General features: G+C 41.0%; 6 protein-coding genes and 1 pseudogene across 11 annotated transcripts in view; 5 read left to right on the top strand and 2 right to left on the bottom strand.

Moving 5' to 3' along the window:
* The window catches only part of LOC306788926 (neuropilin-1a-like), a 59,340-nt pseudogene extending 56,134 nt beyond the window's left edge, over window positions 1–3,206 (top strand). Inside the window, exons 15-18 of the transcript XR_013773187.1 lie at window positions 770–1,077; window positions 1,898–1,994; window positions 2,085–2,129; window positions 2,932–3,206. The product of XR_013773187.1 is annotated as a neuropilin-1a-like (transcript). The remainder of the gene's footprint in view (window positions 1–769; window positions 1,078–1,897; window positions 1,995–2,084; window positions 2,130–2,931) is intronic.
* An 8,185-nt stretch (window positions 3,207–11,391) lies between these two features.
* On the top strand, window positions 11,392–23,760 carry LOC306789234 (integrin beta-1-like). Of its 2 annotated transcripts, XM_079285069.1 has the most exons (15): window positions 11,392–11,436; window positions 13,220–13,531; window positions 14,000–14,090; window positions 17,138–17,360; window positions 17,707–17,877; window positions 17,961–18,154; window positions 18,249–18,404; window positions 18,586–18,681; window positions 18,808–18,897; window positions 19,262–19,402; window positions 19,774–19,976; window positions 20,203–20,441; window positions 20,532–20,754; window positions 20,937–21,169; window positions 21,342–23,760. In XM_079285069.1, the coding sequence occupies exons 2-15, from the start codon at window positions 13,434–13,436 to the stop codon at window positions 21,383–21,385; spliced, it is 2,202 nt and encodes a 733-aa protein (XP_079141195.1). In that variant the 5' UTR covers window positions 11,392–11,436; window positions 13,220–13,433; the 3' UTR covers window positions 21,386–23,760. The 2 variants fall into 2 exon arrangements, with proteins under 2 accessions (XP_079141195.1, XP_079141196.1); XM_079285070.1 differs by lacking the exons at window positions 11,392–11,436; window positions 13,220–13,531; window positions 14,000–14,090 and adding an exon at window positions 16,400–16,682.
* Window positions 23,761–24,962: 1,202 nt separating this feature from the next.
* On the top strand, window positions 24,963–47,253 carry LOC306789346 (integrin beta-1-like). 2 transcript variants are annotated; one of them, XM_079285254.1, is made up of 16 exons: window positions 24,963–25,232; window positions 35,845–35,911; window positions 36,376–36,461; window positions 37,952–38,174; window positions 38,521–38,691; window positions 38,778–39,016; window positions 39,111–39,266; window positions 40,950–41,045; window positions 41,172–41,261; window positions 41,626–41,766; window positions 42,138–42,340; window positions 42,567–42,805; window positions 42,893–43,115; window positions 43,300–43,532; window positions 43,705–43,871; window positions 46,050–47,253. In XM_079285254.1, the coding sequence occupies exons 2-16, from the start codon at window positions 35,845–35,847 to the stop codon at window positions 46,113–46,115; spliced, it is 2,400 nt and encodes a 799-aa protein (XP_079141380.1). In that variant the 5' UTR covers window positions 24,963–25,232; the 3' UTR covers window positions 46,116–47,253. The 2 variants fall into 2 exon arrangements, with proteins under 2 accessions (XP_079141380.1, XP_079141379.1); XM_079285253.1 differs by lacking the exon at window positions 46,050–47,253 and adding an exon at window positions 44,718–46,026.
* An 844-nt stretch (window positions 47,254–48,097) lies between these two features.
* LOC306789232 (enhancer of polycomb homolog 1-like) lies at window positions 48,098–72,627 on the top strand. 3 transcript variants are annotated; one of them, XM_079285066.1, is made up of 15 exons: window positions 48,103–48,243; window positions 50,325–50,394; window positions 60,635–60,794; window positions 62,678–62,823; window positions 62,945–63,151; window positions 64,698–64,846; window positions 64,941–65,088; window positions 65,395–65,559; window positions 65,717–65,806; window positions 66,178–66,326; window positions 66,450–66,856; window positions 68,977–69,098; window positions 69,176–69,314; window positions 70,056–70,395; window positions 71,156–72,627. In XM_079285066.1, the coding sequence occupies exons 3-15, from the start codon at window positions 60,695–60,697 to the stop codon at window positions 71,226–71,228; spliced, it is 2,235 nt and encodes a 744-aa protein (XP_079141192.1). In that variant the 5' UTR covers window positions 48,103–48,243; window positions 50,325–50,394; window positions 60,635–60,694; the 3' UTR covers window positions 71,229–72,627. The 3 variants fall into 3 exon arrangements, with proteins under 3 accessions (XP_079141191.1, XP_079141192.1, XP_079141190.1); XM_079285065.1 differs by lacking the exon at window positions 50,325–50,394 and having other exon boundaries at window positions 48,098–48,243; XM_079285064.1 differs by lacking the exons at window positions 48,103–48,243; window positions 50,325–50,394 and adding an exon at window positions 51,773–52,163.
* Window positions 72,628–76,324: 3,697 nt separating this feature from the next.
* On the bottom strand, window positions 76,325–85,869 carry LOC306788824 (arylsulfatase I-like). Its single transcript, XM_079284493.1, has 11 exons — window positions 85,719–85,869; window positions 84,103–84,446; window positions 82,721–82,860; window positions 82,265–82,414; window positions 82,035–82,109; window positions 81,600–81,774; window positions 80,409–80,645; window positions 79,730–79,876; window positions 78,932–79,064; window positions 78,120–78,781; window positions 76,325–78,038 (listed from the first exon to the last, which is right to left on the bottom strand). The coding sequence occupies exons 2-11, from the start codon at window positions 84,439–84,441 to the stop codon at window positions 77,616–77,618; spliced, it is 2,481 nt and encodes an 826-aa protein (XP_079140619.1). The 5' UTR covers window positions 84,442–84,446; window positions 85,719–85,869; the 3' UTR covers window positions 76,325–77,615.
* A 2,023-nt stretch (window positions 85,870–87,892) lies between these two features.
* Window positions 87,893–101,495, top strand: LOC306789618 (uncharacterized protein). The gene is made up of 15 exons (XM_079285646.1): window positions 87,893–88,029; window positions 89,715–89,770; window positions 90,858–91,030; window positions 91,127–91,320; window positions 92,428–92,610; window positions 93,215–93,298; window positions 93,640–93,685; window positions 96,458–96,498; window positions 96,649–96,724; window positions 97,266–97,886; window positions 98,269–98,422; window positions 98,937–99,295; window positions 99,600–99,676; window positions 99,946–100,005; window positions 100,442–101,495. Exons 1-14 carry the CDS (start codon window positions 87,925–87,927, stop codon window positions 99,997–99,999), a joined length of 2,223 nt encoding a protein of 740 aa, XP_079141772.1. The 5' UTR covers window positions 87,893–87,924; the 3' UTR covers window positions 100,000–100,005; window positions 100,442–101,495.
* A 1,103-nt stretch (window positions 101,496–102,598) lies between these two features.
* LOC306789741 (uncharacterized protein) lies at window positions 102,599–111,383 on the bottom strand. Its single transcript, XM_079285814.1, has 2 exons — window positions 109,645–111,383; window positions 102,599–105,046 (listed from the first exon to the last, which is right to left on the bottom strand). The coding sequence occupies exons 1-2, from the start codon at window positions 111,318–111,320 to the stop codon at window positions 103,288–103,290; spliced, it is 3,435 nt and encodes a 1,144-aa protein (XP_079141940.1). The 5' UTR covers window positions 111,321–111,383; the 3' UTR covers window positions 102,599–103,287.
* Window positions 111,384–142,796: the final 31,413 nt, after the last annotated feature.

Genomic DNA, 142,796 nt, shown 5'->3' on the forward strand with positions numbered 1-142,796 from the left:
GAAAAACGATGGTGAAATCAGAACTCAAATGTTGAATCAATAACGACCTAAACGGCACCTTTACCACCTGAGAGTCGATTCTTACCTGTGTGTGAATACGCCGTGTAGTCGGCACTGAATACAAACAGTTTTTAAAATGAATGGATGGCCTTGAAAATTGGGACTTATTAAAGAACCCGGCGCTCAGATTCATCCGTGCGCCTCAGCTGTCTGACCTTCCCTCCATTCGAACCTCCAGTGATGGATGGTTTTTTCGCGGACGGCAGCCGCGTCGAAAAAGAAAAGAAATGACTTCAACCTTGATTTCTTGACTTGAACCAGATCACAAGTGAAACAAATGAGCCCTTTGTGTTGTCAAGTCGCATCGTGTCCTGAAGCGCGCTGATATCGAGTCCTTTGTTTTTGGGCGCTGTAACATCCTTGAATTTGATGGGAGTGTGAAGCTCGATACGGAACAATTACGCTGACATTTTCTGTTCATGAAAAGACAGAGAAACACTAGAGGTATTTACATTTAATTGAATGCAATAAAAGTGGATGCATAATGAACCCTTGAGGGTTTTTGGAAAGCTTTCATTGCTTGATATCAATCATATAATCTCCTGTTTTCATTCAAAATGTACGGAAATCTTTATTGCCGACTGCGTCTTCATTCTTTGAGGTCTTAATTTGAATTTATGGTGCAATAGAGTCAACATGCCTGCAGTGAGGGGCCCTTGCACGCAGCCACACAGCCGCCTCTTACCTTGTCTGTTGTTGCCCCCTGCAGGCGGACCGGGGAACTTCATCTACATGCAGCTGGGGGACCCGGACGCGCCGAGCAAGACGGGCGAGGACGGCGGCAGCGAGGAGGAGGAGAAGGTGGCGAGCTTGGCCAGCCTGCCCATCACTTCGCCGGACGCAGACCTCTGCATGTCCTTCTGGTACCACATGTTCGGTGAACACGCGGGGGCGCTGCACATCAAGCAGAGGAAGGAGGCCGAGGGGGGCCAGATCCTGTGGATGGTCAGCGGGCACCAGGGCAGCCGGTGGAGGGAGGGACGAGTCCGACTGCCGCACTCCAGTGTCTCATATCAGGTAACACGAGACTGTAAAGCATTCTTAGAGGGGATTATTTCCAGCTTATTGTTTGAGACTTCAAAGGTTATTGTTATTTCTAGATCCTTCCTTCACTCTTTGGACTGTTTTTCAAAACAACATCTGCAGAGCTTTAATGTTTATTAAAGAAAAAAGCAGCAAAGACAAGAAAATTATGATTTAAAAAAAAGAAAAAGAGTTGCAACCAAAACACAGGAAACTCTAATGTGCCCTGGCTGTGATAGACCTTTTTTGGGGGGGGGGGGGCGGGGGGGGGGGCGTGAAGCTTTATTTCAGCAGTCCATACTTGATGTCAGACAAAAAGCCTGAATACGATATTTTTCGGTGAATCAGCAAAACTGTTTAGATTGATCAGTCAAACAGAAGTTCCCAGACTGTTTGGCTTGTAGTCCTTTTAAGAAGAAGTATTTTCTTCCAGTTTTTAAAATATTTTTAGAAGGTTTTTGTGCTTTTATTGGAGAAGACAGTAGCGACATGACAGAAAACACGAGGCAGAGATCTCTCTAATTTGTTGGTTTCATGTTTATACTGTTTATCTGTTCAAAACAAGAAATAAAGAAAAGTGTATGTCTCAAAAATACATTTCCTTATAGCCATTGGATTTATGTTATTACCCCTCAGATTTATCTTGCAACCCCTCGTCGGGTCACATCCCAAAGGGATGAAAACTGATGTAAAACCAACTTCTTGTCATTTCATCAGGGATTTGATTTTATCACTGAAAGTAATTGAGCTTGTAGCATCGCAGCTATCAGAGTGCCTCCTGCTTCACTGAGTGTCTGTGCCTCGTGATGTGTAGGTGGTCGTGGAAGGCGTCGCAGACAGACGCAGTGCCGGTCACACAGCCGTGGACAACATCCAGATCATAGATGGACTCAACGCTGAGGACTGCAAGGGTGCGTATTGTCTGATAATGGGATATTCTTTGTTTTGTTTGACTTTCCTGTTTTAATTGAATCGAATGAACGCCTGTTTTCTTCCTCCAGATCCAGAAGCTCCTACGTCTCCGCCAACTGAGATCTTCATCCAGCGTAAGTCAGATCAAACGTACATATTTTCCCTCTCGCCTGTCGTGCTATTCATCAGTCCAGATTGTTTTGATGTGAGTTACCTGGTTCTGGAGATATTGCCCTTGGAGATGTCTGACTTCTGTTCAGTATCATGGAACTGTACGGCACTCAGCTTGTGGTGCTCAAAGCGCCAAAAAAAAAAATACATTTGAAAAACTCAACAGTGAAGTCTCTTTCCAGAAATTGTATCGAAAATCCACAGACATAGTTCCTCCATTAAAGTAACCGTGTTGTGATTTCTGGAAAGAGACTTTGCTGTTGAGTTTTTCCAAAACCACAAGCCGAGTCTCATACAGTCTCATTATATTGGAGACATCTCTGCTGCAGATATCTGCCAAGCAACTCACACCAAAGCAGTCCAGATGGATGAACAGCGCTACAGGCGAGAGGAAGTATACGTGTTTTTGATTCGTGGGTGAACTGTCCCTTTAACATTACTCCTGACTCCTGATTCTATATGAATCACGAGTAATTTTAACTTGACCTGAGACCGACAGACAGTCCAATGGAAGCAGTTGTGTCGTCTGTGTTGAAGCCTGTTCTCTGGTGGTAACACATGAGTCTGCAGCTAAAAGGAAACCACAACATTCACAAGTTATACTTCTGGGAAACCGAACCCAAACCAATAAAGAAACAGGGATGTAGTGGAAGGAAAGGTTTGGTCATGTCTGGAAAATGTTGCCTTTTTGTCCTTTATGATCCAGAACCTTGAAGCCTGGAATCTCAAAGTGATTTGAATGGAGCATGATTTTCTGTCTTGCAGCGATGGACTCCCTCTCTCAGGAGACCAGCGAGCTCGGGGGCCCGGGCAACATGCTGAAGACCCTGGACCCCATCCTCATCACCATCATCGCCATGTCCGCGCTGGGCGTCTTCCTGGGCGCCATCTGCGGCGTCGTCCTGTACTGCGCCTGCTCGCAGGGCAGCATGACGGACAGGAACTTATCCGCCCTGGAAAACTATAACTTTGAGCTGGTGGATGGCGTGAAGCTAAAGAAGGACAAGATGAACGGACAGACTAACTACTCCGAGGCGTGAGGGTGGGGGGGGGGGGGGCGGGGGGGGAGGGAGGGGGGAGGAAGAGAGACGGAGCTGCGAATGCTCCCCGCGGACACGTGATGCAACCAATCAAGTGGGAGGAACCACCGATGGGACGGCAGGGTGGGCTGAAAGTGAGCCAATGTCATTTGTTTTGTTCTCAGGAGCGGCAGTGGAGGGGACTGACCTGTAGGGGGCACTGTGTATAAAGAATCTGTACAGCGGACAGAAAAACAACAAAAAAGAAGAAAACTTTAGGATTCTATTTGTTTTTTCGGCGTACTTTGTTGAGTTCATGTAATCACATGCTGGTGTTGAGACCAATTCAGATGAAAGTGTGTGTACTTTAATGGAAAGATTATCTTTTTTTTTGTTTATTTTTGTTAGTTTTATTTTTTTATTCTGATTTCTGGCTCTTTAACTGGCCGCGTGACCGTGTTTGTACATGTGTCACTTTCATATACATCTGCATTTAAGGTGTGGATGTGTCATTCAGTCAAGCTGTCGTATGTGTGCATCACACTCATGTTAATGTGTATACATGAAGTGTGTGTGTGTGTGTGTGTGTGTGTGTGTGTGTGTGTGTGTGTGTGTGTGTGTGTGTGTGTGTGTGTGTGTGGAGGCGGGCACCATCGTGACCCGTTGACCTGTGTCTAGTTCCAACAGTGCCTTTTATTTTTTTCCAGCAGCTTTTTCTGTTGCCTTGTTTTTCTGCTGGTTGTTCTCATCGGCTGGCGTTCCGTCCGTCCAGGGCTCCTACACACACAAACCTTGACCAGATTGTGATGATACGACATGTTTGTGTCGTAGAAGCGTGCCGTCAAGTACCACGTGTGTCGGCGTAGATCTGAAGATCTCGCCTTTGACGACAGTCGTGCTGACGCGTGTTGAAATGTTTAAAATCCAAGTTAAGCTGTTTAGGTTTTGGAATTTCCGAATGGGAAAAAATGTGCGGGAGCCCTGAATGCCTCATGTTCATGACACATCCGACATATTGTACATAGGTTTTAATATATTTGCCCTTTTCTACATAGAAAAAAAGACACCAGTGCCGCAGTATCCTTTCTATGTTGGAATCAAACTCTCTAAAATGTACAGAAAGTATTCGTTTTAACAGACGCAAACACAAACCTGTTCTTTGTGTTGCTTTTGACCTGGTTGCCATTTTTGTTTGTTTTTTTGTCGTGGTGTAGTTTCTGTTCGTGCTCTGGGAACAGGAAGCTTTTTACGACGACGGAAACGGCTTTGAGATTACGGAGAGACGCCTCAGAAATGCCTCCTGGGAAGTGCTGTTTGTTTTTGTACAGGGTAAAACGGACAACCTCAGCACCACTAAGACGATGGCAGAACGTCAAAGGATGGATCGACGGGATCGAAGTCCCCTTCACTGCTGACGTCTCTCGCTGGCACACAGAGTGACCGTTGGACATTTGAACTGAAGTGTGTCCGGCCATCAGAGAGACGTCCATCAGCATCTTTCACTGAGCCTGCGGGATGTGGACGCTCATGGATGCTTCAGTCAGGACTGAAAAACTAAGAATGAATGTCTGCCATGACAGTGCTGTACTCTACTTTGTCTGCTTGGTTTTTTTTTCGGTGTCGACTATCAGAGGAGGAATCTTTGAAGGATCTAAATGATGTAGGTGGCGAACTACAGCTGATCACACCGTCCAATTCTTGCCTCACACCTCGAGCTAAAGTGGCCAGGAGTTAAGCAGCCCTGTCTCTTATGAACGTACGTTCCCACACAACACAACTGCACTGTGAGTGACAAGGGAAGGTGTTTTGTTGTGGAATACGTTGGGACAGAAGTTCACCCAGGAGACTGCTCTCTGTGTCCCGTGGGAAACAAGTACTTTTGGTTGTGTTTGGTTCAGTGTTTTTACTAAACCTGCATATTTTTGCCTCAACTCATCAAAGTACACCGTAGCGTTTTTTGTGTTGTTTGGTTTAAAACGATAATAACGGGAGAAGATAAGTTTTCCTCCGAACGTGATTGAGAGTGCAGTGCCATGTAATTATGTAGGAGACAGGGTTTAAGAAACACACACGGTGAAGTAACATGTTTTAATAACAAAGATGAGTTTAAAGCTCATCAGAGCAGCGAGATTAGGGCTCACTATTTTATTTTAAAAAACATAAAAGCTCATCAGCAGTGAAATCCCTTTGTTTGATCTGAGGGATTCTGCTGCAGCTTATTTAGCATTTTATCCCCATTTAATCTTTCTTGGTCAACATTGCATAAGGGCCTCATTCAACTGTGATCTCCAGCGATCAGCGCCCTCTGACATCAGGGATTATAAGTGAGGACATGTGATGAGAATCAGATCAAACTGATCCATTTTAAAAGCATCTGAACATTATTCATTTTTGGAAAATTTGCTTAAAATCTGAAAAAAAAGCAACCAGCCTCGTGAATATTGTACTAATAAAACTGCTTTGTTGTGTTTTAGCTATCTGAATGTGTTGTGATACTCGTCACTTGTTCATAGCACTGTACAGCTGGTAGGATTGAGTCTTTAAAAGCCAGAAAGGTCAATAACCTTGTGAACCTCCAACAGATGCTTCACGTTCACTCTGAGATAAGGAACAGGACTTCATGCTGACGGATACTTTACTGACAGAGATTAAAAAGCCATTACGCAGGCGGGACAGCTTGACGCGCCGCCGCTGGCAGAACAATGTTGGTCACAGCGTGTTGGTCTTCAGGTCAATCTGCTCATTTCTTTTAATGTAGCATTATTTGGCATCGTGTGAGCTCACGATGTGAAGTGAAGACTGTTCATCGATTCTTTAGAGACACGTTTTAAATTCAATCATCGTCTGGTTGCAGTGACATTTGCAATCAAATGAAGGTGCTCTGACTGTTGAGATGTTCGTTGTAAGCTCTCGAGAGCCACACCGGTTCAAATATATCAATATGTTTACAGCAAAAAAAGGCCAGATTATGGGTATCATGATACCCACGTCATCATCTGATATGGGTATCAGATTATCACGTTGTCAATTCAGTCTGACAAGAATGTGTTTCAATAATGCTCCTTCCCCTCCAGACAAGAAAGGATGCTGCAGCACTAGATGTGAAAACAAATGTTGCACTGATATATTTAAAAAGAAAAAAAGAATCTGTGTTTATGATGTTGATTTATGAAAAGAGAGAAAGACGGAAAGGGAGAGGACGGTGCTGTTGTTGCTTCTTTTTAACACGGTTTCAGATGACAATGGTGTAACTCTGAAAAGTACAATATACGGAGATGTTTTTCAATCTCGACAAAGCTTATATGCGTCTCTTTGAAACGTAACGATTTTATTTACTTGGTATAATATCACCTTGTTTTTGTACTGTCACTGATGTACGTGTTATTGTTTCATTTGTTTTCTTTGTATGACAACAAGAAATGTTTTTTTCTAACTGCATCTGTAATTATTTTGCTGTCTCAGATCTAGAAAAAAAAAACAAGAAAGGAAATAAGGAAGTAAAGAAAAAAAAAGGAAAAGCAGTGAGGCCTTAAGTGACTAAACGTATTGTTTGTACTTTGACTTTCTGGTCAGCACCGACTCATCCGTCTCTGTGGTCTCGGACTCTGAACATTGACTATTACATTCCAAAGAATTGGATCAAATAAATGTTTTAAGTAAAAGCCGCTCTGCTGTTTCTGTCCTACCTCACAGAGGGAACGGGTCGCTTTACGGGGTCAGTTTGGCCGGATTACAAACCTCTACTGGTTTCTAGTGATGGAGATATTTGGGTTGGGTTTCAGTGGAGCTGCATTTTATTGAAGAAAAAGTCCCCTTGTTCTTTGGATTGCCCTGCTTAATGGGGATGTTTTCTCTATAAATAGATGTTGCTGTACATTTCATTTAGCAAAGACTATCTGCATTGGTGGAAACCACTAAGAGGTAAGTTAAGTTCAACGGGCCAATTGGGCTCAGGCCCAGAGGCACAAAGTGTCAGGCCTCCCTCAGGACTTCACCTACAAAATGTCAGTCAAAGAGACGAGTACCAACCAGGAGGAGACTCGAAATGAAACACAAAGAGAGACAAAAACTACAAAGAGATATAAAAACACCACATAGAGACAAAGTTATCACAAAGAGACACAAAACGATTCCAAAGAGACATTAACAACAAATAGACACAAAATGAATACAAAGAGCCATAAGAACAACACAAAGAGACACAAAACAACCACAAGTAGACACAAACGACTACAAAGAGACATGAAATGACCACATAGAGACAACGTGAGTGCAAAGACACACAAAACAACCACAAAACGATTCCAAAGAGACATTAAAAGACCACAAAGAGACACAGAAAAACTACAAATAGACACAAAATGAATACAAAGAGCCATAAGAACAACACCTCAGAGTTTCTTTTAATACTGGACTAAAGGAAGCTAAAACTGCTTATTTTGCCAACCTAATCTCTTCTTCAAAGAGGAATCCCAAGATTCTGTTTGACACAATTAAAGGAATTGTTTCACCGTCTGTCTCCACTTTACCATGCTGTTCTGTTGACGATTGCAACAAATTCCTGATCTATTTAGTTGATAAGGTAACAGGTATTAGGTCTGGCAAGAGACAGAACATAAAGAGACATAAACAGAACACAAAGAGACAAACAGAACATAAAGAGACATAAACAGAACACAAAGAGACATAAACAGAACAGAAAGAGACATAAACAGAACACAAAGAGACATAAACAGAACACAAAGAGACATAAACAGAACACAAAGAGACATAAACAGAACACAAAGAGACATAAACAGAACACAAAGAGACATAAACAGAACACAAAGAGACATAAACAGAACACAAAGAGACATAAACAGAACACAAAGAGACATAAACAGAACATAAAGAGACATAAACAGAACACAAAGAGACAAACAGAACATAAAGAGACATAAACAGAACATAAAGAGACAAACAGAACATAAAGAGACATAAACAGAACATAAAGAGACAAACAGAACATAAAGAGACATAAACAGAACATAAAGAGACATAAACAGAACATAAAGAGACAAACAGAACATAAAGAGACATAAACAGAACATAAAGAGACATAAACAGAACATAAAGAGACATAAACAGAACATAAAGAGACATAAACAGAACACAAAGAGACATAAACAGAACACAAAGAGACATAAACGGAACACAAAGAGACAAACAGAACATAAAGAGACATAAACAGAACACAAAGAGACATAAACAGAACATAAAGAGACATAAACAGAACATAAAGAGACATAAACAGAACACAAAGAGACAAACAGAACACAAAGAGACATAAACAGAACACAAAGAGACATAAACAGAACATAAAGAGACATAAACAGAACATAAAGAGACATAAACAGAACACAAAGAGACATAAACAGAACACAAAGAGACATAAACAGAACACAAAGAGACATAAACAGAACACAAAGAGACATAAACAGAACATAAAGAGACATAAACAGAACACAAAGAGACATAAACAGAACACAAAGAGACATAAACAGAACACAAAGAGACATAAACAGAACACAAAGAGACATAAACAGAACATAAAGAGACATAAACAGAACACAAAGAGACATAAACAGAACACAAAGAGACATAAACAGAACATAAAGAGACATAAACAGAACATAAAGAGACATAAACAGAACATAAAGAGATATAAACAGAACAGAAAGAGACATAAACGGAACACAAAGAGACATAAACAGAACACAAAGAGACAAACAAAACATAAAGAGACATAAACAGAACATAAAGAGACATAAACAGAACACAAAGAGACATAAACAGAACATAAAGAGACATAAACATAACATAAAGAGACATAAACAGAACATAAAGAGACATAAACAGAACATAAAGAGACAAACAGAACATAAAGAGACATAAACAGAACACAAAGAGACATAAACAGAACATAAAGAGACATAAACAGAACACAAAGAGACAAACGGAACACAAAGAGACATAAACAGAACACAAAGAGACAAACAGAACATAAAGAGACATAAACAGAACACAAAGAGACATAAACAGAACATAAAGAGACATAAACAGAACATAAAGAGACATAAACAGAACACAAAGAGACATAAACAGAACATAAAGAGACATAAACAGAACACAAAGAGACAAACAGAACATAAAGAGACATAAACAGAACACAAAGAGACATAAACAGAACATAAAGAGACATAAACAGAACACAAAGAGACAAACAGAACATAAAGAGACATAAACAGAACATAAAGAGACATAAACAGAACACAAAGAGACAAACAGAACATAAAGAGACATAAACAGAACATAAAGAGACATAAACAGAACACAAAGAGACATAAACAGAACATAAAGAGACATAAACAGAACACAAAGAGACAAACAGAACATAAAGAGACATAAACAGAACATAAAGAGACATAAACAGAACACAAAGAGACAAACAGAACATAAAGAGACATAAACAGAACACAAAGAGACAAACAGAACATAAAGAGACATAAACACAACATAAAGAGACATAAACAGAACACAAAGAGACATAAACAGAACACAAAGAGACAAACAGAACATAAAGAGACATAAACAGAACACAAAGAGACAAACAGAACATAAAGAGACATAAACAGAACATAAAGAGACATACACAGAACATAAAGAGACATAAACAGAACACAAAGAGACATAACAGAACATAAAGAGACATAAACAGAACATAAAGAGACATAAACAGAACACAAAGAGACATAAACAGAACACAAAGACATAAACAGAACATAAAGAGACATAAACAGAACACAAAGAGACAAACAGAACATAAAGAGACATAAACAGAACATAAAGAGACATAAACAGAACACAAAGAGACATAAACAGAACACAAAGAGACAAACAGAACATAAAGAGACATAAACAGAACATAAAGAGACATAAACAGAACACAAAGAGACAAACAGAACATAAAGAGACATAAACAGAACACAAAGAGACATAAACAGAACATAAAGAGACATAAACAGAACACAAAGAGACAAACAGAACATAAAGAGACATAAACAGAACATAAAGAGACATAAACAGAACATAAAGAGACATAAACAGAACACAAAGAGACAAACAGAACATAAAGAGACATAAACAGAACATAAAGAGACATAAACAGAACACAAAGAGACAAACAGAACATAAAGAGACATAAACAGAACATAAAGAGACATAAACAGAACACAAAGAGACAAACAGAACATAAAGAGACATAAACAGAACATAAAGAGACATAAACAGAACACAAAGAGACATAAACAGAACATAAAGAGACATAAACAGAACACAAAGAGACAAACAGAACATAAAGAGACATAAACAGAACATAAAGAGACATAAACAGAACACAAAGAGACAAACAGAACATAAAGAGACATAAACAGAACACAAAGAGACAAACAGAACATAAAGAGACATAAACAGAACATAAAGAGACATAAACAGAACATAAAGAGACATAAACAGAACACAAAGAGACATAAACAGAACACAAAGAGACAAACAGAACATAAAGAGACATAAACAGAACACAAAGAGACAAACCGAACATAAAGAGACATAAACAGAACATAAAGAGACATAAACAGAACACAAAGAGACATAAACAGAACATAAAGAGACATAAACAGAACATAAAGAGACATAAACAGAACACAAAGAGACATAAACAGAACATAAAGAGACATAAACAGAACATAAAGAGACATAAACAGAACATAAAGAGACATAAACAGAACATAAAGAGACATACACAGAACATAAAGAGACATAAACAGAACACAAAGAGACATAAACAGAACATAAAGAGACATAAACAGAACACAAAGAGACATAAACAGAACACAAAGAGACATAAACAGAACATGATGCTTTTAATGGTTTGAAGCACTTTGAATTACCTTGTTGTTGAAATGTGCGATACAAATAAACTTGCCTTGCCTTCAGAGTATCTCAAAGGGGGCGAATACAACAATAAACAGTCCTGTTCCTGTGTAGGCTGGGTCTAACGCAGAAGAAGGAGAAGAAGAAAGAACTGGGGAATTTAAAAAAAAAAAGCGACCCAGCAGCAGAGGCTGTAACGTGATCGGGCGATCCGGGAAAAAAAAATATTATCAATTTTCTCTAAATCAGCGGAAAACGCCAGTTTAGCATCAACATTAAGGTGAGTGTTGTTATTTCAACCAACATTTTATTTCCCACATATTTGACGACAAAGAGAGGAGAAGCGAGGAATGTGTCTTTTCTGTTCTTCGGGGCAAACTTTGGGTGTGGATTATTAACGAGGTCTAGGTCGAAAGACTGTTTTAAAAACATGTTTTATTTGCTTTTCATTACATGGTTTCAATAACATGACTTGAAACGTTGGCATATTCCAACATACACCTCAATCTGTCCCTCAATACATCTTAATTTGGGTTTTTGTGCAGAAGGTAGGCCATTGAGCCGCTTTGCATGACCAAAGAGGGCAGTATGGGTGGGTTAAAATGAGGAGATGGTGTGTGTTTAAGTCCTGATTAACTATTAAAAACCGTATTATACTCATAGTAGCTTTTAACCTAAAGTCGGAACCACAACAGAGGATTTTACTGTTTAAAACGGACTAAAACAAATGTACTCTCACTTGTGAATTTGTTTTCTGCACGAAAACGTTTTTCTTTGTGAAGTTACTTTGGCATTGTTGTGTTTCTTTGTTTAAGTCCCGAAAGGATAGATATAGAAACAGTTTTGTGGTTCAGCTTTTATACCTAATTTAAGGAGTTTTTATACTGAAAAGCAAGCTCGTCAAACTACACTATTTATGGGAGAATACGTGCTTGGTTTGGTCTTTTTTTCTGATCTAGTTAATGACCACTGTCATCAGAATCATCAACCAGGATTTTTCTCATCAAGATCATATTTCAGAAAGCAGCTGGTTTTCTTTAGGAATGCTCTTAAAGCACTTGAGTCCGTTTGTCCCACAAAACCCCTCTGCAGATGTCTTTAACATTTGTGTTTGTACATTTACGAAAGGAGCGTTTAATTTAAAGTTGCGACACACATCTCATGCCTTTAGGCCAAAATATACACGAAGAAAACTAAGCAACCTCCCCTTCTGTAAGACAAAGCCACAAACGTTGAAATGAAGGTAGAGCTGTACAGGATATCTAGCAGCAAACCACAGCTGGACCCCAGTCTGGTCAGACTACCTTGTGGACTGTATAAACTGCGGTTGAGGATCTAGTGAGACCTTGAAGCCAGATTGGTCAACCAGACTCTCGAGCCTCTTGTTCAGTCCTGCTCGAGGCTCTGATTCAGAAGTGTTGACTGTGCACTATGTAAGTTCGACAAGATCGGTCTTGCCTCATTCACTTCCTGGAAAGGAGTTCTACCCTGAGGGAGTGTTTTTTCTTCTTCTCCCTTATTAATCTCAGGGAGAGGCTTGATGTGTTGGACTACCGGTAATCTGTGTCCACCAAGGCCTAATTTGGGGCCAACAGAATAACTCAGAATAACTCAGTTTGCGGACCACCACAGCGTGAACAATGCCCATTTGTGTTGAACGCCACCGATCACTCTGCATGTTGCTCACAGGAGTTCTTGAGCAGCAGCATACACTTGTGTACACTTGAATGTACACTTCTGTTTTCACGAGAGAGAAAACACACCATCGGGGTTGATGATGCACACTGTGGTTAACCTCGCATGAAGCGAGCAACCGCAGAGACACCAGCTAGAGCTGTGGTAGCTTTTGCAACGACTTCCACTTTAGCTTGTCCGATGCACGAGGAGGAATCGTGGTTATTAGCTGTGTTTTTGTCCTGCTTGCTTATGTATTTATGTCATTCATTTAGCTCGTTTTTGTCGTTGTTTTGGCATGTAGTGCATTGTGAGACTTGTTTGTTTGCCGACGTGGACTTTGTTCAGGTTTAGTAAATATTGACAGATGTGCTTCGCTCCACCTTCAGACTACACCGGGCCTGTCTGCTCAAAGCCACATGAGCTGCAGGAAGGCAGATAATCTGCAGAGTTCACAAACATCATTTGTCTTTGGATCAGATAATACAACACACACACACACACACACACACGCGCACACACACACGCACACACACACGACCCTTTTTGTTAGCTGTCACTGACACGAGTAACAAAGCTGTCTGCTTCAGATCCGTTTCTTTCATGTTGTGTTCACACATTTTTCTTGTCACAGATGGATCTGCGGTTACTTCTAATAGCGACGCTGTCGGCGTTCCTCTGTGGCAGCCGGGCGCAGCAAGGTAAGAACAAGAAAAGGTTGTAAAGTTATTAAACGTTTGCTCCATTCTTCTTATCTTTGCTGTTAAGTACTAGCTAACTTGTAGCGTAGCATGTTCCTCAGCTGTGCTAACAGACACCCGGTTTAGTACTTATTGTTCCACTTCATGTGTATGTAGGTTAGCATGCTTCCACTCGACAGCCTCTCTCTGTGATTTCTTAGTTTCTTCAGCACATTGCAATACTTTCATCCACTCTTCACATCTTGTATTTCATGGTTTTATAAGTGTGGTCCTGCTGGTTGGAGGTTAAGTCATGACTTGGTGAGCTGCCTCGGGCTTCTCGCAGCGTGACTCAGTTTTCTAGACTGGGAGGAAGTTGTGTCTTGCAGCCAAAAAAAACAACAACCCGAAGCTGTTTTGAGTTAGTGAACGAATGGAAATTCGGTTTTGTCATCTTGGCTCACGGGACCTTGTGTTGTCTCTTTTCAGAGGGAAGCATATGCATCAAGGCCAACGCACAGTCGTGTGGGGAATGCATCCAGGTCGCAGAGACGTGTGGATGGTGCGCAGAGTTGAATCAGTAAAGTGTTTTTAATAATCATATTAAATAATCATAATCATATGAATGAAATAGTATGTACAAGATTCTTAAACTGTGGGCGTGGCACGCTCAGAGATTTGCGGTTTGTGTGGCAGCGTTGCTCAATGGTTGAATTGCACAGAAACAGCCAACAAGCACAGCAGGGAGTCATCATCTTGAGTATTAAATCATGCAATCTAACAAATGTTAATGTCACATTTTGACAAATTAATTTCAAAACAGTTCGAGCTGTTTAACAAATAAATACAATCCAAAGATTCAAAATATCATGATGTAATTGATGGTTTTTTTATTAATTTGAAAAGGAGGCAGGATTCAAAAAGTACGAACATTTTTCTTTGTTTTTGCAAATTAATTTTGTCTTTATTATTTATGCAAATAGTTACATAAGCTCTACTTGCCCTATGAGCACAAACACAGCTAGAGCAGGACTTGAGACGTTCTCGAGACTTTTCGCCCAAACACAAGTTGACCACAACTCCGTTAAATGTAAACAGGAGTGCTGCTGCTTCTCGTCTCACGGGGAACTCTGTCTGTATAATCCTCTTTAATCAGACGTTCACTGTCCTCTGCTGAGGGAACAGGCCACAGTATCGGAAAATACTGTTTAACTGCACCGACAGCTTAATATGAGATGTATGTGTGGCGACTACAAAGTGCAGGATGACAAATATTATAATTGTATATCGTGCTGTGCAACAAACGTTTGAGAATAATCTTTATTCCCACAAAAATAAAGTCATGAACAGCATTTGTTTGAATGCCTCGACCTACGTTGTTGTGGTATCACCATCACTAATGATTTACGATCTCCAAAATATCGTGATTGCCTGAAAGCATCACCAATTAACGTATTCATCCAAAATGGTGAGATTCGATTGGCCAGCCGAGCCCTGTGAGTCAGTACTTCCTGTGAAAACTGCTCACCAAGGTGAGTCTCTTGGTGAATAACATCTCTTTTTTTGTCCGTTCGGCACATGTCGAGAGCTGCATTCCTGTTAAATCTTGCCCGTGTTTCTCCGTCAGACGACAGATTGTCATTCCTGAGCGCATGAAATCACAACACGACTGCAACTGTTAGCTCAGTCGTGTTTGGTTGCTTGAGATGAAATATCTCTGCAGCCCTGATCTATCTTCGTGGTTTGATCTTTTCAGAGTCAGAGGCCATTACGCTCAAAATCAACCCTAAAATTACAAAGAACCCCATCACTGAAGTACAGCTCTGAAAGTACTACAAGAGCTTCATAAACAAAGTACTTATTTTGTGCCGTTGCGATCTGATTTCACTGCATGATCTAAAAACCATGGACTGTGCGTATGCTGCCCACTGCTGAGAGTATTATGCACGTTATTTCCTGTGTGATTTGAGATCGGCTAAACTGTTTTTTCTCATTTACTGTATTCATCCCACAAACTTAAGTTGTGTGTAGTACTGTACTTTCCGGACTATAGAGTGCACCGGTATATAGGCCGCACCAACACATTTTTTAAAAGAAAAGAAAATTTGTACATAGATAAGCCGCACTGTTCTATAAGCCGCAGGTGTCCCCGTTGAACAGCAAGATGCTTTTAACAGTACTAAAGTTGTCTTCTTCTATTAACATCATAACATGTCGCTAGCTTCTAAGCTAATTTTAACATTGCGGCCAATAGGGAAATGCTAACCGAGATTAGCATTAGCGAATATATAATATATCTTTGTACATCTTTTCATGCAGACATACTTGCATTACAGACTAAGGTCTCTCACGGCTACCAAACGAAAAACAATGAGGCAATAACTGTTGTTGCTCATAGCTCTGAATAGCTGTTGTGCTAGCAGCAACTGGCCAAGCCAGTTAGCCGTAAATGCTATTCAGAGCTATGAGCAGAGAAGATCAGCTTTTTCTCAAGTCTGCCAGTGGATCCTAACAGCCCGGAACAGTGTGAAAGAATCCATCATCACCAACGGGTTCTGAAAGGCTGGGATACTATGAGATTAAGGGGACAGCGCAATGAGGACAACAACGCAAGCTCAAGGGCGGATTTGCCCCGGTTCATGATGTGGTGTGTTCAAGGACCCAAATGCAGACAAATTTTTTCCAGTTTTTTTTTTTCCAGTTTTTTTTCCCAGATCTACAAAACTTGTTCAAGAGTTTTTTTGTGTGCGTGTTTTTGAGTGAGAGAAATAAATGTTTTGTAGAACAAGTTTTGTAGAAATGTAAAAAAAACGAAAAAAAACGAGTCTGCATTTGGGTCCTTGAACACACCACATCATGAACCGGGGCAAATCCGCCCTTGAGTTTGCGTTGTCGTCCTCATTGCGCTGTCCCCTTAATCTCATAGTATCCCATCCTTTCAGAACCCGTTGGTGATGATGGATTCTTTCACACTGTTCCGCGCTGTTAGGATCCACTGGCAGACTTGAGAAAAAGCTGATCTTCTCTGCTCATAGCTCTGAATAGCATTTACGGCTAACTGGCTTGGCCAGTTGCTGCTAGCACAACAGCTATTCAGAGCTATGAGCAACAACAGTTATTGCCTCATTGCTTTTCGTTTGGTAGCCGTGAGAGACCTTAGTCTGTAATGCAAGTATGTTTGCATGAAAAGATGTACAAAGATATATTATATATTCGCTAATGCTAATCGCGGTTAGCATTTCCCCATTGGCCGTAATGTTAAAATTAGCTTAGAAGCTAGCGAGTCGGACATGTACTGTTTAAAGCATCTTGCCGTTCAACCTTTTTTGTTAACAGTCCTAGTGAGAGGTAGGTCAAAGGTACTTCATCCATATTGTAGCGACCCTGTCAGTAACAGCTGGTAGCAGAGGGGTTGCTGGTAGCAACTGTTCTGTGTCGGCAGCTAGTAAATGTTGTGTTAGACCGGAACCGGAAGTTGCGGTTGTTGTGGCGGAGAAAAGCTACGGAAAAATCCATATATAAAGTGCACCGGACTATAAGCCGACGCCTCAAAGCCTGCAGTAAAAAGTAGCGGCTTATAGTCCGAAAAGTACGGTACATTAAAAACCCTCCTGTGCTATTTCACAGAAATTCCTCACTGTGGGTGAGTCCAAGTCGGCTCGCTGTGACGATCTGGAGTCCCTGAAGAAGAGGAGTTGTAACGTGACCACGATTGAGAACCCGCGTGGAAGCTTCGCCATCAACAAGAACAAGCTCTTCACCAACCGCAAGAAGGACGTGGCCGAGAAACTGAAGCCCAAGCAGATCACCCAGATCCAGCCGCAGAAACTCACCCTGACACTCAGATCTGGTAAATATTCTGGAGGCCGGTCTTTGACTGTGTTGCCAGAGCAGCTTAGAACAAAGTGTTTTATTTGGAGCATGTATTGTGTCTTTGGTATCGGGGTAAACCAATGTTTGTCGACCAGCTCTGGAGCAAAGTTCAAGTCATTAAGTTTGTTTGAAATGTGTTTTTAGAAAAGACCAAAAGTTTATCAAAGTAAGATTTCTTGTCACATCTGAAGACTTTTGCTGCCTTTTTAAAATCTCCTTCATCCTTAAGATTCAAATCAATTTAAGAAATGTACAAAAAACAATGAATATAATGTCACAATCTCTTAAATTCCACTCAACACTGATGTTGTTTTGTCCATTAGGTGAACCCCAGACCTTTGAGCTGAAATTCAAGCTCGCTGAGGACTACCCCATTGACCTCTATTACCTTATGGACCTCTCCTTCTCCATGAAAGATGATTTGGAAAACGCCAAGAACCTCGGCACTGACCTCATGAGGGAAATGCAGGGGATTACCTCCGACTTCAGGATCGGTAAGAACAACTCGATAATAATCAACGGAAAAGCTGTCGTGTGACGAGTACAAGTAAAAAAAAACACGTTCTCCTTTCTTTAGGCTTTGGCTCGTTAGTGGAGAAGACGGTCATGCCGAACCAGAACTGCACCAGCCCCTTCAGCTACAAGAACGTCCTGAAGCTCACGGACAAGGGAGACGAGTTCAACCGCCTGGTCAGTCAGCAGCAGATCTCGGGGAACCTGGACTCTCCAGAGGGGGGCTTCGATGCCATCATGCAGGTGGCGGTCTGTGAGGTAAGAAGGCGCCGAAAGGTTGTTTTTTTGTCGGGTGCCTTGTAAACGTGTGACAATATGAAGGAGAAGACTCTCGGTGTGTCCGTCTTCCCAGAACCAAATCGGCTGGAGGAACGTGACTCGTCTGCTGGTGTTTTCCACCGACGCCGGCTTCCACGTCGCTGGAGACGGCAAACAGGGCTGCATCGTCCTGCCCAACGACGGCAGGTGTCACCTGGAGAACAACACGTACACCATGAGCCACTACTATGTATGTAGTCTATCATTTATCTATGTCTGCATGATGGATCTAGAGAGAGTTGACTGAGCATCTGTGCTGTTTTCAGCTTTCACTGTGTCTGTTTCTCAGAGTTGTTTCTTCACAGTGTGGGATTCTAAATGGGAGCTGAATGTCTGTTTGTTTCTTCCTGTGTTGATGAACCCTTTGATAGGACTATCCCTCCATCGCCCATTTGGTTCAGAAACTGAGTGATCACAACATCCAGACCATCTTTGCCGTCACGGAGGAATTCCAGCCTGTTTACGAGGTGAACTTTGTGTTTTCTGTATCGTCAGAGTTGTTTTTATTATTCCGTGTTTTAACTCAAAAGTGAGATGCACATTTAACGGTTGTTCTCTTCGTTCTTACCGCTCGACGCTTGTGTCTCTTTCAGGAGTTGAAAAATCTCATTCCTAAATCGGCCGTCGGCACGCTTTCCTCCAACTCCAGCAACGTCATCAAACTCATTATTGACGCTTACAACGTGAGTCAAGCATCACGTCTGACTGTCTCTGTCATTAAGAGATGGCTTTGTTTATTTTATGACGTTACATCTTGTGGGGGAAATGTTCAACATCCTTTATAAAGATTCCCGGGCTAAATACAGATTACAGTGAATCACCTCAAGAGCTCATGAAAGAGGGAAATATTCTTGTGACTACTTCTCCTTGGTATTAAATCCTACGCACACATTCAGGTGATGCCATCCGTTTTACTCCATCACATATGTATTAATGAGGCTGTGAAGCTGGGTTACCGCATGGAAAAGGCTTGTAAACCTAGATTATGATCGACCTATATCACTGGAGCCTTTCGCGATTGTTTGATCCCTCTTGTTTTCTGGACAGTCTTTGTCATCCGAGGTCATTCTGGAAAACGGCAGGCTGCCAGAGGGCGTCTCCATCACCTACAAGTCCATCTGTAAGAACGGTGTGGAGGGGACGGGGGAGAACGGCAGGAAGTGCTCCAACATCTCCATCGGAGACGAGGTAGATGTCGTTCTTTTTGCTGCAATCTGTTTGCATGTGTGTGAATGACATTTGTGATTCTTAAGCATCTCAACTCATGGGTAACCTACGTTGCACAGTGGGGAAAGCATTGACAACACAACACACGTGGTGCAAGTGCTCAATCGCTGGCAGCAGCCTGGGTGTCCTCCCTACGCTAGTGTTGTCTCTGGGAATTTCCTGCTTCAAATTGAGACAAAAGGGTTCAAACCAAATGCATTTAGTAAAAGAACAATAATAAATGAGAAACGCCTCAAATAATCTGAGTCATGTCTGAGAAATGTAACGATAAACTTCAAGGCTTCCTCCTAATAGTTGTAATGACCCCATAAACCCTGCTCTGGCTTCCCCAGGTGTCTTTCAAGATTTCCGTTGAATCCCAGAAGTGTCCATCGCACGGCAAGCCTGAGGTCATTAAGATTAAGCCACTGGGCTTCACCGAGGAGGTGGAGGTAGTCCTGAACTTCATCTGCGACTGTGAGTGCGCCGCTGAAGGAGAGCCCAACAGCGAGAAATGCCACGAGGGCAACGGGATCTTTGAGTGCGGCGCCTGCAAGTACGTATTCTGCTAAGATACAGCCACTCCTGATAGAACCATGACTCTGTATCTCTAACCAGAAAAGGGGACTACTTATGAGAAAATACCTGGTGCCATTACACATGGTATGAAAAGCTGCGTCTTTTGCTTTCTCAACTCGAATGCAGGTTCAGACCACTGTGCTTTACTTGAATGATTCTGCTCACCATGTTGGACGTACTTAACCTCCCGTTTCCTGTGTCAGGTGTAACGACGGACGCATCGGGCGTGAGTGCGAGTGCAGCAAAGACGAGGTGCGGACGGAGGACCTGGACGCTAACTGCCGAAAAGACAACGGCACGGATATCTGCAGCAACAACGGCGACTGTGTGTGCGGCACCTGCGAGTGCAAGAAGCGGGAGATTCCTACGGAGATCTACACCGGCAAGTACTGCGAGTGCGACAACTTCAACTGTGACCGCTCCAACAACAAGCTCTGCGGAGGTGAGGGTTGCAGAAATGGAACTACTTGAAAGACTGAAAACCTGTTTGTGTTGTTAAACTCCGTGGTAACCGCTTCCTGTGCTTTCCCAGGACACGGCCGCTGTGACTGCAGGAAGTGCGTCTGCGATGCCAACTACACGGGCAGTGCCTGCGACTGCTCCTTGGAGACCGCCACCTGCCTCGCCACGAACGGCCAGATCTGCAACGGCCGCGGTACTTGCGAATGCGGCAACTGCAAATGCACCGACGCCAAGTTCCAGGGCCCAACCTGCGAGCTCTGCCCCACCTGCCCCGGCGTCTGCGCTGTGCACAAGTGAGTCTGGAGCTCGCATGCTCGGCTCGAAACGCAAAATTCTGGAATCTAGAAATGTCGAGTTACCGCTGGGCAGAGATATTGTGTAAAAGTTCCAGGTTGACAGTTGAATTGTGGTCTGTAGATGCTGTATATTAGATGAGTAACTCAAGTGAACCAACCCTCCGCCTGTGGCTTCACAGAGATTGCGTGCAGTGCCGAGCGTTCGAGGCCGGTGAGAAGAAGGACACGTGCGAGAGCGTCTGCAGCTACTTCCAGCTGATCAAGGTGAAGGATCGCGACAAGCTGCCTCAGCCGACCGACCAGAGCTTCCCGCTGAATTACTGCAAAGAGCGGGACGCCAACGACTGCTTGTTCTACTACACCTACGCCATCCGGAACGACATCAAGGAGGTGTACGTGGTGGAGACGCTGGGTATGTTTTTACGGAAAAAGTACCATGTGGAGTTTTTAAAAGGCAAAGAAGAGGACTGCTGGCAAGACAGCCTTGTAAAACATGAGGGTTTGAGTTTTGTAGATGTGTTATGAAGAAATAAATGCATTCAATACAATTGTTAGCCCTCAATGATACATTTTCTCTGTTTCAGAGTGCCCGGCGGGACCCGACCACTATCGATGGTGGGGATGGTAATTGGTGGATTGGCTTGTGTGTGTGTGTAGTAATTACTGTTAAATTCATGTGCAAGCATCACCGTCTGCACGCCACACCATGCTTTAACCACCGAGCGGCAGCATCGCCTCTCAAACGCTCACACCAGCACACAAACTAAACTCTACATTTCTCATGAAGCTGTCTTCCTCAGATCAGTGAATGTGTTCTATGAGCGACATCAAACTGCAGCTTTCAGCTCAGTGAGCTCTCGTGTGAACTTCAGTCATGTGGCTTCAGTTTAGGTGAGGTTTCCTGCCCAAATCGGTGCCAATGTACCGCTTTCACACGCCCTGCCGGTTTCAGTGTCTGCAGTTGCACTTCTCAGGTCTGCTGTCTCATTTGTGAGAGTTTCAGTGCCGTTCTCCCGACTCATTGGCTTCTGCAACACGAGCTGACTCCACACAGTTGTAGCTTATGAATCAGTTGAGGTTATAATAGCTGTTACTTATTGTGCGATTGATCATTTAGAACAGTGGTTCCCAAACTTTTTAGGCCGCGCACCCCCTTCTACATCCCGACCGGGTTCGCGCACCCCCCCCCCCCCCCCTTAATAAAAAAAAAAAAAAAAGAAGCAACAGAGCTTTTTAAGCCTTCATAGCCGCATAAGAATCGGACCAATGAGAGAACAGTTTGCTCGCGCGTGGCATTTGTTTACAAGATTTAGTCCTCTGTTAAATGTTGCAGTGTGAACACAAACCGAACAAAGGAGCAACTGCAACAAAGCAAACGAACTGAAGGTGTGAAAACGCCCTGAAACACTGCAACAAAGTTTCAATAACTTTCAGTGACACAAGGCGTCACTTTTAAAGAGCAATCAGGATGCGAGCACACACGCACAGGCTCAGAGGCAGATTATCACATTTAATTTACAATTAATGAGCGACTAATGCAGCCAGGATGTCTTCGGACAAAGCATCGATGCGGCGCGACACAGTGTTGTTGGACACCGGGATCATGTCCAACTTTTTTGCTTCTTTCTCCCCAATCATACATTCCACCATCTCTCTGGCAGCTGGTGAGCTCACGTCTTCGGCGATTGTGTGCGTTAGCCCCTTTCTCGCTCTTCTGTAAACAGATATGAAGACCGTAGTGCGTCATTTATAGACCAACACATGAATGAGACTCCAGTTGTTTTTGGCTGTTTTGTAACTCCTCCAATTTCGATATAAACAATGTAAGGGGCTTTTGACTTGCACTGGCATGCTTGGTGTTCAGGTGGCGACGTAAATAAGAGCTTCAGACTGTTAGCCAGAACCTCACTGCACACCACGCACTGTGGCTTTGGGCAATCTGCGTTGCCAATCCAAGTGAAGCCCAGACACAGATACTTTTCATCATATTTCCTCTTTTTTTCCCAGTCTGCGCCGTCTCATCTTCCTCTGACTCTGGCTCGATTTCTTCTCTCCCCAACGCACCTCTCCGTTCCCCTCGCCTCCGATTCCTCTCTCTCTCTCTGTCCCTCTCCTCTTTTACGACTGATAGCTTCAGATGTCCCACCTGACAGTTTTTAAATTAAAATTACATTTTTTTTTATATTTAATATTATTACACCATCAGACCGCCATTACACTTTTCCTCTCGCACACCCCCTAGAGGCAGCTCGCGCACCCCCAGGGGTGCGCGCACCCCACTTTGGGAATCCCTGATTTAGAACACAAAGAAGGGCAAAAACAAGTTGTAAATGCACATTAAACATAAAACAATACCATAAATACGTTTGCTTCCACCGTTTCACCCATTTGCTGCCGCTGGACTCACACAGCCAGATCAACTGAACATATCAGGGGATGTAGTTTTTTATCAAGTTTTATTATCTTTTTTTAAACTTTTGATAAACACTTTAATTGATGACGTCAAGGCTGGATTAAAAACTATTCACTCTACGTCAGTTTGTTTGTATTCCTTTGATTAATTGCAAGTAACTTTGGGAATTTCCAGCACTAAATCACAGCAATTGACTCAAATGAAAAGGGGTTCATGCACGGTCTACTTGTCTTCTGGAGGGTCTCTGTGCTAAAATGTACGTGGAATTTATTGCTGAAAACATGGTGGACAATAGAAGCCGGCAGCTCCTTTTGTCTCTCTTCAGTTTGCTGCTGCCTTTAATTGAACCACGTTCAATTCATGTATTAATCAATTTCCTGCATTTCTGCATTTTATTTTTTACACTGTTTTTTAATTGTTTTTGAAATCTCCTTTTCTTTTGCCTTATGTTTTGATGCTTTTAATGGTTTTATGTGAAGCACTTTGAATTACCTTGTTGTTGAAATGTGCTATACAAATAAACTTGCCTTGCCTTCAGAGTATCTCAAAGGGGGCGAATACAACAATAAACAGTCCCTTCATGTTCAGAAGCCTGAGGATGTGTTTGGTCTTTCTCAGCTATGAAAGTGTGTGAACCTGAAAATAGAGCCCCGTGAACTCTCCCTGAGCGGATTATCAGAAGTATGTGGCGGGATGATTCTGCGGTGATGTTAAAGGAATGGCGACTGTCACTTCATGTGTTATCTGTCCAGCTGGCAGCATCAGCTGTTTCATACTCATCACACATTTGAACAGTGAGTACAGAGGCTAAATGTGGGAAGTTTGGTCATCGGCTCTCAGCTCCTTCACTGCTTCGCTCTAATTATTATTATTAATGACAATTTTTCATTTGTCCCCATCTGGCTTCATGCTTCTCCTTTTGGTTTTCCACCAAAATACATGAAGTTCACATTTAATTACATTACAGCAACAATTTATTTCCATTGGAGCAGCATATTCTGGATCGCCTCTTTCCAGCTTTATATGATACTTAAATGAAGTGAAATATTCAAACTGAAGACCATACACATGCTGCACCATTACATCAAACTGAAATACGAGTGTTGTGTTTTTTTCATCATTTACACACAATTCTCCTAAATGTTGCTTGACATTTTTGTTTGTTTACCTCACCTGCTGTCCTACAAGTATACTATTGATGCACACAATACCGTTTCATGCAACTTTAACTGTGATTTTGAATTACAATGTCACAGTTACAAACATGTGGTGATCTCATAGAATATGATGCAAAGCATTGCTGTTGATTAAACTACCCAACAGTATACAATGCAGAACAGTAATAATTATCCAAAAACATCACTGACAGGGGACATTTCACTGCACAATGTGTCGGCTTAACTCTAAGTAAATTGCTGCTAATACTTTTACTAAAGTAAGATTTTGAATGCAGAAATTTTACTTTCAGTGGAGTATTTTCATCGTGTAGTATAAGTACTTTTACTCATCTAAGGGCTCTTAATACATCTTCCACCACTGCTCAAAAAATGTGCTTAAATATAAAATAAGTTTGACCTATATTCAGTGTGTGTGTGTGTACGTGTGTGAGTGTGTGTGTGTGTGTGTGTGAATTGGAACCATTCACCGCATCCGAGGTGAGGCCGGGTTCACCGTTCTCCGGTGTGTTCGTTCCTTCGGCCTCTACGTGCCGCTGCTGTTCCTGTGTAGGCGGGGTCTAACGCAGAAGAAGGAGAAGAAGAAAGAACTGGGGCATTAAAAAAAAAAAAAGCGACCCAGCAGCAGCGGCTGTAACGTGTTCGGGCGATCCGGGAAAAAAAAAAGTATTATCAATGTTAATTAATGTTGTTTTTATTGGTAAAGTAACGTCAACCGTCAGCGCGTGGTGAGCGGAAACTCAACGTGCTACAACAAAGCGGACCCTTGTAACAGTTTGTATCTCAACGTTGAGTCCTGTTCTTATTTCTTTAAAAGAGGACCGTTGTTTTTCGGGCCGATGTTTTTCTAAATCAGCGGAAAACGCCAGTTTAGCATCAACATTAAGGTGAGTGTTATTTCAACCGACATTTTATTTCCCACATATTTGACGACAAAGAGAGGAGAAGCGAGGAATGTGTATTTTCTGTTCTTCGGGGCAAACTTTGGGTGTGGATTATTAACGAGGTCTAGGTCGAAAGACTGTTTTAAAAACATGTTTTATTTGCTTTTCATTACATGGTTTCAATAACATGACTTGAAACGTTGGCATATTCCAACATACACCTCAATCTGTCCCTCAATACATCTTAATTTGGGTTTTTGTGCAGAAAGTAGGCCATTGAGCCGCTTTGCATGACCAAAGAGGGCAGTATGGGTGGGTTAAAGTATGAGGAGATGGTGTGTGTTTAAGTCCTGATTAACTATTAAAAACCGTATTATACTCATAGTAGCTTTTAACCTAAAGTCGGAACCACAACAAAGGATTTTACTGTTTAAAACTGACTAAAACAAATGTACTCTCACTTGTGAATTTGTTTTCTGCACGAAAACGTTTTTCTTTGTGAAGTTACTTTGGCATTGTTGTTTCTTTGTTTAAGTCCCTAAAGGATAGATATAGAAACAGTTTTGTGGTTCAGCTTTTATACCTAATTTAAGGAGTTTTTATACTGAAAAGCAAGCTCGTCAAAACTACACTATTTATGAGAGAATACGTGCTTGGTTTGGTCTTTTTTTCTGATCTAGTTAATGACCACTGTCATCAGAATCATCAACCAGGATTTTTCTCATCAAGATCATATTTCAGAAAGCAGCTGGTTTTCTTTAGGAATGCTCTTAAAGCACTTGAGTCCGTTTGTCCCACAAAACCCCTCTGCAGATGTCTTTAACATTTGTGTTTGTACATTTACGAAAGGAGCGTTTAATTTAAAGTTGCGACACACATCTCATGCCTTTAGGCCAAAATATACACGAAGAAAACTAAGCAACCTCCCCTTCGGTAAGACAAAGCCACAAACGTTGAAATGAAGCTGTACAGGATATCTAGCAGCAAACCACAGCTGGACCCCAGTCTGGTCAGACTACCTTGTGGACTGTATAAACTGCGGTTGAGGATCTAGTGAGACCTTGAAGCCAGATTGGTCAACCAGACTCTCGAGCCTCTTGTTCAGTCCTGCTCGAGGCTCTGATTCAGAAGTGTTGACTGTGCACTATGTAAGTTCGACAAGATCGGTCTTGCCTCATTCACTTCCTGGAAAGGAGTTATACCCTGAGGGAGTGTTTTTTTTCTCCCTTATTAATCTCAGGGAGAGGCTTGATGTGTTGGACTACCGGTAGTAATCTGTGTCCACCAAGGCCTAATTTGGGGCCAACAGAATAAAACCGTGGGTTGATTACTAGCCTGTGTTTGCCTACAGACAGAATCCTAAAACAAGCATGTCTTTGATTGCATGCAGCGCGCACACACATTAACAGGGCTGCAGATAATACGCACCAGGCCTGGTAATTGTAGACGAGCTCCCCGTAGATCACTGACTCACTTCCCGTAGTTACATTGTTGTGGTGTTTAAAACAAGGAGTGTCTGGGGCAGTTTGAAGGGTCACCCGGCGTTACTCACCCCCAGGCTTTTACCCCCCCGACCTGTCAGATGTGAGTCATCATGGGTGATCTGGTCTTCCAGTGAAGGCCAGACGAATCATTGCAGGAAGGATATGTTTGTATGTGATCATGGTTCAGACGTTAAGACATCCCTACATGGCTCCATCACTCTGTGGTTACATTTAGGAAGTCCTCCGAAGATGTGGCAAGAAACACAAGACGATTGACGGATATGTTTTTATTTCTTTGTTTCTTTGTTTCTTTTTGTTTGTTTCTTTGTACAGAAGGTTCAAACTAGAGTACAACCGATAGTCAGAAAAAGGAGAGACGAGTTACTACGGCTGAGTCAATCTGTCAGAAATTGAATTGTCAACTTTTTTGTTTGTCAATAAATAGTTTGTCATTTATTTAAGGTGATCTACAGAGATGATTTCAGGCCATCTTTTACTTCTCGATGCCGATCCGTTAACTGTTTATATAATGCCTCATCTTCCCAAACAAACATTTCAATGGATGCTCATCTTTCATTTGTTTATGACCCTCATTAACTGATCAATAACCGACGTTGTTTCATTAATTGATGAGGAAAATAGTTGTTGGTGGCCGCTCTACAAAGGACTTCAAGGGACGAATGTATCAAAATAAATGTCACAGATAAACCCTCAACATTCTCATCAGTCGCATTGATAAAAGACTATGTTAAAAACTGTTTTTAAAGCACCAAAGGGGAACAAGATATATTTTATAAAGTGTTGGAAATGGAATCCAGCCTCAGTGAGTACGTGAAAGACAGCTTGAGAGGAAGCATTTTAATACTTCACTATAAGTTTCAACTCGTTTTTTATGCCTAAACATGTCGTCATACTCACCGGCCGAGTGAACTCCTGGTTCAGGTTGGAAACGAGTGGAAAAAGATCCCCATATTTCAGTGACGTAGTGCTTTTCCCTCGACATAGTATGGAGGCAGTTAAGATGGAATGTGTTATCTCATCTCTCTGAGGGTGAGAGGTTAGAGTCTCATCCACATGACGGACAAACGGCAGACGGTCTCACAACTCCTTCTACTCCTGAAACAAATATACGTCAGACTGACTTCAACTATTTCTACGCTGTCGAGCTGTTACAACAAACGTGAATATGTTCATGTGTGTCAGAATGATCACATCTGGCTTTGCTATTATTGATCATTTTCTTTTATAACCACATAACGGTTACGCTAAGTGGTTTTGATACTTTCTCTTTATTTTCTTTTTGGGACGTTGGTAATGTAGTTTGGTAATATTGTGGTATGTTGGGATCTTACTGATAGTAATACTAGTTTAACCGCGTGCATTAGTGTAGGAACATTTTCAACTATCTTTTAACAGTCTGCTGGATGTCAGACGGTCAAAACGTGTCCGAAAGAAACGGACTTCACTGAGTCACTCATCTAATTTGACGGCACTTTAAAGTTCAGTGTCGAGCATCGTCTGGTCTTCCTGCTCGTCTGTTTGGTTTCCGTCAAAGACGCCGTGTTTTCAGTCAGAGGAGAGCTGTTCTTCCTGTGGGGGGGCTGGCTTTCATTAGAGGAAATGGATGCAGAGTCATGCTGAGTTGTTTTGGGGGACCTAATGGACTGAAAGTGGACTGAGACTGGCTGCAGCAGGTGGGGGGCCGGCTGGCTGACCGAGTGGCAAACAGAGCTGGGGGGGTAACTCAGTTTGCGGACCACCACAGCGTGAACAATGCCCATTTGTGTTGAACGCCACCGATCACTCTGCATGTTGCTCACAGGAGTTCTTGAGCAGCAGCATTCATTAGTAAATACACCATGGCTGTTCTCTAAAGCGAGATATGGAAGTAGTCAGCTTGATATTAGGAGGGGGAGAGATATGCTTAACATTGTTTGGATTTTGTCCTGAAACAAAGTGGATATAAAAGCTCTTGGAGGAGCGTATAAAAACGTGGAGATGTTGTTAAAGTACATGAGACACAATCTGCCCTGAAGCTGGGACACATTTCCGAGTATTGTAGCAAGAACATGCGCGCTCACAGTGTACACTTGAATGTACACTTCTGTTTTCACGAGAGAGAAAACACACCATCGGGGTTGATGATGCACACTGTGGTTAACCTCGCATGAAGTGAGCAACCACAGAGACACCAGCTAGAGCTGTGGTAGCTTTTGCAACTACTTCCACTTTAGCTTGTCCGATGCACGAGGAGGAATCGTGGTTATTAGCTGTGTTTTTGTCCTGCTTGCTTATGTATTTATGTCATTCATTTAGCTCGTTTGTCGTTGTTTTGGCATGTAGTGCATTGTGAGACTTGTTTGTTTGCCGACTTCATTTCAACACAACTCACAATCAGGTGCCAGACAACTTAAAACACACTTTTTTCTCTCTGTCAGTGTTCAGTGAGGAGGATGTTGCGCATCGCCAACAGAACATATCAAGCAGGAAACTCCTTCTGTAAACATCTGTCAGAGGGTTATGAGGGGGGAGGGGCATACATTTACCATTTAAAAGATTTTAGTGTTTTCTTATTCACGTTTTTACGCGCATGTCATATTTGTCGTCGCACCAAAGTCAAAGTGTTTGTGACGGCGGTACAGAATACGATAAACTCAACCATATGGAGGAGCAGTATCAGACCCGTTGGTTCTAAACGTGGACTTTGTTCAGGTTTAGTAAATATTCACAGATGTGCTTCGCTCCACCTTCAGACTACACCGGGCCTGTCTGCTCAAAGCCACATGAGCTGCAGGAAGGCAGATAATCTGCAGAGTTCACAAACATCATTTGTCTTTGGATCAGATAATACAACACACACACACACACAGAGGCTCGCATACCACCAGTTAATGAGACTTTTTGTCCAGTTCAGTGGCTGTATTAGCTTAAACGGACATAAATACTCATAGTGGTCCCATCAAGAGGATGTCCATGCTCCAGACTTTGCACAGGGCGCTTCCCTAAATAATACCAGTCAATGAGGCCCCGTCAATGAGCAGAGGAAGGAGTAAACAAAGAGGTAGTGGTGACACACGTCTGATTCAAAGCCCTCCTGTTAAACTCTGAAGCTCACCCTGGTTTCGGGGAAAGACGCCATGCTTACGGTACCTCATAAACTGGATGCATATGGACATATTGTGGTAGTATTGTGTTGTAGTCAATTTTCTGGAAATGCAACAAAAAACGAACAAGATGGTGATTTGTTTCTGGCTAATTCAGTGACTCCTGAAATATCCAGGAATCCCGATGCGTCATCACCCTGTCAGGTAGGCCGAGATGTCGCACATGGTTTGACTACACGTTTGAGCAGAGGAAGGCTTCCTGCTTTGTGATGGTGCTGCTCCCTGAGGCGTCCTTTCTGACCGCAGATTGAATCAAAGCGCCTCTGACCTGTCTGATGTGAACCATAACAGGGAGGCACTGCAGAGGGTTGAGTTTCAGTCAGCAGCTGCTGGGAGACATTTCTTGATAAAACATTTGTGTGGGCCTGTGACTCACCCCCACTGCTTGTGTTGAAAGCTGGGCTATTGTGTTGGTTTTACAGCAAGCAGCTAGTGTTTACATATTTAATCTAGGATTCTCTACAGAAAAGGTGAGACTGAACTCTTCACTGCCCCGGGCGGGGGGGGGGGGAGATGTCTCCAGGCCGGCTGTCGGGGTTCTTTCTCCCAGCAGCGGATTTCCAAGGGAGAGTGGTTCACGTCTATCGACGCCTATTCCCATGTTCCCATGGTGCATCACCACAGCTTTCAGTCCTGGGTGCTTCCATTCGGACTCTCCTATCTCCCCATGGGTGTTCACAGGGTGTGTTACTGCTGTCCTTTCCCCCTGCAATCGCAGGGCGTGAACATACTGCTGTACTTAGACGACTGGCTGACCTAGGCGCCATCCCGGCTTCAGGCGCCACAGGACACTGCTTGCCTTCTCTCACGTGGCCCGGGGGGCCTCAAGGTGAACATGGAGAGGAGCTACCTGAGCCCTTCTCAGAGCATAACCTTCATTAGTGTGGCCATATGAGGGCCTGTCTGTCGCCCCAGCATGTGGCCAACAACCCCCACAACCTCTCCCCCTTCCGAGGGTGCAGACTGTTGCCCTACATCCTTTTCGCCGACTATTGGGTGAACTGACAGCTGCCTCAACTGTCGTTCCCTTGGGTTTGCAGATGGCTGGACAGCTTTCACTTGGATGCCAAGTGGCACAGATACAGGGCAATAAGGGCAATAATATTATCAAGACAGTGCCTAGTCACTATCCCCATGGAGGGAGTGCATATCTGGCAAACGGTGTCCCAGGAACCGAGCCGCAGGGGCTCGGTTCCATTCCACCAGGAGATGGTCACAACAGATACCTGCCTCTCAAGGCGGGGTGCAGTGTGACAGAACAGGACAGCCTGGGGACAGTTGTCTGCTGAAAGACCGCAGGTCCAGGTTCTAGAGCTCGCGCTCAAGCACTTCCTTCCATATTTGAAGGGAAAGCGTGTGCTCGTCCAGTGGACAACACCTCTGCTGTGATTTCCCATAGACTATGGGGCACCAGATCTGCAGAAGTTGCTACGGGGATCACCGTGCCCTTCTGACTTGGGAGGCCCCTCGCCTGACCAGCCTGTGGGCAATGTATCCACCAGGAGAACGGAACCAGGTTGTGGTTTTCCTGTTCCGTCACAAGCCTCCACCGTGAGAGTGCCGGCTGCATCCAGACGTGTTGACCCACTGCCCCCACTGGGTCTCCCTGACAGAGAGGACCAGCCCTCTGGGTCAAGATGCCCTGGCTCACACGTGGCCAGAAGATCTTCTTTATGCCTTTCCACCATTCCCTCTGATTTTGCTGTAAGCTTGTCAGAGTTCTTCCCTGACAGGAGGGAGCTCCTGTCGCAACTAGAAGGTCTGATTTGGCATTCCAATCTCTGCCGCCTTCAACTATAGGTCACGGGAGGGCCCGACCGGATGCTGAGTGGCTGCATAGAACCAGTCTGACTGACTATTCTGAATGCCAGTGCGCGGTCTACCTGCCTGCAGTACAAAGAACAGGTGGAAGCTGTTCTGACTGGTGTGCGGCTTGGAACAAGGTCCCAGTACAGCGCCCCGTGCCTGCTGTACTGAGTTTCTACAGTCCCTCCTAGATAAGGGCCGGTCTCCCCTGCATGGGACCTACCCTTGGTACTGGACACCTTATGCTTGTCTCCTTTTGAACCCCTGGCACAGGCGGAGCCGAGATGGCTATCGGCAAAACGGTTTTCTCCTTGCCGTCAATTCAGCTCAATGTGGGGGCGAGCTGCATGCCCTGTCAGTGGAAGAATCATGTCTGAGGTGGAACTCAGATGGCTTGGGTGTCACTTTCTGGCCTAATGCAGTGTTTCTCCCAAGGGTGTGGATACGTTCACATATAAACCGGCCTATCCAGCTGGCAAAGTTGCCACCCCTCACCCACTGGGGAGGGTTCTTTGGCCAATTTTCTCTGCCGGAGCTATACGAGGTAGTTACTGTGCTTCCTCGTGACTCTTTTGGTATAAGTCATCCAGTGTGAAGCACTGCCTCTGGCGGTCAGTAAGGATGAAATGGAACGAAAGTTACGAATGTAACTACGGTTCTATGAATCCTGGATGACTGCCAGAGTTCTTGGTCACTCGGAATCCCGTGAACTCGCGAGAAGATTCCGTAGGACTGAGCTCAGGATGACGACGGGGGTCATCAGAGGTCACATGTGACTTTGTTGATATAAATATTCGACCTGCGCATGCGCGAGACGGAAGATATCCAGTGTGAAGCACTGCCTCTGGCGGTCATCCAGGATTCATAGAACCATAGTTACATTCGTAACTTTCGTTTTGTGTTGTTGCAGTCGCACACGTCCATATTAGATAAAGTCCAGTCCAAAGCCTCAGTTATTGTACATGTCTTGGAAAGAGCTGAGCGGCTCTTGCTACTATTAACGGAGGTAGAATTGTAAATAAAAAAATTGTGACATGAACACAAAGCATGCGTCGCCTCTCGTCTTCTCCAGCCTGACCATACAAAGTCATGATCCAACACGGCGTGCTCCTGGTACTCTAAATATTAGGCTCTCAGGTCCGTCATCACGCCGGCTCATACACCACAGTTTCTGCTCCACGATGGGATGATTTACTCAACTGATATGTGGGACAGATAGAGTACAGTAGCTGCAACCAGGTGCCTCATAGTTTGGATTATAGAAAACAAAGACGAGATAGAACTGGTAGATGGTGCTGTACTTTCCTGCTCAGGAGGTAGAATCATTAGGATCACTTTCTGCTGTTAAGACGTTGTCTTGCATTGGAGGGAATGTGATCTATTTGTGGAGGCAGTAGGTGGTTCAGTGACCAACACAGACAGACCTTTGCTGGAAGAGTTAATTCAGGAATCCACCAGTTACCAGCTGGCCTCCTTCTATCACGTTTCACAGTTATGAGGAGCAGTTTTTACCTCAGTCTGTTGTGGATCAGGGCGTCATCGGCCTCTGTCGGCCCACCGTCGCTATCGGCTCTTATCAGCGCTGACGTTCGCTTTTTAGCAGCGCTGTCTTTGATCTTCCACCATTTTTTAGTTCCCACAATAATTCAGCGGTCACTCGCTTCAGTGCTTTTGATTCTGAAAAGGAAGTGACACTGCTGCTGGTCATATTAATCAGTTGAGTTCTCTCTTATATGCATTCCTCTGATGAAGAAGAGCAGATGTCAGTAAAGAAAAGCAGATAGATTGGAGAAGATGTGTCTTTTTTAATATTTCATTCGGGGTAGAAGTCTGTGTCCAAAACCATCATGCCCCATGAAGTGACAGTGCCTCCGTAATGCCATTACTGTGGAGACCCTGAGTTCCTCCCAAATATCTGTCAGCTCTCTGTAATTTGCAGGACGAGCCCCAGAGTGGTAAACAAAGCTGTACTTCAGGAATGTTGGGGAGGAGCCTTAATATAGTGTAGAAAGTCCTTTCAGTTGGTGGTGGCTTGAATGTTATGAGGCATCTTGCTGGGTATGTTGAATGTTTTTTGTCCGCCTTGCCACAAGTTGTTCTTTGGGTCAAAGTTTAAGTATATTTAAAAAGGGAAAAGTGTCTGTTGATCGACAGAAAATGATTTACGTCTGTTACAAGATTGTTATTTAGTCATTTATGCTTTTTTTCCTGAATTATCGAGATACCTGAAGATCCTACGCAAAGCTCTCGCCTGCATGGAGTACGCTTTCTGCTGTTAATCAGCCTCCAGCGGTGCTCGCTGTATGATTTCAAGTACAGCGTCGATACATGTAGGAGTCTACGGTAGTAGTTGCCAAATTATGTCGGCTGACTGTTCACTTGACCACGTAACAAACTAAATGACAGCAGTCACTCGCTAGTCCAGCGTGCCGTGCCCGCGTACAGTCGACACATTAATAACAAAACCATCTATACCACTTAAAGACGTCATTATCTCCCAATGTTTAAAACCACCAAACAAAGCGTCCATGAAATCACGCTCCTCTTGTTCATTCAGGAAAACCCCAAGAAAAGTTTCTTCCGAATTATCAAGATAATAATCTCCTTAATTTAGAAGAACAGGCCACGTGAATGCATTTCGCTTCTGTTCTTTAAATCTTGTCCAATCATGTCCGAAGACGTTCTTTCCCCCCTTCCCCCCCACAGCAGTCTGATAACTATCACTAAAGCACTTAAACTCACATCTAAGTTGGTCATTAGGCTGAATTTAACAGGATGTGGTTGTTGGTGCAGATGCCTGGACCCACAGCTGTGCATCTACTGTGTCCAGCCACCAGTTTTACCTCTACGTCACTCATAGTTAACTGTAAAAAGTAGTGTAAATATTCTCTTATCTGCTGACACTGACACTGTGCGTATTGGCGTAAACCTATCCCACCAGAGATGGACTATTTTGGGGCTCAGCTATTGACTTCTGTCTAGACTGGCTGGTTCTCCTGCACAGGAAGTTGGTCCGAGTCTCTGAGTTTTGAGGATTGGGCAGAAAGTCGAGGAAGTGTGTCACTGGAGTTGTCGTGAATGGCAGAGACTCCGGAAGAGGCATGACCAAATATGGGAACATGGTGTGACCTTAGCTTACGTTTTTAGTAAAAAATGTTGACCCACCAACAAAGATATTTCCATGCTGCTGTCAGACTGCTGTTGGTTAATGCTCCGCAGCCCCAGAGAGGCATCATGGGACTTCTCCATGAACCACAGTTATTCCTCTGCAGTTACATTCTGTGGCAGCTTTTAAACGCCGGCCGTCTTAAAGCTGCTGCTGCTGCTCTGTTTCAGTCATTACAAGTCAAGTTAGGCTCCTTATGAATCACTGTGGTTGATACCGAACACCTCGCATGTCGATGTGACCATTCTGTCCTTTTCACGCCATATTTTTATTGTCTCCTCAAGCGTCTCTCTCTCTCTCTCTCTCTCTCTCTCTCGTCGAGTCTTATCTGAAATTCCCCATCGAGATAACCAACTACCACCACAGGCCTTTATCGTCACAAACCAGTCAGAAAGCAAGTATGTAGTGTGGTTTCATGGAAGTGCTGATGAGTGTGGGCAAATGGTTTCCTCCATATTTGGAATAGACCAAATTGGAGTTGCTCCTCCCCTCTGCTGCCGAGCGGTGACTGAGGTATTTCAGGATAAAGCCTTCACAGCACAGAGCATGAACGATGCTGTTAACCTGAATGTGTTTCATCCTGTTGGTTGTTTTACGACTCACATGTCCATGAGAGCCTTTTAAAGAGGGGGGTCTTGCTGTGTTAATGGTACAGTTGGTAGTGAACTAGTTTCTTTGAGCGTTGACTTTCTTACATGTAGGTGAAGTCGATCACAAAGGGATCACATTGTTCTTGTGTGTGTGTGTGTGTGTGTGTGCACAACGCAGCCGTGAGGTCACAACTCCCACATGTGGACGTCTTCCAATCTTTCATAACGATAGCGCCGTCTCACATTAAACCTCCACAACCACTACAAAGCACACGCCGCTGTTACACACACACACACACACACACACATGACCCTTTTTGTTAGCTGTCACTGACACGAGTAACAAAGCTGTCTGCTTCAGATCCGTTTCTTTCATGTTGTGTTCACACATTTTTCTTGTCACAGATGGATCTGCGGTTACTTCTAATAGCGACGCTGTCGGCGTTCCTCTGTGGCAGCCGGGCGCAGCAAGGTAAGAACAAGAAAAGGTTGTAAAGTTATTAAACGTTTGCTCCATTCTTCTTATCTTTGCTGTTAAGTACTAGCTAACTTGTAGCGTAGCATGTTCCTCAGCTGTGCTAACAGACACCCGGTTTAGTACTTATTGTTCCACTTCATGTGTATGTAGGATAGCATGCTTCCACTCGACAGCCTCTCTCTGTGATTTCTTAGTTTCTTCAGCACATTGCAATACTTTCATCCACTCTTCACATCTTGTATTTCATGGTTTTATGAGTGTGGTCCTGCTGGTTGGAGGTTAAGTCATGACTTGGTGAGCTGCCTCGGGCTTCTCTCAGCGTGACTCAGTTTTCTAGACTGGGAGGAAGTTGTGTCTTGCAGCCAAAAAAAAAACCCGAAGCTGTTTTGAGTTAGTGAACGAATGGAAATTCGGTTTTGTCATCTTGGCTCACGGGACCTTGTGTTGTCTCTTTTCAGAGGGAAGCATATGCATCAAGGCCAACGCACAGTCGTGTGGGGAATGCATCCAGGTCGCAGAGACGTGTGGATGGTGCGCAGATGAAGTGAGTTGAATCAGTAAAGTGTTTTTAATAATCATATGAATGAAATAGTATGTACAAGATTCTTAAACTGTGGGCGTGCTCAGAGATTTGCGGTTTGTGTGGCAGCGTTGCTCAATGGTTGAATTGCACAGAAACAGCCAACAAGCACAGCAGGGAGTCATCATCTTGAGTATTAAATCATGCAATCTAACAAATGTTAATGTCACATTTTGACAAATTAATTTCAAAACAGTTCGAGCTGTTTAACAACTAAATACAATACAAAGATTCAAAATATCATGATGTAATTGATGGTTTTTTTTATTAATTTGAAAAGGAGGCAGGATTCAAAAAGTACGAACATTTTTCTTTGTTTTTGCGAATTAGTTTTGTCTTTATTATTTATGCAAATGGGTACATAAACTCTACTTGCCCTATGAGCACAAACACAGCTAGAGCAGGACTTGAGACGTTCTCGAGACCTTTCGCCCAAACACAAATTGACCACAACTCCGTTAAATGTAAACAGGAGTGCTGCTGCTTCTCGTCTCACGGGGAACTCTGTCTGTATAATCCTCTTTAATCAGACGTTCACTGTCCTCTGCTGAGGGAACAGACCACAGTATCGGAAAATACTGTTTTACTGCACCGACAGCTTAATATGAGATGTATGTGTGGCGACTACAAAGTGCAGGATGACAAATATTATAATTGTATATCGTGCTGTGCAACAAACGTTTGAGAATAATCTTTATTCCCACAAAAATAAAGTCATGAACAGCATTTGTTTGAATGCCTCGACCTACTTTGTTGTGGTATCACCATCACTAATGATTTACGATCTCCAAAATATCGTGATTGCCTGAAAGCATCAGCAGTCGTCCCCTAGTATCATTCACCAATTAACGTATTCATCCAAAATGGTGAGATTCGATTGGCCAGCCGAGCCCTGTGAGTCAGTACTTCCTGTGAAAACTGCTCACCAAGGTGAGTCTCTTGGTGAATAACGTCTCTTTTTTGTCCGTTCGGCACATGTCGAGAGCTGCATTCCTGTTAAATCTTGCCCGTGTTTCTCCGTCAGACGACAGATTGTCATTCCTGAGCGCATGAAATCACAACACGACTGCAACTGTTAGCTCAGACGTGTTTGGTTGCTTGAGATGAAATATCTCTGCAGCCCTGATCTATTTTGATCTTCTCAGAGTCAGAGGCCATTACGCTCAAAATCAACCCTAAAATTACAAAGAACCCCATCACTGAAGTACAGCTCTGAACGTACTACAAGAGCTTCATAAACAAAGTACTTATTTTGTGCCGTTGCGATCTGATTTCACTGCATGATCTAAAAACCATGGCCGGTACGTATGCTGCCCACTGCTGAGAGTATTATGCACGTTATTTCCTGTGTGATTTGAGATCGGCTAAACAGTTTTTTCTCATTTACTATATTCATCCCACAAACTTGAGTTATGTGTGTAGTACATTAAAAACCCTCCTGTGCTATTTCACAGAAATTCCTCACTGTGGGCGAGTCCAAGTCGGCTCGCTGTGACGATCTGGAGTCCCTGAAGAAGAGGAGTTGTAACGTGACCACGATTGAGAACCCGCGTGGACGCATCGACATCGACAAGAACAAGCCCGTCACCAACCGCAAGAAGGACGTGGCCGAGAAACTGAAGCCCGAGCAGATCACCCAGATCCAGCCGCAGAAACTCACCCTGACACTCAGATCTGGTAAATATTCTGGAGGCCGGTCTTTGACTGTGTTGCCAGAGCAGCTTAGAACAAAGTGTTTTATTTGGAGCATGTATTGTGTCTTTGGTATCGGGGTAAACCAATGTTTGTCGACCAGCTCTGGAGCAAAGTTCAAGTCATTAAGTTTGTTTGAAACGTGTTTTTAGAAAAGACCAAAAGTTTATCAAAGTAAGATTTCTTGTCACAGCTGAAGACTTTTGCTGCCTTTTTAAAATCTCCTTCATCCTTAAGATTCAAATCAATTTAAGAAATGTACAAAAAACAATGAATATAATGTCACAATCTCTTAAATTCCACTCAACACTGATGTTGTTTTGTCCATTAGGTGAACCCCAGACCTTTGAGCTGAAATTCAAGCGCGCTGAGGACTACCCCATTGACCTCTATTACCTTATGGACCTCTCCTTCTCCATGAAAGATGATTTGGAAAACGTCAAGAACCTCGGCACTGACCTCATGAAGGAAATGCAGGGGATTACCTCCGACTTCAGGATCGGTAAGAACAACTCGATAATAATCAACGGAAAAGCTGTCGTGTGACGAGTACAAGTAAAAAAAAAAAACACGTTCTCCTTTCTTTAGGCTTCGGCTCGTTCGTGGAGAAGACGGTCATGCCGTACATCAGCACCACTCCAGCCAGGCTCATCAACCCCTGCACGGGGAACCAGAACTGCACCAGCCCCTTCAGCTACAAGAACGTCCTGAAGCTCACGGACAAGGGAGACGAGTTCAACCGCCTGGTCAGTCAGCAGCAGATCTCGGGGAACCTGGACTCTCCAGAGGGGGGCTTCGATGCCATCATGCAGGTGGCGGTCTGTGAGGTAAGAAGGCGCCGAAAGGTTGTTTTTTTGTCGGGTGCCTTGTAAACGTGTGAAAATATGAAGGAGAAGACTCTCGGTGTGTCCGTCTTCCCAGAACCAAATCGGCTGGAGGAACGTGACTCGTCTGCTGGTGTTTTCCACCGACGCCGGCTTCCACTTCGCTGGAGACGGCAAACTGGGCGGCATCGTCCTGCCCAACGACGGCAGGTGTCACCTGGAGAACAACATGTACACCATGAGCCACTACTATGTATGTAGTCTATCATTTATCTATGTCTGCATGATGGATCTAGAGAGAGTTGACTGAGCATCTGTGCTGTTTTCAGCTTTCACTGTGTCTGTTTCTCAGAGTTGTTTCTTCACAGTGTGGGATTCTAAACCTCCCATTTTTTAAAGTAAAATAATTGAAAAGCGGTTTTCCAACAGCTGACCGACTTCTTGGCCGTAAATAACTGCTTTGATGTTTTCCAGTCAGGCTTTCGACAGCACCACAGCACTGAAACTGCTCTTGTTAAGGTTTTCAACGACATCCTCTTAAACATAGACAATGGCAGAAGTTCAGTCTTAGTGTTACTAGATCTCAGTGCTGCATTCGACACGGTCGACCATGCCATACTCCTCGAAAGACTAAAAATCTGGGTGGGACTCTCTGGCACAGCACTTAACTGGTTTGAATCCTACTTGAAGGGCCGAGAATACTTTGTGTCTGTGGCTGATTACACATCAGAGCTGACTAAAATGACATGTGGTGTTCCCCAAGGTTCAATACTGGGGCCTCCTCTGTTCAACATCTACATGCTTCCACTAGCGCAGATTATGGAAAACAACAAAGTGTGTTGTCATAATTATGCAGACGACACACAAATCTACATAACTATGTCACCAGGGGACTATAATCCCATACAAGGGCTGGGTAACTGCATTGAACAAATCAACAACTGGATGTGCCAGAATTGTCTTCAATTAAACAAAGATAAAACAGAAGTAATTGTTTTTGGTACCAAGGACGAACAATTGAAAATCACCGCTCAGCTTCAGTCACTGATGTTAAAACCCACAAACCAAGCCAGAAATCTAGGTGTAGTTATGGATTCAGACCTCAACCTGAACAGCCATATCAAGACAATTACAAAATCAGCCTCCTATCACCTGAAGAATATATCAAGGATTAGAGGACTTATGTCTCAACAGGATTTGGAAAAACTTGTCCACGCATTTATCTTCAGCAGACTGGACGACTGTAACGGTGTGTTTACAGGTCTCTGTAAAAAGTCCGTCAGAAAGCTTCAGCTGATTCAGAACGCTGCAGCTCGAGTCCTCACTAAGACCAGGAGGGTGGATCACATCACTCCAGTTCTGAGGTCTTTGCACTGGCTTCCTGTCCAACAAAGAATTGACTTTAAAATCCTGCTGTTGGTTTACAAAGCACTGAATGGTTTAGGGCCAAAATACATCTCTGATCTGCTGCTACCTTATGAACCATCCCGACCCCTCAGGTCTTCTGGGACCGGTCTACTTTCTGTTCCCAGAGTCAGAACTAAACATGGAGAAGCAGCGTTCAGTTTTTCTGCTCCACATATCTGGAACAAAGTCGCAGAAAGCTGCAGGTCTGCTGAGACCCTCAGCTCATTTAAATCAAGATTGAAGACCTTTCTGTTTGCTGCTGCCTTTAATTGAACCACGTTCAATTAATATATTAATCAATTTCCTGCATTTCTGCATTTTACTACTGTATTTTATTTCTTACACTGTTTTTTAATTGTTTTTGAAATCTCCTTTTCTTTTGCCTTGTGTTTTGATGCTTTTAATGGTTTTATGTGAAGCACTTTGAATTACCTTGTTGTTGAGATGTGCTATACAAATAAACTTGCCTTGCCTAAATGGGAGCTGAATGTGTGTTTGTTTCTTCCTGTGTTGATGAACCCTTTGATAGGACTATCCCTCCATCGCCCATTTGGTTCAGAAACTGAGTGATCACAACATCCAGACCATCTTTGCCGTCACGGAGGAATTCCAGCCTGTTTACAAGGTGAACTTTGTGTTTTCTGTATCGTCAGAGTTGTTTTTATTATTCCGTGTTTTAACTCAAAAGTGAGATGCACATTTAACGTTTGTTATCTTCGTTCTTACCGCTCGACGCTTGTGTCTCTTTCAGGAGTTGAAAAATCTCATTCCTAAATCGGCCGTCGGCACGCTTTCCTCCAACTCCAGCAACGTCATCAAACTCATTATTGACGCTTACAACGTGAGTCAAGCGTCACGTCTGACTGTCTCTGTCATTAAGAGATGGCTTTGTTTATTTTATGACGTTACATCTTGTGGGGGAAATGTTCAACATCCTTTATAAAGATTCCCGGGCTAAATACAGATTACAGTGAATCACCTCAAGAGCTCATGAAAGAGGGAAATATTCTTGTGACTACTTCTCCTTGGTATTAAATCCTACGCACACATTCAGGTGACGCCATCCGTTTTACTCCATCACATATGTATTAATGAGGCTGTGAAGCTGGGTTACCGCATGGAAAAGGCTTGTAAGCCTAGATTATGATCGACCTATATCACTGGAGCCTTTCGCGATTGTTTGATCCCTCTTGTTTTCTGGACAGTCTTTGTCATCCGAGGTCATTCTGGAAAACGGCAGGCTGCCAGAGGGCGTCTCCATCACCTACAAGTCCATCTGTAAGAACGGTGTGGAGGGGACGGGGGAGAACGGCAGGAAGTGCTCCAACATCTCCATCGGAGACGAGGTAGATGTCGTTCTTTTTGCTGCAATCTGTTTGCATGTGTGTGAATGACATTTGTGATTCTTAAGCAGCTCAACTCATGGGTAACCTACGTTGCACAGTGGGGAAAGCATTGACAACACAACACACGTGGTGCAAGTGCTCAATCGCTGGCAGCAGCCTGGGTGTCCTCCCTACGCTAGTGTTGTCTCGGGGAATTTCCTGCTTCAAATTGAGACAAAAGGGTTCAAACCAAATGCATTTAGTAAAAGAACAATAATAAATGAGAAACGCCTCAAATAATCTGAGTCATGTCTGAGAAATGTAACGATAAACTTCAAGGCTTCCTCCTAATAGTTGTAATGACCCCATAAACCCTGCTCTGGCTTCCCCAGGTGTCTTTCAAGATTTCCGTTGAATCCCAGAAGTGTCCATCGCACGGCAAGCCTGAGGTCATTAAGATTAAGCCACTGGGCTTCACCGAGGAGGTGGAGGTAGTCCTGAACTTCATCTGCGACTGTGAGTGCGCCGCTGAAGGAGAGCCCAACAGCGAGAAATGCCACGAGGGCAACGGGATCTTTGAGTGCGGCGCCTGCAAGTACGTATTCTGCTAAGATACAGCCACTCCTGATAGAACCATGACTCTGTATCTCTAACCAGAAAAGGGGACTACTTATGAGAAAATACCTGGTGCCATTACACATGGTATGAAAAGCTGCGTCTTTTGCTTTCTCAACTCGAATGCAGGTTCAGACCACTGTGCTTTACTTGAATGATTCTGCTCACCATGTTGGACGTACTTAACCTCCCGTTTCCTGTGTCAGGTGTAACGACGGACGCATCGGGCGTGAGTGCGAGTGCAGCAAAGACGAGGTGCGGACGGAGGACCTGGACGCTAACTGCCGAAAAGACAACGGCACGGATATCTGCAGCAACAACGGCGACTGTGTATGCGGCACCTGCGAGTGCAAGAAGCGGGAGATTCCTACGGAGATCTACAGCGGCACGTACTGCGAGTGCGACAACTTCAACTGTGACCGCTCCAACAACAAGCTCTGCGGAGGTGAGGGTTGCAGAAATGGAACTACTTGAAAGACTGAAAACCTGTTTGTGTTAAACTCTGTGGTAACCGCTTCCTGTGCTTTCCCAGGACATGGCCGCTGTGACTGCAGGAAGTGCGTCTGCGATGCCAACTACACGGGCAGTGCCTGCGACTGCTCCTTGGAGACCGCCACCTGCCTCGCCAAGAACGGCCAGATCTGCAACGGCCGCGGTACTTGCGACTGCGGCATCTGCAAATGCACCAACGCCAAGTTCCAGGGCCCAACCTGCGAGATCTGCCCCACCTGCCCCGGCGTCTGCGCGGAGCACAAGTGAGTCTGGAGCTCGCATGCTCGGCTCGAAACGCAAAATTCTGGAATCTAGAAATGTCGAGTTACCGCTGGGCAGAGATATTGTGTAAAAATTCCAGGTTGAGACAGTTGAATTGTGGTCTGTAGATGCTGTATATTAGATGAGTAACTCGAGTGAACCAACCCGCCGCCTGTGGCTTGACAGAGATTGCGTGCAGTGCCGAGCGTTCGAATCCGGTGAGAAGAAGGACACGTGCGAGAGCGTCTGCAGCTACTTCCAGCTGATCAAGGTGAAGGATCGCGACAAGCTGGCTCAGCCGACCGACCAGAGCTTCCCGCTGACGCACTGCAAAGAGCGGGACGCCAACGACTGCTGGTTCTACTACACCTACGCCATCCGGAACGACACCAAGGAGGTGTACGTGGTGGAGACGCTGGGTATGTTTTTACGGAAAAAGTACCATGTGGAGTTTTTAAAAGGCAAAGAAGAGGACTGCTGGCAAGACAGCCTTGTAAAACATGAGGGTTTGAGTTTTGTAGATGTGTTATGAAGAAATAAATGCATTCAATACAATTGTTAGCCCTCAATGATACATTTTCTCTGCTTCAGAGTGCCCGGCGGGACCCGAAATCATCCCCATCGTGGCCGGTGTGGTCGCCGGCATCGTGCTGATCGGCCTCGCCCTGCTGCTCATCTGGAAGCTGCTCATGATCATCCACGACCGCCGAGAGTTCGCCAAGTTTGAGAAGGAGAAGATGAACGCCAAGTGGGACACGGTGAGTCGGTCGCACCGGAGCAGCGTTAACCGTTCCCACATTTCAGATGACGGTTACCTGAAGCCGGCCAGCGAGCGTTACTCCAGCCGTTACATAATTGATATTTGAATTTAATCTAAAAGCGTCAAACATCGCATGTTTCTCTCTGAGCATTTATGGCTCTGTAGTCAAACGCATGAAGAAATCCGCAGGAAAATGTACATAAGGTGTGGAAACAGAAGAGGGATTTCAACCAGAGAGTGAGGTCGATTCAGAGAGGATCTCCTCACTCTGTCCTCGATCAACCTGGGCTCTGTGCAGCTTTGTTGAGTCTGAACCGACTGAGAGGGAGCGGCCTTCCTCTCTGCTGACGGTGCTGCCTCTCACTGTCCACATGGTACAACTGCATGACCATACAAGGCAATGAAGCGGAGCAAGAGGAGGACTGCTGGGTGGCCGTTGATGGAGGGCTCCACTACCGTGTGGTAGTCACAGCAGCAGTGTTTATGGCCCGACGGGAGGCAACGGACATTGATCACAGCCAGCGTGATGAATGGGCTTTTTGTATTCTCTCCTAATAAAACATGCTGGAGTAAGATAGCGATGTGCTGCCAGTGATGTGCTCATGGTTTTTAGTTTGACTTTTTATGGGAAACAAATGTTATTTATATCTAGCTGTATACTTTAAGCCCAGAGACGCTGTGGGGTTTTGTTGTTTTTTGCGAACAAAACCAAAATAATACGAAAGGAACATTTTCCTTCATACTTTTGAGTCCGTCCTTTTACTGTTTCCTGTGTCTCTTCATTTCTTTTTTTTCCTCTGTTTTCTCCCCCTCTCATCTTCCCCTTTTCCCTTCTCCATGTTAGCAAGGAAACTCCATTTACAAGAGTCCTATTAACCAGTTCCAGAATCCCAGCTACGGGAATAAAGGAGCTTCTCTTTAGGTCAAAGTTTGTATCGCCGGTCGTCCTTGTGGAGAGCAGCTGCATGTTGTGAGACGAGCATGCTTAACCACAGGGGGCAACTGTTTGTTACTAAAGTTGATGTGATGTGTTCTAAGTGAAACCAAACGCTTCATAAGACATTTGGAGGCGACCAAAATATTACAATTGCCTTTCAATAACTGATGACACACGTGTTAAGACAAAAACACGGACAACTCCCCGACCGGACAACTCGATGGTAGCAACCTGTCAATCACTGTGTAGCCCCGCCCTAAAGCAAACCCTGCTTTATATGCTTATTTGACTCTAAATGGACCATCATTTACTAAATGAACATCATGCTGTATTGAAGAAGATTTGAAACTGGAGATTGAGACCATAAACTCATGTTTACAATGTTTACTGAGGGAATAAATCAAGAGAGAAGTAGTAATTTTCTCATAGACTTCTATACAACCAGAGGAGTCGCCCCCTGGTGGACATAGAGAATGCAGGCGTAAAAACACATCTGCATGGACTTCGCTTTTTAGAATAGGTTTCCACCTGGTTCAGCAGCAACAAATCCCACTTCAGGTGCCCCTGTGTTGAAGAAAACCCTCGTATAACTTGTAATGTTGAACTTGGTTTCATAAGAACATTCCTAGAAAGTGATTAAGTCGTGTCAGACAAATTGGAATATATCATTCCAATTGATTCCAAACATTTTGCGTACGTGTATCATTTGTTCTGCCAGAATGTCATCTTGACCCAGACGAGGACAGGAGAGCGTGACATAATGAGGAGACCAGATGTGCCGTTTGTGGTTCAATTGACTGATTTGATTGGTGGAAAGTGACCTAAGGGGCTGACGTTAGACGATAAGAGGAGGCTGAAAGAACTAATACTTTGGATTTGTTCAGTGTTACCTTGTGTAACACTTCCCGCTGGTTGCAAACTCCAACTACTATGTCTCTTCTCGTCATTCCTGTCACAGAATCCTGTGTGATTGTAGTAGTGAAGGATTATAACAGAGTGGAGAGTCAGCTGAACTCATTTCACACATCATATTTGACCAGATGGTGATAACGACGATGTCAAAACATACTTTGTTGCTGCCATTGAGACTTCATCTTAACATGTTGAGCTTACTGCTGTTGGAATCGTGTTATTGTGATGTCACAACAGTAACAGGTTTGACGCGTGCTTTGTTAACCAGAATACTTGGTATGAGTTCTGAACTGCTGTACTCACTGTTGTTGTCCTTCTGTTCCTCAGGGGGAGAATCCGATCTACAAAAGTGCCGTAACAACTGTCGTCAATCCAAAGTACGAGGGCAAATGATGCAGCTTTGCCTTCCTTGTGACAACACTGTATGGAACAGAACATGGGCGGGGGGCGGGTTTTATAATGCTCTCACTGTTTGTTTGTTTTTTTTGTTTGTTGTAGTCACCAAACGATAGCAATGCATTTGTTCCACTATTTCGGTTTGTTTTTACTCACTTGTTTTTTAAATTTTCTATGCATCTGAATTTTGTACAGTCTGTATAAATGTGTTTTTTTTGCCTCTGCAGAACTTGAGAGAATGTGTTGAACTGATTTGTAGTTTTCTGACAAGGTAGTGGAGAGCCTCGCTGTGCCTTTTCTTTTTTTTTTTTTTTTTTTTTTAACAGAACCATCAAGTTCGTTTAAGGTTGATAACGGGCAACAAATGAAGGGTTCCTTTCCAAATAATTATGAATACAGCGTTGAGTGGCAATCTAAAAGTCAATGTTTGTAAAACACAGTTGAGCAAAAGTCCAACTGTCTGTAATCATTTTGACTCTTTTTAAAATGTCTCTTTGGATTGAAACTCTTCAGACGTAGCGCCGGTTGGCCTCGCGTGGTAGCAATGAAATGTGTACAGTGTGCTTTGGTTTCTGTGTTAAGCCATATATGTATTCACAGAACGGGATGGAAAGGCGTTGGTGTGTCTTGGCTGAGTGACTTAACTCCATCTGAACAATCAATTGAAATGTCTTTTGTCCAGAAAAAGATATTTTCCCGAGCTGCCTTTCTAAAGGACGTCAGTGTCGTATTACTGTGTGGCTCCAGGTTTTACTTAATTTAAAGCCAACTCAGGTCCTTAATTCTTCACAGCAATGCCAAATACAAGCAAAACCTGCCTTATTTGCTGACTAAATTTGCTTTTCTTGAAATGCCTTGTTTTATTTGTAGGATATGAATTGTTCTCTGTCTCAGTAATTCCACCGAACGCTTGTGGTGCCTCGATCAAATATATATATATATTTTAAAAGGGGTGACTTTAATGTCATTTAGTTGTAAAGATCAGTGGGAAGGGAATGATTTCTAGATCTCTCGAAGGTTTGACAAGAAGTAAAAGGTAACACTCTTGTTTTTAAGTGCCTTTTTTAAAATTCAACAATTCACATCTGCAATTCTGTATTTCTGAAATTATTTATTGAATAAACATTGAAAACAATTTACCCCTATATTGTTATATTATTGTACAATTGCTGTTTTGTGGACTTGTTGTACCCACTGGTGTGTTTTTGTATACTCTTCTTACAGGAGGCTTGTTATTAACGTACAATGGACTTGATGAGGAAGCAAGTTAGTCACACTGACAAAAAGATGCAAATGACTCAACCAGATATATTGTGAGACATAAAGTTGTATTTGCTCTCAATGTACTTACACAGAAATAGATACCGCAGTTTAAGAACAAGACAATTAAGGAAATAGACATGACTTGTATGCAAAAAATGTCTATCTATGATAAAAGCACCAACACCAGTAACATAAAAGATGTGCATAAACATCCAAGTGTTTCTGTAAGTTGTAAATAATATCATTGGTACAAAGAAATGCATATTTAACGAGTAGAGTAAATCATTTTGTATTTTTTATAATTGTGCAAAATAGACTGAAGAAAATAAGGAGCAAGTCTAAATCAAAAACTGAGATTAAAACTTCTAAAAAAAGATGTAAAAGTGTGACTAGTGGGTGAAAATAAAAATAAAATAAACAACGGCTAAGAGCGAAAAGCCTCATCGTAGCTGTCAGCCAATCACGTCGCGTTCCATCCCCTGTAGAACGTGACGACATGAGCACACAGGTGATTGGTGGCTTCGGTCGTCCAATCACAGGCCGCGTTTTACAGCAAAGTTGTTAACCCCCAACAGTAGCACTTTGGTGTCCACCTCTCTAGTTCCAAGCCTGCTTTGCATTGTCAGGAAAACGTCGACAAAACGCTTTTTTGACGAGGTGGACGTTAAAAGGAGCGGACACCGGACAACCGTTTGTTTTTATTTATGTATCATAGTCGAAGAAGTAGCCGCGGCTACCGTTCACGTTAGTTGTGTCTCTAGCTGCGTCGTGTTGCGTTTCTTCTTCTTTATTTTAACTTGTAGAAATGTTGCCCGTTTTTCTTTTAAAATCCTCCAAACGTTGATCCAAAATGATCCATTCGGTGAGTATTTTTTTTCTTGTAATGTTTTTTTCTGTAACTTGAATCGATGGTCGCTGGAAAAAAAGAAAAGGCCCCATCGTGAATAGTGTTTAGTGGCATCAGATGATTTCATGCACGCGATCAGATTCCTGGTCAGCTGGATGCGATTCAGCACTAAAAACATCCAAAGTTCCTCATCACTCGTGATATCGACCGATTTAAGCCTAAATAATGTGTTTTAATGCATCAAAACATGAATCTAGTTCACTAGTTGTTACGTTAGAATGTCTGTGATCTAGGTATCAAGGAGAGAGGAAACAAGGTGAGGAGTTGAGGACTGCTTCAGAGATTATTTGTGTTATAATTTCCCCCAATACGGTTCCTCATCTTTGGTTGGAAATGTGTATAACATTGTTGGATCAGAGGCTTAGGGTGTGTGGCTAAACAGTGCCAGGCAGTCCCTGTGGTCGGCCGGGGAACTGCTTGATGTCTTGCTTGGCCCTGGTCTTGCCTGGTCCTGGTTTTGCTTGACCCTGGTCTTTACTGTTCCTGGTCTTGCCTGGTCCTGGTCTTGCTTGTTCCTGGTCTTGCCGGGCCCTGGTCATGCTCTAGCCTGTTCTTGCCTGGCCCTGCTCTTGCCTATCCCTGGTCTTGCTTGGCCCTGGTCTTACCTGGTCCTGCATCCCTCATATCCTGCATTATTTACAGTAACCCACAGTAGGTCCTCTCCCTACATGGACTCATAAAAGGGGCATAAGACTCATACTAAACATTGGAAGACATCCATCCACTAGTTCATCCTGGCTCATGTCATGTTTGCGAGGACACTCGCCTGACTTTTTAAATATTAGTCGTTAGGCTGGTAATTACAGCATGTCCATACACAGTACAGCTTAATATCAGTGTAAGTAAAGGGGGAACAAACCTCTAACATGACAAGTTACATTTTCAATAAAGCCGGCATCAATATTAAAGTGACTGCATTTATATCAATGCTCCAATGGCACAGACTGTAGCAGACATGTTGATTCTTGACAGTGACATCATCCAAACATCAAGGTGCTCACCTACCAGACAGCTCAGGTAAAAGGTTTAAAGACGGAATGCCTCACAATATCGCTGATGCTGCTGTATTGATGATGTATCACAAGTACGGTTAGCATGAGACATTCTGAGGGATCAGTGATATGGACTAAAGTATCTATAAATGACTCGTTAATAATAACATTTGAATTATTCTCTTGGGGTTTCATTTTCTTCCGCCTTCATGATGAAAACGCTGCTTTGCATAATGGAAATCCGTCCTGATAACGAATAATAAACACCAGGAACGGTCACTTTGGGGACAGGTGACAGGTGAATTGTTAGGAAATGTATGTCGGCAGGTTCCGATTGAAATTTTAAGACTCCGAGACCTCGAGCAGCACTGGGTTTGTTACTAGAGTTCCCCTTTTACTCTACACATATTATACTCTACAGCCACATCAGGGACTCAACCCAAACGTTAGCGTTGGCCTGCTAACATGCTCACAATGTCAATGCTAACATGCTGTGTTCACTGTTCTAGCTCGGTGTGGTAGCACGCTAACATTCACTAATGGAGTGCTGCAGGAGTGAGTCCTGAAACCTGGAAATGAGTTTGAATTGTTGCACTTCTGGTTCCCTCGTCTCAAAGTCAATGGGTGTTTTTTAAAATGGGTTTTCAGAAATAAGTCGATAAGAAGATTATGGTGGAAGTTTAAGTGACAATGGAGTCAGTTACTGGTGATTCCAAACAAAATAAATCAGCATCAGGTGAATTGCCTGAACACAACAGTCCCTTTAGTGATGCCCATGAATCCAGCCAGGTGTGGTCGTTGGAGGGTTCGACCAATGCGGACAATTATAATCAGCTGGTGGACGAGATGCTTCTACTTTGCTCCACCCAGACGACCCTCTCTCCTAAACCTCTTTAGTCAACAAGTGAAAAGTCTAAGTTCAGTTTGACTCGCTGGTTTGTCTTTTCCTTTGTTCTCAAAATGTCTTTTTTAAAGCGTTGTTTCTTTTTAAAGTGCAGAGTTTTGGGCTAAATGTTCTTGTTGCGTTTCTCAATTGGCTCCCAGGTCCTCATGATGGATTTAATGATGAGAAGAGAACCCCGGTTCCCCTGGGTTAACCTCATGTCATCAACAGGTAAGGTGTTCTAATGATTGTGAAATGTTATTAATTAGCACTCTACATGTACTCTTTAGCTGAACCATCAGTTCTCAATCCCCCAAATGCAAGGAGGGTCTGCTGGAGCCTCACACACTGAATAATACACATGCTCGTGGAACCGCACAGTGTTGTTTTGAATGCAAATATTGAGCTTGTGGTTTGTTGCAGTGTGTCTGTGCTCTGAATTCAAACATGTTGGTAGTCTGATCTTTTGACTGTCGGACCAGAAGAGGGCGACATTGTTCAGGTGTTGGAACATGTCGCCATAAAGCGTTTCACCTGGAATAAAGTTTTTATTAAGTGGGCTGTTAAAGGATCACCAGTGATTGGTGAGGTTCAGTGGATCTGGACAGCAGCAGCAGTTACTTCTGAGGTAGTTCAGGCATTGCCCGGAGTGGATCGTGTGGAATGTGTCTTGTTCCCCTGATAAGGGATTTGTTGCTCAAGCTTAAAACCAACCACTATAAAATAAACCTTCAGAGTAATGTATTGTGGTAGAATTTAAAATAATAATCATCTGGGATTTAATTAGAACTTTTTTTACGAGGGTAGTTGATACTGTATTTCCTGAGGGGAGCCTGTTTTATCAATAAACAAGTTAAAACTACTTTTAATATTCTCTATAATATCAATGCATGACTAAACAGAAAAGTTATACAACTGTATACTCGAGCTTTGATTTCTCATGATTTGAGGTCTGGTACAAACAAACCATGATTTAACAGACAATTAAAAATGAAATATGGACTGCAAAGTCAATAAATGTATAATATTAATTATCAACACTACATTTTTAATAATTAATACCATTGATCTAATCATTGAGTGCTGGAAATTTTACAAAATCTCATGACATTAATTATAACTTTATTTTTTGTTGTACACGAATAAATTGACTCGTCTGTTTTGGTATATTTATTTATTATTAATGATTTTTGTTTTTTTCTTACTTTTTAAATTTTCTATTCTGTATTTTTATTTTTCATAATCCATTATTCAGTTTTAAAAAAATGATTAGTAATTGAATATAAGTTATACGTTTGCTTTTTTAACATTTTCTATTAAGTATTTTATTTTTCACAATCAATTTTTTTTCATTTGCAATATATGTGAATATATATTTCTCCCATGCCTAACGTTAATATAAATAATGTACGTGCATGTGTGGAGAGAGGAGTTAAGTTTGCGATAATAAAACGACCCCCTTCCCCCCACACCCCCGCAACGCGCAAGCGCTCGGGATCGTGTGGGAATGGTCGGTCCGCGAACTGGGGGTTGGACCGCTCCGAGCGAAACTAGAGCAAAAGAGTTTTAAATGTCCGCCATGTTGTCCATGGCGCACTGAACCAAACGATAAGGGGAGAGCGGAGCGTCGGAAAAAAAACAGTCCGAGAGAGAGCGACCAAGATCCGGGCCTTTTCCTCTCTGCTCCGTTTTGGCGACGCCCTAAAATACCAAGCTACAACAATCCAACCGTTAGAACAAGAGATATAACCGCACCAGAAACATCAATGAAAGCGCCACTCGGTACCGTTTTGAGTAGTGGGAGATCCGATAGATTTATATTGCATCTCGAATTGTGAGGGATTAAAATGAGTAAACTGTCGTTTCGGGCACGGGCGCTGGACGCTTCCAAACCGCTACCCGTCTTCCGTTGTGAGGATTTACCCGACCTACACGAATATGCGTCCATTAACCGGGCCGTGCCACAGATGCCTACGGGGATGGAGAAAGAAGAGGAATCGGTATGCTTTTCTAACCGTCCGGAGTTGTGGAAAAATACATGCTTTTGGTGTATTTTTTTATTTTGGCGTCCCTCTTCTTTTTTTCTTTTTTTTTCTCCTGCGCAAGCTTTCACAAAATGGCCGACAATTTTTCTCAGGAGAAACACGACGGCTTTCTGTTGTAAAGGGCTGTTATGTGTGACTGTGGTTTAACGTTTGGGTCACACGGGGATCCGTTGTCTTTATGTGATACAATTACCCGATTTCTCCGGTTTATTTGTGTGTGAGGTGGCTTTTCTGAGTACAAAGGAGTCACGTGACTTCGGCAATTCCGACATTTTGTGTCTGTCTTGTCAGGACTGGGGGCCTTTTTATTTTGGCGTAATTGCGAAGGACCAGGGCAAGGGGGCACTGGCGGGTTCCTTTTTTGATTGTATGTGGCAGAAATGTCAACACACTGCTGCCGCAATGCATTGAGGGGGAAAAAACACCCCGGCCTCTTGTCGTCTTGTATGTTTTTGTGGGTGTATTTGCTCACATTATTGCTTTATTGTGACATGATTTAGACATTTATCACTTCAGTTCAGGCTCTCACAGTTGGTTACAGTTAGTTAGCTATTACCACTTTGTCAGCCAATGTGTTACAGCCCTCCATGTTTGTTTTGTTTTGTAATGGAGGCTGTGATCATTAACTGTCTTTTGTATAATGCAGCTGTTGTCATGCAGGTATTGCAACCGTTGTTTGAACAGTGAACCATATTAGTATTTAATCTCAGTCTTACATCCACTTATCTGGAGATATTCCTCACTATATATCGACTTGTGTTGACATTCTAGATGTGGTCACTCCTGGGAACAGGTGGTTTGTGTTATTGTGACCGCAATAACCGTATCTCTGGTTTTCCTACTGTTGAACATTGAATCACACCCACAAACTAAAATCTTCCTGGGCTTGTGTATGTTTTCAAATGAACAAATTTGTCCCTTACCGGAAGCCTTGTATTAACATGCCAGTTTATTTGGCTGGAGAGAGAGTGATGTTTTCAGGGATGCATTAGCCACTAGAGGCAGGTAAATAAACATTAAGTGTGATTCCTGCTCTTAGTAGTTGTGGTTATCTTCAGGACTTAAGGAGTTGTTTATAAACTAGATACACCGTAGGAAATTCTATACATTTCGTTTATTAGACAGCTGCCTCTTATTCTTGCTCCTCTAAGCAGGATATCGGCTTCTCCCAGCAGTCTTGACTGATGTTTAAATATAAAGGCATACGGTGGCTATCGCTCCAGACGTCCCTGGTGGATGATACTGTTTTCATTCAGTGTGTTGCAGTCAGCCTGGCTCTCCTCCGGATCGGTGTCAGGGGTTCAGTGTGTCAGATGGCAGTGTGGTGCTCGGGATGAGATGAGGGCAGCAGCAGGAGGAGGGAGGAGGCGCTGCTGGAGGTCTCTCTTATGTAACAGTCATATTATCATAAGAGGTAAACCAAGGCCTGCTGTGTGCCAACCGCTCAGCTGTCTGCTCTCCCGTCCCCCCGTCTAGTGTAAAGCCTAGATGGGAGTATGGTTTTGAATCGTTGTTTTTGCGTTATTGTACTGCAAAACCATCGCTCAGTCCAGCATGTGGTTTAGTAATTTACTGTGTGTGTTTGTGTTTGGCTTGACCGGAGAGCCCGGCACGTGCGGCTTGTTTGTTTTGGGCCCGAACACTTTTGTCTCGTGTTTACATTTGGGTGAAAGTGAGGTCAGTGTCTGCGGCCCTGGTGGGAACCCACAGGGATGTTTTTGGGTTGCCTCTCTGCCAGACAGACACGGGCACTAACCGGGACACACACACACTTTTCTGGCAGCTCCGCCAGTGTGTCAGCAGTGTGTGACCTCGCTGGGTGGGAATGTGGGACACATGTGACCTGTCCAAAGTCTCTGCAGCATGTGTGCCGTGAAACTGAAAGTAACCTTTTTGTCAGCTGTGGGAAATAAACACCGGCCTCCAGACAGGCTCTTGAATCTAACCCAACATTTATAGACGAGCCTCGGCTGGATAAGACTCCTTGGGATGGTCCCCGTTTGTGAGTAATCTGTTTCCCTTCATTGTTATGCAACAGTGGGCCCGTGCTCAAGGTTTGAGGGGAAAAATACGAAACCATATTTTCTTATCTTGGTTTACCAGCAGTATTGTGTAATGGAAAAGTTTCTCAATTCATGCTCTGCAACTCCGTGCTGAGCTTAGCGCATTCTAGCGTTTGATTTTTATATCCCAGTTACACACCGCACGTTCAAAACCACCCGCTCCCACGCGGTGCATCCAAACCGCTCTGTAATACAACCACGCGTCCCTCGGCGGCCTTAAGCCGACCGGTCCCTGCGGCGGGCCGTCATGTTAAGAGGCATTTACGGTGTCTGGGAAAAGGTGGAGGAGGCTCTGGCTGCCTCAGCCGACTCGACAGTGATGGATGTGGTCATTTTAAAAGGCTATTTCTAGTCTCTCGCTCGCTCGCTCGCTCTCGCTGTGTGTGCACCGGCTAATGCTCTGTATTCTGACTGTTCACCTCAATTTAAGTCAGTTTTATTCTCCGGCAAATAGCAGAAAGTAAACAAACGCATTGCGTGATTAGATTTGGCAACAAACATGTTTTTTGCGCGATGTTTGCGTTGTTTTTTTCCCCCTCAATTGTGGAGAGGTTTGAGGACGTTGATGCGGAAGTTTAGGGGTTTGCCGTGGGGAGTGATTTTGGTGGGACTGCGAGAGGAACATAAAGGTTCTGCAAGCGTACTTGCACAGACGGGGGGGGGGGGGGGGTCACAGTAAATGCTGCACTTGAATGTGTTCAGAGTGTCGTGTGGAGGAGCCTGAGGGAAGCGCTGAGAATAAAACGACTTCGTCCTCGGGACAGATTGCTGGAGCTCACGAAGCTATGAACGTAAAGTAGGAATCACTTGCCTCTGGTGTGACATGCTGTGTAGAATATTAAACTCTGCCGCCAAACTCCCGGGCCACATGGTGTACTGTTGATGAACACAGGACACAATATAAAGAGACGGATACAGAAAGTGTTAGATTGATGGTAGACTGAAGGTCACACGTCATAAAGTTTACTTTTCTGCTTCTCTGTTTTTTGCAAAATAGGGTAAAAATCTAAATAGTTTTCATATTGTGACGTACTTATTATGATTGGAGAAACCGGCTGATCGCCCGTGACCGCTGACAAACCGATTGGTCTCATATTTACGAATTTTTGGGGTTGCAAACGAACACAATTATGAGACGCTTTATTACTTCATGCGACTGCAAGTCCAAAATAAGCTGTGGAGGAACAACCGTAAGACTTTTGGAACAACTAAATGAACCGCCTGAACCCCGAGCTGTTTCTCTCACTGTGACCTGCTCCTTTCTGGAATAATCATCATGTAGCAAGAGCTCAAAAAACCAATGGAACATTTTGCCATGTGCCAACAAGTATGACTGAGTTTTTGCACTAATAGCCTTTTTAAGCCCTCTCCTCTCCGCTCTGCGTTCAGCCGCCTGCAGTTCAGTCAAAGATTCAGAGTTTGTCATTGTTGGTCTCAGCCGAGTCACTGCTGGTTTCCCATGATGAGAAGCGCAGAATTAATAATTACACAGGACCTGGTTAGTGCAAACTGTTGATTTTGGATACAGCAACGTGATTCTGATGAAATATCACAATTTAAGTTTAGTTGCTTGTCCTGACTCAAGCGTTTCTCACACATGATGTGCTTAAGGACCGTCGGAAAGTTGAAAATCGACCAATAATGTTTGTTTTTACAGTGTCTGGCTATTTATAAATGGTGACATTTTGACAATTTATACAACAAAAAAAGAACATTCTTTACAAACCCAACAGGTTTCGGGGTTCAGAGGGTTCAAATATTGTATTATAATTCATTCCCATGCATGTTGCTCAGAGTAATGGTAGTGAGATAAACAACTGACGTTAATGGACCTTGCATTGATTTACATTATGACGCGTTCAAGCTCTGTCGGTAAAAATGAGTACTGGGTAAATTATAACGTAGTCATGGCGTGTTCTGATGTTAACTTGAATAAATACAATAGTTTAAAGATGTTTTCACACCAGCATAGAATAGATATTGGAGAGAATCCACCTGTTGAACGTTAACTCAAAGCAGCGAATAAAACATATTAAAAACTACGGTACTGATGCCAAGATCAGTTTTCAACCAAAGCAAGTGATTAAATATAAATTCTACTTTCTGAGAAACGACACACTGATGAAACTCAGTGAAAACAGTTTGTCTTCATCATGCAGGACCAAGAGAAGCTTAACCTAAAACTAAAATCCAGCCGACTTCAAGAACTGACTTATAAAGTCAGCTGACAGTAATGTCACAGGAATGTATGTTGATCTACGAGGCCGCTCGGTCAACCGGACCTTTGCCGTGAAGTTCCAGTTATAGAGTTGGCAATCTTCAAAAAAAGACTGTCAACATACTGGTAGCTTGACAGCTGTCAATGGCCGTCAATGGCCGTGTTGTTGGTTTGCTGTCATCATAAGAGGCCTGAAGGGACAGCCGTTGTCTTGTGGAGCTCGTGCTGATGGCTACTCTCATCAGAAAAGAGTCGGCAACTCGGGGATGTTTTCTTACAAGCTTCTCACGATTATCAGCCCTTGGTTTAAATGCATATATTCTACTGTTATCAGGACACGGTGCTACTATAGTGCTGGTCTGTTATAGCTCTGGACTGTCCAGATCTGTATGCTAACCCTATTGCATACAGTTGTATACTTCTGTATACATTATTAATCTGTGTTTAATTCCAGTTGTTGGATTAACAGGAAGTTTGACATCTGTGTGATGAGGCACCTTGATATTTGCGATTCAGACACGAGCTGTAGTATCTTGCAGTAGCGCTGGTGGGCTTTGGATGTGGGTGGTTTGTATATTGTCGATATTAAGGCGATTTTAACTAACTTACTATTAGAACTAAGATGTAATCTAGAATCTGGTCGAGCGGCATGTCCGCCCACTGAGCCCTGATAATCGGCACAAGGGAATTTATGATCCTGAAGTACAAACCAGTTTACCGGTTTCCTTAAATCTGACGGCTCGTCTCTGTTCTCCATTGTCCTGCTCACCTAAGCTTTGCTCTGCGCTCCATTAATGTGGTTAACGTTATGCATATACATGTTATAGTTTATCATTATTACAGTCAGCTTTGATTAGAAGGTTTTCAAATGACGCTTCGAAAGTAAAAGTAAAATATGATTTTGGTTTTTACGTTGGTTATGTAAATGTTGTTATGGTGCGGTTATAGTGCTGCTAGACCGCCTGTTGATACAGGTGTGTGCCTGCTGGTGTAAGTAGGGCAGTTTGTTTACCTCAGCAAAAATGTTGTTTTTGAAACGCCAACAAATATGGATTAAAGCAGTAAGTTTGTTCGATAAGAACACGTTGTGAACTTGGAAATGAATACATGCACGCGATGTTTCTTCAAGTTATTAATACTTTGAATGTCAATATCAAACTATTCAGTACAGCCTAGTTAAGGATATTAAAGATAATAGCCTAATATTAAACGGACCATGCAGCTGTGATATTGTTGCAACAAGACTTTTGAAATGAAGACTTTGCATGAATTAAGGAGACATTGCTATTACATAAATGAAACCACTCTTTTTATGAAAGTTTCATCAGGTAACCTATACTATATTGCTTGTATTTATTTGAGAGATGCCAATAGTACCATCAGATGTTGATCCTGAGCCCCTCCGTTGTCCTCTGGGGATCTTGTTGCCCGTCGGCGACGTCGAATCACCACGATATGAAAATAGAAACGATCCCCCGACCCTGAATTGAGTTTTTTGGGGAGTCGCAGCTTGAGGTGAACCTGACAAACTTCATGGAGTTAAGAATCAAACTCAGACTGAGCGTCGACTGCACATGTTGAATCCCAATGAAGCTATTCAATGCTAGTGGATGTAGCATATCAGCCTACAAGATGTGTATGTTGGACTCACTTTTAGTGCTTTGTTTTGCAGTTTTCTGTGGAAAAAGACCAAGTCATTCACATTCTTTTTGACTCACTCACTGTGTCTAGCTTCCCCCCCCTCACTACTCCCCTGTGTCTCGACGGCCTCGGGAGAAACAATAAACACACCCCTCCTCCACCCGAGAGCTGCAGCACGCTGCCTTGTTGACAGACGGCCTGCCAGCGGCTCTGGGCCAAAGGCTCTACTACTACTACGATCACACGAGCTGTCCGCCAGCAAACCAGTTAGTCAGCCAGACATCCAGCCCGTCTGTCTGCCTTCCCTCCGGCACATTACCCGTCAACGGCCTGTCAGTGGCGGGCTCTCGTCACACTTGTGGCGGGTAAATGAGACCGACATGAGTTGTGATCGGTTTAGTTTATTGGATGGATTTGTTTGTTGCAGACCTTTTTGTAAAGATTTGGCTTTTGCTTTTCTGAAGGACCAACAACTTGGGTCCATTGTTTTCTAAATCTTATTGTGGATATTGAGACGGCAAAATGAAACTTGGTTGCCACCAGTGTTTCTGGGAGAAAGAGAGAAATGTACTCTTCAGCAGTTTCTGTTGGGATTCCTGATAAAAACATCAGCTGTTTAATGCGTCAAAATCATTTACTCATTCACAGCTGTGTCTTTTAGATGACGAGTGACATCCAATCATATCTATGCAGGTCTACAGCATATCCTCGTCAATACCGGATTATTGAAGCTGTCGATATTTTGGAGTTTAAAAGTCAAATAATGACATATCAACCAATCGTGACTTATTTTTAACAAACTCGTAACATAAACAAACACCTATTTGTTCCCATGTAGATTAGTGCTGTTCTTTCTCAGATTGTGACCCAGAGACATACCAAGCAAGACGGTTAACAGTTGGAGAAAAATATTTGTTGGTGACAAACTGTGACGGCAACGCTGGTATTGTTGTCTGTGTCTTATAAGTCAAAATGTGGTCATTGAGACACCTGTTGTAGTTGGACGTGGATGCTTGAGGACGGTACTCGGACCAGCAACGCCGCCCAACTGACGCCCTTGCTTGATTTGCATGTTGTCAGACGGTGTCTAGTTTCCGTACTCTAGTTTGTGGAGACTTGGCAGACGTGTAAGCGGTGACCAATTTACTAGCCTGGATGATCTGTGTCATTCTGCCGCTTTGCGCACCGGTATATAGGCCGCACCAGCCGATTTTTTTTAAAGAAAAAAGAAGTTGTACATAGATAAGCCGCACTGGTCTATAAGCCGCAGGTGTCCCCGTTGAACAGCAAGATGCTTTCAACCACTAAAGTTGTCTTCTTCTATGAACATCATAACATGTCGCTAGCTTCTAAGCTAATTTTAACATTACGGCCAATGGGGAAATGCTAACCGCGATTAGCATTGGCGAATATAGTGAATATAATATATATTCGTACATCTTTTCATGCAGACATACTTACAGACTAAGGTCTCTCAAGGCTACCAAACTGAAGAAGTAAAACGAAGCAGCGTGTCTTCTCATTAGAATCTAAAAGCAACGAGGCAATAACTTGGTGCTCTTAGCTCATCTTGGTTTGCAATATAACTCTGCTGTCCGGAGTCTGCATTTGGGTCCTTGAACACACCACATCATGTACCGGTACCTTCATGGCGGAATGGCTGAGATAAAGCAGACTATCATCATACCAGCCATTGTAAACACAATTATACATGAACTAAGGTCATATCTAGAAGATTTGCCACAATTGTGAAAAAGCTGATCTTCTCATGCAGCGTGTCGACGTTGCTCATAGTTCTGAATAGCATTTACGGCTAACTGGCTTGGCCAGTTGCTGCTAGCACAACAGCTATTCAGAGCTATGAGCAACAACAGTTATTGCCTCATTGCTTTTCGTTTGGTAGCCGTGAGAGACCTTAGTCTGTAATGCAAGTATGTCTGCATGAAAAGATGTACAAAGATATATTATATATTCGCTAATGCTAATCGCGGTTAGCATTTCCCCATTGGCCGTAATGTTAACATTAGCTTAGAAGCTAGCGAATCGGACAAGGACTGTTAAAAGCATCTTGCTGTTCAACCTTTTTTGTTAACACTCCGTGAGAGGTAGGTTAAAGGTACTTCATCCATATTGTAGCGACCCTGTCAGTAACAGCTGGTAGCAACTGTTCTGTGTCGGGAGCTAGTAAATGTTGTGTTAGACCGGAACCGGAAGTTGCGGTTGTTGTGGTGGAGAAAAGCTACGGGAAAATCCGTATATCAAGCGCACCGGACTATAAGCCGACGCCTCAAAGCTCCGAAAAGTACGGTAATAATGTTCGTCACTAGAATGAGAACAGCCGGTCCACCTTAAAGGGACAGCCCACCCCAAAGTGAGCCTGAGCCAAAGTTACCTTTCACTGCGCTGCTGCGTCCTCAGCTGCAACATGTGGTCACCTATATGACCAACACATGAGAGGGCTGAAGTGGTTCAGGTGTCTCACCCCCCGTCTCTTGTCTCTGCAGGAACACCATCTCCAGCGGGCCATCTCGGCGCAGCAGGTGTACGGCGAGAAGCGAGACAACATGGTCATCCCGGTGCCCGAGGCGGAGAGCGACATCACCTACTACGAATCCCTCTACCCCGGGGAGTTCAAGATGCCAAAGCAGCTCATTCACATACAGCGTGAGTGGGCTTCTCTGATAACCAATCTGTGACGCTGAAAGAGGAGAGGATGAGCTCCATGCAACAGATTAGGAACCTCGGTCGTTTCCTTGGGTCGTATTTGTGGTTCCTTCGATTGTTTTGAATGCATGAAGGGACACGTTGATCAAAATGATCATTCACGAGGAGAATATTCCACATTCGTGTGTTTTATTTGTAAACATCATTAGACGCTTATCATTTCAGTGGATTAAGTTTTGGACTATAAAGCAGAGTATAGAGAGTTTAACTGTGACTGAAAGAAGAAGGTGGCTATTTCCTGGTGTTGTGCTGTCTTTTTGTCTCTGTGTGAGTGTGCACTTAACGCAGCTGCACATTTGCCGTCATTTCATAAGGTGACAGTTGACAAATGCAGCACATCATCAAGTTTCTGCAGAAAATAATTGAGCTAGAAAATGGGAAGACTTTTCCAAAATTCGCCGACTTTAAGATGACGCAGCGACTCCTCCGGTCTGCACATTGTTTTGCTCTCCGATTGTGAGCACAGCAGCTGTGCGTGTCTGGTTTAGAAGCTGGTTTCATTTGATTTCGGCAAAGTTTTCATGTGGTTTGACACGACTGATCACTGAGGCTCGAGACAAATCTAGAAGACTTGTACGATAATGTGTCTGGTCGGTCTGAGCTGCTGGGTTGGATGAGACTGAATGTACCAAACGTCACACAACAAAATACACATTCTATATACAGTTTGTTACGTCTAGTCAGTCCTGGAGGGTTAAATCTGCTGTCTTATGCCTGATAATCATCTCGTGTGTTGCTGGGTGGGCTGTACTCTTAAGGCAATTATTTATTCCAGGTAAGTGTGAGAACATTAGTCCCGTGTAGTGTAATGAATATATTCCATCGTTCCTCAGAAAGGACCTGCATCGGGTTTCTCTTGTTTTTGTCTGGGATGCTGCAGGTCACAGTTTGCTGAGTGACTCAGACAAATACATTGTGTAGAAACTAAACGGTGGCGTCTGACGTGAAACAGTCTATAAATGTGACTCGTTATGTTCCTCTGAACACGTCAGCGTTTCATTGCATTAGTTTACATCTTTATTCAGCAATATAGAACTGTTTCTTAATCTTCAGTTTCTCTCAGCTGCTGCAGCTGTTTTTTAGTTAATTTTTAAACCATTTGTGCAGTTTGTTATACGGTGCGGTGTTTAAATCACTGGGTTCAGGCTGCACATTAAGCTATTTAAAAATGCACATTTATTCTGTCTCATTGTGTGTGGTAGTGGGACAATCTGGTCAATATCTGTAAGTTTGTTTAAATCTTACTCCTAGATTTGTTTCATGTAGTTGTGTAGGACGGGGTTTGATGTGTTGTGGTCTTTGGTACACAGCAGTGTTAAGAACTGTCATTAAAAGACCTAAATACTCATTAAATGATGATGAATTGTAGATGTGGACTGCTGTGGTGGGCTCAGTGATCTTGACGGTACATGTTATGTATATCTGACATAAAAGAGTCAGTAACTGTAACTGTCGGTGTGAGAAGGAACCATCTGTTTATCTTTTAAAATCCGTCTTGTTAAATCATGACGGTGAATTGTGAGTTATGAGATTCGCTGTCGGCTGCACACAGACGTAAAAGTTAAAGTTCATAGTTAGTTTTTGATATATTTCTGCGTTCTGCGGTCGCAACAAATGCTTTTCTGAATATGGAGATTACAAAAGCGGAATTTAAAAAACGGGCCAGTGTGGCATTGCATTTTAAGAACACAGACACGTGTTTGAGTTATTTTATTCTTTATAATCAGATTACAACCTTAGGTTTTGCGTTGGTCACAGATCTGCAGTGTTCCATAGCCCGTAGACTCCTCCTCATCCTTCCTTGTTTCCTTTCCTCGCTGCAGCTTTCAGCTTGGACACAGAGCAGCCCGACTACGACCTCGACTCGGAAGACGATGCGTTTGTCAACAAGCTGAAGAAGAAGATGGAGATCAGCTTCCTGCAGTTTGAGGAGATGATTGACCGGCTGGAGAAAGGCAGTGGGCAGCAGGTCGGTGTGCTGGTAGCGCAAGTTTGAACCCATTTATGGAAACATGCCCATGCAGGTGTTGAAATAGCGGATCAGTCAGTTATTCATCACAAATGTAACTCGAGTCTGTATCTTCTTCCAGGCGGTGAGCCTTCCGGAGGCCAAACTGCTGCTGAAGGAGGACGACGAGCTCATCAAGGAGGTCTTCGACTACTGGAGCCGCAAGAGGAAAACCAGCCGGGCCAACTGTCTCCTCCCCAACGTCAAGCATGAGAAGCGGGACGGCTCCAGCACCAGCGATCCCTACGTGGCCTTCCGGCGGCGCACCGAGAAGATGCAGACCAGGAAGGTGGGTAGTGTTCACGCTCTGGGTCTTTATGGGCAGTCTGTGATCCTCGTGTTGGTGGTTGGATTCGTTTTGTTTCAGGCTGAAATGTCTCTCGTTGGGCGTTTCCTTGTGCAGCAGGAAGTGTTATTAGTGACCACATCTGTGGAGGGAATAATGCGTTTTTAAAAACCTTTATTACAGGAAATGCCTCCCCATGTTTGACGGGCTTCCTCTCTCAGTGATAACATTCTGCTGCGTCACCGTCTTTTGTGAAGCTGGATCCGGTTTCGACGTGTTGTAAACGCCTCACAGGCCTCACCCGTGATGTACGCGACTATGTTGATTGTGTTCTCAGTCACTGAACCCGACGGGCTGACAAAAGAGGAATGCTGTCGGACGCCACAACCACGTTCACTCCCAGCTTCACTGAGAGCGTATTGTGTCAGCACAGCTTTCATTAATGCTGTCAGACAACATATGAACAGCAGAAGTGTTTCCCTCTTTGTCTGCTCAACACGCTTCTCTGTGAGATGGTGAAGGAGTAACCGCTGATTATCTTATGGTTCATTGAGAAACGCACTGAAGTCCCTGACGTCAGTCACTTAACAGACCATGACTTTAGATAACAAATACTCCCCAACTAGGGTTGGGTGACGTGATGTGTAATCGGTGACGGTACCGTTTCCAGCGCGGTGTTGATGCTCACGTGGTGTTGTGATATCACAAATCCTTTTACTTTGCAAGGTAACGTGATTTTTGGGCAGTAATCACTCTGTAAATGCAGAGCAAGAGGAGGCATCTCAAGCAGCACAATATGAGGAAGAGCGTCGGTCATATTGCACTGTATGAAGTCAGGCTGCTATTTATTTGCACCTGTTAATCCTCAGACCTGTAACGGTGATCGTTTCTTCCACTTTCAGGGAAATCTACTTTTACCGTTGACTTATGTGAGGCAGTTGTTCTTGTTTGTCTTGTATTTGGAACAATCATACGATCAATTGTGAGAAAGTACAGTTATTTCACTGAATTTACAGGTAATTCACTGTATTGTGATATATGAACCGTAACCGTGATGGAAGGTTTTGTCCGTATCACCATCCTTACTAATTAACCAGATAGTCTGAGAACCGCTGCACCTCTAAAATATCAAACTACTTTAACATGGACTCCAGTGGCCTTTTCTTAAATTGGTGTTACTACACTGCTGAACACTGACTGCTCTCTTCTGAAGGGTGTTTATGCCACCAAGTGGTCATTTGAAGAACGTTAGCCTCGGTGTTAACTTTGTGGTCTTAATAAGCTGTTTGCTTTCATTCAAACAAATGTGATGTTCAAAGGAGTGTTACAAACCTGCCAGATGTTAATTTTCACATTTGAAGCACATTAATTAACATGTAATATATTTAAATGAAGTATTATCATAATAACTGCCGGTTTTCTGAGGCTCACAGCATTACATGAAGTGATTTTTTTTTTAAACATTTTACATCTAATCCTCATGGCCTAAACGTGGCCTTCTGTTCTTCTTCAGTGTTGCTTACATCCATTTTCCTCCTTCACCTCTCAGAACCGTAAGAACGACGAGGCGTCCTACGAGAAGATGCTGAAGCTGCGCAGGGATCTCAGCCGAGCCGTCACCATCCTGGAGATGATCAAGAGGAGGGAGAAGAGCAAGAGAGAGCTGCTGCACCTCACACTGGAGATCTTTGAGAAGAGGTGAGCCTTTGAAACATGGAGACGGTTGATGAGCCGGAGTCTCTTGGTTGGAGGAAAAACGACGAAACTAAATGTTCTTTCTTTTCTGTTGCAGAAACGTCATGTCGGACTACAGCGGGGAGGTCATGGCCGAGGTGTTGGCTGAGCGGGCGCTGGTGAGGCCGCAGATCATTCCCCTGGTCCCAGTCACGAACCAGTACCGACACCAGGACCACATGGACCTCAAGGACTACAAGTGCAAGGTGAGGCTCGGCTTTAACACCAGGGTTCTGACTCTGGACTGTATACATCAGAGAGAGTGTTTATATTTATATAAAAGGACTCTTGTCACATTGTTGTATTTGTACTATTCCTCTCCTGGTGTCAGGCAAGTTCATGTGAATGTTCAGCCACTATAAACAGATGTTCCAGCGAACTTGTAATGCATTTTGAAATGTAATATTTAGAGACGCGTGTGTGCAACATTAATTATGGCCCGTCGTCTCTTCAACGGGTGCTTTTGAGGAGGTCCAACGTCTCATCACTTATCTCTTCTTTCCCCCTTTTAGCCCGAGAAGACAGAAGTTCCCCGACAGAAGAGGAAGTACGAGAAGAAGCAGAAGGCGTTGCCTCTCTCGTCGGGCGCCGCCCACCATCCGGGTCCCGTCGTCTTCAACGCCAAGGACCTCAACCAGTACGACTTCCCGAGCTCGGACGACGAGCCCTTCTCCCAGGTACGAGCACCGCTGCGTGCTCTTTACCTGCACTCTGCCCTTTGTTGTCCTGATCAATCCACTCCAAATTGCGAAACGGCACGAGACAAGTGGGCGGCGCTTCAGTGTTATGAATTCTGCTCTTCCACTGACCTTTAAACCTCTTGTGTGTCCACAGCTGCACTCGGGCTCATCGGAAGCAGAGGAGGAGAACGACCCCGATGGTGCCTTTGCCTTTCGCAGGAAGGCAGGCTGCCAGTACTACGCTGTGAGTACCGTGGCCATCCACACGACGTATTTCAACATCGGCGCATTAGTTTGACTTGATGGTGGGTTTAAGGGGTCGGTATGTCCCAGCAGTGGTGCCCCGAGGCTGTAGATGCATTTAAATGCTCTTTACAGGCTCTGCTTATAACGGGAACAGTTTTCTACGTTGAGTTGTTTTATAAAATGCTGTGAAAGCTTGCAGGAGATATTGATTATTGTAGTTTATAGAACAGCAAAGTATTCAGAGGACGGATTTTAAGTTAATCTCAATATTAAAGTTGTTTAGTTCACACTTTAAACTCAGATTGCTGATGTCAGAGAGCCGAGGTTTTGTACGCAGACGGTGAGAATGAAACGAGTCTTTTGCTGCAGACTCGTCAGGACCGCGTGGGCAGCTGGCCGTGGTGCGGACCCTGGGACGACGGTTCGGCAGAAGCTCGTTTTCGCTACAGTCTCACCACGCTCACCGTGCCGCGGCGCTGCCTCGGCATGGCTCGGCGACGCGTGGGACGAGGCGGCAGGTCTGTTCAATCCTCTGTTTTTTCCGATCACGTGCTCGGCCTCGGTGAATATGTGGCGTGTCCATGGCTTTTGGAATGCCAGACGAATGAGGCTAGTTACCTGACGCTCTCCTCCTCCCTCAGGGTGTTGCTGGACAGGGCGTTCACGGACCACGACAACGTTTTCCACGGACTGGACCCAGAAACGCTCGACCTGCCTCCTACAACTACTTCACGCTCGCCGGCCACCGACAAGTTTGCCAGTACCTCAGAAACAAATACCTCGGACAGAAGTTCCTCCTCCCGCAACTCCTCCCTTTCCTCTCCCTCTTCCACGGACCTCAGTCAGATACTGTTGAATATAAAGTCGTGCCGATGGCGGCACTTTAGACCACGGACACTACCACTACACGAGCTGGACAACGCCCACCCGCTATTCAGGAAGTTGAGTCGAGGCCTGAAGCGACCGATCTCCTCCTCCACAGCCGGAGGTCAGCCGTACGGCTCTCGGCGGCCGGTGAGGGTCGTCGCTGCACCCCCGCCCGTCGCTGGTAGGTGGACCGGCTGCCTTCCAACACACGCATGTCGTCAGACCGACATCTCTGCTTTGATGAATTATGAATGTATTCTTGCAAAAACGGGACACAAACACAGCACTACGCACGACTTGTCTACCAACGCCAGTTTCCTCATCGGTTTTCACTCGGATCCTTCTTCCTGTAGAGTCGTCCCAATGAAAACCGTTGATGAAGTCGAGCTACTTTTGAGCCTTTTTGATGTTAGAATAAGATTCAATTAAATCCCATTTCCTCCTGATTGTGTTGTGAAAACCTGAGCACATGAAAGCAGAACTGTCCGTCGACACGATGCTGCTCTTGGTGTGTTTGGTTGACCTGACCCTGAGCAGGTCTGCTCCTCCAGAGAGTCTTTAGTAACGCGGAACAATTCAGCAAAATCTTAAATTCTGACTATTTTCACTGATATTGAATTTGCAATATTATTCTCACTCTGATTTTCATTTAAAAACATATCATGATATTGGTGTGGTGTTTTGCAGGGAACTGTATCAAAAACATGTTAAGTCGTTAAAATATGACTTGTAAGCCAGGACGTCTCTGCAGCGCGACTATTCATATTAATATGTGAAATTATTAATGGTATTTTGACACATTTCACCATGAACGGATGTTGCGCACTCTGCGATTGGATAATTGCAGTAAGTCTATATTGCGATACAAATCCTCAGCAACTGTCCATGAATCTTTTCGGTCTGCTCACCCGACACGTTCTTCTGTTTGACCTCGATCGAGGCGATCGCTTCCTCCTCGTTTGCTGGGAGTGTCTTTAATTGCAGGACGAGTGTCGGTCATAACCCTCCAGCTGTGCTGTGAACGTTTCTTGTTTTTATTGACTGCGTATTTCATCGGGTGCAGCCGTCGCTTTGCCCCTCCCAGTCCACAAGGTGTCGGTTGGAACTGTGGTTTGATAAATGCATTCATGAGATGCAGAGGAGTCGTTGGTGTGTGGACGAAGAGGCGCGCAGCGCTGAATACAAAGTGAATGCCACAGCTCCCCGCCGGCTTCACTGTGAGGGCATCGATGTCGGATACAAGCACTTCACAGGAGAGGTTTATGTTTTGATGTGGATGGAAACAACCGCGTATTGATGGAATATTTGCCGGCACCATAAAGAAACCGAAGGACGGCGTTGTAATGAAGAGCTTTTCGAGAGAAACTACAGCAGCGGTTAAGCGTCGTAAGCGCTTCTGAATTAATAAGTTGAGTTTTGATTAAAACGAGACGGTGGCAGATTAAATGAAAGCGGTGTGAAGGGTGTTCCAGATGGAGGCGGGGCCAGAGGACGAGCTGTGACTTTCAGATGAGGATGATGATGATGAGTCCTGGATGCTGTGAAGTGGATAACTGAAAGAAAACAATCTATTTTACTGAAGCACAAGGCCACGTTAATACCTAGAAATGTGAGAATAGGACTTCATCATCAATAGAAAGCCAGCGAAGAGACTCCCACGCAGAGTAGAATCTCCACAGCAGGTTCATTGTGAAACCGTGGGGCGCTGTAGTTGAAATGATTGAAACAAGTGGATTTTTGGATTGTCAGGGAAGAACACAAAGTCCACTCTGAATCGTACAGACCTACAGGGGAGTACGAGGCACTGGTTGCACAATGAAATGTGGCTTCATTCTCCAAAAAAACAAATATTCATGACCAGATTTATATTTCATTATTACCCCCCCCCCCCCCCCCCCCAAGAGAGAAACCGTGGCCTCAAACAACCTCGTGCGTCAGTGCTGAGTTCCCCACAGAGCTGGTGCTGAGTTAGAAGAAGCTACGGGAGGTGAATCGCTCGTCCTGTTTCAGAGCCACAGATAGTTTTATTGCTCTGATCCTTCACCACGAGACCGCCGTGTTTCTGAGCCCAAGAGTTGTTTCCAAAAGTAGTCGGGTACTTGAGAAGAATTCATTTTATTCAAACGCAGCACATAAGAGGCAGTTGCGTCTCTAAATCACGCACAAACACACGCACACCGTCTCTGCACCATTTCATAGATTTGTCTCCGAGTCTTCTGTGAAACGAGGCGTTTTTAAAGCGGCGTTTTAAACGTGTGACTCTGATTTCCAGATGCGTAACAGACTCTTTGTGTCCCTCAGCTTTCACAGCCGAACAGTACCAGCAGCATCAGGAGCAGCTGGCCCTGATGCAGAAACAGCAGCTGGAGCAGATCCAGCTGCAACAGCAAGCCAACAGCACCGCCACTACAAACAGCACAAAGGTCGGTTCTGGTCGTTTCGCCCTCGGTTCTGTCTCCTCTCAGAAGACGGACTTTAACCGTCCTCTTCTCTACCACAGGGCCCGGCGAATACGTTGGACCAGGCCAGCGCTCAGTTCGCCGCCTCGGCCCTCGTCACCGCCGACAAGCTGCTGGCTCTCAAAACCAAGGAGGAGCTAGCCCTGGGAGGCGGAGTCAATGGCGTCCTCTCCCCCTCAGGTACGCCGACGCGCTTCAGCGTCAAAGGGAGGCTGTCATTCGATGACGAGAACCTTCTGGCTTCTGTGAATAAAGTGACTTCTTGTCGTTGGGTGTGACCCTCCTCTGTCAACAACAATAATACCAATAGTTGTGAGAATGATGGGAGCTCCACAATATGCCGTCACAATGACTGCTCGAGTAATTATCCTCATTATATTTAATAATGGTCTTTATTTCTCACCAAAGTGTTATTTATAACGACAAATATATAGTTTGTTTTTTTTAATCATGCAAACGCAGAGTAATGGAAAAACTAAAACCAATTAAAATGTAAAGTGCACTTCACCAAAGTGTTGCATTACGGTGACAAAGCAAACAATGAGTCCTAAAAACCCACAATGCATTGCACTGATAACAGCACGAAGCAGACCGAACCAAACCTGCAGCGCTGAACTCCACAAACCACCAGCGACGGCAAGATAACGGAGAAACGTGACAATTTAATTTCCATTTGAGATTATTCTGCAGATGAAAAAGGACCACGGATCCTTTTAAAAAGATAAAACTTAGATAATCATTATTTGTTCCAACAGCTACTTTTTCTTTGATTCTGGTGAAAAGGAATAAATCCAGCTCTTAATACTGTTATACACATTTATAAAGTTAGTACAAATTCAGTACTTCAGGTTTACAAAATACCTAACGAAGAACAGTTGATAATGCAAACCTTCCATCTATAACCCCCCCCCCCCCCCCCAGGTGTCTACAAGGGCTTGCACCTCTTGAGCACAGCGTCCCCCTCCCCGGCTCCACCCACCTCCTTCCCAACACCCGCCTTGCTCCACCCCTGCACCACCAGTAACAACAACGGCACCGCCCACACCGCCACCACCAACTCCGCCGCCACTCAGGTCCTGCTGGGAAACAACAGCCTCCGTCTGGGTGTTCCCACGGGCAAGCGCGTCCACGCCCCCCGGACGCTGAGCGCCGCCATGTCGACATCCGCCTTAAAGCTCGCCCACGCGGCCACCGCAACCGCCAACTGTCAGAAACCCAAGAACGCCACGGCCTCGGCCTCGCCGCTGGACAAAGTGCCCAGGTGAGAGAAACGGGCGACCGTTAACGGGTGACCTGTCTGGATGAATGTCTTGAGCTCTATATCCAGCTGCTGGAGATCCTCCAAAAACAAGAGGCTGTTTAGAGCCTTTGATTAGATTATGAAAGAGTTTATTCTTTATTTCATTGGTGTTGGAGAAAAGGCCTTATATCTGTAGAAGAAAGAGTAAAATGTGTCAAGTTCTATTCCACTGCAGGAACTTGAGGAAATGTAACGTTAGTCACGAGTTCTGCTTGAGAACTGAATTTCAGGCACCGCTCACTGAAAGAAGTTTCAGGTACTTTTTTAAGGAACTGCTGGCAGCGCTGTTGATGTTATGAACTGGTTTACCACCATCAACAAAGACAGAATACACACAGTAAATCATCTACCCAGCAGATGACTCCGTTCAGCTTCATTTAAGGGAAGGAAACGTTCCATTGCAGCAGCAGGAGGGTCTGTAAGAGCCAAAGAGACAAACAATAAGTTTAAAACAAAGCACAGATGTTCCATGTACAGCCATTCAAACAGTAAGCAGACAACAGCATCAGTAATGGCTGCAGACAATGCACGAGTAGTGGAAAGGACCTCTCTAATGCAGAACATCAAAAACCCCTCGCACGGTTCTCCAGAGTTCCGGTTACGAGACGCTCCAGATCAAGTCCCTGCAGTGGGAAACGCTGAAGCTACTTTACTGAAACATCGTTCACTACTTTACAGCTGACCGTGTGTCTTCCTGTCCTGTCTTCTTCTTGTCCCTCAGGGAGAACCACGAACAAGACAAGCCAGCACTGAACAGTCTATCGGAGAACACAGTGGCCATGGAGGTCACGTAGCCTCCCGTACGCAGCACGGGGGGGGGGGGGGGGGCCTCCATCGTTGTTTTTGTTTTAAGGTGCTATGCATCGTTCGTTAGTGGTGACGGAACGAGCACAGCAAAGGCTTCTGGGACTTAATTGCAATGCTCGTCTCGTACAAATTTATTATCCCCCCCGCTCTCAACCCATTTCCCTATTTGTTACTGTTAATAAGAGATCGTATGTAAATTCTTAATATGGCAATTATATGTACAGTACTGCATATTTGTAATACCCCCCACTCCCCCCTTGTTCTTGTATATAACATTACTTGAATACAGAATTGTTCATTTGTGATGTTTTGCACTCGAGATACTGAAAAACAAAAACGACACAAAAAAAAATCAAAATTAAAAAGAGAACGAGACGAACTGGCGAAGTGTGAGCGTTGAACCGCGGCGACGTCGTCATCGGAGCTGCTGTCATCTATTTATTGTGCCGCGTTTACAAAAAGCTTTCTTTATTTCTACGTTCATGTTTCGTTTAAATCAGTTTTTTTTTTTTTTTTTTTTATACACTGTCACCGGTTCCCCGTGCTGTAGTCGGTGTTTAGAGAGATTTTTACAAAAGAAAAGAAACACTCTGTATCTCTTTTTGTATGTTGTGAACACGGCCGTGAGCTCGGCGGGCGTCGCGTTGCGTCCGTGGAGACGTTCACACAGATGGAGGCGGTAGAGGAGGAAGAAGAAGACGTCCGGTGTGGATTAGTTTGTCGGTTAATCGGTTTCCACAAAGCTCTTCCACACATTTAATATTCCTGAGACGAGGGACAAAACAACGGGGACGATGACGACTCTTACCCAGAAGACCTTGCTGCTTCTGACTCATCTAAGCACTATATGATTTACTTTATTGGTTGATGCTGCTTTTGTTTGATTTTCTCAAAGATGACCCCCCCCCCCTATCATTTTTAAAAATATATTTTTGTATCTGTAAATTGTCCTCACAATGAGACTTCATTATTTTGTTACTTGTTGATCTTTAAAAAACTAAGGGAGTATAAAAAAAATGCAGTAACTGACATTATCATTCCAGCTTCTACATAAAAGGAAGAAAACATTAACTGAGAAGAAGAAGAAAGTTTTCTCTACTTTTTAAGAACTCTCCAGAAGGCTGAACGGCCTCTAACTCATCGGGTGCCTTCATTTGGGAAAAAAACAAGAAAAACCCTTTAAAAAAAGTCTCTTCTGTGAAGAGTTTGGTACTGAACAAGGCTACTTGTAGTTTTTCTTTGTCTGTACCACAGTCCCAATGCCCGCTCCAATGGCCCCGTTGATCCATGAGCTTTTGTTTTTGTAGACCCTTCACACACACACACGGGAAGAATCCTCTTGAATTGTCATGAAATGAAATAAAAATCCAGGGCATTATGTTTGCAGCAGCATGTCTCGTCTTTCTTAATGTCCTGAAGGGGACCAGCTCAACACTTTGGCCGTGAACTACACGTTGTTTCCTGCGCGTCAGTGTTCGGGTAACGAAGGATGTGACGGTAGAGGGTGAGCAGAAAAGGACCGTTATTTTTGGGTCATTCAGCTCTCAAGAAGTCCTGATGTTTCACGGGATCCTTCTGATTTATGTTGTGAATTTTACCGAACTAACCGCCGTAGGCTGCGTTCCACCAGCAGACCAGATGTTTCTGCAAACTGTTTTTGTCAAAGCAGTCTCGTGGCTTTGAAGACGAGTTAACCTCTTCATTTACCTGTAGGAAGCTGTCTGACAGGTGAAGGTGTTCTAAATACATAACGTACTCTTAAACTGATCAAGATTTACTTTTTGTTTCTCTAAACTGGGATTTGTAGGTAAAACACTCATCAACCCCACTTAAAAATATCACGAGGTGTATTAACAGTTTTATTAACTTGTGTAAACCACAGAGCTTTTCCAAGGCATCTCACCAAAAACCCATTAAAAATATACAACTTCAAGACGAGGAAACTAGAAGTGCAAAAAGTGCTGACTCGCTTCTTTTAGGACTAAATCCTGCTGCACTCTGTTTTCCCACAAGACAGAATCCATGAAGCTGTCCTGCTTACTGCAGTTCATGACTAATGTCTCCAGATGTAACGCAACTCTGTGACGTCACCTCCTTTCAATGATTATGTTGCTGACTCTATAATATACCGTTTGATTGCCTTAACCTGGTGATAGTTGGCAACAAACGGGGCTCTTGTTTTAAGCTGTGAAGTTGTCTTTAATGTGCATGAATGAATCAGATGGTGCAGTGAATGTAGGTCAATGTTTTCTGTCATGCTCGTTTCGCTGATTCAGTACTTTAACGAGTGCACTGGCTCCCGCTTTCATTGCACGCTGCTGCATTGCAGTCGAGTCGGCTATTAAAGCATGACAGTGTAATAAAAACATGAATTCACTGTGAAAGAAAAGGCCGGTCACGACCACTGGAGCGGTTTACCTGCGACTCTTATTCATAGAAGTACACTCTAAACGGTGGACGGGTAAGAGACGACATTTAAATGTAAAATCTGCTTCTCGGGTTGGAGGAAGAGGAAAGTCGATAAGAGCTGGAAAATAAATGAGCCGACCCCGGGAGGAGGGACTGTGTTCAGCGTGCGTCAGACGCGATCATGTTGGGATCTGTTCCCGGAAGAACATTCCGAAAAGATAGAAAAGGAAATGTTGTCGCAGTCGGGACAGAAGAGAAGCTGATACGTTTGTGTTCAACAGACTGAAGCAGTGAATCTGGCTGCAGCTCTGCGCAGTGATGCGCAGTAAGAGGTTCATGATACACACTAATGCAGAGAAATGATCACATACTGACGGAAGTAGTCGAGAGGTTTCTGTGAGAGTTTTCACACTGAAAATAAAAGTTTATTTCAGTTCAAGAGATAAAAGTGACCGGCTGCCTGAAGCCGAGTACTCATTTTTACTGAGTTTACTGAACTCGTCACGATAGGTTTGATGACTTTGCTCCAGATGGAAATATGTCAACCTGATAGTTTACCAAACAGATGTTCTTGGTCCCCAGAAGATGAATCCTGATGACTTTTCACCTCCCACTCTTTGGACGGACTAAACGAGACGTTTTACGATATGACCTCATACTTTGAGAAACTGTGATGAACGTTTTTAATGATCATTAGTCGAAGCCCTCCAACATTTAATTTAGTCCAACGCTTCAGTCTCACCAATTAAGTGCTAATTAGCAAATGTGAGCTCGCTATGAAGCTAATGAGAAGGTGAACATGAAAGTATTCAGATAGTTTACTTCAGCAGAACAGCAATACCACAAAGTACAAATACTCTTGTTGTAATACTTTATTTATGGAGTTTTCTTTCACACTCAAGAGAATGAACACACGGATAGAAAAACATAGAACCTTTATACCAGGGTAAATCAAGCATCAAAATATACTTAAAGTACTATATATCACATGTACTCTTGATGCAAAATGTCCAGTTTCAGAATCGCATATATTATACAAGTGGATTATAGATGTATATTACAACACTGGTAAACATTTCTAATTGTAAACTTGTTAAAAATCCTCACAAATAATTCTGAAAACGCTCTTTTTATGTTCACTTCTGTGACATTGTTTTATCTTTATGTCAGACTGGTCTGACTGCAGTAAATGTGTCTTTAGTCCCTGAATTAAAGTCACTCTCTACTGTTTTGAAGCGTTCATATTCAAAGGGAACATTCTGCTTTTTAATTGTTTTTATTGGACTCGTGTCAACGCGACCACAGAACAGAACTCAATTATGAGTTCATGATTGTGTCAGCAGAAACCGTCCGTGGTGAGGGAATCCTAATTTCACAGCCGCCCACGTGCGCCAGTTCTGTAGAACTCGTGTGTGTGTGTGCGCGCGCGTGTGTGTGAGTGTGTGTGAGACGGAGGGAGATATTTGTATGTAAAGTTGTTAATTCGAGGTGTGAGAGAGGAGAGAACGCGTGACTGAGTGATATTAGAGGGTTATTTATGTGTTATTTTTGCATGAGGCGTGTTTGTGTTGCGTTACTTCTTTTTGGTACAAAGGGATTATGGGATGTCCTGACACAGGTCAGGCTGTTTGTGTGCGTCTGTCTATGAGCACAGACACACCATCAAACTGTTGTGTTTCAGTTTCTGGTAGAAAACACTGAAATAAAGGTCGTTTTCTTTTGGTAGTTTAATTTCGATAAAAACAGATGTTTTCCTCGAGTGGAGTTCATGATGTGAACTTTATTTTATAGCTGCAACATTTTACAAGATTTGGCTCATATCTGTTCCTGCAGTCAGCTTTTTCTAACTGCATACATTTCATTATATGTTGCTCATGTGGTGGAAGAATATTCAAATATTTCACTGAAGTAAAAGCAGAAAAACTACAAGATAGAAATAAAAGTCCTGTGTTCAAAATCTTACTGAAATAAAAGTACATTTAAACACACAGTTTGATTGTATCAATAATCTGAACATGGAAAGTAGCTGAAGATTTAAAATAAATGTTGTGGAGTAGAAGTACACAGCGAAGTAAAAAGGAAACACACACGTAGAGTACTTCATGATTGTACTTCAGTACGGTACTTGAGTAAATGTACTTCGTTACACTCCACCACTGGTTTTTGCTTTTGCTTGTGCGGGCGTCGAACCAGCAGCTTCTCAGCAGCGAAGCAGTCTCCAGAATCAGGATATATTCATCCGAGGATGACATCATCCCGTTTGTGTTCGGGGATCAAAGAAGCTCCCGATTCAAGTATTCCCCCTGAAAACAGTGTGAAGGAGGAAGCGAGGAAAATCCTTTTTTAGCTCAAGTTTGTGTGTGCGTGTGTGTGCGTGTGTGTGCGCGCGCGTGCGTGGACTACGGACTGCCAATCAGCACAGCGTGTTGATATCTGGCACCACCTAGTGGTTAAACGTGGTGCGTGCATTGCGTTTCTCACAAAACAATTATCTTCTGTTCATCGTTTAACATGAACAATTTAAATGAAATATCTTTTTATAATAACAATCCTTTGTTTGGATCAGAGCTGAGTCACAAAGTGGAAACTTGAGATTTAACTTGTTCTTGCGTTATCTCTGTTCAAATCCCAAAGCAATAGAAATGTGAATTACATGGTGACAGACAGACATTGTTCAGATTCATTTATTAGGTCTGTGCACTGAGAAGACGTAGATCAAGGTTTGAAGATAAAGACACATGAAAGAAGACTTGACCCGAAAGACATTAAAACATCCCATCACGTATGTTTGTGATGTTTCTGTCTCTGGAACACATGAAAGCACAGAGTGACATTTGAGTTCACCTTTATTTACTCAAGGTGGAGACATCAAGCGTCCACTTAAAGCGTTTCTCAGGAGCTCTCTGCTGCTCCACAGTCTTGTTAGATGTTGTGCAAATACACCGAAATATTTAGAGGTTAGGTGCCTTGCTCGAGGGAAGGAAACCAGCGTCTTACTTCAAAGAGGTTTCTATTGCTGGTAGAACTTCTGCTGCAACACGTTTCACTTCCTGTCTGTTTTCTGAATGCACGAGCTATTAGGACTTCTACATGTGAGCGACTTTGTGTTCAACCGGTTCATCTTGTTTTCATTAGAAGAAGAGATCATTACACAGAAATCAGTGGGAACAATAAAACCAGAGCGATATGAATATTGTTTTCATTTGATTAATCCTTAAAACAGATAAAACATGGTTTAAATTACCAAACATTTGGTTTAATCGAGTAAAAAATTAAAATAAAACACTGCTTTTCAAAAATGTCTCTCTTGTAAGATTTTTAGGACTTGATGTCTTCCAAAGAAACTTAAAAATGTGTATTTAGTTCGGCCTTTATGGGGCTGAATAAGTTGTGAAATAACATGCTCACAGTAGAACGCAGTGAATTAAAAACACATTCTGTAAATTCGTAGTTTTGCAGTCGGCGATACATTCAAACAGCCTCACAATCCAGAGGCCTGTTTCAGACACAGCACACAGAAAACAACAACAAAGACTAAAAAACATGTCTGTATTCGCTGCGACGTCACTAAAAATGTGAAAACATAAAAAACTTGTTCTATTGTGTTGCGTATGACAGAGACCACGCACCAAAAACAGTTTCATGATTACAGAAACAATCATCACTCGTGCAGTTTCACTGTGAAAAGTAAATAGTTTGCCTGGAAACCTAAATCTGGGATCTTGAAGTTCGATCTGTTAAAACCTGCGTCACGGATTCAGAGTCTCTTTCCTTTCTGCTCAAAGTTAAAGAAACATAAACCAGTTACAGTGTAAAAATACATCGGCGGCTCTCGAGTCAAGAACTCTGTCGGTTTGATTGACAACGATTTAAAAAAAAGAAAGAAATAACGAGGAAACAGAGGACACGCAATTTATAGATTCACATAATAAATCAGGAGAAAAGCAACGCTTCAAGTCGACCCCTCAGATCCGATTGGACATCATCCCGGTGTTCAGCTTCAGGAAGAAGGACTTCAGCTTGCACAGCGGCCATCGCGGCTTCTTCCTCTTCTTCTTCTTGTTCCTGCCTTTCTTGTACACGCCGTGATATTTACCCTCCTCGTCCTCCTCTTCGTCCACCCAGGGCACCCAGGCCCCGCCGTGCCGGCTGGGGTCGGCCAGAGGGTCGTCGGGCGGGAAATAAACCGGCACGGCCGTCTGGTTGTAGTAGGCGAGTCGGGCCATCAGCCGCTGGACCACGTCTGGTCTCTGGTCCGCCAGGTCCCGACGCTCGCACGGGTCGGCCGTGATGTTGAACAACCAGACGTTCTTCAGGGCGGAGGATTTGGGGAAGAGCGAGACGGCACGTTCGAGGTTCCACCAGCGACCGGGGAGAGTGGGCAGCACCTGAGGATCAAAATGTGCAATTAGTCCTGATCAGTTGGAAACAGGAGAACTGAAAGTGGGGGTCTAAATGTGCTGCAGTACCTGCGGGGGGACCCAGTCTCCGTGACCCGGGTCTCCTGTTAGCAGCTTCCAGTCGCCCACTCTGATGGCAGCCTGGACCGAAGCGTCCCACGGGGGCTCGGACGGCCGCACAGCTGGGTGGGACGTCGGCCGGGACATGTTCTGGTTCCTGACATGTGATGTGAGCTGTGTTTGGGACTTTGGTTGAGGCGGTCTTGACCGTGACAGGGTCTGGTTCTGGGATATGTCCCGCCTGGATTTTGACTTTAGACGCGATTGGATCTGAGATCTCGGGCGAGACGTTCCCGACACTGGCGGAGCGCCGCTGGAGTAGGACTTAGGACGTGGACTGTGGTGCGACAGGCTCCGGTTCCGAGGGTGGACTTTGGTCCTGGGTTTGAGTTTTGATTTTGGAAGGCGCTTAATCTTTGGTTCAGGTTTGATTTTAGGCTGAGCTGCATGATGGGAAAACGTCCAAGGTTTCTTCGTAGTCTTCAACCTGAACGCTGACTTCTGCTTTGGTTTCTGCTTCTTCTGGATCTTCTGCTTCTGGATCTTCTGCTTCTGGAGCTTCTGCTTCTGGAGCTTCTGCTTCTGGAGCTTCTTCTTCTGGAGCTTCTGCTTCTGGATCTTCTTCTTCTGGATCTTCTTCTTCTGGATCTTCTTCTTTGGCTTCTTTGGGCCTTTCAAGAAAACACAAGTTTGCAGATACAAAGTTAACACTTCTTTAACCTTTTGTATCTAGAAAATAACCGTTTGTTGCAGCCCTATCGTTAGCCTTCCACTTTGACTCAGACTGAAGTCGCCGTTGATGTTTTTTTGCGGTCGTTAACCTGCGGCCGCCCAGTCGGTGGTTTGAGCAGCAGGTGTGTGCAGCGGGTCGATGTTGTGGAGGATCTCCTGACGAGGCGACTCCCTCCCCTCACTGATGGCCGGCCAGACGTCAAAACCATCCAGACCGTGGCTCTGAGAGGGAAACAAGTACACTCACGTCACAGAGAGGAATTCATATGGAGAGTCGTGACAGATCTCTTCATGAGCACACAGCAATGGATAACAGTGAATCTCAAATACAGGCCAAAATAGTAGCCAAAACCTCCTTATTTATCTGCTTTGGCGATGGAAACCATCGTGCACACTTTGCCAACAAACCTCTCTGGGAGCGCAACACAGACTGCACAGACTTAGCAATAAAAGTAATTTATTTCTAAACTTAGACTATTAGAAACAGTCCACTTATCATAAGAGGTCAAGAGCACACTTATCTACCGGAAAATAAATAAAGAGAGTTTTACAGAAGCGCTGCAGCCTGAGACTTGAGTTCAGCCTGAGTTCAGCCTGAGGCCGACGTAATGCAGACGGAGCTCTAACCGTGACGACAAATACACTCATGCATGAACGTGAAATCAGTGGGAGACAATTGGGATTGATCCCAAATACTCGGAGGAGCCCCCTCGCATCAGGGGCCTGGGTGGCCGCGTGAGAAACGCTCTGTTTTACGGCACAATAACGTGGTCATCAGTGCACTGGGTGAGAGTGCATTCTCCACGGTTAACCCTGTAATGCCGCGATAAAGAAGGCCTCGATGACAAACGGGTTACAAAGCACAGAGCCAAAAGAGTTCCACTGACCTCGCTGGTGTTTCCCCCGGCCAGACCCACCAGCGTGGGGAACCAGTCGGTGATGTGCAGCAGGGCTTTGGAGACTCGTCTCCGGCGTCTCAACAGGGGGCTGTGAACGAACGCCACTCCACGGACGCCACCTTCCCAATACGAACCCTAAAAAACCCACAGCCGGGACGTTTAGTTACAGCTCTCTCTGCAACACTTCATCTGGACGGTAGAAATACCAACAATAGTTTATTTGAGCCAAGATAAGAAGCCGTCACTGAAAGGCAAAGCAAATAAAGGAAATGTTACAAACGATTTGGATGCATTTATCGAGTATTGAGGATGTTATTCATTTGTTTTTGGGGGAACAAGTTCCATGAATGTTCCTTTAAACGTCTCATGCTGATAGGTATGGAACTCCTCCTTATGTGGCACAAGTCAACTGTAAAAACATGTTTTAAAAAGCACTAAAAGTCTACAACCACATGCAACAACTGCTGAATGATTCCAAAAATAAAACTCTGCTGTTCTTAGGTCTTTGCCACGTTGTCACCAGGATAAGGGTTTATCTCGTGCATAGTGGTCACTTAGACTGTCAGACATGTCAGCTTTTTAAGGTCAGCATGAACTGTACGTGTGGTGATGTCCGCACGTCAACGAGGGAAACCTCCACGGCCGAGATACCAGAAGTCATTTGTACCTTTTGGCCTCGCAGCGGCCAGTTGCTCCCCCCCGCGAAGGGCTGGGCTCCGTTGTCGGTGGAGTAGATGATGACGCTGTTCCGGTAGAATCCGTGCTTCCTCAGAGCGTAGGTGACGTTTCGGACCGCCTCGTCCACCGTGGACACCATGGCGGCAAACTTCCTCCGGGCGACGTTCGCCATGTCGCGGTACGGGTAGATGTAGGACTCGGGAGTCTGCAGAGGAGTGTGAACCGCCTGGAGGTGAGAAATAACACTGTGTTTACATTCTATCTATTGCTGTTTATTTGTACCTGGTTGTTGTTATTTATTTGTTATTTATTGGTGCAGAACTCAACTTTATACACACATAAAACAAACCAAACTAAACCAGGAGTAGTACTTATTATAACAATAATAATACCATGCAGCTATCATGATTTAAATCAGTGAAAGAACCAAATGTTTCAGGAGAAATCTGATGAATATGAGATGTATGGGAGAAAGTTGAAAAACTAAAACTCATCATTTTAAATGGTGCTTTTCAAAGTAAAATACACAAAGCAAGCAACATCTCCTTTAATAAGATTAACTTCTTGTTAAAACTATTAATATTATAAGATCAGCTATTTTAAATTTGAAGGGAAAAACATTTATTTTGACTGTAGATATTTAATGTAAACTGTAAAATAAGATAAAACTCTGTAATTGTGTTCAGCTGACCTGCTTTCTTCAACCTTTCATCTTCTTCCTCAGTCTTTTCCTACATGTCCCAGAATGCCCCTCAACACTTACTCATGGTGCTCAAGTGGGAACTCAGTGCTCCCTACGCGGGAACATTTAAAATAAAACAGCTCGTTGTTTTCCCATCAAACCGCATCAAAACAACATGGCTGCCCACAAATATCAACAGAAAACAAACATCGCTCTCATGAGTTTAAACACTTCTAAACCTCTGAGTAATAGTTGCAGCTCCATGTTGACCAAACAGTCTGTGAATAGGTTTCTGATACATGTCAGGCTGTCTCTCTCTCTCTCTCTCTCTCTCTCTCTCTCTCTCTCTCTCTCTCTCTCTCTCTCTCTCTCTCTCTCTCTCTCTCTCTCTCTCTCTCTCTCCCTGATCTTTTTTAATTTTGAGGGGCTTAAACTGAAATCATGTTCCACAGATGTTTCTCAGAGATGTCTTTTATTATTTCCTTTCTGATGTGATACCTGGAGGGAGAGCAGCAGGAAGAGCGGCTTGTCCGCGGGGTCGTGGCTCTCGAGGATCTTCCGAGCTCTCTGGGTGAAGAGCGTGGTCGAGTACTTTCCTTCCTGGCCCCAGGCCACGTCCTCGTCCTCGTGCAGGTCGTACCCACACAACCCCGGCCCGTCACAGGACCCGTAACTGTGGCCAGACGGAGACACGTGTGAGTTATAGTCACGGGTAGTGGAAAAAACACAGACAACGAATTAAGGTTAGTTCAATAATTAAAAAAAATAATGGAAATATTATATATCAAATAAATATTAAATAATATTTTAATATATATGCATATGTATTTCAATAAATATATTTAAAAAAAAATTATAATAAAAGTAAATAAAAATAAATTTAAAAAATGTAAAATTATAATGACAAAAAAGTAAATAATGATGCACTTTTACCTGTAGTAATTCACACTTCCTGTTAAAGAACCAAAGAAACTGTCAAAACCCTTTCTGGTGGGCAGACACGCCTTCCTGGAGGAAACACAAAGTAAACTGAGGATGAGAGATCGGTGGAATAGATTAACTCAAATTCAGGAATGTGACCGCAGTGTAAACAAAACAGGAAACTCATCAAAACGCTTCCACTAACAGTCACATCCATACACCTGGGAAAGTCTCCACCTCACCTGTAGAAGCCCAGGTGCCACTTGCCGACCATGTGAGTGGCGTAGCCGGCCTCGCGGAGCCTCTCGGGCAGCGTGTCCATGTGTGCCGGCAGACAGCTCGGCTGGCTGGGTCTGATGATGGAGTGTTGGAGTCCTGTGTGGATCTGATATCTGCAAGACAAAGAAACAAACACACCCACGTGCTGTTGGCCTTCTACCAGATGAACTGCTCACACACGGTCTGCTGTAGAACCAGAGACTAGTTCATCCTCGCTGCTGAGAGGCTGCCGGATCAATAACCAGATTATTCATTCTCTGTTGAGGCAGAGCCAGAGACTTAATGACTGTTTTCAGTCAGACGCATCTGAAGCTTTAAGTTGAGTTTCTTTCTGTCAGTTTAATCAATTCATCTTTAATTCTTCTTTAGCCTGTGCTACCGTATCTTGTCATGCCGGCGCCCGTACGGCGTGTGCGTACCTGCCGGTGATGAGCTGGCTGCGCGACGGCGTGCAGATGGGCTGAACGTAGTAGTTCTCCAGCGTCACGCCCTCCGCCGCCAGCTTGTCCAGAGTGGGAGTCTTGATGGTCGGGTTGTGGTAGCCGATGTCGTTGAAGCCCTGAGAGTCACGACAGAGTCACGTCAGAGTCACGACAGAGTCACGAGAGAGTCACGACAGAATCACGTCAGAGTCACGACAGAGTCACGTCAGAGTCACGAGAGAGTCACGACAGAGTCGCGACAGAGTCACGACAGAGTCACGAGAGAGTCACGACAGAGTCACGTCAGAGTCACGACAGTCACGTCAGAGTCACGACAGAGTCACGACAGAGTCACGTCAGAGTCACGACAGAGTCACGTCAGAGTCACGTCAGAGTCACGACAGAGTCACGACAGAGTCACGTCAGAGTCACGACAGAGTCACGTCAGAGTCACGTCAGAGTCACGACAGAGTCACGACAGAGTCACGTCAGAGTCACGTCAGAGTCACGAGAGAGTCACGACAGAATCACGACAGAGTCACGTCAGAGTCGCGAGAGAGTCGCGACAGAGTCGCGACAGAGTCGCGACAGAGTCACGTCAGAGTCACGACAGAGTCACGACAGAGTCACGACAGAGTCACGACAGAGTCACGTCAGAGTCACGACAGAGTCACGACAGAGTCACGTCAGAGTCACGACAGAGTCACGACAGAGTCGCGTCAGAGTCGCGTCAGAGTCGCGTCAGAGTCGCGACAGAGTCGCGTCAGAGTCGCGTCAGAGTCGCGTCAGAGTCGCGTCAGAGTCGCGACAGAGTCGCGTCAGAGTCGCGACAGAGTCGCGTCAGAGTCGCGACAGAGTCGCGACAGAGTCGCGTCAGAGTCGCGACAGTCGCGTCAGAGTCGCGTCAGAGTCGCGTCAGAGTCGCGTCAGAGTCGCGACAGAGTCGCGTCAGAGTCGCGTCAGAGTCGCGTCAGAGTCGCGTCAGAGTCGCGACAGAGTCGCGACAGAGTCGCGACAGAGTCGCGACAGAGTCGCGTCAGAGTCACGACAGAGTCACGACAGAGTCACGACAGAGTCACGTCAGAGTCACGACAGAGTCACGACAGAGTCACGTCAGAGTCACGTCAGAGTCACGTCAGAGTCACGACAGAGTCACGACAGAGTCACGTCAGAGTCACGTCAGAGTCACGACAGAGTCACGACAGAGTCACGACAGAGTCACTCTTAAATGTCTCAGGTCACGGAGGGTTGACAGAACATTCGGCTCATCCATCGTAGAGACTAAATCAACTTACACATGGACGGTTTTAATGCCTCACACACACACACACACACATACACACACATGCACAGACACACATGCGCACACACACACCGACCTGGTCGTCCGTGAGGATGAAGATGATGTGCGGCTGGTTCTTCTTCTTCTTCTTTGGCTCTGACTCATCACTGTGAGTGTTTCTGTTGCTCTGGGTCTGGTTCTGGGTCTGGCTCTGGGTCTGGCTCTGGTTCTGGTTCTGGGTCTGGTTCTGGGTCTGGTTCTGGGTCTGGTTCTGGGTCTGGCTCTGGTTCTGGGTCTGGTTCTGGTTCTGGTTCTGGGTCTGGCTCTGGGTCTGGTTCTGGGTCTGGTTCTGGATCTGGTTCTGTTCGGCCCGGTGAGCAGACAGACAGTCCAGGCTGAGGAGAACACTCAGCACGGTGAGAGCCACAGTCTGCATCTTCACTGCCGGGAACAAAAACAACAAACAATGACAACGCAACAATAGAGAGAGAACCTCCACCAACAAAAACACCAGCGAAGAAGAGCTTTAAAAATGCTTCAGTCTGCACAAATTCACACGCGCATGACATCTTGTGGACTAACTTGTAGATCATGAAACCACATTTGCGATGGACTCGCCAACATCGGCTGTAAACTTTGATCTGAAACATCCATCTGGAGGAGAGAGAGCTCCAAACCTCTGAGGAGGTCGTTTTGCTTTTAACCGTTCCGTCTCTGGAACCGAATAAAACCAATAAAAACCCGATAAGAGCAGAAACAGAGCAGCTTGAATGTGACTTTAGTCATTTCCTGCTGTGTTTTATCGCTCCTCTAATATATATATCATGTCAAATATGTCATGATGACATCTCTTTGTCCTGAAAAACGAGCAACAGCTGTAGGAATGATTGCGTAATGCTGCAAATGAAGTGGCATATTCAGGAATTGAATTCATTTAAAATCGTGTAGAAATCCAATATAGGAATAAAGAAGTCCTGCTCGTTGATTTGCAATATTAAAGGATAAAGAATAAATATCAAAACATGTGGGAGTTTGTCATTGGAAGGGAGATGGAGAGAGAATGTGTACCTTTAAGCGTCTCAGTCATAGTGGGACCTTCTGCCTGTTTTTAAGAGCGGCTCAGACGATGATAAACAATAAACATAAGTCGTGACAGAGGTGGAGTGTGATTTATTGAGGAGGCTGAATCACCGTCAGTGAGCACTACATGGAGGAATGCTGCCAGACGTCGATGTTCCTTCTTTGGAGAAGAAACAGTTGTTCGTCCTTTAAAAACACAGCTTTAGTCCTCTCAGCAGAGGTTTGGTGGGTTGATTTTACAGGTTGTTTTTACGGCCCTAAAACCTTAATTTTCTCAGTTTGACATGCAGGGAGGAAGGAAGAGGGGGAAAACAGGTTGTATACACATCTGTATCATCTATGACATGTTTACAAAGCGTGAAGAAGTAAGATACATGGTGTTCATGGCACACACACACACACACACACACACACACACACACATATGCTGTACATGAACTTCGTTCCTGTGACAAGTTCAGACTGTGCAAGTCTGGTCATGTATTAAATAGTTTTTTGCTGAAATCTGCAGCCTGTATAGTTTCATATTAACCTTATTTAGAATTAAAATAATTGTCAATATCAGTTTTTTCATTTTGATGTTTTGTCTGACATCACACGTCAGAAATCCAGGCCTTCAAATAAAATCAATACCTCGATATTGGATCAATGGAAGTGAATGGCTCTTCTTCTTCTCCTCCTCCTCCTCTCCTCCTCTCCGCTACTCCTCAGTCCATTCTTCACACTCCGGGTCCTTCTTCAGCTCGCACAGAGTTTGGTTTTGGAGTTTAAAGTTTGCAGAAGACGCCGCATATCCTCAAGTTTCCACGAAACCTTTCTTCCTTCCAGTCGGAGCGTACACACACTCCCAATGAAATACGATCAAAGTCAAGACAACGCAGCTGCAGCGCCGACACTTCCGGTCTGACCTGCCAAAATAAAACAAAGCAGCGAGAAAATATGCAATGACCAGGAGACGGGTAGTTTGTTATTATGAATAATCTGGTTGTAAATGATAGTTTCATCCCACTGACAATCTAATAAAATAAAAAACATCCACAGTTAACGTTGTAAACTAGTGACCTATGCAGCTTCCCAACTTTGACCGTGAACCAACCTTTAGTTGTTCATACATATCTCGCATAAATGTTTACTTTCCGCAAATATGTGAAGAAATAAAATGAACTGCCCTCATCTTTTCCAATAGCGCAGTATTGCTTGTCACCACACTAGCTAGCTAGTTAGCTAGCATAGCTAGGTTACCTAGCTTCCGCACAAGCTAATTTACCCCGAATTTTTCATGGTTGATGATGGAAATTGTTCATGTGTGGTTGAATCTCAAATTAAAAAATTATAATTAGAGTACACGATGAGATGCATATATTGGTGGCTGGGTGTAGTTATCGGCTACATTATAGCTAATGACGATAACATTGTTGGCTTGGGTCAAAAGGGGCTAACGGCTAGGGGGCTAACGGTCGAAGAGGGCTAACGGCTACGGGGCCAACGGCTAGAGGGCCAACGGCTAGAGGGCTAACGGCTAGGGGCTAACGGCTAGGGGCTAACGGTCGAACAGGGCGTTAAAACGCTGCAACGACACATTAATGCTGGTGTGAAACTAAGCCAGCGTTACATTAGTTATCTGGACAGATTTAGTTGTTTCTAGGTTAGCTACTTCTCTCTTATATGTTTTAATTATTTGAGGCTTTGCTAGATTATAAAAACATATAATCTAGCTCATTCAGCTAATTGTTAGTGATCCTTTGTAATGACAGTAAGGTAAAAATCGGCCTCATCCATTGACATAAAATGGTAAATTATCCGTGTTTAAAACTTGACTTAATTTTCCTTTTGTGATAGTTTTATTTTTAAAGCTAAAATGCTTAACATCCGCTAGCCTTCACTTTGTTTGTGTAACTTGACAGAGAGACAAACTGTAATAATCCTTTAACAAACACCATTCATTTAAACGGCGGTATGCTACTTTAATACTGTTCTTATTGTATTTATTGATGATTGTCATCGTAACAGACTCCCCTCATGAGGCAGTGTGATCGCGGACAGAACATCAGCCGGACGGTGACTGACTGCGGTCTGTTTAAGAGCCAGCTGGCACTCCGGAGAAAACCAGGAATTTCTCTCTTCACACAACGAACTGTACAGATGCAAAAAACTGCATCAAGTCACCGGAGACGAACCAGTGGGATACCGGAAATACGTCAGACTAATCAAGAAATAAAAGCTCAAGTATGAGAAGTGTATTCTTCAGCAATAAGGAACAGGTTAAGAATAACACAAACATAATCAACAAATTCTAAACATTCAGACCACGTTAACATCGAAAATGGCGTTTTGCTTCATCAGCAAAGGCTAAGAGCCTTTTATTAAACCATACAACTGAGAAATGAGATGGATGGATGAGAGGATAACTAACAAACTGAAGTCATTTAAAGAGGGTTTAGCTTTCATGTAGGACACATTGATTTCAACGTGTTTTTCAATAGTTTTAATATTTTTTAACACCAGCCTTATAGAAAATTATACAGTAAAAATGGATTATTTTCATGTTGTAACTGTAATAATTATTATTTCAGGGCTAATTCTATTCCGAGTCATTTATTAATTTAACTTCTTGTGAATAATGCGTCTAATCTCAAAAGATGCTTTTGCAGCCCTTTAAAAAATACACACAAACAAAATAAAAACTCCATTTCCCATGTTGCATTTCGAGGGGGGCGTCGTCACCGGCTTTCATGGCTGCACGCAGCATAGCGTGCATGAACTGAGCTGTTAATAACTCAATAATATTCCAGGTTTCGGTCCCGGTTCCCAGCCTCGTGTGTCGGTCCAGACGGTCAGCATGGCTTCGGAGGAGGACGCCGCTCTGCTGCTCTTGATCTTCCAGCACCTGAAGGTGAACGGACACCAGAAAGCTGCAAAGGCGCTGCAGAAAGACGTCGCGCAGGTAACAAGTCTGAGTCTAATTATTAACACATTACAGCCTGATGTAGTTTAAAACCGACCAGACGTCATTCTACCTCGCTAACTTGAGTTTTTCTGGTCATATTGATGGTTTTATTTAACATTTCTTGCGCCTCTTGCATGTTTTATAAGACGGCAGAATTAAATATTGATGTGTTTTTCATGTGCAGTCAAGTGTATTGCTGCTCAGCTTCATGTGTAACAGCACGTATCTCCTCCTTCTTCTGGCCTCCTGGAGGAAAAGAACATTATGTTTCAGCAGCTGCATGGCTGTAAAAACAAGGGTGCTGCAGGCCTGCTTCTGCACACTGACCCCCATTCAGAGCCTCCTCACAGTCATGGAGCCTTTAACCATAAAAGTTGTTCGTTTTTAGTTAAATGTTCGAGACCTGCGACGATTAGTCGACTAATCTACTAGTTGGTCTGTAGTAATTGAATCGGCAACTATTCACTATCGCTACGGTCATTTTTCTAGCAGAAAATTCACAAAATCAGCTTGAATCAATTTCCACAATGTGAATATCTGTAGCACTGCGAACAGAATATCTTAGATGTTGGTTTTACAACAGACCCTAGGAAAAAAAAGTCAGTTTTTTGATCTGTTATAGAGCCCAAAAAACCCTAATAACGACTAAATTGTGTTAATAAATCAGCGATAATCAATTATAACAATTGTTAGTTGCAGCCCAAAAGTGTACATAGTGCATATACATTGTCACGATGCAACCACAGACATTAAGTCTGTAACAAAAGCTAAGCAATGCATAATTAAGGTTTTTTTCAGTATATTCTATAAACTCTGCAAAATTTCAATTTAAACTTAAAACCTGTGTTGCTCTGCACGTTTTCAGTCATGCTACTTTTATTTTATTGCTCTTAAACTTACATCGAAAGAGAGGAAAACCAACTTTCTGCTCCATAGAGACCAATGTTAAATTTTGCTTCAAAAACATCTTCCACAGAACACGGTACCCCATTTCTAGATCGCCAGTTAAGCCACATTTTTTACACTACAGACACAATTTTTACAGAATCTGTTCTTCAACTCATTCTTCCCCTCAATTATTAATATCGGAGCAATAGGAGCTACGGTTATGGGAGTTTTGATGATTTTGATGAACTTTTTGAATTATTAAGCTTTTTGCAATTTGTTTTTGAATTGGATATCTATTTTCAGCAATGTTTTTGCGATTAATTTCAGTTTTCAGCATTCCAACGCATTTTCAGCAGGAAATGCTTTTTCTAGTTCTTTCTAACATTCTCTAAATTCAAACCTGCCGTGCCTCTGGTGCTCCCACAGAGGCCATGTTATGTTTGAGCATCATTCCCCCGTCTGATCCTTTTTATCCTCTCTCGCTCTCTCTCTCTCTCTCATATTGTCTTCTATGTTGCTGCATGAGTTAATTTCCGGGAGCTTGTGGCATCAAAGTGGAAGCATTCCTAAACCACCGGAAATTTGACGTTTCCCTTTGAACTCTTCTTTTTGTTTTATCTACGTCGTCACAGTTGAGTTACAGGAATATTGTGTGTGTGTGTGTGTGTGTGTGTGTGTGTGTGTGTGTGTGTGTGTGTGTGTGTGTGTGTGTGTGTGTGTGTGTGTGTGTGTGTGTGTGTGTGTGTGTGTGTGTGTGTGTGTGTGTGTGTGTGTGTGTGTGTGTGTGTGTGTAGGTGGAGACACCGGAGGAGAGCTCCAGCCTCCATGATATCTACACCAGCTGGATTAAGTAAGTCAAACAGGAAGTGTGGACCTTTTTTATTCACATTAATCACCTATATTGTCGCAGATAGCGACGTCCAAAGAGACGCAGCTTAACTGTCTCTGAACAGGATGTCACTGTTTGTTAGCGTGTCTCCCTGTGAATGACTGGCTGGCGTTCGGCCCAGTGCATTCTGGGATTTTAAGTCCTCGCTGCCCTGGAAGGGATTAAGCAGGCAGCGGATGACATCAGCTCATGATTAAAGTCACACGAATCCAGTCAATGAAAAGCTCTCAAACTCATGTTTATAACTCAACAGCTGTTTTTAGATAAATATTGTTTCCCTGAGATCCCAAAGATAAGACGGCGCTCATCTCTGTCGAAAAAGTCTAAACTTCAATCAAAGCAGAAATATGCAAATCACACATTTTGTGTAGTTCACTCTCTTCTGCTCATCAGTCATGTACCAACACATCTCCTCCTGTCACACTGATTTATTCTGGTTGTTCACATCATGACTCTCACAAACATCTGTAGTTCTTGGCTGCTCGACACATGATGGACGGGTTCCCAGTCAGCTTTCTGCAGATAAACGCTTTCGACGGGTTTTCACTCGTCAGGGATTCATTTCCTCCCGAACACGTTACGCGAGCTGTCAGAAACTTCTAAACACATTAATGACGGATGAACGCTTGAGCTGTGTCCCGAATCCATGCTGCTCACTGATTCTGTGCAGCATGTACGACGCACTAATAACAAATATCTCTTTGGTTGTTAAACTTGACAAACAAAGAAAGCAAAAAGTCTTAAGATTGATAACTTATATTCGTTTTCTGAGATCTTTCTGGAGCTGTTTAGCCACCTTCCTCTATTTATCTTAATTTTTTCCAGCTGTGAGCAGATCCTCCATTTCCTTTGTGCATTGCATTGTGGGAAAAAAGTATCAAATAACGGCACACTCAAAAACAAACGGTAGTCGGTTGCACGCTGTCTGCTTTGAGAATAATTTATGTTGCCACTTTTCCACTGTAAACATACTAAAGACATGCTTATAATTAGTATGTATGTTTTTGGGGCCGTAGGTATTTAAGATGTAATGTGCGTCGTGTTGCAGGCTTTGCTCTCTGGCTCAGCAGGCCAAGCAGGAGACGGAAGACCTCACTACTGTCAAGAACAACATCAAACCAGAACCTGCCACCAGCGAAGAAGAAGGAGGCGAAGGAGGCGCAGACACTAAACTCTCCAATGTCACAGAGGAAAATAATGTGGATGCCAAACCTCTACCTGGTACGTTAGTTACGTTGTTGTAATCAGATTTATAATTCATACGTTTTTAGCAATAACTCCTGAACAACTATAATGTATTTTGTGCCCGTGCTTCAGAGCCCGGGACAGATGGTGTCGAGTCATCCACTGCAGAGCTCCCCAGTGAGGAGGGAGACGCTGACACGGCCTCTGAGCCGCCGCCGCCGCCGCTGCATCCTGCAGAGGAAACCAGAACAACGAAGTCAGACAGTGAAGAAGAAGAAGAAGAAGAAGAGGAACAGAAAGAGGACGAGGAAGCAACAGAGCAAGAGGTGAGCAAAGAGAGGCAGATATGAACATATCCTAAAAAAAAAACAATCGAAATATAACGGAGAATCAACAGATTCAGAAGCAGGCTTATGGTTGGATGGTCACCAGTTTGAATCCTTGAACCAGCTCGGGCATCAAACCTTCAGCTGCAGCCACCAGATGAGAAAAAGAGAGAGAGATTCCCCTTTTCCTCCCTGACCTGTCTGCCGTCACACTTTAGTTTTTATTGAAGTGGAGAACAAAGAAACGGGTGCTGAAACAATCATCTAATTAATGACAAATGATGATGGAGAAACTAAAAAGGAAGTTTCAAAAACTAACTTGTCTTTCGTCGTCGTTCTCTGGTCTGTCTCAATAACACACACACACACACACACACACACACACACACACACACACACACACACACACACACATAGCTGTTGTCCAGTCACTGTAATAATGTGCTGATAGATGGACAGTAGCTCCAGTGTTGTTATATGACTCTGAAATACACACAGACTCATGTCATGTTGTCTCGTCTCGTCTGTAAGTTTGTGTTCGTTTGTTATTACAAGTGTGTGTGTGTGTGTGTGTGTGTGTGTGTGTGCACGTTCTTTTCTGTCGGACCAGTGATGCAGCACATGATGCTGTTTGGACAGAATGATGCTCTTGTGTGTTAATGTCTCTGTGGTTCTGTCTACACACTCAGTCACTTTGGTTTGTGTCTGACAGAAGATTCGTGGTTTTTAATAGATTTTTTTCTCCGCTCAGACGAGTACAGCGACACGACACTTCACTTTTACTTTCAACGAAATAAAGATGTTTCTACGGAACATAATTTAATTAAAAGCAGAGTTTTTAGTTTCTTTGATTCTTCAAAACAACCTCAAAGAGACACAGAACGACGACAAAGACTCAAAACGACGACAAAAAGAAGTCAAACCATTCTAAAGTCTGAGTCTCTGTCCTGTGGAGAGGTGGTGGGGCCTCTTGCAGGTCTGTGCCTTGGGGCCTCATTGTGTCATGATCTGCCCATGACCCCGAGGCATTGTGGGGAACCAGAAAGTATTGAGAGACTGGAGGTCCTTCCATGGTCTTCTAACCGCCCACCTGTTGATATTTTGCAGTCGGCTCCCGTCGAAGTGTCTGCTGAGGCCTCTAACGAGGCAGAAAGTTCCAGCTCCGACTCCGAGGAGGAGGCCGAGCCCGGACCAGCTGCCTCTGATGAGGCTGAGGATCAGCTCGTGGCCCCTGATGCCTCCAGCGACAGCAGCCAGGAGCGTAAAGAGGACGACGATGAGCTGACGCAGGTCAGTGACCCGAGGCTGAATCCAAAGTATGTGATTGTGAAAGACCCGTCCTCCAACAAACCTGCTTTTACTTCAAAGTGCTGCCAGAATATTCATATGTATTGCTCGTTTATTAAATGCCTGCATTTTCTTTTTGCTACCCTCAGACAGGAGAGGATATTACTCCAACGTTTCTGTAAAGATGTCAAAGTTAAAAGTTGCTTTTCTGTTCTGTATATTCTCCGTCCTGCTGCAGAAATGAGCAGAAATGTTCATCAGTTTCCACCACAACTCGTAGAAACTGGAGTGTTTGTTGACTCCTGGCGCGGCCGAGCCTCTTTCCCCCTCAGCTCACTCGCCGCACATCTGAAACCTATTCAGCAGAGGACTGACTCGCTCTGAGGGGCATTGTTTGTGCTGTTTAGCCTCCAGGAGGAAACACTGACAGCAGTTATTCTTTGCTGAGTCATCAGGTCTTTAAGAATATTCAGGCATGTGGAGGTTTGGGGTTACATATCACCATACCTGTTAACCCTACAGTAAAAATAAAAAGATTTTTAAAAATGAGAAGCTGTATCGTTTCATATTTAATCTTTAGTTCCTCTGCTCTGTTTTCTTTCCTCAGGCGACGGATGAAACGCCTGCATGTGAACAGACAGCCGTCAATCAAGCTGAGGTCTCGGAGGAGGAGGACGGCAGCGCTGCTGAGGTGCAGAATTGGTTGATGTTTACATATTTGTTAATATTTATCGTGGCCAGAACCCGTTTATCCTTTGTTTGATGTTTACTTTCCCAAAAATCGAATGATACAAGATGTAATTCTTGCCAAAGAATCCGGATTATCTAAGTGTTGTCGTACGAGCAGCACGTTGGTCACACTTCTCTGGTTCTCATTCTCTGGCTCATGGCCACGTTCTTTGAATCGGGAGTGAATAAACTGCTGCTCAGCAGCTTTTTCTTGCTGACAGTGACTGAAAGGATTCAATCTGTGTCATGAATAGAAATAAACTCTCTCTTGGTGTTTGTTGACCTGTTGATTCCTCTTGGCAGGTGACCAATGACCAGCCGGCAGAGAGCGAAGCCCCGCCCCCTGCAGGTAAGGAACAACCAATGAGACGTTCGATACCCGGCTTGTTCTTTACGTTATGCGTGGCATCTTTTCTCACCGCACTGACAGGAATCACAAGCTGTTGTGAAGAAACGGCTCAGAGGTCTTTAACTTTTTTACAGCAGATTTCAAAGCTGCTGAGGAAAGACCACGCGACGGGTTTTACATTTATTATGAAAATCTAGACAGGAAGGATGCTTGATAAGATGGTATCAGGTGTCAAGGTTTGTTTCCACAGGTGTTACCTGTTGATGCCTTAAAGTCATTGTAAGTGTGAGAGACCAGGGTACGCATGAAGCTGGGAAAATGATGTACAATAATTAAGATGGGTAACAAAATCAAGCCAAAGTGACAAATCAGAATAACTATGTACACTTATCATAATTGCACTAAAGTCTAAGTACACCGTAATGAAACAGAACTTCGTGGGTGCTCTTGTGAACAAGGGTCACTCCTCCCCATCTCCTTACTGCACGATATATACTACGCTGGCCAGTACATAGTTAATTGCAGGTGTGTGAAGACATTCCTCCGCTGTGGTGAAGATGTAAAGGCTCCTGACAACACCCCTCTTGCTGTTGTAGAATGGTACAGTCCAATTGTCCGGGCTGATCTACTTAGCGAGGTGTGATGCAGCTGCTTAATCTTTTGCCAGAAGGATGGTCGACTGCAAAACACTGACAGGAAAGTTAACTTTTATCAACTTTAACTTAATATTATCTGATTGCGTGCACTCAGTCTAGAAATATAAAGTCAGTCAAAACAGGTGTGTTCATGTCTCGCATCATGATTTAAAGAACAGTGAAACAGAACCTGGTTGATGGTTTGGCTAGTTTGCGGCCGCGACAATAAGGTTGTGGATTTAAGAAAAATAAATGTATGTTGTTAGAATAAATGTTTTAGGGCTGCAAATAAATCTGCAGATTATTTTCCAGGTGAATCAATAAATAGTTTGTTCTACGAATACAATTCAATCCAAACTAAGACATTAATTTAAACATAAAAGAAGACGGACTCACAACCTGGCATTTTTACTCAAACTGACTTAAATTAATCAATGGTGGATCATTATGGTCTGCATTCTGCAAGTGTGTTTCGATGTATTTGGAACAGACCTTTAAAATATACCCACTAATCTTGAAATGCAGTAAAATTTTCAGTTTTTTCGATTTTATTTTAGAGTTAAAAAAAAACAGTGTTGCATTTTAAAGGCATTTTTCTAGTTAGTTTAGTTTGTTTATGCTCATTACAAGACGGAAAGATGGTTATTGTAATGTTGTTTTTCCGTGCGCATCATGCTATCACGTCCGGGTTTGTCACTTCCGTTTTGTCACTTCCGGGTTTGGTAGCTTCATTGGTTGTATTAAAACAAAATAGAGCCGCATGCTCAGAGGAGTAATCTGCTCGCATCCACGTGGAAGCGTCGTAGGATCAATGCTGTAAGTTACTCTGCTCGACATTGGACATAGTGGGCATTTTATATCGGTAAAGATTTCTTGACAAATGGGTTTGTATTGTGTGTTCGGAACAATGCCATGAATGTTTGTTGATGTACAAATGATCTATGCATGTTTGTATTTACAATCAGACCGAATGTTTTGTATGGTTTGTATTTTCAGTTCTCACCACAACATGTTAAAGGAACAGAGTGACAGTAAAAAGGGTGAAAATTACTACGACTCTGTCTTCGTTGACTGTGGTTTATCTCTGTTTAAATCAGTTTCGACACTGAACGAGAACACTACCAACGGACTATATTTCCTTTGTATTGGCAGCACGTTGTCTCTTGCTGTTTAAATGCAGAACAAGGCAACAGAAAAGAGAGTAAAACATAGTTGAATATTTTGCCATCATGCACTTGGACTGAACGTCAACACTTGTAAAGAGTTTGAAGGATCTCTTCCAAAACCGCTCCAGCAGCTCTGATCAGAGCAGTTTTACACTTAGTCAGTCACTTGTTCAACTTCTCGTGTGTGTGTGTGTGTGTGTGTGTGTGTGTGTGTGTGTGTGTGTGTGTGTGTGTGTGTGTGTGTGTGTGTGTGTGTGTGTGTGTGTGTGTGTGTGTGTGTGTGTGTGTGTGTGTGTGTGTGTGTGTGTGTGTGTGTGTGTGTGTGTGTGTGTGTGTGTGTGTGTGTGTGTGGCTTGTCAGAGCTCGTTAAGCAAACTGGAGTGACTAGTCTGAGAATTACACCTGGAACTCAGTCGCCTCATTTTAAGTGTTTGAAATGAGTTCCTGACTTGAGGGCAGAAGACTTTTTGTCTCAGCAGACTTGTCAAACTACCGGCAGGAACGTCACTAATCGCTGCGTTGAATTGGAATAATTGCTGGAATTGGGGCCACGGCTAATTGGTTCCAGCTGTGCTTTTGTTGCCCCCACAATGAAAAGGTCTGCTGTGAAAACGGCTTCTGCGTTTGAGAGCGATAAAGAGATGAGAGCGCTCAGACATCAAAACTCAAGGAAGCAACATTTACTCAGAGAATAACACGAGACGTTTAAATTATTAGCCGTGCTCCACCGTCATGACATGTCCATGACATGGCTCAGTCTGTTTTATAATCTCACCTTAAATTCGACTTCGTCTCATCTCTTTGTTAGTTTCACTATTACTGCTCTTTAGTGGTTCGGATTAAAGATTAAACTGCTTCTTCAGTATGTCTCTAAATGTCTTGTTGGGTAAACACCTCTTACTCTCCTGAAGTACCAATAAAACCATCAGATAAACAATATAATGACGAAATGTTTTTCATCTTTTCTTCAGAACCTGATTCTGAAAATCCAAATATGGAAGAGACGTCTGAGGTACAATAAACCATTACTTTATTAGGCCGTAACGAGAGCAGTACAGTCTTGTTAGGAATCTAAACAAACACAATGAGTGATAATTATTAATTGCAATGGTAATAACACTGAGTTGTGTGTGTGTGTGTGTGTGTGTGTGTGTTCACTCAGAACCTCAGCTCCCCGTTGAAGCCTGAAGACGAGACACAGACGGCAACAACCCCCGAGGACCCAGCCACCCACACTGGTAACAGACATTGAATATAGTTCACAACAGGTTGTAGCGGTGAACTTCAACATATTGAAGTAATGAATCGAATTAATGTCATTTATTTTTGTCCGATAAACAAACTATTACAACTAACTTTTAAACACATTATTACCAAATAAAACCTTTTTCTATCTTAAACCTTGAATAATGAAACGCAGTATTCTCAAATCCCTTAATGGCACTAATTTCTATGCTACCTGTAGTTGACATTGCAGATTCATCACAATATTGCATTTTTCTATTTTCTTATATTTCATTTGGATTTATTTTTAAATGTCAGTAACCACCAGGTGTAAATGTTACATTTGTTTATGAGTAAAAATATACAAAACTATGGTGATCTCTAAGTCACATGACTGAAGTCAAGATATCTGGAAACATTGGGGAATAAAGAGCTCAAAGGATGTGCCGTTTTCTTTCTTTCATATGTTCTATCCCTGCATCGTTGGACATGTTTCTAGTGTTGTTGCTTTCGTCACAAGTCTCTTTCTTTGCATGTCTCTCTGTTCGGTTGTAGAAAAGGCAACGGCGGCAGACGAGCAAGGAGACCCGGATATCTCCATCATCCTCAACATCGAAGTCGAAGACAGCGACGCAACCATGCAGGAAACCAGCAAACCTCTCCCCGAGGAGGCTCCAGAGTCCTGCAAAGATGCCAAAACTCCCAAGAAGAAGAAGAGCAAAGAGGCACCGACTGCAGATGCACCGATCACCGACTCATCCGCCGTAGATGCATCCAGTGATGCTCCTCCTTCCACCAAGAGTGCCAAAAAGAAGAAGAGAGACAAAAAGAGAGCCGAGGAGGCGGCAAAGAAAGATCAGGAGGAGGAGGAGGTCGTCGTGTCTCAGGCCACTTCACCAGAGAAGAAGAAGACTAAGAAAAGGAAAAAGGAGCAAGATGAAGCGGAAGAGAACGAAGAGGGAACTCCCGTCACTCCTTCAGAAAATAAAATGAAAAAGAGTAAGGTGGAGGAGAAGAGCGAAGTAGTGGAAGTGGAGGAGATGGTGGAGAATCTTGCAAGTCCAGCCCAGACAACGAAGGAGAAGAAGAAGAAGAAGAAAAAGAAGACACCGGAGGAGATGCAGTCTGGTGAGGGACCAGCAGGGGGAGACAAAGACGCAGAAAAGGAAGCCACAGGTAGTCAAAAAATATACTTCAGATATATTTCTCTCCGTCTCTTGAATACATTGTCTCAACGCTGACGACCCTTTCATCATCAGTATTCGTGAATTTAAGTCAACATTTGGTGAAGATAAGAGGACCAGCTTTAAACCATCTTTATTTATATATATATATATTTTTTTTTTTTATTATTTTTTTTTTTTATATTTATTTATATTTTTTTATATATATATATTTTTTTAATTTATTTATATTTATTTATATTTTTTTATATATTTTTTTAAATTTATTTTTCCAGTTACTTATTCACCAGGTGTCGGATAGAAATGGTGCATCCAAGAGGAAGCTATGAAAATGATGTGATTTGCACACTTTCTCTTTCTTAACTCCTTTTTAGACGTAGACTCCTCTCTGCTCTCCTCGACCAAAAAGAGACACGGTGTGAGGATGAAACTGAGCCGGAAGAAGAGACGTAGGATCCAGAAACAAGAGAAGAGCAGCGTCACTTCCGGAGCGACTGCAGAAAGCCCGAAGCTCAACGGCAGAAAGAAGTCAGTCGAGGTTTTCTTTGGCTTCTGTCTGTTCTTCACATCATGAATGCTGTTAATATTACCTTGTCAGCTGTTGTAAATGTACATAGATTTAAATGTAATGAAGTCACCGCAGTATGTATTGAAATATGGGATTGGGAATTTACTTCAGTACCTAAATACTTAAACAAACAATATGGAAAAACAATGGAAATGTAAAACAAAGAAATTTGTCTTTTTTGGTCATACACAGAAAAAGTAGGAGAAACCATGAAAAATATTTGCAATATGAAATACATAATGTGTATTTAGTGGAAGTTTACAGTGTTAAAAGGGAGATAAAACAACAATTAGCACAACATTAACATAATTAGAATATATTAACACCAAATATTCTGACAATAAAAATGTACGACGTGCGCAAAGTGTATCTAACAAAGTTAACGTTTGGAAAAGACAATAAAATATGGACAGTTACCAAATATCTGTGTTGTAAATATCGTTTCAGAGAAATTAACACGATTCATTCTTCCAGACAAAAAGGGATCCAAGAGGCAGCGGAGGAGACGCCTCGACCAAAACCAGCCAAAAGACCTCAACCTGATCCTCCTCAGGAGAACGACGACGACACACCAACGAAGAAGAAAAAGATTAAAGAGCACACGGAACAAGAAGAGAACTCAAAGGAAAACCAACCGCCGAAGAAGAAGAAGAGATCAGTGACGGAGGATGAAAGCGGTGCGGTGAGCTCCGAGCCTCCTGAAATGGACTCGACTCCACTTTCAAAGGAAAGCAAGAAGAAGAAGAAGAAGATGATGAAGGCTGAAGGTGAGGAGACAACGGAGAGCTCAACTCCCATCGCTGTGAGCCACGACGGACCTGCAAAGAAAACGAGTGAGACTCATTGTTCATCGTTTTAGAATGAATTCTGTTTTCATTGTTCAAACTTTAATTGACTTATTGATGAGTCAATGAAATGAAAGTGCTCGTCAGCATTTTGTGGTTAAAACGTGATCTTCACATTTTAGTTTTTTAACAATGAAAGCTGTGAAATGTCAACAACATTTAACATGAAGAACCAAACTGAAGCACCTAGTGGACACAAATGAGTGGTGTTTGATCCATGAATTAAATAGTCTTGCTGTTCTTGTGGATCACACATAATAACTGAGGTTCGTGGTTTGTGACTGATTTGCAGAGAGGAACCGGTTAAAGGAGAAACTGGAAGAGACGGAACCGGCTGCAGACCAACAAACTCCTCCGGCTTCTTCTACGGTGAGAAACACGTCTGAAGCAAAACACAAAGAAATCAGACTTTCAGGATCAATACTCTCATTAGAGGTTTAATTCACACGCGTGTGTTTGACTGCGTTGAACAAAACATGAACAAAATGTTTTTTACAAAGGTTGAAGAGCAGGATCGATTTTAGATTTAGAAGCAGATTTCAGATACTTTTTATTTCCTGCTCGTTGTATTTCATAAATCGTATCATTATTTATTTGAGTTGATATATATATTTTTTTCTTTTTTCTGATATTTCCAGAAAAAGAAATCCTCCAAAAAGAAGATCTCCCAGCAGACGATCATCTGTGAATGAATGTTGGTAAGTTGAATGTTTTCACTTCTTGTTTGTGAGGTCAGAAGTTAGAACAATGCTTGTTTTTTTTAAGGGTTTTATGTTATTACATTTTAGATCCTTTAAAATGAAATGTGCAACTTTTCAAGCACGATAGTTGTTTCTCTGTTTGTAGCTGCTATCCACGGATCATCTCACTGATGATTAACAAACATTTCCTCAGATGGATTTATTGTTATTTTTACCTTCAGGGAGTTGTTGTTAAAAGAAATGGCAATAAATAATAAAATGTCCCAAATCACAGTAGAATGAAAAACATAATTGAAAGCACAGAAGTGAATAAATAATAATTTACTACAAGCACATCATGCTTTGTTCGTCTCCTGTCAGTTAAAGCACAGATCTATGTTGCTGTAGTGATGACTCATCAGGATGTTCTTTCCCCCCCCCCCCCCCCCCACAGTGATGTCTCTGATCAGTCAGGAGAACGACTATCTTGGACCTGAAAGCCCCCAAAACAACAAGACAATCTGCTTCATGTTTGTGCCTTCACTCCTGTTTCTTTCTGTCTGAGATGAAAGAACATCTGCTCTCAGAAGAAGAGAGATTTCTGAGAGAACATCAGTGTTTTTAGTCTTGTGCTCTAAAACTGTGAAAAAAATACAACGAACAAACCTTGCAAGCAACTGAAACTTCTGTATGCCAAGCGTGTAGAACCACAATATATAGAATTCACTTCCTGCTCATAGATCCATTAAATGCTGCACACTGTTACTTTAAGCATTTCATTTTACTTAAATTCATCTTTCTCTTCAGCTCTGAATATGAATCTGACATTTAAGACCCATTTTAGGGGCTTGACCGTTTGTGATACTTGGAGCTGCAAAGATGTTTTAATGTGTCAAATCAGAAGGTTTGATATTCTGCCCTCGGTATTACTGCTGCTCTGCAGCTTTAATAATACAAATACTTCTCATCCCATCAAAACCACCTGATGATGAAGATGATAAAGGGCAACGCTCACAATCAGACCCTTTGTGTTCTTGTAACTGTGATTCAACACTGAATGTCTCGTTGAAGGCGTCCTCTGTTGGTTCACTGTTCTGATGGGAACGATAGATGAGCTTTAAGGGAACACGCTGTGGAACGGAAACATTTCTGAGCTTTTTGAATATTTTTCTGTCAGTGAATGAACTGATATTGAAAGTTAAACGTTTATTCTTCGTTGTTTGAGCTTTGTAGTAAAGAAGTCGTTTCTCAGTTTTGTCTTGAGGTAGAAACTCACGTTGCGTAAGAATTGTTTTTAGTTTTCTGTCGGCCATAAGCTGTGAAATTCTCTTTGTATTTGGAAATGGTTTTGTTGACACATTTCTGTCGTTTACACAGTTTTTCTTAATCCCATAAACTATTAACTATGCATCTGATGAAATCTCTGGGAGGAAATGCTGAGATATTTGTTGCTGTTCTGAGGACCAACATGCGTGTGAGAGAAAATAAAACGGCTTTAATTTCTGCAATGTCGGTGAGTTCTGCTTCTTGACCGTCGTACTTGTGCACATGCTGCGTTCTTGTTATGAAGGAGATGCAAGTTTGTGACTTGAGAATACTGTTCAAGTCGAGATCCAAATTAAATTATTGTTTGTCGACACTGGCATTTCCTTCTGAGTGAACATACGAGAACGCTCAAACTGCTTGTCAGCATAATGTGCAAAGTAACTAAAGCTGTCAGACAAATGTAGCGAGTAAAGAGTACAATATTTATCTCTGAGATGGAGTGGAAGTACAAAGTTGAATAAAATGGAAATACTCAAGTAAAGTACCTTGAATTTGTACTTGAGTACAGTACTTAAGCAAATATACTAGTTATATTCCACCACTGATCATAATATTTACTTTTACCACTAACAGCTCATCAAAAACATACAATTTACTGCTTTTTATAAAGAGGTGGAATAATATAGAGCAGGATTGAGTTCAGTCTGTTGGTCCGGTCCTCCACAACAGTCCCTGTTTCTCATGTGGCCCCTTGGGAACAGTAATTAAAGTCAGTTTACATGTAAATGTATGAAAACACATGAGGTCAGGTGAGAAGCGCTCTCTGTGCTGATGACACTTCGCTCATCACGTGCTGACGGCTTTCTTCTGCTCTACTTCCGTTAGCTGCTGATGCTCAGTATACTGCCTAGAGCGCCCTCTGCTGACCATGTTGGGCTTAGAAATACAATAACCACACATCCCAGTGAAAGACCTAAAGACAGCATGATACAGGTAAGTGACAAAGAAATAGTAAATGTTTCTGAGACCTTAGCTTTTACTGAATTCAGAGAAACAGAATGTTGGTTGTAAGAAGCGACACGTGACATCAAACTCTGCTCATTTCTCTGACAAAGATGTTTCAGTGAGGACAGTTTAAAGGACAGAGACTGACTGACTCATGTTCTTCTGCTCTAAACATGAACTCTGTACTTTGTGCTGTTTCAGGAGGAAAACTGACTCAGTTATACTCTCATATTAGTTTCACATTTTCTCCATCAGCTTTGTATGAAACCCTGTAAATAAGACAAGAAGAAAAGACTTTGTTCATTCTTGAATCAAGAAATACTTTATTCATCATGTAAACCTTCAGTTTGTTCACATCCCATCAGTAAAGTCTGTTCAATGACTCTTGTTCAATGATTTCATCAACACATTCACTTCATCCTCACAATCTATTTGTTTGACCAGAATCTCAGTTCTGTAAAGAGAATAATGAATGATTCACTTATTGATTATGATGATAATAATTAGTTATATAATACATCACAGTACCTCTTTTGTACAACGATTAAGAAAACAACAAGAACAACATTTAATCTGTTGTAGAAAATAAACATAATTTCACTGAAAGGAATCTTTACAAAGAGTGCTGAGAACTAAATCTCTTTGATGAAAGAAGCTCTGGTGATTTCTCTCTTTAAGAGCCATGCAGTGGAAGAGAAGCAACAACTAACAAATACATCAATACTAATATTTATCAAACATTTAAACCTCAGAGCAGTTTACATTTTCATGAAGAGAAATATCAGTTCAGGTCAACAAAGATCATCATGAGCAGTGATAGCCTCCATGGCTAAACAGACACAGAAAGGAGCTCCACCTAAAGACACTCAAACATTTACACAACAATAATGAGAAGACGTCAAAGCACCGCCCACAATGTTTGATTGACAGCTGAAGAAACATCAGCAATTAAGAGACAATGATGGAGACAAAATGAGTTTCAGGATTAAAACACAGAAATGAATTTGCTGTTCCTTAAATCACTTCTGACTATTTTAGTTTACAGAACTCAGCAGTGTCTCCATGATCATAATACATCCTGAGTCCAGCATAGAGAGGCTGAGTGAATGTGGTCTGGACTCTGTGGAGGAGAGTCATGGTTTCAGAGACGCTGTAGAAAGACAGAATACCTGCTCTGTGATCCAGGTACACTCCTACTCTGGAGGACTGAGGACCAGAGACGGGAGTTTGGATCTTGTTGTACCAAAATGTAAAACAGTTTTTGTTACAATTTAACGCCCAAGATTTGTCATTGTATCCAAACACACATTCATTAGAGATCTCTGTTCTGATGATATTCTTGTATGCGACTGCTACATAAACTCCTCTTCCTCTCCACTCCACCTCCCAGTAACAACGTCCAGTCAGACTCTCTCTACTCAGGACCTGAAGATATGAAGTGAATCTGTCTGGGTGACTAGAATAAGACTGTTCTTCACTCATAAATGTTGCTTTTCTGTTCCCCTCAGATAATAACAGCTGTGTGTTTGCTGTGTTTGAATCCAGTGTGATTTCACTTGAATATCTTAAGAACTCAGCTCTGGTCTTGGGCTCTGCTTGTGAAGGTGACAGTGAAACGTCCACTTCAGTCACTGCCAGTGAGACGTTTGTCCACTTGTCTCTCAGAACGTCCTGTAGTTTATCTCTGACTTCTGACACAGCCGCCGTCACGTCCTCAAAGTAGCTCAGAGGACGGATATGGATGGCGGACGAGTCTGTAGCTTCTCTGAGTGGTGACAGTGAGGGGTAGTTGTGTAGAAACTGGTTGTGATCCTCTGTGTGTGAGAGCAGCTTCAGCTCAGCGTCTTTCCTCTTCAGCTCAGAGATCTCCTGCTCCAGCTTCTCCTGAAGCTCTTTGACTCGACTCACTTCACTTTTCTGCTGGGATCTGACCTGCTGCTTCACATCGGAGCTTCTTTTCTCCATGAGACGGATCAGCTCGGTGAAGATCTTCTCGCTGTCCTTCACCGCTTCGTCGGCAGAGCGATTGACGGCCTCCACCTCCTGTTGAAGCAGCTTCACGTCTTTCTCTCTGTCCTGGATTCTCTGCTGGATGTTTAGTCGACTCACCTCCAGCTCTCTCTGCCTCTCAGTCCTTTCTGCTGCAGCTGAGACTGTGTCGTGGCCTTTGTGTTCATCCACAGAGCAGAGGTAACAGATACACTGCTGATCAGTACGGCAGAACATCTTCATCACCTCATCGTGACGAGAGCAGATGTTCTCCTGGAGCTTCTTGGAGGGGTCCACCAGCTTGTGTTTCTTTAATGGAGCTACATCATAATGAGGCTGGAGGTGTTTCTCACAATAAGAGGCCAGACAGACGAGACAGGACTTGAAGGCTTTCAGTTTCCTCCCAGTGCAGACATCACAGGACACATCTTCAGGTCCAGCATAGCAGTGATCAGCAGGAGCAGCTTGGAGTCCAGTCTTCTTCAGCTCCTCCAGAACAACTGCTAACATGGTGTTTTTCAGCAGGACAGGCCTCGGTGTGAAGGTCTGCCTACACTGAGGGCAGCTGTGGAGTTTCTTCACATCCTCTTCATCCCAGAAGCTTTTAATACAGTTCATGCAGTAGCTGTGTCCACAGGGAGTAGTCACCGGATCCTTCAGTAGATCCAGACAGATGGAACAAGAGAAGGTTTCCCGATCCAGCTGAACTCCTTTCTGCGCCATTTCACCTCTCAGTAACGACGACTGTCTGAGTTTCACTTCACTAGAAGCGACTCTGCTTTGACTTCTGATCTGAACAACATGTGTTTGTTCAGTGAATGGAGGCTGTCAGCTCTATCGCTGCACCACCATGTTGGTTACACCCATCTTTAAATCTGTAGATCTGAAGGGGAGGCAACAAGGAGACGTGGACAGAGTGGAGGCGGCTGTGTTTGAGAGCAGGAGGAAGAAGGAGGGCTTATCAAGCTGTGCTTCATTCCAGGAAGAGGAGCAGCGCTGTGAATGTGAACTTTGTTTCCTCATTCACAAACAGAGCCTCGGTTAAAACCTGCTCCACCTTTGAAAACATTTCATTTCTTTAGTTGTTCAATATTTCTTGTCTCCTCAGAGGAAGAGTTATAGACAAACATGAAGCCATCAAAAGACTAATTCTGTTCACTTTTCTTTCACTGCTTAAAAACATCTGGCTGACAAAAGAGTTATCAGATTAAACTAATATGAAACATTTAAGTTGTCGTATAATACCTTTCTCTCTCATTTAATGATCAACTTTTAAACATTTGTCTCAAAAGAGTTGAGTTTCAAGATATGATTCTGATGCAAAGCAGCGTTTCAAGATTCACATTTATTCATTTCATGACGTCATGACTGGACCTGATATAATCTGCACATTTTCCATTTGTTGTTGATGTTAAAATGTTGCAGCTGTTGTAAAAGCTGAGTCACTCACTGGTTGAGTGACGACTGAGAAAACTCCTCAGGAACAACATGAATCTCCAGCAACCATAAACTGGTGCACAGGAATGAGGAGGACTTTCCTCAAAAACAATGCACGGACTCATATCACAAGAATGTCTCAACGATCACTTCTGACCCACTAGAAGTGGTTCACTCTGCAGAGAGAGAGCGTCAACCTCTAAATAAACTGAGCCACCAGGTGTCAGATAGAAATGGTGCATCCAAGAGGAAGCTGTGAAAATGGCGGACACACAGCGGCGCGAGACGCCGAGCGGACAAAGCTCGTTCTAACATGAGAGTGAATCAGGGTTTGTCTTTCACCTGCTGTTGAGCCGGGGAGGAGGGGCCAACTGTTAACGTTGTGTTTCACAAACCGACAAACATCAGAATAACTTCTTCCACTGCTGGTTATGGTGTTATTTAAGTTCAGTGATTTGCACATTTTCTCTTTCTGAACTCCTTTTTAGACGGAGACTCCTCTCAGCTCTCCTCGGCCAAAAAGAAACACCGTTTTAGGACGAAACTCAACCGGAAGAAGAGAAGTAGGATCCTGAAACAAGAGGAGAAGAAGAAGAGAAGCGTCACTTCCGGAGCGACTGCAGAAAGCCCGAAGCTCAACGGCAGAAAGAAGTCAGTCGAGGTTTTCTTTGGCTCCTGTCTGTTCTTCACATCATGAACGCTGTTAATATTACCTTGTCAGCTGTTGTAAATGTACATAGATTTAAATTTATGTATTGAAATATGGGATTGGGAATTTACTTCAGTACCTAAATAGTTAAACAAACAATATGGAAAAACAATGGAAATGTAAAACAAACTAAAACATTTGTCATTTTTGGTGTTACATAGAAAAAGTAGGAGAAACCATTAAAACATTTTCAATATGAAATACATAATGTGTATTTAGTGGAAGTTTACAGTTGCAGTGACCCTGTTGCTCATCAGAAAAGTCACCACGGTTGCTGATTGTTTGTTCTGACGCGTGCCATAAACAACGGAGTCCAGTTTCCAATATTGGCATTTTATTTCCCACATAAACAGAGGCCAACCACTTTATCTGCCGTTATCCATTCCCTCTACACAGACCAATACATCCTAACATTTACATTCATTAACTGTTGCACGGTCAAAAACAGTTTGTTCCTGCTTACGAGCAACCACCTGTCTCAAGTGACCCCACTGATTATATTCACCTGTGGCCTCATTGACAGCGGCACTACGCCCCCAAGTGGTGGGAGGTTGTATGAAACAAAACAATATCAAAATGGCTCACACAAACACATTACTTTCCATACCAGTCTAAATTCTCTTTTCACAGGATTTCTCACAGAAATGATAATAAAGAAATATCAACAGTGAATACTGACTGAACTCTTATTTTGTAAAAGATATAGCTTAAAACATTCTCATCTGACCCCGTGGCTTTAGAGCAGACCTGGGCATTGTACGGCCCCCGGGCCATACCCGGCCCTTTGGCTGTTGCCGACCGGCCTGCGGGACGTCAACGGGAGATTAGGAATAAAACGTAAATAAGTGTACAACATGCACGGAATACAGCTGCATTGCTTTCATGTTGAAGGAGAGTGCTGCTGTTTTCTTTTCTCAGTTTATGTTTGTTAGTGAATGTGTGCGAGCAGCAGCGTCACTGCAATGTGTTGGTGAACTGAGTTTACGGGAGGTGTGAGTTCGCTGTTAACATCTTAAAAAATGTCAGCCTCTGTTTAAAAAAGGAAAGATTGACAGAGTGTAGATTTTTTTAGTAAAACATGGACTTCTATGTGTTTATTTACTGAAGTCAAAGGTAAAGCCGTGTGCTTAGTTTGTGGAGAACAGATCGCAGTGTTTAAGGATTACAATTTGAATCTCCATTACGAGACAAAACACACGGAGAAATACTAAAACTTGACTGATGCAGAGCGGACACGGACATCTGAGGCTTTGCTAGCTAAGCTGCAAAAGCAACATGCTGAGAAGATGTTGGTTCTCTTTGGATCGACCTCCATATGTGAACAAACATTCTCTGTGATGAAGTTGAACAAATCCAGATCCTCTCTCACTGACGATCACCTGTCAGCTGTCCTTCACATCTCACCTCAGACATTCAACCTGACTTCAGTGAACTCGTTCAAGATCAACACGGACTACATTTCTCGCACTGAACGGAAAAACTGAAAATGAGGTAATTGGACGACAAACAACAGTGATTAAAGTACTGAGTTTGCAGAAACATGTCAGTCAACCCTGCCAGTGTTTTATTATATATGGATATATTAACTCCTTTACACTGTTGTTCAGTTTGGGTAGTTCGGAAGGCTTTGAGAAATTATAAGGTGCAAAGTAACTAACTAAAGCTGTTAGACAAATGTAGTGAGTAAAGAGTACAATATTTATCTCTGCGGTGTAGTGGAAGTACAAAGTTGAATAAAATGGAAATACTCAAGTAAAGTACCTTGAATTTGTACTTGAGTACAGTACTTAAGCAAATATACAAGTTATATTCCACCACAGATCATAATATTTACTTTTACCACTCACAGATTATCAAAAACATACAATTTACTGCTTTTTATAAAGAGGTGGAATAATATAGAGCAGGATTGAGTTCAGTCTGTTGGTCCGGTCCTCCACAACAGTCCCTGTTTCTCATGTGGCCCCTTGGGAACAGGAATTAAAGTCAGTTTACATGTAAATGTATGAAAACACATGAGGTCAGGTGAGAAGCGCTCTCTGTGCTGATGACACTTCGCTCATCACGTGCTGACGGCTTTCTTCTGCTCTACTTCCGTTAGCTGCTGATGCTCAGTATACTGCCTAGAGCGCCCTCTGCTGACCATGTTGGGCTTAGAAATACAATAACCACACATCCCAGTGAAAGACCTAAAGACAGCATGATACAGGTAAGTGACAAAGAAATAGTAAATGTTTCTGAGACCTTAGCTTTTACTGAATTCAGAGAAACAGAATGTTGGTTGTAAGAAGCGACACGTGACATCAAACTCTGCTCATTTCTCTGACAAAGATGTTTCAGTGAGGACAGTTTAAAGGACAGAGACTGACTGACTCATGTTCTTCTGCTCTAAACATGAACTCTGTACTTTGTGCTGTTTCAGGAGGAAAACTGACTCAGTTATACTCTCATATTAGTTTCACATTTTCTCCATCAGCTTTGTATGAAACCCTGTAAATAAGACAAGAAGAAAAGACTTTGTTCATTCTTGAATCAAGAAATACTTTATTCATCATGTAAACCTTCAGTTTGTTCACATCCCATCAGTAAAGTCTGTTCAATGACTCTTGTTCAATGATTTCATCAACACATTCACTTCATCCTCACAATCTATTTGTTTGACCAGAATCTCAGTTATGTAAAGAGACTAATGAATGATTCACTTATTGATTATGATTATAATAATTAGTTATATAATACATCATAGTACCTCTTTTGTACAACGATTAAGAAAACAACAAGAACAACATTTAATCTGTTGTAGAAAATAAACATAATTTCACTGAAAGGAATCTTTACAAAGAGTGCTGAGAACTAAATCTCTTTGATGAAAGAAGCTCTGGTGATTTCTCTCTTTAAGAGCCATGCAGTGGAAGAGAAGCAACAACTAACAAATACATCAATACTAATATTTATCAAACATTTAAACCTCAGAGCAGTTTACATTTTCATGAAGAGAAATATCAGTTCAGGTCAACAAAGATCATCATGAGCAGTGATAGCCTCCATGGCTAAACAGACACAGAAAGGAGCTCCACCTAAAGACACTCAAACATTTACACAACAATAATGAGAAGACGTCAAAGCACCGCCCACAATGTTTGATTGACAGCTGAAGAACAATCAGCAATTAAGAGACAATGATGGAGACAAAATGAGTTTCAGGATTAAAACACAGAAATGAATTTGCTGTTCCTTAAATCACTTCTGACTATTTTAGTTTACAGAACTCAGCAGTGTTTCCATAATAAATATAAAGTCCAGCATAGAGAGGCTGAGTGAATGTGGTCTGGACTCTGTGGAGGAGAGTCATGGTTTCAGAGACGCTGTAGAAAGACAGAATACCTGCTCTGTGATCCAGGTACACTCCTACTCTGGAGGACTGAGGACCAGAGACGGGAGTTTGGATATCGTTGTACCAAAATGTAAAACTGTTTTTGTTACATTCTAACGCCCAAGATTTGTCATTCAATCCAAACACACATTCATTATAGCTCCCTGTTCTGATGATATTCTTGTATGCGACTGCTACATAAACTCCTCTTCCTCTCCACTCCACCTCCCAGTAACAACGTCCAGTCAGACTCTCTCTACTCAGGACCTGATGATATGTAGTGAATCTGTCTGGGTGACTAGAATAAGACTGTTGTTCTCTCATAAATGTTGCTTTTCTGTTCCCCTCAGATAATAACAGATGTGTGAATGCTGTGTTTGGATCCAGTGTGATTTCACTTGAATATCTTAAGAACTCAGCTCTGGTCTTGGGCTCTGCTTGTGAAGGTGACAGTGAAACGTCCACTTCAGTCACTGCCAGTGAGACGTTTGTCCACTTGTCTCTCAGAACGTCCTGTAGTTTATCTCTGACTTCTGACACAGCCGCCGTCACGTCCTCAAAGTAGCTCAGAGGACGGATATGGATGGCGGACGAGTCTGTAGCTTCTCTGAGTGGTGACAGTGAGGGGTAGTTGTGTAGAAACTGGTTGTGATCCTCTGTGTGTGAGAGCAGCTTCAGCTCAGCGTCTTTCCTCTTCAGCTCAGAGATCTCCTGCTCCAGCTTCTCCTGAAGCTCTTTGACTCGACTCACTTCACTTCTCTGCTGGGATCTGACCTGCTGCTTCACATCGGAGCTTCTTTTCTCCATGAGACGGATCAGCTCGGTGAAGATCTTCTCGCTGTCCTTCACCGCTTCGTCGGCAGAGCGATTGACGGCCTCCACCTCCTGTTGAAGCAGCTTCACGTCTTTCTCTCTGTCCTGGATTCTCTGCTGGATGTTTAGTCGACTCACCTCCAGCTCTCTCTGCCTCTCAGTCCTTTCTGCTGCAGCTGAGACTGTGTCGTGGCTTTTGTGTTCATCCATTAAGCAGAGATAACAGATACACTGCTGATCAGTACGGCAGAACATCTTCATCACCTCATCGTGACGAGAGCAGATGTTCTCCTGGAGCTTCTTGGAGGGGTCCACCAGCTTGTGTTTCTTTAATGGAGCTACATCATAATGAGGCTGGAGGTGTTTCTCACAGTAAGAGGCCAGACAGACGAGACAGGACTTGAAGGCTTTCAGTTTCCTCCCAGTGCAGACATCACAGGACACATCTTCAGGTCCAGCATAGCAGTGATCAGCAGGAGCAGCTTGGAGTCCAGTCTTCTTCAGCTCCTCCACTAAAACTGCTAACATGGTGTTTTTCAGCAGGACAGGCCTCGGTGTGAAGGTCTGCCTACACTGAGGGCAGCTGTGGAGTTTCTTCCCATCCTCTTCATCCCAGAAGCTTTTAATACAGTTCATGCAGTAGCTGTGTCCACAGGGAGTAGTCACCGGATCCTTCAGTAGATCCAGACAGATGCAACAAGAGATGGTTTCCCGATCCAGCTGAACTCCTTTCTGCGCCATTTCACCTCTCAGTAACAACGACTGTCAAATAGTTTAACTTTCTCCGAACAGAAACAATCTGTGTGTTCTCTTGCTACTGTGAATGATGAATCACCTCCCTCATTTCACAACATCCTGTTTATACCTGTACGCTAGAGCTTCAGACATGTGAAGGGGAGGGAACAAGCAAATACCTTGATGAGGTGGAGCTCACTGTGTTTGACAGCAGGAGACACAGGGAGGAGTTTTCAGGCTCTACTGCATTCCTCACGTGTAGCTTCATGTGAGAGGCCGGGTGTGTTATCTGTCAATACAACGTGCAGTAAGAACAGTTATGACACTCAGCCTTCTTATATACAGTCCATGCACCCAGCTCACAACAATTAGACTTTCAATGTTAGTCACACTTTTCAGAAACGTTGAAGAAAAAACTTTGCTTCATTGTTCAGTGTTGTCATCTTGTTTTCTGACTTCCTGGTGAAGAACTGGGGAGAACAAAACAAACACATGAACAACTAGCTGTTATAAAAGGACAGACATGTGATGCTTCCTCCAGCCCTTCTGCTTCATCAGCTTTGGTTGGTGCATGTGCAGCCTCTTTCCAGCCTCCATTTCTGTGTTTACCTCAACAAGTCTCTCTTCCCATGAAGACAACACTGGCTCTACGTCAGCCTCTGAGGCCCAAGTCTGCTGAAATCAGCTACTGGATATTTGGATGGAGAGAAATAAAGCTTAATAAACCTTTTTTACATTTTATATTTCCTATAATTAATATGTAGATCTATATGAATTGATCAAAACATGAACTCTGTACTTTGTGCTGTTTCAGGAGGAAAACTGACTCAGTTATACTCTCGTAGTAGTTTCACATTTTCTCCATCAGCTTTGTATGAAACCCTGTAAATAAGACAAGAAGAAAAGACTTTGTTCATTCTTGAATCAAGAAATACTTTATTCATCATGTAAACCTTCAGTTTGTTCACATCCCATCAGTAAAGTCTGTTCAATGACTCTTGTTCAATGATTTCATGAACACATTCACTTCATCCTCATAATCTATTTGTTTGACCAGAATCTCATTTCTGTAAAGAGAATAATGAATGATTCACTTATTGATTATGATGATAATAATTAGTTATATAACACATCATAGTACCTCTTTTGTACAACGATTAAGAAAACAAGAACAACATTTAATCTGTTGTAGACGATACACTTAATCTCACTTAAACTACAGGCCCGTATCAAAACTACCTTTCCTTTCAAAAATCTTAGAGAAGTTGGTGGTAAACCAACTTACTGCTGCACTGGAGAGGCACAAAATGTACGACAAATTCCAGTCTGTGTTCCGTAAAAAACACTCTACTGAAACCGTTCTCCTGAGGGTTTCAAATGACATTTGCATGTCTTCTGATGCAGGTGACTGCTCTGTGTTTGTACTTCTGGACCTCAGTTCTGCGTTCGACACTAGACCATAACATCTTGATTAAGCGGCTACATGATTGGGTTGGCATATCTGGCATAGCGTTAGACTGGTTTACATCTTACCTCGCTGACACAAGTTTTAATGTCTCTGTGGGTGATTTTGTCTCTGTTACCTCTCTACTGTCTTGTGGTGTACAGCAGGGCTCCGTTCTGGGGCCTCTGTTATTTCCCCTATACTTGTTACCTTTGGGACCGATTATAAAAAGTTACAATGTGTCCTATCATTTATTTGCAGATGATATCCAACTCCATCTGTCATTCAAACCCAGTGAGGCTTTCGCATTAACTCGGCTGCTGGACTGTGTAAATGCTATTGGAGACTGGACGGCAGAAAACTGCTTACAACTTAACGGCACTAAGACAGAGGTTCTGGTTATTGCACCAGATGAGTTTGTCCTATGATCAAGCAGAGTATTGGTCGACTCTTCTCTGCTGCCCACTTCAACCTGCGTAATCTAGGGGTTATTTTTGATCGATCCATGTCGTTTGACCCCCATGTTAAGCAGCTGCCTAGATCCTGTTTCTTCCATCTAAGAAATATCAGCAAACTGAGATCTGTAGTATCAACAGCTGAACTAGAGATGATCATACACACATTTATCTCTTCACGCATCGACTACTGCAACACACTTTTCTCCTCACTCAATGTAGCTGCTGTCAACCGTTTACAAGTAATCCAAAATGCTGCCACCAGATTACTCACCAAGACAAATAGACGGTCTCACATCACCCCCATACTCCGATCTCTCCACTGGCTCCCTGTAGCATTTAGAATCCACTTTAAAATTCTCACTCTCACTTACAGAGCACTACACGGCCAGGGTCCTACATATGTGACTGAATTACTTCACCCTCATTCACCCGCCCGCACTCTCAGGTCAAACATGTTCAATTATCTGTCTGTCCCACGCACTCGCCTTAAGACCCGTGGTGACCGAGCTTTTGAGGCAGTAGCACCAAGGCTGTGGAATGCTATATACATGCTATATGCTATATACAGTCCATGTGCTCAGCTCATAACAATTAGACTTTCAATGTTATTCACACTTTCAGAAACGTTGAAGAAAAAACTTTGCTTCATTGTTCAGTGTTTTGGTTTGTCCGTCTTTTCAACGGTGTGTTTTGACCTCATGTTCAAATACTACACAGAGTCAAATCAGCCTCAGCTTACAGTGAATCATCAGCATGTACTTCCTGTTGTTCAGTGAATGGAGGCTGTCAGCTCTATCGCTGCACCACCATGTTGGTTACACCCATCTTTAAAACTGTAGATCTGAAGGGGAGGGAACAAGGAGACATGTGGACAGAGTGGAGCCGGCTGTGTTTGAGAGCAGGAGGAAGAAGGAGGCTTATCAAGCTGTGCTTCATTCCAGGAAGAGGAGCAGCACTAAGGTGTAACAATACAAGTACAGAGACAAGTCCTTTGTGTGATCTAATTAGGTCATTCACCAGAGCTGTCTCTGTGCTATGATGCTCTCTAAATCCTGACTGGAAACCCTCAAATAAACTATTGTTATGTAGAAAGTGACACAACTGGTTTGCGACTGCTTTCTCAAGCATCCTAGAGAGGAAGGGAAGGTTAGAGATCGGTCTGTAGTTCGCCAACACCTCTGGATCAAGAGTGGGCTTCTTAAGAAGAGCTTTGATTACAGCTGCTTTGAAGGACTGCGGTACATGACCGGTTAGTAAAGACAGGTTGATCATATCTAGCAAAGAGGTGCTAACTAAAGGTGAAACTTCTTTAAGCCTCCTCTTATGTTCGTTTCTCAGGTACAGCAATGATGTTCCCGGGTCAATGTGATGTTTAATCATCCAAAAGTTGTCAGAAACCAAAAAATCCTAATCAATATAGTTTGTACCTCATCACCAACACCATTACTGACAGTTCATTCAGTGTTTAGTGGAATGGAGTTATTCACCCCTCCATAGATCAGAGTTCAATTTGGATAACTCACTCGTTTTCATGAAAAATACATGTTCAAACTATTTTTTAGGTACATTGGAAAAACCTAGATAAAAATTGCATCATTCTACCATGACATGTATTCTTTTCTACATTAGTTTTACATTTTGAAACTTTCCCTTTTTCATGGGGTGATGTAGATAAATAGAGATGAGTCTTCTCTGCTGTTCAGGGTCATATTGACCCGCTCACTCAAAATCAAGCCGAATGAGTCATACAGGTTTGTATTGACAGAAAACTGTATCTATATTTGTTTATAGTGTTAAGACATTTACAAAAATGAACAAGAGATGAGCACAATGAACTGAGGTGTGTGTGTATGTGTCTACACAGCACATGAGTGACATGTCGTCACAGCGTGCTTTGTGTAAATAAAGGTTGGCTCTGTCTTCATAATACTTTCGGCAGACAGTCTTGGCTGACGTGTATTGGGTGAAGATGACGACTGTATTTCACCATTTTTTGACACGATTGTCTCGCCTGGAGGAACAGGTACATCAGTTTCCTCATCTGACGGTTCATAATCAGCACCATTATAATCTGAATTGACCTCAAGATGGTCTTCATCTTCAGACACATCCTCCTCTATTTCACTGTCGTGATCGAGGATGTGCTCCAGAGCCTCCAGGGCTGTCGTCCTCTTGTTTCTGTTGCTCATGTTGTCCTACAGTAAGCTGCTGTGTTGTATGTGTCTGCAGAGTGTAATGTTGGTAGGACTCCCAAGCAACCATTTTGTATGTTTCGCCCTGCTTTTCTCCTGCTAAGTGTGGGCGGAGTTTTCCCGCAGGAAAATAAAAGGTTCCCGTCAAAGTCAAAATATTTGTATTTCTCGCACAGGTGGGGTAGTGAGAAAGAGAGAGAGAGAGAGAGAGAGAGTGTGTGTGTGTGTGTGTGTGCGTGAAGCATGGTGGGAGGAGTAAGAAATACTTAGTCTCACATTTTCAAAGAAAGAAATGGTCTAAACTTGACCCTTCTGAACCCTTATAGCATGTTGAAAAAAGCCATATTATAGCACAGGGGTGGGCAAACGTTTTGGCTCGGCGGCCACATTGAGTTTTAAAATTTGACAGACGGGCCGGGCCAGTAGCAGATGAATGGAGTGTTTGTGTGAACTAATATAAATTACAAGTAAAATTTAATTTCAGTGGAAACAGTGTTGTTGGTCACCCATTTTAACCAGTGCGTCAATGTTTGGTGTCAGTTTGGTTGTGGCAATTCTGAGAACAGATCTGAGGTGTTCATCACTTAGCTGGGATCTTAAACGGTGTTTTTTTATCGCATTACTGCATATTTAATCATGCACTTAATTATTAAGCAGTCATTTTTGACACAGTGTTTTTAGTGTAAAGGTTAATAACTGTGGTCTTTTCAGCAATTTGATTCTTTGAAGGGACCATACAAATATTTGACTGTCACATGTAACATTATCAGAGTTCTGCTCTGTAATGTCTTTCCTTGTCACTCCCCCCTGTGTCACGGTGTGGGTACATCTCAATGCAGTCAGGAAACGTATCAGAATACCCTTATTTCATTGGCTAAACTGTATCACGTGACATGATTTCCTGCACCGCTGAACAAGTGCCGTAAATGCTGGAAAGGAGCGTGAATAACTCGGCTGCATAAAGCAAAGGCCCGCAAGCCATAGTTTGCCCATGTCTGGTATAGCATGTCGAAAAAGGTCATAAAAAAGTCATAGTATAGCATGTCGAAAAAGTCATAAAAAAGTCATAGTATAGCATGTCGAAAAAGTCATAAAAAGTCATAGTATAGCATGTCGAAAAAGTCATAAAAAGTCATAGTATAGCATGTCGAAAAAAGTCATAGTGTAGCATGTCAAAAAAAGTCATGAAAAAGTCATAGTATAGTATGTCGAAAAAGTCATGAAAAGTCATAGTATAGCATGTCGAAAAAAGTCATGAAAAGTCATAGTATAGCATGTCGAAAAAGTCATAAAAAGTCATAGTATAGCATGTTGAAAAAAGTCATAGTGTAGCATGTCGAAAAAAGTCAGTGTAGCATGTCGAAAAAAGTCATAAAAAGTCATAGTATAGCATGTCAAAAAAAGTCTTGAAAAGTCATTGTATAGCATGTCGAAAAGTCATAAAAAGTCATAGTATAGCATGTCGAAAAAGTGATAAAAAGTCATAGTATAGCATGTCGAAAAAAGTCATAAAAATGTCATAGTGTAGCATGTCGAAAAAAGTTAAAGTGTAGCATGTTGAAAAAAGTCATAGTGTAGCATGTTGAAAAAAGACATAAAAAGTCATATTATAGCATGTCGAAAAAGTCATAAAAAGTCATAGTATAGCATGTCGAAAAAGTCATAAAAAAGTCATAGTATAGCATGTCGAAAAAAGTCATAAAAAAGTCATAGTATAGCATGTTGAAAAAAGTCATATATTGAAAAAAGCCATAGTATAGCATGTCGAAAAAAGTCATAAAAAAGTCATAGTATAGCATGTCGAAAAAAGTCATAAAAAGTCATAGTATAGCATGTCGAAAAAAGTCATAGTATAGCATGTCGAAAAAGTCATAAAAAAGTCATAGTATAGCATGTCGAAAAAGTCATAAAAAAGTCATAGTATAGCATGTCGAAAAAAGTCATAAAAAGTCATAGTATAGCATGTCGAAAAAAGTCATAAAAAAGTCATAGTATAGCATGTCGAAAAAAGTCATAAAAAGTCATAGTATAGCATGTCGAAAAAAGTCATAGTATAGCATGTTGAAAAAAGTCATAAAAAGTCATAGTATAGCATGTTGAAAAAAGTCATAAAAAGTCATAGTATAGCATGTTGAAAAAAGTCATAAAAGTCATAGTATAGCATGTTGAAAAAAGTCATAAAAAGTCATAGTATAGCATGTTGAAAAAAGTCATAAAAAGTCATAGTATAGCATGTTGAAAAAAGTCATAAAAAGTCATAGTATAGCATGTTGAAAAAAGTCATAAAAAGTCATAGTATAGCATGTTGAAAAAAGTCATAAAAAGTCATAGTATAGCATGTTGAAAAAAGTCATAAAAAGTCATAGTATAGCATGTTGAAAAAAGTCATAAAAAGTCATAGTATAGCATGTTGAAAAAAGTCATAAAAGTCATAGTATAGCATGTTGAAAAAAGTCATAAAAAGTCATAGTATAGCATGTTGAAAAAGTCATAAAAAGTCATAGTATAGCATGTTGAAAAAAGTCATAAAAAGTCATAGTATAGCATGTTGAAAAAAGTCATAAAACGTCATAGTATAGCATGTCGAAAAAAGTCATAAAAAGTCATAGTATAGCATGTCGAAAAAAGTCATAAAAAAGTCATAGTATAGCATGTTGAAAAAGTCATAAAAAGTTATAGTATAGCATGTTGAAAAAAGTCATAAAAAGTCATAGTATAGCATGTCTAAAAAGTCATAAAAAGTCATAGTATAGCATGTTGAAAAAAGTCATAAAAAGTCATCGTATAGCATGTTGAAAAAAGTCATAAAAAGTCATCGTATAGCATGTCGAAAAAGTCATAAAAAGTCATAGTATAGCATGTTGAAAAAAGTCATAAAAAGTCATAGTATAGCATGTCGAAAAAAGTCATAAAAAAGTCATAGTATAGCATGTTGAAAAAAGTCATAAAAAGTCATAGTATAGCATGTCGGAAAAAGTCATAAAACGTCATAGTATAGCATGTTGAAAAAAGTCATAAAAAGTCATAGTATAGCATGTTGAAAAAAGTCATAAAAAAGTCATAGTATAGCATGTTGAAAAAAGTCATAAAACGTCATAGTATAGCATGTCGAAAAAAGTCATAGTATAGCATGTTGAAAAAAGTCATAAAACGTCATAGTATAGCATGTTGAAAAAAGTCATAAAAAGTCATAGTATAGCATGTCGAAAAAAGTCATAAAAAAGTCATAGTATAGCATGTTGAAAAAAGTCATAAAAAGTCATAGTATAGCATGTCGAAAAAAGTCATAAAAAAGTCATAGTATAGCATGTTGAAAAAAGTCATAAAAAGTCATAGTATAGCATGTCGGAAAAAGTCATAAAACGTCATAGTATAGCATGTTGAAAAAAGTCATAAAAAGTCATAGTATAGCATGTTGAAAAAAGTCATAAAAAAGTCATAGTATAGCATGTTGAAAAAAGTCATAAAACGTCATAGTATAGCATGTCGAAAAAAGTCATAGTATAGCATGTTGAAAAAAGTCATAAAACGTCATAGTATAGCATGTTGAAAAAAGTCATAAAAAGTCATAGTATAGCATGTCGAAAAAAGTCATAAAAAAGTCATAGTATAGCATGTTGAAAAAAGTCATAAAAAGTCATAGTATAGCATGTCGAAAAAAGTCATAAAAAAGTCATAGTATAGCATGTTGAAAAAAGTCATAAAAAGTCATAGTATAGCATGTTGAAAAAAGTCATAAAAAGTCATAGTATAGCATGTTGAAAAAAGTCATAAAAAGTCATAGTATAGCATGTCTAAAAAGTCATAAAAAGTCATAGTATAGCATGTTGAAAAAAGTCATAAAACGTCATAGTATAGCATGTTGAAAAAAGTCATAAAAAGTCATCGTATAGCATGTTGAAAAAAGTCATAAAAAGTCATCGTATAGCATGTCGAAAAAGTCATAAAAAGTCATAGTATAGCATGTTGAAAAAAGTCATAAAAAGTCATAGTATAGCATGTCGAAAAAAGTCATAAAAAAGTCATAGTATAGCATGTTGAAAAAAGTCATAAAAAGTCATAGTATAGCATGTCGAAAAAAGTCATAAAAAAGTCATAGTATAGCATGTTGAAAAAAGTCATAAAAAGTCATAGTATAGCATGTCGGAAAAAGTCATAAAACGTCATAGTATAGCATGTTGAAAAAAGTCATAAAAAGTCATAGTATAGCATGTCGGAAAAAGTCATAAAACGTCATAGTATAGCATGTTGAAAAAAGTCATAAAAAGTCATAGTATAGCATGTTGAAAAAAGTCATAAAAAGTCATTGTATAGCATGTCGAAAAAAGTCATAGTATAGCATGTTGAAAAAAGTCATAAAACGTCATAGTATAGCATGTCGAAAAAAGTCATAAAAAAGTCATAGTATAGCATGTTGAAAAAGTCATAAAAAGTCATAGTATAGCATGTTGAAAAAAGTCATAAAAAGTCATAGTATAGCATGTTGAAAAAAGTCATAAAACGTCATAGTATAGCATGTCGAAAAAAGTCATAAAAAGTCATAGTATAGCATGTCGAAAAAAGTCATAAAAAAGTCATAGTATAGCATGTTGAAAAAGTCATAAAAAGTTATAGTATAGCATGTTGAAAAAAGTCATAAAAAGTCATAGTATAGCATGTCTAAAAAGTCATAAAAAGTCATAGTATAGCATGTTGAAAAAAGTCATAAAAAGTCATCGTATAGCATGTTGAAAAAAGTCATAAAAAGTCATCGTATAGCATGTCGAAAAAGTCATAAAAAGTCATAGTATAGCATGTTGAAAAAAGTCATAAAAAGTCATAGTATAGCATGTCGAAAAAAGTCATAAAAAAGTCATAGTATAGCATGTTGAAAAAAGTCATAAAAAGTCATAGTATAGCATGTCGAAAAAAGTCATAAAAAAGTCATAGTATAGCATGTTGAAAAAAGTCATAAAAAGTCATAGTATAGCATGTCGGAAAAAGTCATAAAACGTCATAGTATAGCATGTTGAAAAAAGTCATAAAAAGTCATAGTATAGCATGTTGAAAAAAGTCATAAAAAAGTCATAGTATAGCATGTTGAAAAAAGTCATAAAACGTCATAGTATAGCATGTCGAAAAAAGTCATAGTATAGCATGTTGAAAAAAGTCATAAAACGTCATAGTATAGCATGTTGAAAAAAGTCATAAAAAGTCATAGTATAGCATGTCGAAAAAAGTCATAAAAAAGTCATAGTATAGCATGTTGAAAAAAGTCATAAAAAGTCATAGTATAGCATGTCGAAAAAAGTCATAAAAAAGTCATAGTATAGCATGTTGAAAAAAGTCATAAAAAGTCATAGTATAGCATGTTGAAAAAAGTCATAAAAAGTCATAGTATAGCATGTTGAAAAAAGTCATAAAAAGTCATAGTATAGCATGTCTAAAAAGTCATAAAAAGTCATAGTATAGCATGTTGAAAAAAGTCATAAAACGTCATAGTATAGCATGTTGAAAAAAGTCATAAAAAGTCATCGTATAGCATGTTGAAAAAAGTCATAAAAAGTCATCGTATAGCATGTCGAAAAAGTCATAAAAAGTCATAGTATAGCATGTTGAAAAAAGTCATAAAAAGTCATAGTATAGCATGTCGAAAAAAGTCATAAAAAAGTCATAGTATAGCATGTTGAAAAAAGTCATAAAAAGTCATAGTATAGCATGTCGAAAAAAGTCATAAAAAAGTCATAGTATAGCATGTTGAAAAAAGTCATAAAAAGTCATAGTATAGCATGTCGGAAAAAGTCATAAAACGTCATAGTATAGCATGTTGAAAAAAGTCATAAAAAGTCATAGTATAGCATGTCGGAAAAAGTCATAAAACGTCATAGTATAGCATGTTGAAAAAAGTCATAAAAAGTCATAGTATAGCATGTTGAAAAAAGTCATAAAAAGTCATTGTATAGCATGTCGAAAAAAGTCATAGTATAGCATGTTGAAAAAAGTCATAAAAAGTCATAGTATAGCATGTCGAAAAAAGTCATAAAAAAGTCATAGTATAGCATGTTGAAAAAAGTCATAAAAAGTCATCGTATAGCATGTCGAAAAAAGTCATCGTATAGCATGTTGAAAAAAGTCATAAAAAAGTCATAGTATAGCATGTTGAAAAAAGTCATAAAAAGTCATCGTATAGCATGTCGAAAAAGTCATAAAAAGTCATAGTATAGCATGTTGAAAAAAGTCATAAAAAGTCATAGTATAGCATGTCGAAAAAAGTCATAAAAAAGTCATAGTATAGCATGTTGAAAAAAGTCATAAAAAGTCATAGTATAGCATGTCGAAAAAAGTCATAAAAAAGTCATAGTATAGCATGTCGGAAAAAGTCATAAAACGTCATAGTATAGCATGTTGAAAAAAGTCATAAAAAGTCATAGTATAGCATGTCGAAAAAAGTCATAAAAAAGTCATAGTATAGCATGTTGAAAAAAGTCATAAAAAGTCATAGTATAGCATGTCGGAAAAAGTCATAAAACGTCATAGTATAGCATGTTGAAAAAAGTCATAAAAAGTCATAGTATAGCATGTCGGAAAAAGTCATAAAACGTCATAGTATAGCATGTTGAAAAAAGTCATAAAAAGTCATAGTATAGCATGTTGAAAAAAGTCATAAAAAGTCATTGTATAGCATGTCGAAAAAAGTCATAGTATAGCATGTTGAAAAAAGTCATAAAAAGTCATAGTATAGCATGTCGAAAAAAGTCATAAAAAAGTCATAGTATAGCATGTTGAAAAAAGTCATAAAAAGTCATAGTATAGCATGTCGGAAAAAGTCATAAAACGTCATAGTATAGCATGTTGAAAAAAGTCATAAAAAGTCATAGTATAGCATGTCGAAAAAAGTCATAAAAAAGTCATAGTATAGCATGTTGAAAAAAGTCATAAAAAGTCATAGTATAGCATGTCGGAAAAAGTCATAAAACGTCATAGTATAGCATGTTGAAAAAAGTCATAAAAAGTCATAGTATAGCATGTCGGAAAAAGTCATAAAACGTCATAGTGTAGCATGTTGAAAAAAGTCATAAAAAGTCATAGTATAGCATGTTGAAAAAAGTCATAAAAAGTCATTGTATAGCATGTCGAAAAAAGTCATAGTATAGCATGTTGAAAAAAGTCATAAAAAGTCATAGTATAGCATGTCGAAAAAAGTCATAAAAAAGTCATAGTATAGCATGTTGAAAAAAGTCATAAAAAGTCATCGTATAGCATGTCGAAAAAGTCATCGTATAGCATGTTGAAAAAAGTCATAAAAAAGTCATAGTATAGCATGTTGAAAAAAGTCATAAAAAGTCATCGTATAGCATGTTGAAAAAAGTCATAAAAAGTCATAGTATAGCATGTCGAAAAAAGTCATAAAAAAGTCATAGTATAGCATGTTGAAAAAAGTCATAAAAAGTCATAGTATAGCATGTCGGAAAAAGTCATAAAACGTCATAGTATAGCATGTTGAAAAAAGTCATAAAAAGTCATAGTATAGCATGTCGGAAAAAGTCATAAAACGTCATAGTGTAGCATGTTGAAAAAAGTCATAAAAAGTCATAGTATAGCATGTTGAAAAAAGTCATAAAAAGTCATTGTATAGCATGTCGAAAAAAGTCATAGTATAGCATGTTGAAAAAAGTCATAAAAAGTCATAGTATAGCATGTCGAAAAAAGTCATAAAAAAGTCATAGTATAGCATGTTGAAAAAAGTCATAAAAAGTCATCGTATAGCATGTCGAAAAAGTCATCGTATAGCATGTTGAAAAAAGTCATAAAAAAGTCATAGTATAGCATGTTGAAAAAAGTCATAAAAAGTCATCGTATAGCATGTCGAAAAAAGTCATAGTATGTTGAAAAAACCTGATGCACCAGCCCTGGTTCATGATTTTGTTGATAACACACCAATTGATTTTGTGGGGTATCAGGAATTACAGCTCATTCATTTTCGTAGGTGTAGCTACGAACGCTGCATGAGAACAGCCTGATCGTATAGCAACTCTCCCTTGAGGACTTCTGGTTGTGCACACTTGCAAAGTAAACATGCTGGCTCTCATGGAGGCTACCATGTTAATCACAACAGGAAAAGCTCCAGTGTTTAAACTGCTGACCTTACTTTTATGATAAAAATTGCAGTTTTTCTGACTGAATGCATCACGACACGGTTGATTACACGAGCGAGTATAGAAGACAATGACGTACTCCCCCCTCCCTCGCTGACACTACTGTCTGTTTTATTTAAAACGCCGCATCGAACGAGGGAGTGAACCAGCCGGGCGACGTCTTCATTGATGTCAAGCGAGCTGGCACTTCGCCCTTTCAGTGTCTCGCGGGGCGGCGTCAGACATTTGCATAACAAGCCGTCGTGGTGACACCGACGCCTCGACAGATGTCAGCCGAGTGAGGGAAGTTCGTCAGGTCCCTCCATCATTTCTAAGGGTCTTGCCCTCTTTGTTCCCGGCTCTTTCTCCGCTTTCACAATCAACATTGTTATTTTTCGAGGAGAGTCGTGTCTTCAACGGTCTTGCTGGAGTCGTCGCGGTGTTTGAGGAGTCACTTCACAGTCAGAAACATCACGCGAGGACATAATAAGAAAAGTGGATCATCTTTCAGGGGGGAACATATAAAAAGGTTCACACTAGATTTTATTGGAATAAAATAACTATTTTATTCTGGTTCCTGCTAACGCAAGTCACTGGGGCAATTTACTTATATATGAAATATTATGAACTGTAATAACTGTTTTCAAATTTCCTTTCTGTAAGTGCTGAAGCTTCTCTTTAGATTATTATTGTTATTATTAGTACAATTAGTCCAAGTTCAGCATTTATTCTGTTGTGTACCTCTGTGAAAAGTGACAACGAAATCTGAGTTCTGACTTACACAACGCATTATAACTCATAACTTTAGCTCGTTATAACAACATATTATAACACATTATAAATTCTAAGTTTCTAAAATGGAACAATGTCTTGTCAACATTAATAGCACGCTACAGCATGACTGAGCTGTAAGTAAAGTGGCAGCACTGTGAAAGGTTATTGTATGCTAGGTTGCTATGACGCAATCATGAGGACTTATGAGCAGAACTAACTGGATGCAAGTGACGTGTGAGACAAAAACAAATCACAATGATTAAGTCTTTATTTTGCAAAACACACGACTTCTCTTTTATCTTCATGTGATACTTGTAGTTGCGCTGTGATGTCGTTTTCCCACGAGGTCCACAATACTGTGATACTTTTCAGTGCATGCTAATCTCTGATGTTTTTTGGACATCCATGCAGGGGGGCAAGGAGAACCGCTTCCTGGAGGTGCTATGCATGGAAAATCATCCGCCATCACACCGAGCCCACACTGTCTGCACGCCTGCTCCAGAACATACACGGGAACACAACAGAGGGAAAATAATGTCAAAGTGACAGACAGTAGTGCTGGCGATGAGGTTATCCAATCTGCATTTGTAAACGTTTTTTTAATTTTGCTTAGTTGTGTGCAATGTTTATTTCTATTTATGGTTGATTTAAGATGATGATGATGTTTCAGGTATCTTGATATGGTGTCAATAGCTTCAACCTCGTTTTTGTTTATGAGTAATGTATTTGTTTGAACTGTTATTTGTGTGTCTTCATAGTTTAATGATGTAACCAACACTAAGAACAACACTGCATTCATATAACTTTGGTTCTAATTTCTCAACCATGTATTATTTTTCTTCATTGAAACCTTCTTTAGGATACTACATTGCATGCCTGTAAATATAACAGCAAATGAAGATTGAATATATTTGTAATTTAATGTAATATATAGCTATTGTACAGTATAAATCATCTAACAGTATTATATATTATTGCTGGTTATGAAAAAGCAAGAGTTACAGTTACATTTGTTTGGTTGTTCTTCATTGTAAACTATAAAGATAATTTCAATAAAATTGTGATGCATTTCATTTGTAGTGAAAAGCTAAATGCTTTTCTGGATTGTTTTTTTTATGTTATGACATGTTTTTCATGACACAGTGAACTATGACCTTTTCTATGCTACTGTATGACACGCGATACTATGACTTTTTTACACATTACACAAAAAGAAGTGATAGAATAGTATGTTTAAAAAAAGCCATGAGAAGGCATATTATAGGATGTTGGAAAAAAATCATAGTATAGTCTTTTGAAAAATGTGAAAAAAACATACTAATGTTTGCCAAAAACATAGTTTAGCATGTCAAAAAAGTCATAAAAAGTCATAGTATAGCATGTCGAAAAAAGTCATAAAAAGACATCGTATAGAATGTTGAAAAAACTCATAGTGTAGCATGTCGAAAAAAGTCATAAAAAGTCATAGTATAGCATGTTGAAAAAAGTCATAGTGTAGCATGTCGAAAAAAGTCATAAAAAAGTCATAGTATAGCATGTCAAAAAAGTCATGAAAAGTCATAAAAGTCATAGTATAGCATGTTGAAAAAAGTCATCGTGTAGCATGTCGGAAAAAGTCATAAAAAGTCATAGTATAGCATGTCGAAAAAAGTCATAAAAAGTCATAGTATAGCATGTCGAAAAAGTCATAAAAAGTCATAGTATAGCATGTCGAAAAAAGTCATAAAAAGTCATAGTATAGCATGTCAAAAAAAGTCATAAAAAGTCATAGTATAGCATGTCGAAAAAGTCATAAAAAGTCATAGTATAGCATGTCGAAAAAAGTCATAAAAAGTCATAGTATAGCATGTCGAAAAAGTCATAAAAAGTCATAGTATAGCATGTTGAAAAAAGTCATAAAAAGTCATCGTATATCATGTCGAAAAAGTCATAAAAAGTCATAGTATAGCATGTCGAAAAGTCATAAAAAGTCATAGTATAGCATGTTGAAAAAAGTCATCGTGTAGCATGTCGAAAAAAGTCAGAAAAAGTCAAAGTATAGCATGTCGAAAAAGTCAGAAAAAGTCATAGTATAGCATGTTGAAAAAAGTCATAGTATAGCATGTTGAAAAAAGTCATAGTATAGCATGTTGAAAAAAGCCATTGTATAGCATGTCGAAAAAAGTCATAAAAAAGTCATAGTATAGCATGTCGAAAAAAGTCATAGTATAGCATGTTGAAAAAGTCATAAAAAGTCATAGTATAGCATGTCGAAAAAGTCATAAAAAGTCATAGTATAGCATGTTGAAAAAGTCATAAAAAGTCATAGTATAGCATGTCGAAAAAGTCATAAAAAGTCATAGTATAGCATGTTGAAAAAGTCTGAAAAAGTCACAGTATAGCATGTCGAAAAAGTCATAAAAAGCCATAGTATAGCATGTCGAAAAAGTCTGAAAAAGTCACAGTATAGCATGTCGAAAAAGTCATAAAAAGTCATAGTATAGCATGTTGAAAAAAGTCATAAAAAAGTCATAGTATAGCATGTCGAAAAAAGTCATAAAAAGTCATAGTATAGCATGTTGAAAAAAGTCATAAAAAAGTCATAGTATAGCATGTCGAAAAAAGTCATAAAAAGCCATAGTATAGCATGTCGAAAAGTCATAAAAAAGTCATAGTATAGCATGTTGGAAAAAGTCATAGTATAGCATGTCGAAAAAAGTCATAGTATAGCATGTCGAAAAAAGTCATAGTATAGCATGTCGAAAAAAGTCATAGTATAGCATGTCGAAAAAAGTCATAGTATAGCATGTCGAAAAAAGTCATAAAAAGTCATAGTATAGCATGTCGAAAAAAGTCATAGTATAGCATGTCGAAAAAAGTCATAAAAAGTCATAGTACAGCATGTCGAAAAAAGTCATAGTATAGCATGTTGAAAAAAGTCATAAAAAGTCATAGTATAGCATGTCGAAAAAAGTCATAAAAGTCATAGTATAGCATGTCGAAAAAAGTCATAAAAAGTCATAGTATAGCATGTCGAAAAAAGTCATAGTATAGCATGTTGAAAAAAGTCATAGTATAGCATGTCGAAAAAAGTCATAGTATAGCATGTCGAAAAAAGTCATAGTATAGCATGTCGAAAAAAGTCATAAAAAGTCATAGTATAGCATGTCAAAAAAAGTCATAAAAAGTCATAGTATAGCATGTCGAAAAAAGTCATAAAAAAGTCATAGTATAGCATGTCGGAAAAAGTCATAGTATAGCATGTCGAAAAAAGTCATAGTATAGCATGTCGAAAAAAGTCATAGTATAGCATGTCGAAAAAAGTCATAAAAAGTCATCGTATAGCATGTTGAAAAAAGTCATAAAAAGTCATCGTATAGCATGTCGAAAAAGTCATAAAAAGTCATAGTATAGCATGTTGAAAAAAGTCATAAAAAGTCATAGTATAGCATGTCGAAAAAAGTCATAAAAAAGTCATAGTATAGCATGTTGAAAAAAGTCATAAAAAGTCATAGTATAGCATGTCGAAAAAAGTCATAAAAAAGTCATAGTATAGCATGTTGAAAAAAGTCATAAAAAGTCATAGTATAGCATGTCGGAAAAAGTCATAAAACGTCATAGTATAGCATGTTGAAAAAAGTCATAAAAAGTCATAGTATAGCATGTCGGAAAAAGTCATAAAACGTCATAGTATAGCATGTTGAAAAAAGTCATAAAAAGTCATAGTATAGCATGTCGAAAAAAGTCATAAAAAAGTCATAGTATAGCATGTCGGAAAAAGTCATAGTATAGCATGTCGAAAAAAGTCATAGTATAGCATGTCGAAAAAAGTCATAGTATAGCATGTCGAAAAAAGTCATAAAAAGTCATCGTATAGCATGTTGAAAAAAGTCATAAAAAGTCATCGTATAGCATGTCGAAAAAGTCATAAAAAGTCATAGTATAGCATGTTGAAAAAAGTCATAAAAAGTCATAGTATAGCATGTCGAAAAAAGTCATAAAAAAGTCATAGTATAGCATGTTGAAAAAAGTCATAAAAAGTCATAGTATAGCATGTCGAAAAAAGTCATAAAAAAGTCATAGTATAGCATGTTGAAAAAAGTCATAAAAAGTCATAGTATAGCATGTCGGAAAAAGTCATAAAACGTCATAGTATAGCATGTTGAAAAAAGTCATAAAAAGTCATAGTATAGCATGTTGAAAAAAGTCATAAAAAGTCATTGTATAGCATGTCGAAAAAAGTCATAGTATAGCATGTTGAAAAAAGTCATAAAAAGTCATAGTATAGCATGTCGAAAAAAGTCATAAAAAAGTCATAGTATAGCATGTTGAAAAAAGTCATAAAAAGTCATCGTATAGCATGTCGAAAAAAGTCATCGTATAGCATGTTGAAAAAAGTCATAAAAAAGTCATAGTATAGCATGTTGAAAAAAGTCATAAAAAGTCATCGTATAGCATGTCGAAAAAGTCATAAAAAGTCATAGTATAGCATGTTGAAAAAAGTCATAAAAAGTCATAGTATAGCATGTCGAAAAAAGTCATAAAAAAGTCATAGTATAGCATGTTGAAAAAAGTCATAAAAAGTCATAGTATAGCATGTCGAAAAAAGTCATAAAAAAGTCATAGTATAGCATGTCGGAAAAAGTCATAAAACGTCATAGTATAGCATGTTGAAAAAAGTCATAAAAAGTCATAGTATAGCATGTCGAAAAAAGTCATAAAAAAGTCATAGTATAGCATGTTGAAAAAAGTCATAAAAAGTCATAGTATAGCATGTCGGAAAAAGTCATAAAACGTCATAGTATAGCATGTTGAAAAAAGTCATAAAAAGTCATAGTATAGCATGTCGGAAAAAGTCATAAAACGTCATAGTATAGCATGTTGAAAAAAGTCATAAAAAGTCATAGTATAGCATGTTGAAAAAAGTCATAAAAAGTCATTGTATAGCATGTCGAAAAAAGTCATAGTATAGCATGTTGAAAAAAGTCATAAAAAGTCATAGTATAGCATGTCGAAAAAAGTCATAAAAAAGTCATAGTATAGCATGTTGAAAAAAGTCATAAAAAGTCATAGTATAGCATGTCGGAAAAAGTCATAAAACGTCATAGTATAGCATGTTGAAAAAAGTCATAAAAAGTCATAGTATAGCATGTCGAAAAAAGTCATAAAAAAGTCATAGTATAGCATGTTGAAAAAAGTCATAAAAAGTCATAGTATAGCATGTCGGAAAAAGTCATAAAACGTCATAGTATAGCATGTTGAAAAAAGTCATAAAAAGTCATAGTATAGCATGTCGGAAAAAGTCATAAAACGTCATAGTGTAGCATGTTGAAAAAAGTCATAAAAAGTCATAGTATAGCATGTTGAAAAAAGTCATAAAAAGTCATTGTATAGCATGTCGAAAAAAGTCATAGTATAGCATGTTGAAAAAAGTCATAAAAAGTCATAGTATAGCATGTCGAAAAAAGTCATAAAAAAGTCATAGTATAGCATGTTGAAAAAAGTCATAAAAAGTCATCGTATAGCATGTCGAAAAAGTCATCGTATAGCATGTTGAAAAAAGTCATAAAAAAGTCATAGTATAGCATGTTGAAAAAAGTCATAAAAAGTCATCGTATAGCATGTCGAAAAAAGTCATAGTATGTTGAAAAAACCTGATGCACCAGCCCTGGTTCATGATTTTGTTGATAACACACCAATTGATTTTGTGGGGTATCAGGAATTACAGCTCATTCATTTTCGTAGGTGTAGCTACGAACGCTGCATGAGAACAGCCTGATCGTATAGCAACTCTCCCTTGAGGACTTCTGGTTGTGCACACTTGCAAAGTAAACATGCTGGCTCTCATGGAGGCTACCATGTTAATCACAACAGGAAAAGCTCCAGTGTTTAAACTGCTGACCTTACTTTTATGATAAAAATTGCAGTTTTTCTGACTGAATGCATCACGACACGGTTGATTACACGAGCGAGTATAGAAGACAATGACGTACTCCCCCCTCCCTCGCTGACACTACTGTCTGTTTTATTTAAAACGCCGCATCGAACGAGGGAGTGAACCAGCCGGGCGACGTCTTCATTGATGTCAAGCGAGCTGGCACTTCGCCCTTTCAGTGTCTCGCGGGGCGGCGTCAGACATTTGCATAACAAGCCGTCGTGGTGACACCGACGCCTCGACAGATGTCAGCCGAGTGAGGGAAGTTCGTCAGGTCCCTCCATCATTTCTAAGGGTCTTGCCCTCTTTGTTCCCGGCTCTTTCTCCGCTTTCACAATCAACATTGTTATTTTTCGAGGAGAGTCGTGTCTTCAACGGTCTTGCTGGAGTCGTCGCGGTGTTTGAGGAGTCACTTCACAGTCAGAAACATCACGCGAGGACATAATAAGAAAAGTGGATCATCTTTCAGGGGGGAACATATAAAAAGGTTCACACTAGATTTTATTGGAATAAAATAACTATTTTATTCTGGTTCCTGCTAACGCAAGTCACTGGGGCAATTTACTTATATATGAAATATTATGAACTGTAATAACTGTTTTCAAATTTCCTTTCTGTAAGTGCTGAAGCTTCTCTTTAGATTATTATTGTTATTATTAGTACAATTAGTCCAAGTTCAGCATTTATTCTGTTGTGTACCTCTGTGAAAAGTGACAACGAAATCTGAGTTCTGACTTACACAACGCATTATAACTCATAACTTTAGCTCGTTATAACAACATATTATAACACATTATAAATTCTAAGTTTCTAAAATGGAACAATGTCTTGTCAACATTAATAGCACGCTACAGCATGACTGAGCTGTAAGTAAAGTGGCAGCACTGTGAAAGGTTATTGTATGCTAGGTTGCTATGACGCAATCATGAGGACTTATGAGCAGAACTAACTGGATGCAAGTGACGTGTGAGACAAAAACAAATCACAATGATTAAGTCTTTATTTTGCAAAACACACGACTTCTCTTTTATCTTCATGTGATACTTGTAGTTGCGCTGTGATGTCGTTTTCCCACGAGGTCCACAATACTGTGATACTTTTCAGTGCATGCTAATCTCTGATGTTTTTTGGACATCCATGCAGGGGGGCAAGGAGAACCGCTTCCTGGAGGTGCTATGCATGGAAAATCATCCGCCATCACACCGAGCCCACACTGTCTGCACGCCTGCTCCAGAACATACACGGGAACACAACAGAGGGAAAATAATGTCAAAGTGACAGACGGTAGTGCTGGCGATGAGGTTATCCAATCTGCATTTGTAAACGTTTTTTTAATTTTGCTTAGTTGTGTGCAATGTTTATTTCTATTTATGGTTGATTTAAGATGATGATGATGTTTCAGGTCTCTTGATATGGTGTCAATAGCTTCAACCTAGTTTTTGTTGATGAGTAATGTATTTGTTTGAACTGTTATTTGTGTGTCTTCATAGTTTAATGATGTAACCAACACTAAGAACAACACTGCATTCATATAACTTTGGTTCTAATTTCTCAACCATGTATTATTTTTCTTCATTGAAACCTTCTTTAGGATACTACATTGCATGCCTGTAAATATAACAGCAAATGAAGATTGAATATATTTGTAATTTAATGTAATATATAGCTATTGTACAGTATAAATCATCTAACAGTATTATATATTATTGGTGGTTATGAAAAAGCAAGAGTTACAGTTACATTTGTTTGGTTGTTCTTCATTGTAAACTATAAAGATAATTTCAATAAAATTGTGATGCATTTCATTTGTAGTGAAAAGCTAAATGCTTTTCTGGATTGTTTTTTTTATGTTATGACATGTTTTTTATGACACACTGAACTATGACCTTTTCTATGCTACTGTATGACACGCGATACTATGACTTTTTTACACATTACACAAAAAGAAGTGATAGAATAGTATGTTTAAAAAAAGCCATGAGAAGGCATACGAGTCATAAAAAGTCATAGTATAGCATGTCGAAAAAAGTCATAAAAAGTCATAGTATAGCATGTCGAAAAAAGTCATAAAAAGTCATAGTATAGCATGTCGAAAAAAGTCATAAAAAAGTCATAGTATAGCATGTTGGAAAAAGTCATAGTATAGCATGTCGAAAAAAGTCATAGTATAGCATGTCGAAAAAAGTCATAGTATAGCATGTCGAAAAAAGTCATAGTATAGCATGTCGAAAAAAGTCATAGTATAGCATGTCGAAAAAAGTCATAAAAAGTCATAGTATAGCATGTCGAAAAAAGTCATAGTATAGCATGTCGAAAAAAGTCATAAAAAGTCATAGTACAGCATGTCGAAAAAAGTCATAGTATAGCATGTTGAAAAAAGTCATAAAAAGTCATAGTATAGCATGTCGAAAAAAGTCATAAAAGTCATAGTATAGCATGTCGAAAAAAGTCATAAAAAGTCATAGTATAGCATGTCGAAAAAAGTCATAGTATAGCATGTTGAAAAAAGTCATAGTATAGCATGTCGAAAAAAGTCATAGTATAGCATGTCGAAAAAAGTCATAGTATAGCATGTCGAAAAAAGTCATAAAAAGTCATAGTATAGCATGTCAAAAAAAGTCATAAAAAGTCATAGTATAGCATGTCGAAAAAAGTCATAAAAAAGTCATAGTATAGCATGTCGGAAAAAGTCATAGTATAGCATGTCGAAAAAAGTCATAGTATAGCATGTCGAAAAAAGTCATAGTATAGCATGTCGAAAAAAGTCATAAAAAGTCATCGTATAGCATGTTGAAAAAAGTCATAAAAAGTCATCGTATAGCATGTCGAAAAAGTCATAAAAAGTCATAGTATAGCATGTTGAAAAAAGTCATAAAAAGTCATAGTATAGCATGTCGAAAAAAGTCATAAAAAAGTCATAGTATAGCATGTTGAAAAAAGTCATAAAAAGTCATAGTATAGCATGTCGAAAAAAGTCATAAAAAAGTCATAGTATAGCATGTTGAAAAAAGTCATAAAAAGTCATAGTATAGCATGTCGGAAAAAGTCATAAAACGTCATAGTATAGCATGTTGAAAAAAGTCATAAAAAGTCATAGTATAGCATGTCGGAAAAAGTCATAAAACGTCATAGTATAGCATGTTGAAAAAAGTCATAAAAAGTCATAGTATAGCATGTCGAAAAAAGTCATAAAAAAGTCATAGTATAGCATGTCGGAAAAAGTCATAGTATAGCATGTCGAAAAAAGTCATAGTATAGCATGTCGAAAAAAGTCATAGTATAGCATGTCGAAAAAAGTCATAAAAAGTCATCGTATAGCATGTTGAAAAAAGTCATAAAAAGTCATCGTATAGCATGTCGAAAAAGTCATAAAAAGTCATAGTATAGCATGTTGAAAAAAGTCATAAAAAGTCATAGTATAGCATGTCGAAAAAAGTCATAAAAAAGTCATAGTATAGCATGTTGAAAAAAGTCATAAAAAGTCATAGTATAGCATGTCGAAAAAAGTCATAAAAAAGTCATAGTATAGCATGTTGAAAAAAGTCATAAAAAGTCATAGTATAGCATGTCGGAAAAAGTCATAAAACGTCATAGTATAGCATGTTGAAAAAAGTCATAAAAAGTCATAGTATAGCATGTCGGAAAAAGTCATAAAACGTCATAGTATAGCATGTTGAAAAAAGTCATAAAAAGTCATAGTATAGCATGTTGAAAAAAGTCATAAAAAGTCATTGTATAGCATGTCGAAAAAAGTCATAGTATAGCATGTTGAAAAAAGTCATAAAAAGTCATAGTATAGCATGTCGAAAAAAGTCATAAAAAAGTCATAGTATAGCATGTTGAAAAAAGTCATAAAAAGTCATCGTATAGCATGTCGAAAAAAGTCATCGTATAGCATGTTGAAAAAAGTCATAAAAAAGTCATAGTATAGCATGTTGAAAAAAGTCATAAAAAGTCATCGTATAGCATGTCGAAAAAGTCATAAAAAGTCATAGTATAGCATGTTGAAAAAAGTCATAAAAAGTCATAGTATAGCATGTCGAAAAAAGTCATAAAAAAGTCATAGTATAGCATGTTGAAAAAAGTCATAAAAAGTCATAGTATAGCATGTCGAAAAAAGTCATAAAAAAGTCATAGTATAGCATGTCGGAAAAAGTCATAAAACGTCATAGTATAGCATGTTGAAAAAAGTCATAAAAAGTCATAGTATAGCATGTCGAAAAAAGTCATAAAAAAGTCATAGTATAGCATGTTGAAAAAAGTCATAAAAAGTCATAGTATAGCATGTCGGAAAAAGTCATAAAACGTCATAGTATAGCATGTTGAAAAAAGTCATAAAAAGTCATAGTATAGCATGTCGGAAAAAGTCATAAAACGTCATAGTATAGCATGTTGAAAAAAGTCATAAAAAGTCATAGTATAGCATGTTGAAAAAAGTCATAAAAAGTCATTGTATAGCATGTCGAAAAAAGTCATAGTATAGCATGTTGAAAAAAGTCATAAAAAGTCATAGTATAGCATGTCGAAAAAAGTCATAAAAAAGTCATAGTATAGCATGTTGAAAAAAGTCATAAAAAGTCATAGTATAGCATGTCGGAAAAAGTCATAAAACGTCATAGTATAGCATGTTGAAAAAAGTCATAAAAAGTCATAGTATAGCATGTCGAAAAAAGTCATAAAAAAGTCATAGTATAGCATGTTGAAAAAAGTCATAAAAAGTCATAGTATAGCATGTCGGAAAAAGTCATAAAACGTCATAGTATAGCATGTTGAAAAAAGTCATAAAAAGTCATAGTATAGCATGTCGGAAAAAGTCATAAAACGTCATAGTGTAGCATGTTGAAAAAAGTCATAAAAAGTCATAGTATAGCATGTTGAAAAAAGTCATAAAAAGTCATTGTATAGCATGTCGAAAAAAGTCATAGTATAGCATGTTGAAAAAAGTCATAAAAAGTCATAGTATAGCATGTCGAAAAAAGTCATAAAAAAGTCATAGTATAGCATGTTGAAAAAAGTCATAAAAAGTCATCGTATAGCATGTCGAAAAAGTCATCGTATAGCATGTTGAAAAAAGTCATAAAAAAGTCATAGTATAGCATGTTGAAAAAAGTCATAAAAAGTCATCGTATAGCATGTCGAAAAAAGTCATAGTATGTTGAAAAAACCTGATGCACCAGCCCTGGTTCATGATTTTGTTGATAACACACCAATTGATTTTGTGGGGTATCAGGAATTACAGCTCATTCATTTTCGTAGGTGTAGCTACGAACGCTGCATGAGAACAGCCTGATCGTATAGCAACTCTCCCTTGAGGACTTCTGGTTGTGCACACTTGCAAAGTAAACATGCTGGCTCTCATGGAGGCTACCATGTTAATCACAACAGGAAAAGCTCCAGTGTTTAAACTGCTGACCTTACTTTTATGATAAAAATTGCAGTTTTTCTGACTGAATGCATCACGACACGGTTGATTACACGAGCGAGTATAGAAGACAATGACGTACTCCCCCCTCCCTCGCTGACACTACTGTCTGTTTTATTTAAAACGCCGCATCGAACGAGGGAGTGAACCAGCCGGGCGACGTCTTCATTGATGTCAAGCGAGCTGGCACTTCGCCCTTTCAGTGTCTCGCGGGGCGGCGTCAGACATTTGCATAACAAGCCGTCGTGGTGACACCGACGCCTCGACAGATGTCAGCCGAGTGAGGGAAGTTCGTCAGGTCCCTCCATCATTTCTAAGGGTCTTGCCCTCTTTGTTCCCGGCTCTTTCTCCGCTTTCACAATCAACATTGTTATTTTTCGAGGAGAGTCGTGTCTTCAACGGTCTTGCTGGAGTCGTCGCGGTGTTTGAGGAGTCACTTCACAGTCAGAAACATCACGCGAGGACATAATAAGAAAAGTGGATCATCTTTCAGGGGGGAACATATAAAAAGGTTCACACTAGATTTTATTGGAATAAAATAACTATTTTATTCTGGTTCCTGCTAACGCAAGTCACTGGGGCAATTTACTTATATATGAAATATTATGAACTGTAATAACTGTTTTCAAATTTCCTTTCTGTAAGTGCTGAAGCTTCTCTTTAGATTATTATTGTTATTATTAGTACAATTAGTCCAAGTTCAGCATTTATTCTGTTGTGTACCTCTGTGAAAAGTGACAACGAAATCTGAGTTCTGACTTACACAACGCATTATAACTCATAACTTTAGCTCGTTATAACAACATATTATAACACATTATAAATTCTAAGTTTCTAAAATGGAACAATGTCTTGTCAACATTAATAGCACGCTACAGCATGACTGAGCTGTAAGTAAAGTGGCAGCACTGTGAAAGGTTATTGTATGCTAGGTTGCTATGACGCAATCATGAGGACTTATGAGCAGAACTAACTGGATGCAAGTGACGTGTGAGACAAAAACAAATCACAATGATTAAGTCTTTATTTTGCAAAACACACGACTTCTCTTTTATCTTCATGTGATACTTGTAGTTGCGCTGTGATGTCGTTTTCCCACGAGGTCCACAATACTGTGATACTTTTCAGTGCATGCTAATCTCTGATGTTTTTTGGACATCCATGCAGGGGGGCAAGGAGAACCGCTTCCTGGAGGTGCTATGCATGGAAAATCATCCGCCATCACACCGAGCCCACACTGTCTGCACGCCTGCTCCAGAACATACACGGGAACACAACAGAGGGAAAATAATGTCAAAGTGACAGACAGTAGTGCTGGCGATGAGGTTATCCAATCTGCATTTGTAAACGTTTTTTTAATTTTGCTTAGTTGTGTGCAATGTTTATTTCTATTTATGGTTGATTTAAGATGATGATGATGTTTCAGGTATCTTGATATGGTGTCAATAGCTTCAACCTCGTTTTTGTTTATGAGTAATGTATTTGTTTGAACTGTTATTTGTGTGTCTTCATAGTTTAATGATGTAACCAACACTAAGAACAACACTGCATTCATATAACTTTGGTTCTAATTTCTCAACCATGTATTATTTTTCTTCATTGAAACCTTCTTTAGGATACTACATTGCATGCCTGTAAATATAACAGCAAATGAAGATTGAATATATTTGTAATTTAATGTAATATATAGCTATTGTACAGTATAAATCATCTAACAGTATTATATATTATTGCTGGTTATGAAAAAGCAAGAGTTACAGTTACATTTGTTTGGTTGTTCTTCATTGTAAACTATAAAGATAATTTCAATAAAATTGTGATGCATTTCATTTGTAGTGAAAAGCTAAATGCTTTTCTGGATTGTTTTTTTTATGTTATGACATGTTTTTCATGACACAGTGAACTATGACCTTTTCTATGCTACTGTATGACACGCGATACTATGACTTTTTTACACATTACACAAAAAGAAGTGATAGAATAGTATGTTTAAAAAAAGCCATGAGAAGGCATATTATAGGATGTTGGAAAAAAATCATAGTATAGTCTTTTGAAAAATGTGAAAAAAACATACTAATGTTTGCCAAAAACATAGTTTAGCATGTCAAAAAAGTCATAAAAAGTCATAGTATAGCATGTCGAAAAAAGTCATAAAAAGACATCGTATAGAATGTTGAAAAAACTCATAGTGTAGCATGTCGAAAAAAGTCATAAAAAGTCATAGTATAGCATGTTGAAAAAAGTCATAGTGTAGCATGTCGAAAAAAGTCATAAAAAAGTCATAGTATAGCATGTCAAAAAAGTCATGAAAAGTCATAAAAGTCATAGTATAGCATGTTGAAAAAAGTCATCGTATAGCATGTCGAAAAAAGTCATAAAAAGTCATAGTATAGCATGTCAAAAAAAGTCATAAAAAGTCATAGTATAGCATGTCGAAAAAGTCATAAAAAGTCATAGTATAGCATGTCGAAAAAAGTCATAAAAAGTCATAGTATAGCATGTCGAAAAAGTCATAAAAAGTCATAGTATAGCATGTTGAAAAAAGTCATAAAAAGTCATCGTATATCATGTCGAAAAAGTCATAAAAAGTCATAGTATAGCATGTCGAAAAGTCATAAAAAGTCATAGTATAGCATGTTGAAAAAAGTCATCGTGTAGCATGTCGAAAAAAGTCAGAAAAAGTCAAAGTATAGCATGTCGAAAAAGTCAGAAAAAGTCATAGTATAGCATGTTGAAAAAAGTCATAGTATAGCATGTTGAAAAAAGTCATAGTATAGCATGTTGAAAAAAGCCATTGTATAGCATGTCGAAAAAAGTCATAAAAAAGTCATAGTATAGCATGTCGAAAAAAGTCATAGTATAGCATGTTGAAAAAGTCATAAAAAGTCATAGTATAGCATGTCGAAAAAGTCATAAAAAGTCATAGTATAGCATGTTGAAAAAGTCATAAAAAGTCATAGTATAGCATGTCGAAAAAGTCATAAAAAGTCATAGTATAGCATGTTGAAAAAGTCTGAAAAAGTCACAGTATAGCATGTCGAAAAAGTCATAAAAAGCCATAGTATAGCATGTCGAAAAAGTCTGAAAAAGTCACAGTATAGCATGTCGAAAAAGTCATAAAAAGTCATAGTATAGCATGTTGAAAAAAGTCATAAAAAAGTCATAGTATAGCATGTCGAAAAAAGTCATAAAAAGTCATAGTATAGCATGTTGAAAAAAGTCATAAAAAAGTCATAGTATAGCATGTCGAAAAAAGTCATAAAAAGCCATAGTATAGCATGTCGAAAAGTCATAAAAAAGTCATAGTATAGCATGTTGAAAAAAGTCATAAAAAAGTCATAGTATAGCATGTCGAAAAAAGTCATAAAAAGTCATAGTATAGCATGTTGAAAAAAGTCATAAAAAAGTCATAGTATAGCATGTCGAAAAAAGTCATAAAAAGCCATAGTATAGCATGTCGAAAAAAGTCATAAAAAAGTCATAGTATAGCATGTCGAAAAAAGTCATAAAAAGTCATAGTATAGCATGTCGGAAAAAGTCATAGTATAGCATGTCGAAAAAAGTCATAGTATAGCATGTCGAAAAAAGTCATAGTATAGCATGTCGAAAAAAGTCATAGTATAGCATGTCGAAAAAAGTCATAGTATAGCATGTCATAAAAAGTCATAGTATAGCATGTCGAAAAAAGTCATAAAAAGTCATAGTATAGCATGTCGAAAAAAGTCATAAAAAGTCATAGTATAGCATGTCGAAAAAAGTCATAAAAAAGTCATAGTATAGCATGTCGAAAAAAGTCATAGTATAGCATGTCGAAAAAGTCATAAAAAGTCATAGTATAGCATGTCGAAAAAGTCATAAAAAGCCATAGTATAGCATGTTGAAAAAGTCTGAAAAAGTCACAGTATAGCATGTCGAAAAAGTCTGAAAAAGCCATAGTATAGCATGTCGAAAAAGTCATAAAAAGTCACAGTATAGCATGTCGAAAAAGTCATAAAAAGTCATAGTATAGCATGTCGAAAAAATTCATAGTATAGCATGTCGAAAAGTCATAAAAAAGTCATAGTATAGCATGTTGAAAAAAGTCATAAAAAAGTCATAGTATAGCATGTCGAAAAAAGTCATAAAAAGTCATAGTATAGCATGTCGAAAAAAGTCATAGTATAGCATGTTGAAAAAAGTCATAAAAAGTCATAGTATAGCATGTCGAAAAAAGTCATAGTATAGCATGTCGAAAAAAGTCATAAAAAGTCATAGTATAGCATGTCGAAAAAAGTCATAAAAAAGTCATAGTATAGCATGTCGGAAAAAGTCATAGTATAGCATGTCGAAAAAAGTCATAGTATAGCATGTCGAAAAAAGTCATAGTATAGCATGTCGAAAAAAGTCATAAAAAGTCATCGTATAGCATGTTGAAAAAAGTCATAGTATAGAATGTCGAAAAAAGTCATAAAACGTCATAGTATAGCATGTCGAAAAAAGTCATAGTATAGCATGTTGAAAAAAGTCATAAAAAGTCATCGTATAGCATGTCGAAAAAAGTCATAAAAAAGTCATAGTATAGCATGTTGAAAAAAGTCATAAAAAGTCATCGTATAGCATGTTGAAAAAAGTCATAAAAAGTCATCGTATAGCATGTCGAAAAAAGTCATAAAAAAGTCATAGTATAGCATGTTGAAAAAAGTCATAAAAAGTCATCGTATAGCATGTTGAAAAAAGTCATAAAAAAGTCATAGTATAGCATGTTGAAAAAAGTCATAAAAAGTCATAGTATAGCATGTTGAAAAAAGTCATAAAAAAGTCATAGTATAGCATGTTGAAAAAAGTCATAAAACGTCATAGTATAGCATGTTGAAAAAAGTCATAAAAAGTCATAGTATAGCATGTCGAAAAAAGTCATAAAAAAGTCATAGTATAGCATGTTGAAAAAAGTCATAAAACGTCATAGTATAGCATGTTGAAAAAAGTCATAAAAAGTCATAGTATAGCATGTCGAAAAAAGTCATAAAAAAGTCATAGTATAGCATGTTGAAAAAAGTCATAAAAAGTCATCGTATAGCATGTTGAAAAAAGTCATAAAAAAATCATAGTATAGCATGTCGAAAAAAGTCATAAAACGTCATAGTATAGCATGTTGAAAAAAGTCATAAAAAGTCATAGTATAGCATGTTGAAAAAAGTCATAAAACGTCATAGTATAGCATGTTGAAAAAAGTCATAAAAAAGTCATAGTATAGCATGTTGAAAAAAGTCATAAAATGTCATCGTATAGCATGTTGAAAAAAGTCATAAAAAAGTCATAGTATAGCATGTTGAAAAAAGTCATAAAATGTCATCGTATAGCATGTCGAAAAAAGTCATAAAAAAGTCATAGTATAGCATGTTGAAAAAAGTCATAAAAAAGTCATAGTATAGCATGTTGAAAAAAGTCATAAAATGTCATCGTATAGCATGTTGAAAAAAGTCATAAAAAGTCATCGTATAGCATGTTGAAAAAAGTCATAAAAAGTCATAGTATAGCATGTTGAAAAAAGTCATAAAAAGTCATAGTATAGCATGTTGAAAAAAGTCATAAAAAGTCATAGTATAGCATGTCGAAAAAAGTCATAAAAAAGTCATAGTATAGCATGTTGAAAAAAGTCATAAAATGTCATCGTATAGCATGTCGAAAAAAGTCATAGTATAGCATGTTGAAAAAAGTCATAAAAAGTCATCGTATAGCATGTCGAAAAAAGTCATAAAACGTCATAGTATAGCATGTTGAAAAAAGTCATAAAAAGTCATAGTATAGCATGTCGAAAAAAGTCATAAAAAAGTCATAGTATAGCATGTTGAAAAAAGTCATAAAATGTCATCGTATAGCATGTCGAAAAAAGTCATAAAAAAGTCATAGTATAGCATGTTGAAAAAAGTCATAAAAAGTCATCGTATAGCATGTCGAAAAAAGTCATAAAAAGTCATAGTATAGCATGTTGAAAAAAGTCATAAAAAGTCATAGTATAGCATGTTGAAAAAAGTCATAAAAAGTCATAGTATAGCATGTTGAAAAAAGTCATAAAAAGTCATAGTATAGCATGTCGAAAAAAGTCATAAAAAAGTCATAGTATAGCATGTTGAAAAAAGTCATAAAAAGTCATAGTATAGCATGTTGAAAAAAGTCATAAAAAGTCATAGTATAGCATGTTGAAAAAAGTCATAAAAAGTCATAGTATAGCATGTTGAAAAAAGTCATAAAAAGTCATAGTATAGCATGTCGAAAAAAGTCATAAAACGTCATAGTATAGCATGTTGAAAAAAGTCATAAAATGTCATCGTATAGCATGTCGAAAAAAGTCATAGTATAGCATGTTGAAAAAAGTCATAAAAAGTCATCGTATAGCATGTCGAAAAAAGTCATAAAACGTCATAGTATAGCATGTTGAAAAAAGTCATAAAAAGTCATCGTATAGCATGTCGAAAAAAGTCATAAAAAGTCATAGAATAGCATGTTGAAAAAAGTCATAAAAAGTCATAGTATAGCATGTCGAAAAAAGTCATAAAAAGTCATAGTATAGCATGTTGAAAAAAGTCATAAAAAGTCATAGTATAGCATGTCGAAAAAAGTCATAAAAAAGTCATAGTATAGCATGTTGAAAAAAGTCATAAAAAAGTCATAGTATAGCATGTCGAAAAAAGTCATAAAAAGCCATAGTATAGCATGTCGAAAAAAGTCATAAAAAAGTCATAGTATAGCATGTCGAAAAAAGTCATAAAAAGTCATAGTATAGCATGTCGGAAAAAGTCATAGTATAGCATGTCGAAAAAAGTCATAGTATAGCATGTCGAAAAAAGTCATAGTATAGCATGTCGAAAAAAGTCATAGTATAGCATGTCGAAAAAAGTCATAGTATAGCATGTCATAAAAAGTCATAGTATAGCATGTCGAAAAAAGTCATAAAAAGTCATAGTATAGCATGTCGAAAAAAGTCATAAAAAGTCATAGTATAGCATGTCGAAAAAAGTCATAAAAAAGTCATAGTATAGCATGTCGAAAAAAGTCATAGTATAGCATGTCGAAAAAGTCATAAAAAGTCATAGTATAGCATGTCGAAAAAGTCATAAAAAGCCATAGTATAGCATGTTGAAAAAGTCTGAAAAAGTCACAGTATAGCATGTCGAAAAAGTCTGA

This window comes from Melanostigma gelatinosum (assembly GCF_949748355.1).
Source record: "Melanostigma gelatinosum genome assembly, chromosome: 15".
Classification (NCBI taxonomy): domain Eukaryota; kingdom Metazoa; phylum Chordata; class Actinopteri; order Perciformes; family Zoarcidae; genus Melanostigma; species Melanostigma gelatinosum.

What these genes read in the sequence shown, in the direction of transcription:
- LOC306789234 (XM_079285069.1), top strand. Translation starts at nt 13,434, where the DNA reads ATGTTGTGTTCACACATTTTTCTTGTCACAGATGGATCTGCGGTTACT. An exon ending in TGCAGGTGGCGGTCTGTGAG is followed by an intron (nt 18,155 to 18,248) that starts GTAAGAAGGCGC and finishes CCGTCTTCCCAG; the next exon opens with AACCAAATCGGCTGGAGGAA. An exon ending in GGCGTCTGCGCTGTGCACAA is followed by an intron (nt 20,755 to 20,936) that starts GTGAGTCTGGAG and finishes GTGGCTTCACAG; the next exon opens with AGATTGCGTGCAGTGCCGAG.
- LOC306789346 (XM_079285253.1), top strand. Translation starts at nt 35,845, where the DNA reads ATGGATCTGCGGTTACTTCTAATAGCGACGCTGTCGGCGTTCCTCTGT. An exon ending in TGGCAGCCGGGCGCAGCAAG is followed by an intron (nt 35,912 to 36,375) that starts GTAAGAACAAGA and finishes GTCTCTTTTCAG; the next exon opens with AGGGAAGCATATGCATCAAG. An exon ending in CAACAACAAGCTCTGCGGAG is followed by an intron (nt 42,806 to 42,892) that starts GTGAGGGTTGCA and finishes GTGCTTTCCCAG; the next exon opens with GACATGGCCGCTGTGACTGC.
- LOC306789232 (XM_079285064.1), top strand. Translation starts at nt 52,011, where the DNA reads ATGAGTAAACTGTCGTTTCGGGCACGGGCGCTGGACGCTTCCAAACCG. An exon ending in ACGACGAGCCCTTCTCCCAG is followed by an intron (nt 65,560 to 65,716) that starts GTACGAGCACCG and finishes GTGTGTCCACAG; the next exon opens with CTGCACTCGGGCTCATCGGA. An exon ending in CGCGTGGGACGAGGCGGCAG is followed by an intron (nt 66,327 to 66,449) that starts GTCTGTTCAATC and finishes CTCCTCCCTCAG; the next exon opens with GGTGTTGCTGGACAGGGCGT.
- LOC306788824 (XM_079284493.1), bottom strand. Translation starts at nt 84,441, where the DNA reads ATGCAGACTGTGGCTCTCACCGTGCTGAGTGTTCTCCTCAGCCTGGAC. An exon ending in TCCTGCTGCTCTCCCTCCAG is followed by an intron (nt 80,646 to 81,599) that starts GTATCACATCAG and finishes TCTCACCTCCAG; the next exon opens with GCGGTTCACACTCCTCTGCA. An exon ending in CACCGACTGGGCGGCCGCAG is followed by an intron (nt 78,782 to 78,931) that starts GTTAACGACCGC and finishes TTTTCTTGAAAG; the next exon opens with GCCCAAAGAAGCCAAAGAAG.
- LOC306789618 (XM_079285646.1), top strand. Translation starts at nt 87,925, where the DNA reads ATGGCTTCGGAGGAGGACGCCGCTCTGCTGCTCTTGATCTTCCAGCAC. An exon ending in TGCAGAAAGACGTCGCGCAG is followed by an intron (nt 88,030 to 89,714) that starts GTAACAAGTCTG and finishes GTGTGTGTGTAG; the next exon opens with GTGGAGACACCGGAGGAGAG. An exon ending in CGCAGAAAAGGAAGCCACAG is followed by an intron (nt 97,887 to 98,268) that starts GTAGTCAAAAAA and finishes ACTCCTTTTTAG; the next exon opens with ACGTAGACTCCTCTCTGCTC.
- LOC306789741 (XM_079285814.1), bottom strand. Translation starts at nt 111,320, where the DNA reads ATGGCGCAGAAAGGAGTTCAGCTGGATCGGGAAACCATCTCTTGTTGC. An exon ending in GAGTTCTGTAAACTAAAATA is followed by an intron (nt 105,047 to 109,644) that starts GTCAGAAGTGAT and finishes ACAAACACATGT; the next exon opens with TGTTCAGATCAGAAGTCAAA.